This window comes from Neltuma alba, unplaced genomic scaffold (assembly GCF_004799145.2).
Source record: "Neltuma alba isolate B1F8T4 unplaced genomic scaffold, ASM479914v2 tig00013251_pilon, whole genome shotgun sequence".
In the NCBI taxonomy this organism is placed as follows: domain Eukaryota; kingdom Viridiplantae; phylum Streptophyta; class Magnoliopsida; order Fabales; family Fabaceae; genus Neltuma; species Neltuma alba.
In genome coordinates, this window is record NW_021637546.1 from 123713 (window position 1) to 244809 (window position 121097).

General features: G+C 35.8%; 13 protein-coding genes and 1 long non-coding RNA gene across 23 annotated transcripts; 6 read left to right on the forward strand and 8 right to left on the reverse strand.

The window, feature by feature from the left end:
* Window positions 1–12762: 12762 nt before the first annotated feature.
* On the reverse strand, window positions 12763–14320 carry LOC114735776 (molybdate transporter 1-like). Its single transcript, XM_028923530.1, is given in 2 exon segments — window positions 12763–13820; window positions 13823–14320. Coding segments are annotated over 2 exon segments (1281 nt in total). The 5' UTR covers window positions 14163–14320; the 3' UTR covers window positions 12763–12879.
* Window positions 14321–18697: 4377 nt separating this feature from the next.
* On the forward strand, window positions 18698–23814 carry LOC114735774 (uncharacterized). The gene is made up of 6 exons (XM_028923527.1): window positions 18698–18773; window positions 19430–19701; window positions 20010–20670; window positions 20934–21133; window positions 21236–21480; window positions 21903–23814. Exons 2-6 carry the CDS (start codon window positions 19430–19432, stop codon window positions 22595–22597), a joined length of 2073 nt encoding a protein of 690 aa, XP_028779360.1. The 5' UTR covers window positions 18698–18773; the 3' UTR covers window positions 22598–23814.
* Window positions 23815–24722: 908 nt separating this feature from the next.
* LOC114735757 (probable E3 ubiquitin-protein ligase RZFP34) lies at window positions 24723–30534 on the forward strand. Of its 2 annotated transcripts, none has more exons than XM_028923499.1 (12): window positions 24723–26961; window positions 27059–27669; window positions 27757–27844; window positions 28259–28318; window positions 28452–28484; window positions 28723–28800; window positions 28901–28944; window positions 29124–29164; window positions 29246–29328; window positions 29430–29521; window positions 29612–29723; window positions 29958–30534. In XM_028923499.1, exons 2-12 carry the CDS (start codon window positions 27482–27484, stop codon window positions 30066–30068), a joined length of 930 nt encoding a protein of 309 aa, XP_028779332.1. In that variant the 5' UTR covers window positions 24723–26961; window positions 27059–27481; the 3' UTR covers window positions 30069–30534. The 2 variants fall into 2 exon arrangements, with proteins under 2 accessions (XP_028779332.1, XP_028779333.1); XM_028923500.1 differs by having other exon boundaries at window positions 24723–24911; window positions 27421–27669.
* A 3087-nt stretch (window positions 30535–33621) lies between these two features.
* Window positions 33622–36297, reverse strand: LOC114735756 (FCS-Like Zinc finger 10-like). Its single transcript, XM_028923498.1, has 3 exons — window positions 36075–36297; window positions 34244–35347; window positions 33622–34137 (listed from the first exon to the last, which is right to left on the reverse strand). Exons 2-3 carry the CDS (start codon window positions 35332–35334, stop codon window positions 33981–33983), a joined length of 1248 nt encoding a protein of 415 aa, XP_028779331.1. The 5' UTR covers window positions 35335–35347; window positions 36075–36297; the 3' UTR covers window positions 33622–33980.
* Window positions 36298–42899: 6602 nt separating this feature from the next.
* On the forward strand, window positions 42900–45714 carry LOC114735758 (uncharacterized). Its single transcript, XR_003739290.1, has 2 exons — window positions 42900–43008; window positions 45277–45714. It is a non-coding gene; the product is annotated as an uncharacterized LOC114735758 (long non-coding RNA).
* On the reverse strand, window positions 43640–49342 carry LOC114735755 (potassium channel KAT3). Its single transcript, XM_028923497.1, has 13 exons — window positions 49161–49342; window positions 48854–49069; window positions 48498–48659; window positions 47978–48035; window positions 47563–47880; window positions 46513–46752; window positions 46323–46421; window positions 46112–46144; window positions 45716–45901; window positions 45322–45399; window positions 45065–45134; window positions 44267–44416; window positions 43640–43743 (listed from the first exon to the last, which is right to left on the reverse strand). The coding sequence occupies exons 1-13, from the start codon at window positions 49340–49342 to the stop codon at window positions 43640–43642; spliced, it is 1896 nt and encodes a 631-aa protein (XP_028779330.1).
* A 1319-nt stretch (window positions 49343–50661) lies between these two features.
* LOC114735762 (uncharacterized) lies at window positions 50662–76006 on the reverse strand. 3 transcript variants are annotated; one of them, XM_028923502.1, is made up of 36 exons: window positions 74857–76006; window positions 73767–73911; window positions 72677–72955; window positions 72358–72525; window positions 72051–72266; window positions 70769–70863; window positions 69348–69522; window positions 68390–68811; window positions 66884–67007; window positions 66024–66098; window positions 65872–65943; window positions 64458–64595; window positions 63937–64090; window positions 63435–63796; window positions 62525–62988; window positions 61469–61804; window positions 60713–60937; window positions 60457–60547; window positions 60218–60295; window positions 59689–59979; window positions 59372–59569; window positions 58673–59161; window positions 58302–58463; window positions 57795–58124; window positions 57638–57720; window positions 57383–57487; window positions 57016–57241; window positions 56321–56680; window positions 55133–55234; window positions 54182–54325; window positions 53419–53507; window positions 53010–53092; window positions 52774–52889; window positions 52137–52222; window positions 51724–51823; window positions 50662–51273 (listed from the first exon to the last, which is right to left on the reverse strand). In XM_028923502.1, the coding sequence occupies exons 1-36, from the start codon at window positions 75753–75755 to the stop codon at window positions 51208–51210; spliced, it is 7548 nt and encodes a 2515-aa protein (XP_028779335.1). In that variant the 5' UTR covers window positions 75756–76006; the 3' UTR covers window positions 50662–51207. The 3 variants fall into 3 exon arrangements, with proteins under 3 accessions (XP_028779335.1, XP_028779336.1, XP_028779338.1); XM_028923503.1 differs by having other exon boundaries at window positions 73767–73906; window positions 74857–74915; XM_028923505.1 differs by lacking the exons at window positions 72677–72955; window positions 73767–73911; window positions 74857–76006 and having other exon boundaries at window positions 72417–72488.
* A 3173-nt stretch (window positions 76007–79179) lies between these two features.
* LOC114735778 (aspartate--tRNA ligase 2, cytoplasmic) lies at window positions 79180–82966 on the forward strand. Its single transcript, XM_028923532.1, has 10 exons — window positions 79180–79802; window positions 80010–80120; window positions 80302–80415; window positions 80619–80909; window positions 80995–81105; window positions 81270–81323; window positions 81944–82023; window positions 82140–82255; window positions 82392–82506; window positions 82671–82966. Exons 1-10 carry the CDS (start codon window positions 79266–79268, stop codon window positions 82795–82797), a joined length of 1656 nt encoding a protein of 551 aa, XP_028779365.1. The 5' UTR covers window positions 79180–79265; the 3' UTR covers window positions 82798–82966.
* A 2912-nt stretch (window positions 82967–85878) lies between these two features.
* On the reverse strand, window positions 85879–89361 carry LOC114735786 (DDB1- and CUL4-associated factor homolog 1). Its single transcript, XM_028923539.1, is given in 5 exon segments — window positions 85879–86668; window positions 86979–87337; window positions 87986–88621; window positions 88624–89106; window positions 89358–89361. Coding segments are annotated over 5 exon segments (2166 nt in total). The 3' UTR covers window positions 85879–85984.
* An 894-nt stretch (window positions 89362–90255) lies between these two features.
* On the reverse strand, window positions 90256–94332 carry LOC114735767 (glucan endo-1,3-beta-glucosidase 5). Its single transcript, XM_028923517.1, has 2 exons — window positions 93509–94332; window positions 90256–91452 (listed from the first exon to the last, which is right to left on the reverse strand). The coding sequence occupies exons 1-2, from the start codon at window positions 93853–93855 to the stop codon at window positions 90360–90362; spliced, it is 1440 nt and encodes a 479-aa protein (XP_028779350.1). The 5' UTR covers window positions 93856–94332; the 3' UTR covers window positions 90256–90359.
* A 9085-nt stretch (window positions 94333–103417) lies between these two features.
* On the forward strand, window positions 103418–105910 carry LOC114735768 (uncharacterized). Of its 2 annotated transcripts, none has more exons than XM_028923518.1 (4): window positions 103418–103540; window positions 103901–103996; window positions 104646–104860; window positions 105470–105910. In XM_028923518.1, exons 2-4 carry the CDS (start codon window positions 103907–103909, stop codon window positions 105750–105752), a joined length of 588 nt encoding a protein of 195 aa, XP_028779351.1. In that variant the 5' UTR covers window positions 103418–103540; window positions 103901–103906; the 3' UTR covers window positions 105753–105910. The 2 variants fall into 2 exon arrangements, with proteins under 2 accessions (XP_028779351.1, XP_028779352.1); XM_028923519.1 differs by lacking the exon at window positions 103418–103540 and adding an exon at window positions 103562–103722.
* A 5330-nt stretch (window positions 105911–111240) lies between these two features.
* Window positions 111241–115111, reverse strand: LOC114735759 (uncharacterized). 6 transcript variants are annotated; one of them, XR_003739293.1, is made up of 9 exons: window positions 114963–115111; window positions 114738–114834; window positions 114223–114453; window positions 113875–113983; window positions 113568–113613; window positions 113164–113249; window positions 112376–112434; window positions 111761–111937; window positions 111241–111663 (listed from the first exon to the last, which is right to left on the reverse strand). XR_003739293.1 is itself a non-coding variant. In XM_028923501.1 (9 exons), exons 2-8 carry the CDS (start codon window positions 114815–114817, stop codon window positions 111789–111791), a joined length of 714 nt encoding a protein of 237 aa, XP_028779334.1. In that variant the 5' UTR covers window positions 114818–114834; window positions 114946–115109; the 3' UTR covers window positions 111241–111663; window positions 111761–111788. The 6 variants fall into 6 exon arrangements, 1 of the variants encoding a protein (XP_028779334.1); XR_003739291.1 differs by having other exon boundaries at window positions 114946–115111; XM_028923501.1 differs by having other exon boundaries at window positions 111761–111891; window positions 114946–115109.
* Window positions 115112–115934: 823 nt separating this feature from the next.
* LOC114735777 (ribosomal RNA small subunit methyltransferase H) lies at window positions 115935–119357 on the reverse strand. Its single transcript, XM_028923531.1, has 5 exons — window positions 118928–119357; window positions 118456–118713; window positions 118067–118135; window positions 116812–117004; window positions 115935–116533 (listed from the first exon to the last, which is right to left on the reverse strand). The coding sequence occupies exons 1-5, from the start codon at window positions 119345–119347 to the stop codon at window positions 116118–116120; spliced, it is 1356 nt and encodes a 451-aa protein (XP_028779364.1). The 5' UTR covers window positions 119348–119357; the 3' UTR covers window positions 115935–116117.
* A 1046-nt stretch (window positions 119358–120403) lies between these two features.
* Window positions 120404–121021, forward strand: LOC114735788 (guanine nucleotide-binding protein subunit gamma 2; the record flags this gene model as incomplete). The annotated part of the gene is given in 2 exon segments (XM_028923541.1): window positions 120404–120874; window positions 120981–121021. Coding segments are annotated over 2 exon segments (236 nt in total), but the record flags the coding sequence as incomplete, so codon positions are not given.
* Between the last annotated feature and the right edge of the window lie 76 nt (window positions 121022–121097).

The following is a 121097-nucleotide window of genomic DNA, read 5'->3' on the forward strand; positions in this document are numbered from 1 at the left end:
TGTTCATGGGACTGAATGGGACCGGGACAGGCCTGTCCCGGTCCCGTCTCGGTAAACAGGGACAGGACAGGGATTTTGTCCCGTGTCCCGTCAGGACCGGACGTCCCGCTTCCCCTTTTTTTTTAAAAAAAGATACCATAATTTTTTATATGAATTTTTTATGTTATAATACTTATTTTTTATTGGGCTTTTAAAGATAAAAACATTATAAAAAATATTATGCAGAAAACTTAATTATATAGCATAAAAAAGGTGTAAAAATAATACTATAAAAAAAATACCGTAAAAAAAATTATATAATGACTTTATGAATTATTTTATTGAGGAAGGAGATTTTGTTGAGATAATACTACAACTTAAGAGTTACAAATCACCATAAAAATAAAAGTTATTATTAATAAGTAAATTGAATAATCTAATAATAATTATTAATAAATAATTTTTAAAAGAAAAAAAAATCCCGGGACAGGACGACCCCGTCCCGCGTCCCATCCCGTCCCATTTTTGTCCCGTCCCGAAATTTTTTTTGTCCCGTCCCGTCCCGAGCTCACCGGGACCGAGACGGGACAAATTGAACACCCCTAAGAACTAGTTGACTAATTTGAGGAGATTAAAGAAAGAAGTTAAATTAGTTATTTGTTATAAATAGGTGTTATCTTTCCTAAAATATTCTTGTTAATCAAATATATTGGCTAGAACTATTACTGTTAGAAGAATTATCTTGAAAAGAAATATATAAATATTAGAAACAAAGTGGATTGATGTCTTATATTTAGAACCAAAATAAAAATTAAACGAGTTCCTACATTAAGTACCGGAAGTAGTATATTATATCTTTCATGATCAAGGACCATACTCCGTGGCGAAGAAAATGGGATAGATTTTAATATTAATTCTTGTCTCGTTCTTCAATAGTTTGAAGAGCTTTTTGGATACATACAGGAGGAATTAACACTGCTAATAATGGTTAGAACTTTCGTTTTCTCTTTTGGTCAAATTCCGAAAGATGCCACCATTCAGTGAACAAAACTTTGTCTCTCGTTCAATAATTAGTTATAAATTAAATAATATTATTCCAAAAGCGGATGCCTCAGTATATAGCTAATAATGGAAAGTTAGATTTTTGTTATTTATATATATATGTCGCCATGAATCAGCAACCCATACCTCCCAGGCACAGCAATGAGAAAAAGCCTTTTTCCTGGTTTTTTTTTTCCTTTGTTTGTTTATGTATATAATATCGAAACATGGTATTTTTTTTATTACATTTTTATATATAATTATGTATAGGGGTTATATTCATGAAAATCTTGCATCATTTCAAATATTATTAGAAATTGAATCCAATTAATAAATTCTCACATTCAACCCGCCAAAACAATTATAAAAAAAATATTTATGTAAATAATTTTACTACATCAAAATAATACCTTCTCTAGTATGATATATTAATATGTTGCTATGATATTTTAAACTCTTGTTTTCTACACTACTAGAAAAAAGACCTTTAACGTCGCAAACTAACGGCGGTTCAGCAGAAAAACGAAGTGGAAAAAAACGCGGTGGCATTTTTGTAAATAAGTTGAAAGGTTTATTACTTTCCACGGCGGTTCTTTAAAGAACCGCCGTGGAAAATATTTTTAACGGCGGTTCTTGTTAAAAACACTTTCCACGGCGGTTTTATTCAAAACCGCCGTGGAAAGTGTGTTCTTCTATCGCCGAAACCCGCTCGACTCCTCCACTTTCTTTCTCATTTCTTCAGTGCGCCGTGGTCCCCCTCTGCCCCACCACCGTGAAACTGCCATTACCGGCCATTCCCGCCTCTAGCCCACCGTTTAAACTCCTCCATTGAGCCCTTGGAGCCTTGCCGCCGTGCGCCGCACTCCGCCGTGGTCGACCGCGCCTCCCATTTCCGTCCGCCGCCGTCCGCCACTGAAAACCGGTCGTACCCTCCACTATCTAACCGAAGACCGGTCCGCCGCCGCCGTCCGCCGCCGCCTCACTTCGCGTTTGAAGCTTCTCTGCTCTGTGAGTATCCTCTTCTTTCATTCTTTTCAATTTTTCTTGGTTTGTTGAATGTTTTAGCCATGAAAATCTGTTATATATGAAATGGGTTGTTAGATTTACATTGTGGTTAGCTTCTATTGTTCATTTTGCATTTTTATGTGGTTGAACCGTTGATTGGTGTTAATTGGTAGGCATTAGATGTGAGAAAACCTTAATTCCTTTTTACATACTGTATTAGAAATATGTTAAAATGTTTGGAGTTGATTAATTGTGAAGTTTTTAATTTTTTTTATAATTTTTTGATATTTATTTCGAATTTTTGATAATTTTTTGTAATAAATATAAGAATTTAGTGATAAATAATCTGTTAGTTATTTTGTGTTTTTTTCCTTCGTTATGAATTTTGATTGATAGTAAAGTATTGTTTAAATAATCTGTAGAACAATGGATCGTAGTTGGATGAAAGCTAGGAGAATTAGCAAGGAATATGAGGATGGGGTTGAAAAATTTCTTGAGTTTGCTCAGAGAAATGCCCCTAGTAAAGGAGATGGATTGTACTATTGTCCTTGTGTCAAATGTTTAAACAATAGTCGACGGAGTATTTCTGAGATAAAAGAGCATCTTATCTGTGATGGGATAAATTTGAGGTATACAAATTGGATATGGCATGGAGAAATTAGAAAGACTACACTGTCTGCAAATGAGAAGGTTGTGAATGAAGACTTTGGTGATAGAATTTCGGATATGTTTCGTGATATAAGGTCTGAATCCTCTACACAGTTTTCTTCCACCTTTGAAACTTTGTGTAGTGATGCAGAGACACCTTTATACCCGGGGTGCAAAGATGATTACACAAGATTGACAACCGTATTGAAACTGATGAATTTGAAGGCAAGAAATGGTTGGACCGATGCTAGTTTTACGGAATTGCTTGAATTGCTGAGTGATATTCTTCCCAAAGGGAATTCACTTCCGAAACGAATGTATGAGGCAAAAAAGATTTTGTGTCCGATGGGTTTGGAATATGAGAAGATACATGCGTGTCCTAATGACTGCATATTATTCAGAAATGATTATGAAGAGTTGAATAAGTGCCCTAAATGTGGGACTTCAAGATACAAAATGAAGAAAGATGATGGTGATTATAATGAGATGACCAAAGGTTCTCCTTTAAAGGTTCTGTGGTATCTTCCAATAATACCACGATTTAAGCGTCTATTTGCTAATGCCACAGATGCAAAGAACTTGAGATGGCATTTTGATGAGAAAATATGTGATGGAAAGCTTCGTCACCCAGCAGATTCTCCTCAATGGAAAACAATAGATCAAAAATTTCCTCAATTTGGTGGCGAGCCAAGAAACCTTCGGCTAGGGCTTTGTACGGATGGAATTAACCCATATGGTAATCTTAGTAGCACACACAGTGCTTGGCCAGTGCTCCTCGTAATTTACAACTTGCCTCCTTGGTTATGTATGAAAAGAAAGTATATCATGCTATCTTTGATGATCTCGGGGCCAAAACAACCGGGAAACGATATTGATGTGTATTTGGCACCTTTGATTGAGGATCTGAAGAAATTATGGGAGGAAGGTGTTGATGTGTTTGATGCATATAAACAAGAGACCTTCAATTTACGTGCCATGATCTTCACCACGATAAATGACTTTCCAGCATATGGAAATTTGTCTGGATACAGTGTTAAGGGGCATAAAGCATGCCCGATATGTGAAGAAGGCACCCACTATATGCAACTTAAACATGGCAGGAAGACAGTATATCTTGGTCACAGAAGGTTTCTTAGTCGGTATCACCCTTACCGTAGATTGAAAAAGGCATTTAATGGCTCACAAGAATATGAAATGGCTCCAAGACCATTAACTGGAGAAGAAGTTTATCAGCGGGTGGAGGGAATTAATGTGGTCTTCGGTAAGAAGAAGAAGAAGAAGACTGCCAGTGAGAGAAATATATGGAAAAAAAGATCTGTCTTTTTTGATCTTCCATATTGGCGAAGTCTTGATGTGAGGCATAGTCTAGACGTGATGCATGTGGAGAAGAATGTATGTGAGAGTCTTGTTGGTACACTTTTGCATATAAGTGGAAAGACTAAAGATGGAATCAATACAAGACGAGACTTAGTCGAAATTGGAATAAGAAATGTCCTTCACCCACAAGAAAGAGATGGTAAGAGGGCTTATTTACATCCAGCTGCGCACACATTATCAAAAGAAGAGAAAAGAAGTTTCTGTGGTTTTGTCAATACTATTAAGGTGCCACAAGGTTATTCTTCTAATTTAAGCAAACTTGTTTCAATGCAAGATTTGAAGATAACGGGAATGAAGTCTCATGATTGTCATGTGTTGATGCAACAATTACTTCCACTTGCTATTCGAGGCATTATGAAAACCGATGTGAGAAATACTATTACAAGACTTTGTATGTTTTTTAGTGCCATTTGCAGCAAAGTCATTGATCCTGCTGAGTTGGATGAATTAGAAAATGAAGGTTATGTGATCCTCTCTCAATTGGAAATGCATTTTCCTCCATCATTTTTTGATATTATGGTCCACTTGATAGCTCATCTTGTGCGAGAGATAAGACTTTGTGGCCCTGTGTGTTTAAGATGGATGTACCCTTTTGAGAGATACATGAAAATCCTAAAAGGGTACTCTAAGAATCCTTATCGGCCTGAGGCATCAATTGTTGAGAGATATGTAGTTGAGGAGGCAGTTGAGTTTTGTAACGCATATCTTGACAGGGTAAAGGCAGTTGGTCTTCCTCAATCTCGACATGATCAAGGGAGAAGAAGCAAGGGAACACGGGGTGTCATAGTGAGGTCTATGTCAAGAGAAGTTGTAATGCAGGCACATCTATACATTTTAAACAACACGGATGAAGTTTTGCCGTACTTAAATGCTCACAAGAATATGCTGAGGAACTTGAATCCAAGAAAGAGTGACATGCAACTAGCTAATGAACATAATAAGTCATTTGCAGAGTGGTTCAAGCGAGAAGTGTTAAAAGATGGCAATCCTTCTGAGACAATACAGAGGCTAGCTGCAGGGCCTTCTTTTGAGGTTTTGTGTTGGGGTGGATATGATATAAATGGTTATTCTTTTTACACAAAAACCCAAGACGATAAGAGTACTATGCAGAATAGTGGGGTGATGGTAGTAGCGGAAGCCATGCATTTTGCTAGTTCTAAAGACAGAAACCCAATGTTGGCGGCAATGTCCTATTATGGAATAATAGAAGAGATATGGGAGGTTAGTTATACCAAGTTTAAAGTTCCCGTCTTCAAATGTAAGTGGGTTAATAGTAATGCTGTGCAAGTGGATGAAGAATTTGGATTTGTTTCGGTCGATCTTGAGAGGTTTGGATACGGAGACGAGCCATTTATTTTGGCAAGTCAAGCAAAACAAGTGTTCTTCGTTCCCGATCTAGCAAAAAAGAAATTGTCTATCGTGCTTCAAGGTAAAAGGCAAGGAGTTGGTGGAGATGATGGTGACTTAGAGCTTAATCTTGATGAAACCCCGCCTTTCACAGCTACTCGACCTAAAGCAGTTGAATTAGATTTGGTAGATGATGACTATGCTGTTAGAGATGATCATTGTGAAGGAATTTGGGAGGATAATCGTTGTAAGCCTCAAATGAATTTTTTGATTTTTTTTTTTGCTAAATATACTTAATAATATAGTGTTTTATATTAACTTGATATTTTTTATTCTTACATTTATTAATTCCTTGTTCTTTAAACAGGAAATGGACGGATCCGGTCAACAGGGTTCTGGTGATGACAACTCTTTTACTAGCCGGAGAAAGGGTAGAGGGCCAACCCATATGAGGCATTTAGCTTTACGTGATGAGAGCACACAGCCTATGAGGATTACAGTGGAGTTTGATGATGATCTGAAGCCTATAGGAAAGGATGGGGCTCAATTTACTAGTTATGTGGGTTATCTCGCACGCAGTAAAATTAGCATTGACATTCCTAACTGGAAGAAGGTGGACAAAGATTTGAAGAAAAACCTTTGGGAGGATATATTGGTATATTGTGCATTGTTTTCTCTACTTGTTTCAATTATAGTTGTTTATTTACTTTATAACTCTATGCTATTATTGTATTGCATGCAGCTGACATTTGATATTCCTGCCACTAAACAAATGAGAGACCGTCTGTTGAAGCAAATTGCTGAACGGTGGAGGGATTTTAAGTCCATGCTTACAACACATTATATTAATGGAAAAAGAAAGGGTGTGCATCCTAAGGAACGATACCAGTTTATTAGCGATGAGGCATGGGAGAATTTTGTGAAGCAACGTGAAGACCCCGCATTTCAGGTTTGGTTTCTTCAAACTTAATTTTTAATCAGGTCATATTTTATTTACTAAACTAATTTTGTCGATTTGGTTTCATTGTCATAGGCATTGAGTCAGAAGAACAAACAAATATCTGAGCAGAATGTATACCCACATACCATGTCTCGTGCAGGGTATGGTGGGTTGGAAAGAAGTATGATGGAGGAACGACTGAAGAATGCACAGATGGCTGCTGCTTCAGATCCTACTGGCTACATGCCATCCATTGAGCGTCCTTCTCGCCAAGAAAAATGGAAGGCGGCGAGGATTAAAAAGGGTCAATACATTACTCCACAGTCTGCTACTGTTGCTGAGAGGATTGTAAGTAATATTTAAGAATTATGCTTCATTAATTGTTTTTTTCAATTATCTTAAATTGAATTTGTTGTTTTAATGATATAGGATACACTTGAGGAGCAACTATCTCAAGGTACATTCATCCCTCAAGGACGGATGGATATCTTGGCCACTGCTATTGGAAAGGCTGACCATCCCGGAAGAGTCCGAGGGGCCCCTAAAGGGATTGGTATTAAAGAATTTTTTGGCTCTGCTTCACGAAGAAGCACCAGATCATCCTCCGCTAACATGGTATCTAAAGAGGAGCTCGACCAACGACTACAAGAAGAAACAGAGAGAGTTCGAGCTGAACTAAGTCAACAACACATGGCAGAGATGCAAAAGATACGTGATGAATTCGATGCCAAGTTTCAACAGACTTTGATGATGATGGGTACGAGCGGATTCCAGATGCCCCGAGTATCTGAACCTTCCCAGGTAATAATCACACATCTTTTTAAATCTTCTAAAGATTCATTTGATCCATTTAAACTTATTTAATGTTTCTTAACTAATTTCATATTATGTTTCAGGGTTCACCTGTGATAAAAAGCGGAAAGGGCAGTAATAATCAGACACAGCCACTGACAGTGTCTGACCCTGACCCTAGCCCTGACCCTGTCGAAGACAATGGGATGCCGTGTTCTCTCTATGTGGATTATGAAAATTCACCTGTTCATGTTGCTAATGGTCGAGCATTCATGGGCACAACGATTCACGGCAACAAAATTCCGAGCAATCAAGCAAGGGTGACAGTGGAGAGGATTGTTCGTGGTCAGGGGGGGTACACCAGTGCCTAATCCTACTGATGAGGTTCGACTCTTGGCCCAAGCTAAAGGACATTTCATTTTGTGGCCAAAGAGACTTATTACAAAGCCAATAGTGAAGAAGGCGGCAGCAAAGAAGGCCACAACGAGCGCATCATCTGATCCTGTACTCTTGCCTCTTCCTAGTGATGTTGCGCTTATGTATTCCAGTTTGGAGGTTCTTCATTCCATGGTGCCAAACATGGATAAGCCTGTGACTTTCAAGATGCCGTTGGGGGTTGTGGGTTCAGATATAACATACGACTTCACCATTGACAAGAGGGACCTCGTTCAGTTCCTCAACTTTGAGGAGCTTGATATAGCCTTCATGCAGCTTGCTATTTTGTAAGTTACAATATCATTTTCTTATTACATATTATACTTCATGCATGTCCTAATGTTTTTTACTTGAACAACAGGCATTTTAATCAAATCTGTCGAAACGGAGGACTTGAAAGAACATATGGCTTTATGTGTCCTCAAAGGGTGCAGAAAGAATTTAATACTGTGGAAGCAAGGTCAATCTACATTATGACCGTAATGAGTCAGACCAAAAAGCAAATATATTTTGCACCTTACGTGGAAGGGTAAGTGTATTATTGTATTTGAGATATACAAGTTGTATGTGTCGGGTTATAATTAACATGGTTTGCCTTTTGCAGTTATCATTGGACTCTAATTGTTTGTGCCCCTTTTGACAACAAAGTTTACTGGTTCGATTCACTCTGTGGAAGTCCATCCGAAGAAACCAAAGATGTCATCGACACGTTAGTTTTTATTTATATATTTATTACTTGTGAAGTTTATACAAGCATGCTCTAATATCATTTTCTCTTATAATGTTGATAGGGCTTTTCATAGTTTTAATGTCGTGGCGATTAAACAAAATAGACAAGCACCAACATGGATTCTTCCACAGGTATATGTTGTTTTGAACTAACTTTTAAACATTTTTTGATGAATTAAAGTTAATGTTTATAATCAATAATGTCTAATATTCAATTTTATATCTTATTTTTTAGTATCGTTGTCAACAAGGACATGTTGAGTGTGGATATTATGTCATCCGCTACATGAATGACATAATTGAGACAGGAACGACTGAGAAATTAAACGAGGTAAAGATGAGTTACGTTGCATGACGTTCTTCAATTTATTTCACATTTTTGACTAAGTTTACTATGTTATTTTTGATTAACAGATATTTCAAAATACTGCGCCATATCTCATGGATGACATCAACTTGATGAGGGACACTTTGTCAACAACATTGGTAGAAAAAATTGAAATTTAGCTTTCAAATAGATAGGTTATTTGTCAAAAAATTCATTGTTAGATGCTTTCTCTCGGTTCCCTCTTATATTGTTCATGATTTCCATTGTACAAAGAAGTAGTTACTTCTATTTCAGAATTGTTGGACCTAGCTAGCCAATACGTGTTCCTTGGTTACCACTTAGTTCTATTATGTTGGCCGGTTTCCCTATTTTCGAATTGTGTAAAAAAAAATTTCATTGCTGTATATTAACTAGCTAATTGATCTTGTTCTGCGTGATCTGCACTGCCTACATTTGTTTGGAGCTGTAAACTGCAGGGTGGTAAACACGAAAATTTCGCAGAATTTTAAAAAAAAAAAAAAATTTAACGGCGGTTATACATATAACCGCCGTTAAAACCCTTTTCCACGGCGGTTCTATAGATAACCGCCGTGGAAAGTAGACTTTCCACGGCAGTCAACTATAGAAACCGCCGTGGAAAGTCAACTTTCCACGGCGGTTCAAAACCGCCGTGTTTTCCTTGCCTTTCAACGTCGCCTTCAACAACTACGCCTTCAAAACCGCCGTTAAAAGCCACTTTTAACCGCCGTTAAAAGCTTTTTTTCTGGTAGTGCTACTATCTCTTATTCTTAATATAAGAGTTAATTCACTAATTGAGTAAATTAAAAAAATTAGTTAAGTTAGTTATTTGTAATAAAAATTTACAATGCTAACAAATTACAAATCAAAACTCGGCAATGTGTAACTGAAACAAGTCTTACTATTGGTAACAATTGGTAATCGAGTTCTAGTTACGTACACTGCGTAGATATACGCAAAGGGCAAAAGCTAGGAACAACTGCAGTACCCAGATACACAACTAATAGCGAAATCCACACTACTACAAATTTCAAAATATATGACGCTCAATACTTCACGGTTGAAGAAAAAACCGTCAAATATTATAAGGCATAACCATTATTTGACGGTTATTTTATCAACCGTTAAGTACTGTTGAGGAATATTTAACGGTTATATAAAAAACCGTCAAATAATATTTTTATTTTTATTTTTTTAAAAAAGTAATATATTACTTGACGGTTGTTTATAAACAACCGTCAAGTAAGTTATCAATTTTTTTGACGGTTTTATAAGAAAACTGACATATATTCTTTTTATTTCAAAATTTTATAATAATACTTTATTAATGAATCATTTTTCTCAAGCCTTCTCCTTTTCTTTCCCGATACTTCTCCTCTTTGAACCCTCTCAATCATCACTCACACCCCCAATCCCTCTTCCTTCATTTCCTTTTCAGTTACCCTTTCTTGGTAGCAGATCTCGCGACGAGTCTCCTTAGCCGCCCTCACCAGTGATTCTTTCTCAACTTCAGCTTCTTTTGTTTTTCTCAGGATTTACTTTTACAGTTGTGGGTCACTATTCCTCCTTCGTCTTCTCTTTGTTCCTTTCTGTTCTTCATTCAGGTTTGTCTTCGACTGTTCTCATCTGTGGTCTCCTTTTCATTTTAGCAGGTATTTGTTTTCTATTACTGTACCTGTCCTCGGTGGCTTTTGTTGTCTCCACATGGTATACCTCCGGCCTCTCTCCAATCCCTAGTCTTCTTCTGCATCTATTTGCTATTACGAGAAAAGGGATTAAGCAGATAAATTTTTTTTACACCTACTTCTAATTCCTCTTATATTTATCATCTTCTACTGTGATATTTCAGCTTTGGAGGTTTTCTTATGTAGATTTTAGATTTAGATTTTATATACTAGAGCCGTAATTTTTATTTACTATGAATATGTGTTTGTGCGCTAAACTCGGAAGGAATTTTTGAATGAGATGTATTATAATATTAATAAATCAAAAGATTGAATTGTGATTTTTGCGTTTCATTCCTTTATTAGTTAAGCTGTTATTTTTCCGTCTTGCTTGACTTTGCATTTTCAATTTTGCTTTTCATCACAAAATAGGACCAAAAAGATAGACCACGTGGCTGTGAGTTGGCTAATTGTTTGCTTGGCACTTATTTCTTCTTTGATTAGTTTGCTGCTAGATCACCATTGTCCATAGACGCTATAACTTTCCCCCCTTCTTCCAAGGTCTGTTTGATAGTTGTCAGAAAGTTTAACAATCACATTATTTTTGCAGAATGTAAGGAGAAATCAACAGCCATCTAATGTGCAATTTCAACTTATAGCTTAGCTTTAAGGCATTTCGTGAATGGTAAGTTTGTTACATTAACAGTTATTGAAGATTGGTATTTGTAGTTATGGCAAATGACGTGGATGATGAAAAAGTGGAGATTGAGGAAGAGAAGCAAATTGCATATGGGAAATTAGAATGTTTTAATTAATGTATGTAGAGAGAGTGCAGCACAATGAAATGAGACTGTGATTGCATAAGATTTTCTTAGTTGATTTATAAAATGTGGATGCTTTTTAATTTTTCTATCCCCAGTTTGTTCAGTGTAGGCACACCGTTCCATGAGATCTGCAGAATTTTCACGTCTATCACCTGAATGGTAAGAATTGACATGCATGCCTTCATTAATGAATGTTGCTTTACATTAGACAAATTATATTGTTCTTGTTTGCCTTGTTATCCTCTCATCATACTCTGGTTTCTCTTCCAATAATTTTTCTTCTTTTATTTAAAAATTTCTTTAGAAAATTAATTGAACTTCATGAGTGTGTTTGACTAGATTCTGCTTTGGTAGGGAATTTTCATGACTTCTGCACCAATTCTAATTTCTTATTTCCTTTGTTTGAAAATTCCTTTGTGTCATGCTTGATTCCCTGTTTGATCAAATTTTTCTGATTGCTTGCTTTCTTGTCATGTATGTACTTATATATTTTGGAGTAAGTTTTGGAGTCAAAGCCAATATCATTTTGAAATTGAAGAAAAAGAAAGTTGATACTGGAGCTAAATAAGTTTTATATTTATGTTTATAGGGTCTTGGAAGATAATCAGCTTGGAGGACCGCTTCATTAGAGTCTTGAAAAATTGAGCAACCTACGGAGATTGTGATTTATTCCTTGTTTTTTTAGTAGTTTTCATTTGTGGTTTTTCAACCGAATAAAGCAACCTGTTAGCCGATTTCAATTTGTAGCTTCTAGGTGTTGTTTGTGATGTTAGCATTTTGTTCTCATCCCTTTGATATTGTCAGTTTGCTTTTATACCATGCTTTGTTGTTTTGTGTTGTTGTATTGCTTTGTCTATTAGTAATGCAAACATGTTTTGTTGTATTGCTTTTCCAACTATTTCACTCAACTAATTGTAATATATTTTATTTCTCATGCATCCAATTTATTTCTTTCAGGTAGATTGAGGCAACAGAAGCCAGATTTCTTTGGGCATTGCATTCATTACTTTTATATTGACAGCGATGGGTAAAGAGGAGGTTGGACTATGATGTTTGATCAAGAACAAATTTATAGAAATTTTTTGTTAATAGAATTTTAATTTAGAATTCAAAAAATTTGTAAGAGAATACTCTTTTGTATAAGGAGTGCTCAAGTAATTGATTTCTTTCAATTTGTATGATGTTTATGTATAATGTATTGGATTTTAAATTCTATAAATATAATTTTTATTTAATATTATTCTCTTGTTATTATTCAATAATTATATTGTATATCATAATAAATATTAATAGTAAAAAATAAATAGAAACAAATAGTTGAAAATAATTATATAGAATTAAATAAAGTCACTTTATTTGACACTTTTTTAACCTTATTTGACGGTTATTGGTGAATAACTGTCAAATAAGGTGATCTTATTTGACAGTTATGAACAAAGAACTGTCAAATAATATCACATTATTTGACAGTTATTGACTAAGAACCGTCAAATATTCCTAGAATATTTGACAGTTCAGAACCGTCAAATATTTGTTTTGTGAATATTTGGTGCCTTCTTATTTGACAGTTTCAAACCGTCAAATATATATAAAAATAACAGTCAAGTATTCTTAATTTCGTAGTAGTGCCAAGAACAAGCTAGCCCTCATAAAACTACCAATACTTGCAATATACATGTACAGTGCATCCTAACGTGTACAATTAATTAATAGGAACTTATGGCTAGCTAGGAATAACGTTTTACTGGTTTTTCAGGGCTGCTCAGGAGCCGTGTCCATCCATATGGCAGAGAAAGGCTTATCCCTAGTCCAGCTTCTTAGCTTGAGAATCACAAATATGATCATTCCACACAAAAACCCAAGAGCCGCACTTGAACCCACCAGCGAAATTGCAGTAACCATAAGCGTCACAAAGGAATCTTGTTTAGTATTCATGTCCCTTGAAGCCATGGCTAGCTCAATCCCAGCAAATAACAGCAATATCCCTAGTATCCCCACAGGGAACTCGTTTAATATATGGGCCAAAGAGCTCCCCAACACCAAACCTAGCACCAATTTGGCTACCCCAAGAAGAGCCACACAAGCACCACTCCGACCACCAAACTTGTATTGTCCTGCAAGTCCACCGGCTCCATGGCAAGAAGGCATTGCCCCGAACCAAGTTCCCACCAAGTTCATCAAACCCACTGTCACTGACAGTGACGTGGCCGTAAATTCCTTTCCGGGAAACAGATCCGACGACAACTTGCATACAGCTATCACAGAGTTCAGGATTGATAGTGGAAGTTGAGGAATTGTACCTTTGATGAATCCTCGCTTCCATTCGTCTCTTGATATTTTCACCACTCTCATTGAGGAGGGACCAAATTCGATTTCGTGCACCACCTTTGGCCTTCTTATGAAAGCCAAAACAACCCCCAATACAAAGATTATAAAGGCTGAAGGAAGTGAAAAGATTATCTTCCTCACTCGCCTCTTGTTGTTTCTTCTACCTTCAACGTCGACGTCGTCGTCCCTTTGCTGTGGATCACTCGCGGCACAGCAACCACCACGAAAATTCTCGCCGGCCCCGTTCACTGTGATAATGAAGCAAAGACATACAATGGCCAAAACCAAACCATCCAAGCCTAACCATGGCCTATTTCCCAAAGACTTGGATTTTGGCAAGTTTTGTATTTTCTTAACGTATTTACGGCAGTCATCGCAAAGGACAGACCTTGTGCTAGTTGAATCCCCCTGACCACGGACAAAGGAATCAGCCTGTATGCTAGCTGCATCAGCCCCGTCACACCCAATACGAATAGGATCCCGCCGGTCAAAATTCCGGAGGCCATGATCTCCGGAACCCCGAAGTCTGCGTTGGAGAGGGCCTCGGCGGCGATGGACTTCATGGGCTGTACAGGCATCGGGACGCCGTAAATGGCGCCGGTGATGAAGTTGTAGATGCCAGTGAAAATCAATGTGGTGCCAAGGTTGAGGTCTCTGGCTAGAGTCAAAGCCAGTATTATGGGTATGAAAGTGCCAAGGTCGCCCATGGCTCCGTTTAACTCCGCCCATTTTGAACGGAAAACCAAGTTGGTTTTCAATTTCAGAAAGGTGGCGCTGGGCCCGGAACGGGTTGTTGAACCGGTTTGGGCGACTTGGGAGGAGATTTGGGCTGTTTCAAGGTCTGGGACTGGAGGGTTTTCAGTAGCCATGGTTGCCGTTCGAAGATTATCAAGTCTGTGAGAGAACGTGGGAGTATGGATCATCTTATTTATAAGCAAAAATAATAATTTATCTTTTTTCTGTAAAACAACTAAAAAGTCAATGTTATTCTTGGTGACAAGCTGTTCGCGTGGCTATTGGCGAGAAAAAGACAACTTGTAGATCAAAATAATAATAATAATATTGTTATAAATAACAAAATACTCTGATCATTTCATCGGGAATTTTATTTATTCTTTTAATTATTTTCCTGATCTAATAAACTCCGTTACTTTTAACAAGCATTTGGGGATAATGAAAGCTTTAGCTCATTAAATTTATTTTAGTTATCAACTCCTTCTGTTGCTGCCTTAGTTATAAATTTGGTTTTAAATTTTTTTATTAACCAAGTTTTTAAATTTTCATAATCATATGCAATTAATTTTATGGTCTTGTCTTTCATAGGATTAATTGCGCATAATTAATAAATTCATGGGAATCCTACAGAGTGTTAACTATTCTCAAACTCAACTGAGACGACTAAAGTTTGTAAGAAAGATCATAATGTGCGGTGATGGGAGTCCTGAACCTCATTAAGAGGTAATACATGACTGGATGGCTGTCCTCTCCTCTTTAAGTAGTGAGATTGATGAGATGAGAGACCTTTTGTTACTTTATTAATTCAACCAATTTATCATATAAGTATAAAAAGGTTTATGCACATTGGGTAACTTATTACACTCAGGATAAAAATAGTGAATTCAAGGTTACTTCTTTCCTGTTGGCAAACTACGTACAACACCAAAAAACTACCACTGGCTACGATAAATTAATATATTTTTAGGAAAAAAATACTCAAAAATACCATTTAAATTGAAAATGATAAAAAGGTGATACTAACATATCAAAATATTTGGCATTAAAAAAAGCACGTCAAAATCTTTGCAAAAATCTTTCAAGTGGTATTTTTATGTCATTTTTTTAAATAATAAACACAGAACCTTCCAAGTTGAGAATAAAAAAAAAGGCGTGAGATACCAATTAATCAAACTCTTACCATTAGAATCATTTCCCGCATTATAAATTTTTGTTAAAGGCTCAATCTCTAATTAACGTCATTTGCTTGTGTTAATTAAACAAACGAACAACCATATAACATCATTATCATTGACTTACCATTATTTGCTTTTCTTTCGATAGTTTATTAGGATTTTTTTAGTTTTCTAAGACCCTAGGCATCATCAACTTGCTATTTCTTTATTTATTTAGCTAGTTTGCAACTGGGAGCGATTTTTTGGCCTTTCTTCCATATACTTAGGATGCGTACAATCGCCCTATTCTGCTTAACAACGGTGATTAAACTTTCATTAATTACTCCTCCGGTCCTTAATATAAGACCCATTTAATTAATTTGATTAGATTAAGGAAGTTAGGTAAGTTAGTTAATTATAAGAAAAGTGACACATTTTTCCTAAAACATTATAATCATCTTTCTTAATACCCCCTCTCCCTCTTCCACTTGATTATGGTTGAGAGAGCATCCATAAGGGTAATTTAGAGAAAACTGATAAATATGAAAAATGGGTCTTATATTTAGGACCAAAATCAACTCAATAATTGGGTCCTATATTAAGGACCGGAGGAGTATTATTTTTATTTGTCCGATACAAACTAAACATTCGTTCTTTTTTATTTCAATAATATAATTCTATCTCTGAGGAAGGACGCCTAACAATTCCCATCTTTATAACAGGATATAGCAGGTATTCATGGACAGTAAAACTTTTAGTCCGTTAAATTTATCTCAGTCATCAATTTTTTTTTCGATACAACGGGAAAAAGTTATCAATTATTTTGGTTACTGCCTTAGTTATCAATTAGTTATCAAGTTGGCTTTTAAAATTTATTTTTTATTAATTGAGTTTCTAAAGTTTCATGATATATAGAGTGCAATCAATTCTCATGGTGTTATTTTCCCTTCAAATCATAAAGATTAATTGCGCATAATTATGAAATTAATGGGAATCATACGAAGTCCGAACCATTTTCGAACTCAACTGAGAGGACCAAAAGTTATAAGAAGATCATCATGTTCAACAAATTTATCATATAAGTATTAAAAGGTTTACGCAGATTGGTTAACTTATTACACTCCCATTGGCAAACTACGTACGGCAGCAAAGAATTAAAACTGGCTGCTATAAAATTAATACTACCTTCAGTTTTAATTACAAAATCTTATTTGTAAACTACAAATAAGATCTTATAATTAAAAATAGAAGTAGTATATTTTCAAATATAGACGAACTATTTTAAATAATGAATACATAATATTTGCAAGTTGGGAATAAGTAAAAGGATGCAAGATACCAAGCCTTTTTTTTTTTTGGTATTCCAAGTCAACTAGAGGTGCAAGACACCAATCAAGCTCTTGCCATCCGATTCAGTTCCTGCATTATAAATTTCAGTTAAAGGCTCAAAATCTCTAGTTAACGTCATTTACTTGCGTTGATTAAACAAACGAACATAGATATCATCGCTGACTTACCATTATTTGTTTATCCTTTGATAGTTTATTAGGATTTTGCAGTTTTCTAAGACACAATATTATACTTTTTCAGTCTTTAATATATGACCTAATTATTAAGTTAGTTTTGATCCTAAATATAAGACCTATTTCTCATATTTATCAATTTTTTTCTAAATTATCCCTATAGAAACTCCCTCAACCATAATCAAGTAAGTGAGGGAGGAAGAATATTAAGAAAAATAATTATGATATTTTAAGAAAAATATGTCATATTTTTTTATAAATAACTAACTTACCTAACTTCTTTGATATAATCAAATTAGTTAAATAGACCTTATATTAAAGATCAGAAGAGTATATAAACAACAACAACGAAAACAAAACATTATTCCATTGGGTGGGGTCGAAGCCAAATTTTTGAATATATTATTAATTGAAAAATCTCATTCAATAACTTCTTTTCATTGTTCTTGTTAGCTTTTATCTACTCTTTTCGAAAAGACTCCATACAATTTAATTACCTTTTTTTTATCGGCTTTTCGTCTACACTTATGATTTGTACAATCTCCCTGTCGCTAGCTGAAGATGCAGAAACTCTCAATAATTGTTATATATTTATTAACTGTTACTACCTCCGATTCTTAATATAAGACCTCATTTGACTTTTTGTTTAGTCCTAATTATAAGACCCCAATCCATTTTGTCTCTCATATTTATGCATTTTTCTAAGATAGTCCTTTTAATAATGATAGTTCTAGCCAATACACTTAATTAGTAAAGATATTTTAGGAATGACAACATTTATTTATTACAAATAACTAACTTAACTTACTTTTTTAATCTCCTCAAATAAATCAACTGTGTTTTACAATTAGGACCGGAGGTAGTATTATTTTTTTCTCTTAAAAAAACTAAACATTCTTCTTTTCTCTCTTTCAATCCGTCCCAAGGACGCCGGCTGCATGTGGCCTAATTCATCCCACGTCCCCGCCGAAATAAAGTGACAGCTGGCATTTAAAAAAAAAAAAACTCTCGTTAACTTGAAATAGCAAGCAAGTACTGTGCCTGTAAAGATTACCGCTATTTTGTCAGGTCCGACAAAATCCAACCATAGTCAGGTCATGGGAACTCGGGAGTGCTTCAAACTGAATTGGAGCGTGGCCCCAAAAAAAAAAAAAACCTTAATTGGAGCTAATCAGTTAATTAGCCGTGAAGATTTTGTGTCATTACTCGCTAATAAATATATATAATTATCAAAAGAAGAAAACTCAGGTCCAGTACTTTAGGTCCATTTGGTCCAGTGCACCAACTAATTGCTGCCATCTGGATTATTCAACACGTCAACATTTAACCCCCCAAAAATTGTGTTAACCAAGCAAGGAACAGGTGACGGAAACAAAGCCTTGAATCTCATACGAGGGGTCATTGATCCCCTGCTAATTAAATTCTTTTAATCTCACATGTTTTTGCGAGGCCAATTTAATTAGCTCACCATAGTGATAACAATACCTCAATTTGACTATTTATTGTAATCATCTAATGATCAGTTCACCAATTTGATCTGAGTTTTTACGTCAGTATTAAAAGCATATAGCCAAAAAAAAATTATGAATAGGATATTTCCATGTTTTTGTTTTTTATTTTATCATAACACTAAATTTTTTCCATGTTTTTATTTATTTAACTCAATGGTTTTTCTTCCATAATTATGAAGCACAATGGACAGGTAGAATTGGGCTAGAACAAGAGAAGTCACTAAAAAAATTTCAGCCCGATATTTTTTGGGTTGGGTAGTAGCGGGACGAGCCTCGTGCCATTTGGTAGCTTTGCTTTGACCAGGGTCTGTTGTTCGGTTTCTGACTTCACTTTTGGAGCTGGCGTCGACGAATCGCGCTCGGTTGTCGGAGATAGGCTCTTCTCCGTTTTAACGGTGAGCGTGCAGTGTTCTTCTTCACTTCAGCTTCTTATTATTCATTTCTCCCTTCCAAAAAGAAAAAAAGAAAAAATCTCCGAATCCCCAAGCTGGCCAACCGCGTTCACTTGAGGGAAAAAGAGAGGAAATTTTTTATTTTTTATTTTTGGGTATGAGGAATATTCAAACCGTTTCTCACGAAGCTTACTTAAGTAACCTGTTGGATGTTTGAAGGATTGACTGAAAAAGTAGTTTCAGTTTTGACAACACTTAAACTAGGTACTTGAGATCAATGAATTTGATTGAGTGAATTGTGTGCGCCTGGAAAATGTAAATGATTGAGTTCAACTATCCAAATTCAACGGAAGAAATTATGTTTGTTTTGGAGACACCTATACATGTTAAAACCTTTATGATTACCTGGCATTGCTGTTTGTCTCGTCTTTCTCATTTGAGCATGTAACATACTTGTTCAGTGACCCTCAGTATCTCATTGCACCTGATAAGTATAAAAGGCTACGCAAGAAAAAATTAAAAGCATCTTCATTTCTCATATTTCAGTGTGACAGGCGTGCTTGTGGTGTCCGTAAATTATAATGCGCGTATCATGGAAATCTCCGAATTATAATCAATCACCATATGCTTTATTTTTTTACATTTATTTTGATTTACAGATGCCGAGAATGGAGGACATTCTGAATCTTCCGGTGCAAGACCCTCCTTGCCCTGAATTTTCTGCTGCTCATATAAAGTGGGTTAAAGTAGAAGGCGGTCGCCAAGGTGGTGATGATATTGCTTTGATTCCTTTTGCTAGGGTGGATGATTTTGTTAAAGGGGAGTCGTCCAATGCAGAATGCCCTGCTAACTTCCGGATAGAATCGAGAAGAAAAAGACCTGAAGGGAGCAGTACTAAACCAAGGGTTGATGGATATCTAGAATATACATTGTAAGATATCTTGTACCAAAAATCACTGGGTGGCAACCTTCTCTTTTGATTAACATTTGCTAAATAATAGTGTTGGTGTCTTCTGGATTTTAACCTTTTACTGGATGGCTATATGTCATTCCAGTGTGTGTGCGCGTGCGTGTGTGTGTGTAGCCAAAGCTAAGTTGTCTGAATTTTTTTTTAAGAGTTCATTCCGAGGAGAAATGCCCATTGTTGAAGTTACACAAAATGCCATTTTCTTCCAAGCTCTTTTGGAATATTCATAGGTGTATGTAATCAGCTGGATAATTATACATGGTGATTTTTAGATATTGGTGTTCTTATGGTCCGGAAGACTACCGAGAGAGTGAATCAGGTATTGGGGATGGTGCAAGTACCAAACCTGCTTCAGGAAAGGGGAGCAGGCCAGGGAGGCGTCATATGATGAGAGGCTGCCTTTGCCACTTCACTGTCAAGAGGTTATACATGCGACCCCTGCTTGCCCTCATCATATATAACCAAAGAAGACACGTGGATAAAACAGGGTCACCTTGTCATGGGATACTTGACAGAAATGCTGTAGGAACAAGAGCTATGTATGCTCCACGAATTTCAGACGAGTTACGCCAAAAAGTGATTTCTATGCTTTATGTTGGAATATCATTGGACAACATAATACAACACCACACAGAGATGATGCAGAAGCAAGGGGGACCACATAATCGTGATGATTTTCTCACTCGAAATGATGTTCGTAACATGGAAAGGATTATTCGTAATACTACTCATGAACTGCAGGAAAATGATGAATGCAGTGTAAGGATATGGGTTCAACGCAATCAGAAGCATGTTTTCTTCTTCCAGGACAATTCTGTCTCAGAACCCTTGGTTTTGGGAATACAGACAGATTGGCAATTGCAACAAATGCTTCATTATGGACGTGATAGTTTTATCTCTTTTCATTCAACATTTGGCTCAAAAAAGCTCAAGGTATTGCATCGTGCCTCTTAATGCTCCTTTTTTTGGGGTATGGGCATAAATTTAGCAGTGTTTTGTATATTTACTACTAGTTTTAAAGGGAAATGCACTTTTAGGTTGTATTACATATGATATTAACTTTCTTGATCATCAGCAGCAAACTGATTTATGATGCGATGCAAAATTAGTCGTCAGCAGAATGATATATAAGTTTCAATGGTTATTGTGGAATAGCGTATGCCAAAAACCTCATGTTTTTCCCCCCTTCTCGACAGTTTCCACTTTGTTCTTTACTTGTTTTCGATTCATCCCAAAATGCAATTCCAGTTGCTTGGATTATCTCCTCATCCTCGGTCCATAAAGACATTCATAAGTGGATTGGGTTACTATGTGAAAGAATAAGAACCAAGGACCCCAGATGGAAGCCTAACGCCATTTTGTTAGATAATCCATCCTCTGAATTTGCTATTATAAGGTAATGATATCACTGCAGTTCTTTTTATTTCCATTTAAATTCTCCGCCTCCTTTGAAGGAGGGTCTCAAAAGCAATAGGGGTGAGATTATGTTTTGTTGCAGGGAGGCTTTTCAATGTCGCATCCTTTTATGCACTTGGCATGTTCGCCGTGCTTGGATTAAAAAGCTTCAAAAGAAATGCTGCAACATTGAGGTGCTACAAGAGATGTTCAGGCACTTGGGTGGGATTTTGTACTCTACAAGAGGTGGGCCTAGCGCTGTAGATGCCATTGAAGAGTTTATGCAAATATTTGTTGATCAATGTGGTTTCATAGACTATTTCAAGAGCCACTGCCTATCAAATATAGGTATTTTCAAGTGTTGGTTAATTTTGTATGTGTTGATGATACCGGTGCTCTTGCCCTATAATAAAGAAGGGATCTTCAATTATCTTTTCATTATAATCTTTCTTTATCTGACCATCGTGTGATTTTCAATATACAGGAGCTTCAAGGGAAAGTTAAAGTTCCCCAACATTAGCATTAATCAATTTCAATAGTAAACCTGAGCCTGAGTTAGATAATGAACTATTGCATAAGTGACTCAAAGAAACCAAATCTAGTGGGACAAATAATTCAAAATTAGAACTTCACCGTCCAAACAAAACATACCAGGAAACAGTTACATAAGCATTTCTACATTTGGCCATACGCCTGAAATATAAATGTTGAATACCACGCAATCCTCAAGACTTCCTGAAACAAGTATGTTTCTGTGTTCTATCTTGCAGATATGTGGATTAATGGCGTGAAGTCACTCCCTGTTACAACTCCAGACTTGCATGCCGCCATAGAATCCTATCACCTAAGACTAAAGTCCCGGCTCTTGAAGGAGACTTGTGCTAATTTCTGGCCAAGAATCGATTGGTTAATCCACACTTTAACTACTGAATTTCACTCCTTATACTGGCTAAACCAGTACAATTTAGAGACAGGGTATCTTGAGAATCTATGGGAAAATTATTTCTCCTCCAGTGCTTGGTACCATGCTCTCCATATTCCAGATGTTGATGTTCTACTGGATGACCAAAATCTCCATTTTGCAAAAATCATATCGCAGACAGACAGGAGCTTCGTGTATACAGTTTGGAACCCTGGTTCAGAATTTTCACTTTGTGACTGTTCCTGGTCTCGGCTGGGAAACCTCTGTAAACATGTCATTAAGGTGGCAACTTTCTGTAGAACTCGGCAGGTTGCAAGGCCGTTATTGTCTGCTCAAGTTTATAAACAGGCTTTGCTCAACCTTCTCCATAACCCCCCAGATGATCCTTTAGTTCTTGATCATACCATTCTACATGTGGCTCGATTACAACAAGACATTAAATCCTTGGAAGACTTGTCAAACGATGGATTACTCCAGCCTTTACCATCTGATTTGAGTCATCAAATGGCAGAAAATTCTATGCTTTTTCGGCATCTCCCCTAATTAGTCCATCTGAAATGGGGAAAAAAAGAAGCTTCGTTTGGAGAAAAGTTCATTTTTCTTAGGCATATAGTAATCCAGTGAGGGTTGGATTCTCTATGTTCCTAGAGCAATTAACTTTGCATGAGTTCAAAAGGGTGCTTTCCCGCTTTTGAAAGTGGTAGCACAATTATTCGTGTCATGAAACCGCATAATTCTGCCTGCATAACTTAATGCTATGACAGTACTGCTTGCACTCTTCAATATTCCACCAAGTTGACATTCTTTTTTTTTGGTGGGGTTAGTGTTTGTGGTGCTGCCTCTGAACTTCACTTCAGCATCTTTTTTTCTTCTCTTTTCCTCCTGCATTGATGTTCCTTTTCAAGTAAAGCTAAATGTTCTCGAACTTTTAGTTGCAGTGAATGTGGACTTTGGTCCATGGTTATTATATCTGACGCTTTATGAAGTTGGAGGTGGCATATGATGGCATGTCCAAGGCTACTGTCTCACAGACTTTATGGTGAGTGCATCACATTTTAGGGATGTGGAGGAGCTCTAGGATGTCAAAAGAAATGAAAAGGGAAGGAATAGAAGGATTCTAGTAAATGAAGTCACTTCAAATTTTTTATTTTCTGGTCCCAAGGCATCCTTCAAATTCAGGCGAAGCTGCATTGGGTGTGCCATTAACGCTTCAAGGGATCATTCAAAAATGTGATCTATACGAAAGTGCAAGCACTCAGTTTTCAGATTATTGTGATTTATCTCACAAATTCATCTAAGGCATTTTGCTTCATGTTTTGCTAGTTTCCATCCTCGGTAAATCTTTCCTTTTCATGGTTCCTATCAAATATGCTGAAGGCTCTGGATCTTCGACAGCAATTGGGACTGGGGGTTCCATCGATTGGTTGTAGAAGGTGATTACGAGTTGATGACTTAGTTTAATCTATATTGGAGGACCTGACCTAGTTGATATTTTAGGAGTATGTATTTTGCCTTTGAATCTTTGCATGTATTTGGTTTTGGGGCTGAAGGTGCCACACTCATGCCGGCTAGGTGGCTCCGTGTCTTGAATTTTCTTCTGTGGCTCTGACTAGGTAGCTTTTGTGTAAGATCCCATTACTGCAAATATTGGTACGCTTGTATCATCATTGGTTCCTAATGCGACCTGTGATTGTGTGTAATAAAAGAGAGGAAGTATGTTCATGTTTGTCTGGGGCTGAGCCCCATGTCTTTTCAGTTTATTTCATGATTACTAAACCACGGTCGATGACATACCATATGGCTAACAGAGAGATGCCACCTCAGCAAAACTGAAAAGCACAGGGAGGGAGGAGGATCAATTTTTTTAATTTTACGATAAAACCAATAAACATTTTAATTTTGATTTGTTTGTTGACACGTAATCCCATAAAACGTCCTTTCATCTTTATTGTTTCATTTGGTTATTTAATTGCTTGTTAAGAAATAAACCCTCAATCGTTAAGGAAGCCAACATCTTCTGGTCAAAAAAAAGGAAGCCAACATCTTTTACCAGCACCAATTATTGAACATTGTAACAATTGAACGAATATACATAAAATATATAAAGATGCTCATCCCCATCTGGTAAAGACGGACCATATCTTTCCAGATATTTATAATTTATAATATCAATTCGATCCTTCCGCGTCAGATTTCCCAATTTTTTCCCAAATGTCGTCATCGTCTGTCTCCCCCTTCTTTCTACGTGTCAACACAAGAACCAGATACATCTGCTTATGAAGATTGCGCGTTGTGATAAACCTCGGTAATTAACTACTAATTATTATTGGCCCATCACCGGCCATCGCAGGCACAAGTCCGGGGTGTCGTAGAAGGGCCAATGAATGAACGACAATGACTTGATGACTTGCACGCAAATCCAAGGATTGGGCAACACGTCATCGTATCTATCCGAGACGTGCCGGTTAGCTAGCTCATGTGTAACCGAAAGTTGGAAGCGTAACAGTACGGAGATATTTTGATGAATAGAGGGGCAATTCTGGAATAGCGGACCCACAACCTGTCAACAGCAAGGGATCATCCCATCATTCATAGCTTTCGCTTTCTTCCATATTCAGGTTAAATCAGGTCAATTTCGAAGGCTCTCGAATGAGAGCCCCATTTGCAACCCCGGGCTATAAATTCAGCTCTGATTGGTTCCCCTGTCAGCTGTGGTATATCTCCGTTCCGTATCTGCAGGGCGTGAAAGGAGATTCTAATCGGAGCTTCGCTAAACTTCATCGGATCTTCTTGTCATTGTCTTGTTTGTTTGGAATTTGGATCGTCGACCAAATCATCTCTCTCCCTCCAAGTAGAAGTTCGTTGTTCTGTGACAGTTTGCACTATCCATTATTTGCTCTTTTGTTTCCACGTTGTGTTTAGATAATTGTGTTCTCTGTGAGCTTCTTTGGATTCTTTTGATAGGTAATGTAGCTGTAGTATCTTCTTCTTTCCTTCATCCCTGCTTGCGCTTTTGCCGTTGAGTAGCCGTAGGCTCTGATGTGTTTAGTTTCGGATGATTGCTTTGGTGGAGGTGACGTTAATTCCTTGAAGGATTGAGAAATTGGTGTGATTTAGCTGTCTTTCGCGATGATGCGTCAGTGATATTTGAAATTTCGGAGCAGGACGGAGTTCTGCTCTAAAACTTTGGGTGACCTCAAGGGGGAGAGTTTTGCTGCTGTCTCCCTCTTAATGATGTGTGTATGGATGATGATAGTGAATGTAATCTTTCAGTAGAAATGATTGTCTCATAAAATGATTGATCAAGTTTGTATTCTTTGATTTTACCTGTTTGCTATATATCATATTCGTTTTCTTGTCGTTGATTTTAGGGACCGTGTTACTAGATTCCTGTGTTTATTGGCGATGATTACTGTTCTGCTGCTATCTTGTAATATGTTGAGCTGAATCGTATTTGCGATGAACTTTTGCTTGAGAAGCAAGCAGCAGCTTTTTAACATATGAGGAGGATGAAAAAATGGCGAGGCTGTTGGATATTTGAATACATAAAGATTAGGATTTGCTGGCTTAAATAATTCTTTGCCTTGTAAGACAAAGGTGTAAGTATGCATCTGTAATAGGTTTTTCTTTATGATCATAAATAGGCTGACAACAACTTATCTAACTACTGCGTCTCCATGTTACTAGTTGCATGTAGCAACTATACGGGTGAATCTAATTGAACATTTTAGGTTAAGCTATGCTACACTTAATTTTATGGAGGATTACCGTTAATGGAGTATTGAACTTCATGAAAGTTTCCGCGGTGAAGATTTCACAAGCAAAGCTCATTGCCTGGAACCTTTGGATTATTGTAGTTTAGTGACATTTACCAAATTCTTTTCTGGTGATAAATTTTTGTCTCTGTTCTGTTGTGTCACTCTTCAGTTTGTGATTTCTTAACTGTTGAGAGTGAGTAGACCTTTGAAAGAGGGATCTTAAGTAAGCTTAGTATGCGTATTTAATTCCTTGGGTGAAGGCACGAACTCTGAATTGTTAGTATACTGTAACTTTATGCAAAGTAGAGCAATTTAGTCTATTATCTGTTAGGAGGCAGTTCATGTGCAAGGTGTTTTGTAATTAGGTATTTTCCATGAGTCTACTAGCCTGAAAAGTTCAGGAAGGTCTAGGTGGTTGAGGGATCATGTGGTTTTAGGTATCTCTATGAAGGGAAGTTTTGCAGGGTTATGCAGTTAGCATCTGCCGTGGTTCAGCCAATTGCAGAACATTTTGTTTCCAGTGCTTGAAGAACCAGTAGTTGTGGAGCCTCACTCTTGTGTATTATGTCATTTTGGGGTTTATCAAAACCCATTCCTCCCTGGTATCTTGTTAAAAGAGTGATCTAAGAAGCACAAGCTTTGAGCCACCTCATATATTCTTCAAGGAGGCAGCTGTTTATAGGATTTTCTGTTTGCACCGGCAATGGAAAACGTTCCTTTGCTAATTACTCCTCTATAATGGAACAGTGAGGTCGTTTCACGCTCATTGTTCTATCTCATAGCTGATTACTTAAACTCTCCTATCAGAACCATCTTCCCTTCATTCTTCATCCAGACAATTAATCTGCCTGAGCTTGGTCTAATAGCATCTGCTGTTAGAAGAGACAAACCCAGGGCACTGCTTATTTGGGTAATGACTTTGTAATCCTGAATATGAATAATTTAATTGCTGGAGTGACGTTAATGTTGTTTCCAGCAATGGTGCCACAACATTGTTATATAGCTCTTGATTGTCAAGTGATCTAGATAATGAAGGAAATAAATGCTTATTTGAGCAAAGGATCTACCAATGGTGCGGATGTTATGGAACATATTTGATTTTGGTAAGTTTCAGTTCTTGGAGGAGTCGATGCAGAAATGCCAATTAAGGTAGGGTTGTCCTTCATGGACAATAAAATAAACACATATACTGTATTTCATTTATTTGGAATCCATTTGATTGAGTGATTTATTGCTTTTAACATAGGTTGGAGTGTCTATTGGATGGCTCCAGTATAGTTGGATTTGGTTCCAAGAGTTCTTCAAGATGTCAAGTGACCATTCGATGCTATTGGTTTCTATTTACTGCTGGAGGCTGTCAAGTACCCCAGTGCTACCTTCTTGTTTTATGTGGAATTCTTGTATATGCACTTTTTTTGATGTGTTCTCTTGGAGTGATGCTGATTGGAGCTGTCCAACCTTAATTCAATTTTGTTGTTGCCGATTTCAATTGGTCTCCAGCAGATAGAAGAAAGCAACAGTGCATTCGGTGTTTGCCTGGCTTGATGGGGTGACTAGATATGCCTTTCAAAGTTTTAGGATTGTTTCTAAATCCGTTCCATCATGCAGGTTGCTAGACTTACTGCCTACTTCTGTATAAGTTAGTATCTTTACAAAGACAACTAGCATTATGGGAGAGGTTGCTGTCATGCACTCAGAGTCTCTGTCTTTTGAGTGCAAAGACTTGAAACATGTGGATGTGAATGAGATGTATGCTCCACAGTCAAACGCAGATCACGTGCCTGTAGAAGAATCAAGTCAAGCAACAGATGACAATGAGATCAATGAATTACGAGAAAGAGGATATATGCAATATGGGTATATGTCTCAGCCATAATCACTTGTTTTCTTTATAAGTTGTTTATCTCCCGTTTCCTTTAGCAATGTTCTTGGCTTTCTCCGCAGATGCTCACACTACCAGAGGAGATGTCGTATTAGAGCCCCTTGTTGTAATGAGATTTTTGATTGCCGTCATTGTCACAATGAAGCAAAAGTGAGTCATTCCTCCGTCATCTTATCTTTGGAAGTAGTTTAAATTTTCAATGTCTATTATCTCTAGGAGATGATTTGCTTGGTGTTCAGTGAAATGGAGTTTAGTATGTCTTCCGGACCTTTGACTTTCTGGAGATGTGGTCATTTGCTATTCATTGATGTTCTATGGGAAGTAGGTGTTTTCTGAGTTGTCTGAATTGGGAGAAAAGTGAATCCTGGTTAGTTTCAACTAGGTGCTGAGTTCATGGTTGGCATGACTTACCAGTCACCCCCATTGTGGAGCCGGTGATCTCAGTGCAACCCAGAAATACATTACTGTGCATGAACAATGGCATGCTGTTCGGAGCAATAGTTCTGAGGTTGTGGGATTCATTTTATTTATGGTGGTACTTACTTCTACTACATTTTTCTGCAGAATAATATCAACATTGATCAGAAGTATAGACATGACATTCCTCGTCATCAAGTCAGACAGGTATGCTTATTCTTTTTTGGACAGATCCTGTATTTAAATATCTCAAAGGTTGCGTCTCTTGAATTTGTGCAATATCGGAGTTCTGTGATTCTTAAATGCTGATTAGTAACTTTGACTTATTTGACTTATCCAGGTAATATGTTCACTCTGTGGAACTGAACAAGAGGTGAGTCCAGCATCTTTGTGTTTCATTGTGGCATGCAAATTAAAAGTGAGAAGTCTAATTGCTAGTTTAACACGATTCAATTTTTTCCTGGGTTAAAGTAAGAAAGAAATGCCGTGGCTAGTAATGTGATTTTAATCTAAAATGTTTAAGTGATGGACATTGTGCTACTTGAAACTAAAACTAAGATATTACTCCCATTGACTGCTGTTTTTGTTAAGCCAATTTCTTCTTCTTCCAGGTGCGGCAGAACTGTATAAACTGTGGTGTTTGCATGGGAGAATACTTTTGTCAGACATGCAAGCTCTTTGATGATGATGTAAGTTATTGGATGTGGAAAATAATGATTGTTAGTATCTTCAGGAAGTCACGTACACATGCTAGATGAATTTACTATCTTGTTTTTGTGTGTGTTACAGATATCTAAGCAACAGTATCATTGCAATGGCTGTGGGATTTGCAGGTATAAACTGCTAACCTGGTTACCCCTTTATATTGTGATGCATATGGGATGTTGTGGGATTTTGTGAAAACAAAATTACAATGCGTTAGATGCTTTAACTGGTGCTTTTATTGTAAGATTGATTGTTTCAGTTCCAAGTGTAAACAGACTAATGCTCCTATGTGTTTTACTTGTGATAGAGTTGGAGGACGTGAGAATTTCTTCCATTGTTACAAGTGTGGTAAGCTTCAATCCCTATGCTTTTTAGTGGCAAGCAGATAAAAATTTCTTACCTGTTTTATTGCATGGTTTCTTTGAATAGGATGCTGCTACTCTATCATGATGAAAAATAGTCACCCATGTGTGGAAGGAGCAATGCATCATGATTGCCCTGTCTGTTTTGAGGTATCACTTTGTTACATTCCTAGCTTGTTGATTCGAATCCCTGTGCCAATTGTTTAAACGCTGGAGGCTGACTGATGCACACCTCAAAATGGTGATTGCAGTATTTATTTGAGTCGATAAATGATGTCACCGTTATGCCTTGTGGGCATACAATCCACAAGAATTGCCTGAATGAAATGAGAGAACATTTCCAGTGAGTGTCACGGTGCTCTTGTCTCCTCCTTGTTCCTTGTTTGAAAAATTACTAATGTGATTTTTGATTAATTTATTGATTCTGGATCAGGTACGCATGCCCACTCTGCTCGAAGTCAGTCTGTGATATGTCGAAGGTTTGGGAGAAGTTTGACCTGGAGATAGCTGCTACTCCCATGCCTGAACCATTCCAAAATAAAATGGTCAGTGTACCTTTTCCCTTCCTCTTTCAGATTGTGATGGCATTACATGCATAATCTTGCAGTACCAATATATGGCCCTTGATTTATGTCTTCGTCTTTATCATCTACATTGAGATACAAAGACCTGTGGTTTCTCGTGCTAGGTTGTTATTTTTGCGTATACGATAGTTAGAGGTTCAATAGAGGTTGGTCGCTTATTGTATTGCGATTTACTGATAACAGTGCTCTCAACAGGTATGGATCCTTTGCAATGATTGCGGGAAAACTTCGCACGTTCAGTTCCATGTTGTGGCTCAAAAGTGTTCGAACTGTAAATCCTACAACACGCGACAAACCAGAGGTTGAGGATGTGGCAAAAGTGTTATTGGTCACGTAAGGGCAAGACTGCATTTGGGTTCACTTGAGTCTTGTGCTTTGGGGAGGTGGAGTGGCAACGAGGGTGTGTCCTTCATCGAGTACGAGGAATTCCACGTGTGGGGATCTTTGACTGTCCGGTTACTTTCGACTGTGCCGAGTCACATGCCAAGAGAACTGAACCCTGGTTCTCCATGTTTGATTCCGTGTCGGGGCATTGCCATTGCGGGGTCAGCTAGTGGTGTTATCTTGAGCTGGGAGAAAAGCGTCGTTGCAATCTGTGTTTTCGTTGTCAACCTGCGTTCGTTGAAATAATGTACTGCCATGATTAGTCTTTTAAATGATACTTGCTTTATGTGGTTGATAATTTTAATGGCTTGATATCTATTGAAACTTCGTAGCTGATTGATGAACTCTGTTATTACTATTTTGATTCTGTGATGGTCGTAAACTTTTATTGGGTTTGGGTGATCATCCCCCTTCCAAAACAAGACTGGAAACGAAGAAAGAAACGAAGAGGGAAAATCCTTTCGACGGGGCGTAATGGCGTTGAGTCCGATGGGGAGGGATTGTGGTGGCCAAAAAAAACATTGAATGAATTGTTGGACGAAACAGTCTGGCGGCGTGTTTGACTTCGGGAAAACCTAAACTGGGTTATTGGACGTTAAAAATTTGATGACCAATTTATAAGCTGATCGAGATGGCAAGTGATTAACGAATCGAATCTCAAAAGAGTGTAGTCACAGAGTATTTTAATTTTAATGGTCCTGATATCACAAATTAGCTTTTGATTTGAAGAGAATAAGTGGTATTTTTAAAAAGATTATAACCAATTGGCGAAGATCCCCCGGTGTTACCGCTGATTAGAGCACGGGAAGAATGCATTGGATTTCATTAGCCTAAAAGAAGACGACACATAGCAGGATGAAATGGCGACCTTTATTTCATCTACGATCAAAAATAAATCCAATTATTCCAGCGACTACGTATTGCCAAGTAGATCTTTGCTTCATCATTCTTCCTCACTACGTGAACTCGTGGAAATAAAAATGCGGAAGATAATTTGACGGATAAGTGGGTTTATTTTTGGCAGTAAAGGATGAAAAGAGGATGGGAAGGAAGAGGAACGATTCAGCGGATAATCGGCCAAGCAGATCCTTTCTGAGCACTCCTCACTTCTAGGACTTGAGTTGATCCAAGATTGTACAAAGAAATCGAAAGTTTAATGTCTAGTGCATTAATTGCATTAGCAATGGATAATCATTATTAAATACAACGTAAAAATTCAACCGTTAAATTGGGGATAGTTACGAAAATTTTTTTTAAGATATGATCAAACAGGTTTTTTAAATTTTAATAAAATAATTTTTTCCTTATTTATATTCGACGTCGGGGTAGTATCAAACTTTTCCATCGGATGTCCCCGAAGGGACAGAGCATTAGACTTTCACTTGAGGAATGTTTGAGTGGCAAGATTGAGGTCGAATGTAATATCCATCTATATATATATATATATATATATATATAATTATCTTATACTAATTAATAATATCTCATGGTAAAATACAGTTCCTAATATAAGAGTTTATTGAAGATTTAATTTTATTCTAATTATAATATCTTAATTCATTTTGTCTTTTATATTTTTTTTATTTTTTAAAATAATCACTATACTGATTGTACACATTAAATATTCCATAATAGTATGATTCTAATACATATGATTAACAAGAATATGTTTTAAAAAATAATATATATATTTATTACAAACAATTAATTTAATTAATTTTTTTAATATTCATAAATTGGTTATTTAACTCTTGTACTCCTCCAATCTTTAATATAAAACTTTTTTTAACTAATTTGATTAAATTAAGAAAGTTAAGTATATTAATTAATTATAAGAAATATGATATGTTTTTACTAAAACACCATAATCATTTTTTTCAATATCCACCCTCCTTCACTTATTTGATTATGGTTGAGAGATTATTCATAAAGATAATTTTAAAAAAATTAGTAATTATAAGAAGTAAATTTTATATTTAAAAATAAAATGAATTTAATAATTAGTCCTATATTAAGTACCAGATTAGTATTAACCAGCGGAGCTATTATAACTTTATCTTCCAACTCATGAACAGTAAAGAGTATGACATTAGTCTTTCTTATAGTACTTCGCATAAAAAACAAGTTAAAGAAATTTAATTGAACGCGTTACTTTTCATAAGTACGTCATATAGTATCAGGAAATGAGGATTAAAAATAAGTCATATAATACCTCTGGCTCTAAATATAAAAGTTAATCGACTAATTTGAGTAGATTAAGAAAATAAGTTAAGTTAATTATTTATAATAAATAAGTATTATCTTTCTTAAAATATTTTTACTAGTCAAGTTTATTGACCAGAACTATTATTATTGAAAAGACTATCTTAAAAAAAAATAAATAAATAAATATAAGAGATGAAATAGAATAGGATTTTATATTTAAAATCAAAATCAAAATCAAACGAGATCTTATATTAAAGAGCGGATGCAGAAGTATGATTTTTCTCTAAATTTCTCGTATATGAGATGAGAGATTAACAATACTATTAGTTCAGAAATTAAAATTTTTGCAACTTTAAAAATAAATTTTTGTTTCATATCCTAGCATTTCTTTTTTACTCCATTAAGTAACCCAGATTCACGAATCAACTAGAATGGTAAATACGAGAATGAATAAATGGCTACAATTACCCCGCGTTTCCCGTGTAAACAAAACTCACGAGTCATCATGATGACCCATATTTTTCGCTTTTCTGTGTCCCTTGAAGGGCTTCATCCCCATTTGAAAAACGTGGGCTCACTTTTGGATGCACTTTCCACCGACTAATCACTGCTCTCTCTAAAAATTCGTGCGTCGATTTCTGAAACATGTGTTTGCATTTAAAAGGTCCTTAAAGGAATCATAACATGTTTGAGCTAATTGCCTTTCCGTGATGTGATTACTTGAATACTTCAATGAGACATGCCTTTGAAGGGATCAGAAGTAATACGGTGACTCTTAATTAAAAGCAGATCGGTGGAAGTAATATACCGAAAGCCGGAAACAAGCTTTAACTCAAAATAAATCAAGGAGATCGTCGAACAACCAGAAGATAGACTCTGAAAACCAGCTAATTCACCAGACCAGAGGTAGAATTTTGATTTATGAGACAACAGGCACGCCCGATGTTCATACCGGCATGCTACGGAAGCCCATATTTATTTAGAATCACATTCATCTAGTTTTTTTGTTCCCCCTTTCTGTTACATCTAAATCTTTGGATCTAAGCAAGTTAGATATGAACAACCGCGATCCAGTTCATCGATGGATGGTCCTTTAGCCTTGAAGCGAAACACATAATCTCATTCCAACAAGTTAAATTGGATAAAATCCATGTCAATTGTAATTCACAGAAACATCCGTCAAAACTTCCAAGATTCAGTCATTGTTCCCAGGAAATAGGTTTATACCCTGCTAAAATCACATGTATGATTTCAGTCAAAAAACAGGTCCGGATAGTATACATTGATTTTTAACATAATGCAGAGGTAATGTAGATTGCAAGCTAAATTGAATAGAAGGGGAAGGCAGAAAAATCGGCTTCAACCCTTTCTGCATGGGGTAAAATAAGCTACCAGTATCAGCAAGTTTGACAACATGATATCTCTAGTTATATGAAAACCAAAACTAGCCGTTCAAGAGCCATCATCCACCAGGAGCATGAAAGCTGAAACACCAATGGCAAACGCAGTGATGTACAAAATGATCATCCATGGCTGCTGATTGATGCACACAAGACAGCTCTTCTATGAACAGATGATCAACTGCATCCACCCTTGTCAGGGTCAAGGTGGGCATGGCAGAAAAAGCCTCTAGGTGGCTGTGAAAATGCCAGGCGGAGGAACTTCCTCATTATTTTCTGGTTTTGGAGAAGAATTTCCAGAAGATGGATTTGATTTCTTCTCGAGTGCCTCATCAATCATGATCTCCAGAGCCCGGCAACTTAAACTGCAAAATGCTTTTTCACCCCTGCAAGGTCAATCGAAGCTAGGGTTGGGTATCAAATCCATCAAGTTAACACTAATTCAGAAGTGAAACAGAAATGACACAACAGTCAGTGACTGGATAACGTTACCTATATATATAAATATCTTTCCCCTCCTCCAGTTTCTTGTCACAATGGTAACAGACACTCAAAAAGTCACTAGAGGGATATTGGTTTGGAGTTTGTAAGCTGTTGGCCACATGGGGCAGCACTCCATTATCCCCCTCTTGATTCTTACAATGGTTTCCAAAAACATTAGGATGACCTTCCAGGATGCAATCTCCAAAAATATGAGTAGTTTTTGGATTAGGACCACGGGAAATTACACATGTGTAGTCCTCAGAAAGTTCAATCTCACCAGCTGATAGGGAACCAACAAATTCATTTGATGTACATATGGATGAAGGTTTCGAATTGAATTCTGTATGAGATAAGGTGCTTGAGTTCTGGCTTCCCCCGTTAAAATGAGGAGGAGAGCCCACTTGGTGGATCATATTTTTCATGGTAATCTCAGAGATCAAATCAATGTTCGAATGAGTTAAACCAGAAAGGGTTTTCAATGGACTGCAGGAGTCCAAAGAACAAGACCTACTTTTCCCAAATGGCTCAATCTCTGGACGGGTTTCTCCAATTTCAAAGAGAACTCTTGATTCACCCTTGCCAGAAATAGACCCACTCTTGCTATAAGGAGGCTTACAAAAATCCTTGGGTAAGGATTTAGATGCCTCAAAAGAATCAGTATAGGCTTGACAATTTGGAATTTTCACCCTCATTCTTGGACTGGGACTGAGATTCTTACTCTCTGATGGTCGGAGAACTTTCCCCGAAAATTTAGCACAATCGTCCAAAGAATCTATTATGCTTAGGCCTACTTTGCCGCATTCCCAGCTCCTTTGATTCCCCTCATGGGTAGATGATCTTGGGGTTCTAATTGCGTTTCCTAAGTTTGACAGCACCCTAACATCAAGTGGAGATGTTGGGCTCCTAACTGAATCAGAATCTAGTAAGCCCTTAGGACCCAGACCTACGAACACACGAGGAACATTGAAAATTGAATTGCTTTTGATGTTTCTCCCCAGAGAGTGAGACTGAGAATAGTAGTCCGAATTAGCGTCTGGATTTGCTACATGACCCATGAGGTTTTGATCCTTCTGGAGTGACCTAGTTCTCTTCCTCAACATTATCTCAAAACACCTGCCAAGCAAAACACACAACTTGAATAAACAATTATCAAGCAACTAATGCATCAATAAATAATGATGTTTGGTCAGCTGAGAAAGGATTAAATCTTTGAATACATAAATCATGATGGTGAGATTCATGTAAGAAAATCAAGGGAAAATCTTGACATTGCAACTGTAGTTCCATCTCTCAGAAAATAAAATAAGTAAATGAAGAAGCAATTATGGAGCGCATATTAAACGGTGAAATGTCAGTTCAAACAGAAAGCACTCAAAGGAGAAACGACATTCACAGTAAAAATCCCAAATGAAAGGGGGAAGGGAAGAGGGACCATCGGAAGATTGCTAGCGCCACTCCCAATCGCTCCCCCAATTAAAAAATATTCGACACAAAATCTTAAGAGATGAAGGTGGGGGAAAGTATCGAACCAACACGAAAACCCCAGATTGAAAATCAAATAATATATATCAGAAATGTATAAGCAGATTTACCAGACATCGCGATATGATCGATGACATCTGATAGTTACCAGCCTAAGCTTTTGGCAAAACCTTCAAAAAACCCCCCGGCAAAATTAAAACACAACGCGATACAATCAAATAAGCTAGGAGGCAGAAGAAACCCTTGATCGGGAAAATGTGTACGAGTGAGGGCAAAAACGTCGAAAATCCATAGACTGACTATCAAAAGGAAACAAAAACGCGAGCGATAAAAGAATCGGAGGAAAACCCAAACCCACCTGGGTGTTGCTCCGAGAGAGCTCAGGAAACTTCAGCGAGATTGATGTTGCAGAGCAGAGGCCCAAACGCAATACAAATGTGGGTCTGTGAAACTTGTGCAGTACTCCTCCTTCTCTCTCCCCTCTCTCACACTCTCTTGCATGCCTCAAAATCAGCGAAGCAGTGAGCTTCTGAAATACTCCATTCTCCCTCTCTCCATCTTTTTTTTTTTGGGCCCATTTCTCTCTAGAATTGACACATACTCTCTCTTTCTCTGGAACAAATGACTACTGTACATCCAGCCCTGAATCCGCCCACAGAATTGTATGTTGTTTTGTAATTTTCCCATTTTCGTACCATTGTTCATTGCAAAACGTAATACAAACATAACGTACATACACTGTTCAAAAAACAACTATTTTTTCTTTAAAAATTAATCTTCGCCTTAATGGTACTGGATTAATAAATACAAATTTTAAAATAAAAATAGTGCTGTAATTCCAAAAAAAAAAATCCAAAATTGAATCTGCTTATTTAAACTTCATCTAAATGAGCAATAGATTTAAATAATTTTAGATTTTATGCAGTACATGAAATTTATATCTAGTTAATTCTCAATCATAGATGGGGTAGAGCATTAGGGTTGTGATTGACTCGTTAAGTTACTTGGTTTGGATGGTTATATTTTTGAGAAAATAATTTGTTATCAACTGTGTTTTAACTAACTTCCAGAAAGATTATACACATCTTAGGTGTTTGGTCATTGATGTTCTATTTTTTGGGAAATTAAAAGTAATTTTTAAATAAATATATTAACTGTTAATCCTCTGTCCACATCAAGCGTTTCTTTCCTCATTCTGATTTTTATTTTAAAGCATCCGATTCACACTCGCATTTTAAATGCTACAGTATTCGACTATTAGTCTATTTCAATGATATATTCCTTCGGAAGTTTTTTTCGTTGATAATTTCATTTGGGTTTGTTTCGGTATTCGTCATGGTAGCATTCTTTGTCGGTTGATCATATGTTAACTGTATGTCAATCTTCGTATGCAGCGGAAAATAATGAAAAAAGCTGATCCTTATATAAGACTCATTTAGCTAATTTGATTAGATGCATGTTTTTCCTAAAAAATAATTTTTTTTTCTTGTTATGAATTCATGTAATTTAGAAAAATTGATATATGATAATGATTATATTTAAAACAAAACCAACTCAACAATTGAATCCTATATAAGGACCGATATATATAGGATGCTTTTAATAAAAATGTCACATTAATTTGAATTATGCCATAAAATATTTTCTTTTTATTGTTCACGAATTCATGTACAAACCTTCAGCGTATTATATAAATATTATGTTAACAATGTCCCAAGTAATGCTGCGAGTAAACATGTAGGGATCTTGTTTGAAATTTTAACTTCTAATTATGATCTGGTTTAACTATGGACTGAAAAAAAATATGGAATTTTTTGTTTAAAAAAATTACGTGACCTTTTGGTAAACGTGGCAACGTGCTGGTTAAACATGTGTCAAAAGAAAAGGGAACAGAATAAAAAATGTAAAGGGAGACAGAGGGCACCGAATCAATCCCTTTTCTTCCCCCAGGGGTGTTCACAAAACGACAAAACTAGGACCGCATGAGTGACTTTAAAGTTAAAACTGAAAAATGACAGAAGTGTGAGCAAAATTACTCATGTTTTAAAATTAAAATATTTATATATCAGATAATTTATTTATATTGATATAGATTATCACCAAAATTTATCATGACTGGTTTTTATTACTCGGAATTGAAATTTTTTAATGAATTCTGAACAGTTTTTTACCAACCCTTTTTGGGAATAATTATATTTCAAGCAGTAGTTTTATGAGAAAAAAAAAAAAGGTCTTCAAATTTCTTTTAATGGAGTGTTTATTTATTTTTTCAACAATTAATAATGGTGTCAAACCTTTCCTAAAAATTATCTTCCCAGTATGCATGAAAGAAGAACATTTTTATTTTATTACGTGGAACATAAATAATATTTATTGTATTTTAATGTAATAGGTCATGTGATTTTTACAAAAGGTGCTGGGGACACTCGCTTGACTGAGTAAACAACGCCACCTGCCCAGCCCTTGACTCGTCTCTCAGTCTTTAAACTTTTCTTTTTTCTCCCGAATTATTCATTGCACGTTTCCCCTCGTAAACTTCCTTTGGTTGTAATCTTTGTTATCTTTTTAAAAGTGAATGGCTAATAAAGTCACACTAGTTTTTGACCCGTGTGAGGGGTGTGTTTAATCATATGATTACTAGCAAGTCTAATTAAAGATTAGCGGCGATAAATGGATGGTGTTGTACTGTACACATATCTAACACAAGAAATGAATGTGTGAGATCACGTGCATTGTACAGGAATGGAGCTTGTATTTACTCAACTCAACAATTTTTTTTTTTTTCATGAGATGAGTAAGCTAAGTACTAATACTCTGAAATCATAAACGGAATCAAACTCACAATTTTCCGCTTATAGAAACCATGACATTGTTAGATTGCAAAGTTGTTCATGACTCGATGATATTTAAAGTAAAATCTCAAGTTTTATGGAAACTGATTGTGCATTGTCACATGCTATACCGGTTATGAAAACTAAGCAGCTACGTAATACTTGCATAGGTTTTCTGACGTGATTGTCAAGCAAATTTTTGTGCGTGTGACAGTGTGAGCTAAAAAACAAAAGATACTGGCTCTGTAGAAATTTGACGGGCTATGTATTACTGCACAGGAATTTAATATCAGAAATGACGGCATAATAAAAAAAAAAAGAGTTAAATCTAGTAAAATGAGTAGTTTCTTAGGAATCAATATTTAGATTCCTATTGAAAAGAGTATTCATATTTCGTGTTTAATAATATTTTAAAATTTTTTTGCATGAATAAGACAAGAAAATAGGAATCATGCAATTTAAATTAGAGCTTTGAGAACAATGTGAACAAAATTATTAAACAACTTATCATCCTGTATAATTAGAAAATATATATGATTTTTTTTTTATGAGTGCAGAATATAGAGTATTTTACTCTTATCTTTATGAGACAAGAAAAGAACAAAGAGGCCGGAATATAAGTAAAATTTGGAAAAGATAACTTCAACTTCGGCGACGGAGACGTCAACACCGGGGCCCACGGCGAATTAATTAACCACAATGCGCGACTGAAGTTGAAAAAAACAGCCACAGTTAAAGATTTTCACGTGGCCCCTTTGTCTTCTAGAATATTGCTCTTTATCTGTATCTGTATATCAGGGGAAAAAAAAGAAAAGAATATTGCTCTTTATCCATGATACAAATTTTGATCCTTCAAATTTATTTCTATTTTGATCTTTTAATTTTAAATAATAGGTTTTGGTCTCTCAAGTTTTTTATTTAAAATATTAATCCTCATAATTTAATAAAAATTTGAACACATTTAAAAGATAAAAATTAAAATGAAGGCAAGCTTAAAAAACAAAAAAAATATTAACTCAAACATTATGTACAAGTAACTGATAGTATTTTTATTTCTATTTCTCAGAGTTCTAATGAATGATGTCGCAAAATGTCTGGAAGTTTAACATTTTGGACTAATAAGAACATAATTGAAGTCTTAATACTCTCCTCGGTCCTTAATATATTACTAGTTCTTGAGTTGTTTTTTTTCCATAAATATAAGACTTATTTTTTATATTTATCAATTTTCTCTAAATTATATATAGATACTTCTTCGACTATAGTCAAGTAGAAGAGGGATATGGGATATTAAAAAGATGATTATGGTATTTTAGAAAAATGTATTTTTATTAACTAACTTACCTAATTTTCTAATCTAATTAATAGTTAAATGAGTTATATTAATGATCGGAAGGAATATTTTTTTGAGAAAATTAATAATGTGACGAACCTGAAAACGTTGGAGTATGATCTCAGGACCATCAAAGAGAAAACCCATGCATGAAGTAATGTGACTTTCACAGTGGTTTTCAGTCACGTGAAAAGGTTACTTTAGTCCGTGAATTTACAACAGGTCAGGAGATGAATCATGGTTCAGCTGTGATAATTTTCTCCTCCGCGCTTGTATCATAAAATTTATCGAGCATTAAATATTGTGTGTGTATGTGTGTGTGAGGGTTACACTGTATGTATTTTACTCTGGTAATTTTCTGTTGCCAGCATTTTCTCAGATAATTTTTACGCTATATGTAAAATACACAAATACTGATACTGATGTCTAGATAATAAGTAATAACATATACCACTGCAATTGAGTATTTTGCATAAACTGGAATTTGGACTAGAACTTGACCAGTTTTCATTCATGTATTACAGGGGATATTTAAATGCAAAAAAAAAACAGAAATTGATTATGTGCGATGAAAATCATGAATGAAACTCATAGGTTAGCACAGAGCCCAGTTTGCAATTTTTTAACGGCGTAGTTTTTCATAGACTGATGAGATATAGAGACTAATTTGCAAGTTAGTTGGAACTGACCGGCGTTATTTTCCCCCCTTGCAAGGGGGCCCGAGCCAGACGACCATGATTATCGCAGGCGGTGCCCAGTCATTGTAGGTATGCGGTGGTGCAGCTTTTCATCGTTTCAGTACCGAGACTTTTTTTTTTTAAAAAAAAAAAGATGATGATTGTGGTCCAAGCCAAAGGGCGGAGATAAGCTACCAACGAAACTACAGGGGCAAGCAACCATCCGATCAGGGAATGGGTTGGGACTTTTTTTCTTTTTGTTTTTGTTTAAAAAAAAAAACCGAAATTGCAGGGTATGGTGGCCAAGTGACAATCACTTTTTTATTCAAGTAAAGCAGTCATGATTTTAGATTCTAATAAAAAAAATTATTTATCAACTTCCGGGCATTAGTTTAGTTTTAAAAGCTACATAACCATTCGACTTGTTGAAACAGTCCCACATGTTCATGCTTGTTTGAGGATAAAAGCTTTATTTGTCATGTTTTAGATCTCTAAAAGCACTTATTTATATAATTTGAAACAACTGGGATTTACATTGTATTCTGTAAACTAAATTAAGATTGAATGTCCGCTTTTAAGAAATTATACTGAAATTGCAAATAAAGATCGAGGTCATATCATGTTTTATGTAAGTCGAGATAAATTTTTCTCACATACTTATTTTATTGTTTTATATTATGTAAATTGCAATTAAGGAGTTACTTATAAACTATTATAAACATGCTCAAAATTTGAAAACCCTTGAAAAATGGGTATTGAAAGTTGAAACGGTTAAAATTGATAGAACCGGTCCTTTTTTTTTAAAAAAACATTTTAATGCATGTTTCTATAAACTACAGTTGGCGCATGTCTACGCCTGATAAAAATTGGAAGGAAAAGGGGGGAAAACGAGCAGACATGAAAGAAACTGTATTCCAAAATTATGTTATAAATTACTAGTATGAAATAGGTATATACTACTACATTTTCTATAGAGAACATGGAGCATTAATGGATATTTTTATTATATCTATATTGGATTTACTTTTTAATTATTTTGAATATTTTTTAATGAGATTAGATATATAATTTATTTATGTGCTTGGTATGAGGGAAATGGACGGGAGGGGAGGGGAAATTTAAGAAGTTTGATTTAAAAAATTGAAAAAGTGAGGTTTTAAAATCTTAACAAAAAAATTATAAGATAAAAGAGTAATAAAAATTAATTAAGAGTTTTTAACTCTATTTCTTCAATTTTTTAAATCAAATTCATTAAAATTTTCTTTCTCTCCTCCTTTTTATTTCTTTCACACCAAACGGATCCTAAATTAGGTTTTAGCTGCGTCGCTTATTGCATATTAGTCCAATTATAATAACATGAGTTAGGAGATACCTACATTTTACTTACACTGTCGGGAGAGAAATTAATTTCCGTTACTGATAAATTCTGCTTTGTGATTTAAAGAGAAAAGGCCTTCTACCGTTTGATGCATTGTAATATGATAACTTTAGATTAATTTACAGGTCGTATCTTGAAAACAGCGTCTGTACGTGTGTTTTTTTTCTTTGGGATAGAGTAGAGAATTCACGTCCATTTTTATAAACGAATTAGAGATATTTGAAAAGCAAAAAGCCATATTTTTGGGGAAGTAACTCTTTATTGAACATGCTTTCAAACGCAAAGGCATGGCTAGTTAAGTGATTGTCTGTAATGGTAATAAAATTATTTAAAAATAGTTTTTAAAATTACTATGTATAAAATACAAATGATTATGTGAGTAAAATTTTATCTCAATTTTATACAAATAAATGTGATATTAAATTATGAAAAAAACTATAAAATAGTAGAGACATCTCTGTGATACTCTTCCGGTCCTTAATACAGGATCCAATTCTTGAGTTGGATTTGATTCTAAATATAAGACCCATTTTTTTTATATTTATCACTTTTTTTTAAATTACCCTTATGGATACTCCCTTAACCATAATCAAGTAGAAGAGGGAGAAGGGTATTAAGAAAAATGATTATGGTGTTTTAAGAAAAATGTGTCACTTTTCTTATAATTAACTAACTTACTTAATTTTCTTAATATAATCAAATTAGTTAAATGGGTCTTATATTAAGAACTGGAGGAGTATTATTTTTCTGAAAAACCAAACTTATTTTGAATCCGAATGATAAAAATTTTCCGAAATGTGCAAAAGGAGGGGAAAAAAAAAGAACTACACCAAACCCAATAAATCGTGAGAAAAATTATTGAATGAAAAAAACAGCATAAAAACTTTGGGCGGGAAAGGCCTTAGCTCTTTGCATCTTTCTGCCTAATTTTCCCCTTTCCTCCGTTCGGCTTGAGTGAGAGGGACGTCCTTGGCATTCTACGCTACGGTTACAATGATTGCTTCAAAGTATAGCAATGGCGATCTCTGCACCTACTTCAGATTCCTAGCGACACTTTTCTACAGATATCTACGGTGAGTCCTTAGCTGTTTGTTCTTCTCCATCAAACCTTCCCGCCATTACTGTAACTACTGCTTCGACTCCACTACAAAATTTTCTTGCGATCTTGCTCTTGAGTTCTGGAGATTGATAACTAAGCAAATGGATAAATAATTGCTCATGCTACTGTATGCTGGGAAGTTGTTTCATCTTCTTTTCTTAAATACAGATGTCTCATTATTTCAATATCATGTGACGCGGTGTTCTTTCAATGGACTATAAGTTCGGTTAACTGACTATGCTGAATCTTTGATTTGGATATTACCTGAACAAAGGGACAGTAACTCGCTGTTTTCATAAGTTCCGATGGTTCTGCTAGACCCCGCTGCCGTATCAAATGAAGCCCAAGGTGTAATGGAGAACATGCTTATGATGACCAAGAGTTGGCTGATCATTATTAACTTTACTCGAGATCTGATTTTTATTGAAAAATATCTACTTACTCTTTAGGCATTTTTCCTTCTCAATATAACACAGTATAATTATCGTGTTGCCTGTCAAATATCGAGTATCAGGTAAATTGCCAAAACTTGCTGTCTTAGTATCATCACTTAAAATAGCAATATAGCAAAGAGATCAGCCTCTGGTCACTTCTTTATTTTACCTTTAGAAGATATACAACTCATCATTCTCCCTTAAGACGCTTAATTTTTCTACTTCTGAGCCATCAGCCATAAGAACCTTGCCTCCTCTTTTCCCAAACTTCTTCTCTGCGCTCACAGTTCAACGATTCATCTTGTCATTGCATTCTGCTGCACCATACTTATGTTTGATTCTAAGATCTATGATCAGAAGAATAGAGCTTAAGCGTGGCCTATGAATTTTCATCAAACTAACTTGTTGGTTAACCTGGATATGCTCTGTGAAGTAGCTCATATCAAGTCCGACTCGTTGCCTTAAAAAGGCTCTAAAAAATTGCAACCTGGCCTTTTATGAAACTTCAAACTAATGTCTAATCATAGAATGAAATCAAAGAAGTCTTTCATATTCATACTCACCTTTTTATGTTTTACTTTACGCTAACTAGATGGACCCCCTACACTGCAGGGTTTGAAAAATAAGTTGTACTATTGTGAATAATGTGCCTTTCTATGGATTTTTGTATTTTATATTGATATTGTTTGGGTTTTTTTAATTTCATTTTGTATTAAACCCCTCCTTGCACACATGGCAATCATATGTAATCTTCTTCTAGAGTCAATTATATATAAAATTCCGTGAATGTAGATGTACCTGCTAATATGAATAGTTCTTCCATTGTATCTGGGAGAAGTATGAGCTTTTGGGGGGTTTGATTTTCCATTTTGTTCTCTTTAGGATGATGTCCATGGATTTTCACTCTAAGTGGGAGGCTTGGCGATGGATTAGAATTTCCTCTCTTTCCTGCAAAACAGTAGCAGAGTTTTACCAATAACGTGCAAAGGTCCATCTAATAATACTAGTTCATCATTTTTATTCTAATACTACATCCGGTCTTTAATATAAGAGCTAGTTGACTAATTTGAGTAGATTAAGAAAGTTTGTTAAATTAGTTATTAGTAACAAATAGGTGTTGTTTTTTCTAAAATATCTTTGCTAATCATGTGTATGAGCCAGAACTACGTTGATGAAATATTTAACATGTGTAATTGCTATATAGACTACTTTGGAAAAATGGTTAAATATGAGCGACAAAATAGATTGTAGTCTTATATTTAGAACTAAATTAAAAGTCAAACCAGCTCTAATATTAAGGACCAGAGGTAGTAATATCTTTATAAAATATTAAACCTAGATCTTCTAAATGCAGCCTGGCGGCTTAGATTTGAAGTGATCCTCCACTGCAGTTTTTTTTTTTTTTAGGGGGGGGGGGTTACTAAATGCGCGGGTGTGCACACACAGAGGTGCATATCAATGTTTCTGGAGCGCTGTTTTGCTGAACCATTAAGCGTCCATTGGTTCTGGTCTCGAATGGCTCTGCACGTTGTCTGCTCACTGTAGGCTCTAAGATTAACATGTCTTGTGGTCTTCAATGTACAAAATTAAGGTTACCTTGTTTATATGGCTTATCTTCATGATAATTTGAACCTTCATGATATACATCTTGTTCTAGTGTTACCTGCTGCAAGAAATGCGAAGTGATCATCACAGGCTTGTATTATGCTAAATCATATAATGTATGACCTGATTCATTTACGTCTGTACGATATCATCATCATTCTATTATACTTTCCTGCACCATAGAATAATATATTCATGTGCAGGGGGTCTGAAATTGATTATCGGTGCGGTAAAAAATGCAGATATACCTCAACATGAAGGCCGCTCAACAATTCTGTCAGGCAAGGAATTTCGTCTCGCACCCTCTTTTTTAAGCCCTTCAAGTACTGAGGTATGAATCAGCAAAAATAAACAGATGAGTTGGGAATTGAGATAGAATCTGACATAGGAGATGCCTGTTCTATTACCGACACTTAAGATCCATATATAAGTAAATGTTCCTTCACTAAGTTGAGGGGATATGGGTTATTTCTACTTTCATGTTTGAATAAATAGATGCATACATCCTTCGTCCCAAACTACTGCAAACTTGAAGAATGCATATGGCATCTATGATGAGTATAATGGTAAGCTTGAGTGATAAATGACACGTGCAAAATTCTAAAAGAAAAAGAAACATATGAAATGTCTGAATTGTGAAACCTGATTGAAGTTGGTGATAATTGCTTTCCCGTCATCACTGTATGGTTGCATTATTTGCTTGAAATGATCATGGCTAATTCGGATGACTTGGGAAAGCCTCCTACATCTCACTGTGAAAGGTTGGGGGATATTAAACATGACCGCTATTTCTCCTGCAATCGCTTCGTATCCTACCTTCAACAATAGCTGCAATAACTTAACAAGTTCAGTCAAACGGTGGGAGAATATTTCATCTTGAAAATAAGGATGCCAGTTTTGAATTTTCTCAGCGGTTTTTTTAAAGGCTTATATGTCACTATTGCCAAGTCACTAGGAGCAGGAGTACACGTTTTGACCATAACTATGGATAACAGCGTTCCTTTGAGGAAAACAGTTGTCCGTGAGATTCCGTCCTACCTGTTCAGTTCCATTCTTGTTGATTATTACATCCTGCAATTAAAAACAGTTAAGCATTGCATTTTAGACTTCAGTAAAAGGCGAAAGAATAGTTCGCTCTGTGCTCACCACACGGCTCCGTGGTTAGTATTGCATTTTAGACTACTACAGGACTGAACTGTAAGAGAGAGAGAGAGAGAGAGAGAGAGAGAGAGAGAGAGAACTGCTTTACCACTGCTCCAGATGCCAAAATATAGAAATATGACGGCATCTCGTTTTGCAAGATAATGTCAACCTTAGGTGGGTAATATTCTGCTTTGATTTCTGACACCTGAGTTATCAAGTGCCGCCGTCAATTAGTTGCTTTTGACATAATCAGACTCCTTTTTATTATTAGCTTTAAGAGAAGAAAAACTTTTTACCAGTTGGGTGATAAAATGATCAGAGACTCCTTTAAATAAATATGCACTTTCAACTATTTCCCGGAAAAGATGCTGAGCAATACTCAACCTAATACACTTGGGCAGTTCCTGTAGTACCCTTTCTTGCTGTACCTCTTCTGTTTTAAACTTCAAATGAATGTGTGATAGCATTTGCTCTTTCAAGCCTTTTGGGAGTCTATTTTTGCTTGCGTATGTTAGTGCTTGATTGATGGCATCCCTCTACAAAGCAGAGGGTAAATAATGTTATTTTTGGTATGGCCATAAATTTGAAGACCCGAGTGATAGTTTGTGTTGCCTATCAAGGCGGCAATTAGAAATTACTGGTCGGAATATGGGTCACTGCGAATCGTTTGGGTGATATGTCGGTTGGAGTTTTACAAACCCAACCCAGATAGTGTGGGTTGGCAGTTAGACGAACCAATCCGCCAACTCTAAATTTTTTTTTCAGACCCAAAAATAAAAGCCCCCCCCTTTTTTTTATTTTAAATTCAGTAATTTCTAAAACCTAATCTAACCCATATAACCCATTTTCACCCCCATATTATATGGTTCACATACTCTAATCTTAACATCACATAAACCACATTTAAGAAACACGAGACAGACATTCATGTTCATTTGTGATCTGTCACGTGCACCGTAACACATTGTACGCTGAAACTCACAAATACAATAACAATCACATAATATGACTCTCATTCATCGATCATATGATACAATACTCCTCAGGTCTTTAATTAGGACTTACATTTGAGAGTTGATGTTGGTATTATATATAAGACTTATTTTATATCTTTATTAGTTTTTAGTTAAATTAATCTCATTGATATTTTTTCAACTTTGGTAAAAAAAAGATATTTTTTCAACAATAATCAGGTAGGAAGGGAAGGAAAGAAATTAAAAAAGATGATTAAGATGTTTTAAAAAAAAAATCAAATTAATTAATTTAATAGTATTTTTAATCTATCCAAATTAGTTAATTAGATTTTAATATTAAGAACTGGAGGAGTAATATTTAAATAGACGTACCATGGTATAAGTTCGGACAGTGACCCGGACGACCAGAGTTGTTATGTTTCCAATTATATATGCACTGAAGCCGATGTTAAATAGCATATATAAAATAGTGAAGATTTTCTCGCCCATATTCACAGCATAAAAATCCCCGTAGCCTACAGTGGTAAGAGTGACCATAGACCAATACATGGCATACTTGTATCTCAGCCAGACGCTCCTGTATTCGAAATCGTGCACCGGCTTCCCAATCCACGTGTTCTCAGGTGTCTTGTTGTGGGCAGCCATCCAATAATACATGCAGGCTGCGAAGTGCACTACAAATAGCGTTGCCTGCGGATAAAACAACGAAAACTGAAGCATTAGTGAACTTGTATAATGAGGCAGTGGGTGATTATTAGGATCAAAGATGGTGTAGAAGATACTACACGCATATAAGTTTGCAAAATCTTGTGGCCGAGTAACTAATTCGTATGTCTTTCTCTAGCCTGCAGAAAAAATTTGTTTCGATTACGCTTGTAAAAATAGGTAGCGATAGTCACCCTAAGAGCCTGTCCGGTTTTCATTACTTTCAAGAGCTCGTCCAGTTGAGTGATTTCTCTGTACTTCCCCGGTAAATTTGTTCAGAAATGCTTCTGAAGTCCCCCCCCCCCAACTCACAAGCACACGCACAGACACTAATAATTCGGCCATCGATTAAGGTTACCTTGATGACACAGTAACTGGTTCTAGTGTTAATGAGTTGATTTGTTTAGAAGTAGAGAAGGGGTAGAGGATTGATTTGGTCATCTGTCAGGGAGATCTTTTCCTCGCAGGCGCGCGTGCACACCCCACTCAATGCTCCGACAATACTTCTAATGCTTTGTAGGGACAATGGATCCTGATCGCTCGTAATTTAGCTGTCAAAGCATCAAACTGATAGATTTTCAACTTCGGTTTTAGGTATGTACCTTGCAAAAAGTTGGCTAACACGCCTTAATCGCCAAAGCCTGAGCATATTTAGGAAACCAAAGACTTCGCCTTCATATGTTCTGCCCTTTTGGATTTGGTATATCTGCAGAAATGGCAGAGTTGCTGCCACGTCCATGGGAAAATGAAACTTTCTCATGTACCTGTTGAAGTGAAGACGCCACAATCTTGTGAGTACCAACAACACAATCAAATGTATCTGTCACTGCTTTTTAGTCTGTCATTTGAAGGCTCAATTACAAACTTGCCCCATGTAGACTTTTGCATCATATTTTAATAGATTGTCAAAGCATACACACACACACACACACACACACACACACACACATAAACACACCTGATGGCGATCTTCTTGTGGTCATCAACGAGGAGATAGGTTGATTTGTCCAAGTAAGCTACAAAGAAAGTTAGGACTATATCAACGGCGAAGAAGGCATCGACGAGTAGATCAACGGGCCACAATGACCCAACAGCCACTTCTGTGAAAGCCAGCTCGAACGGAGATGCCCATGCTGAGTATACCACCAATGCAACAAGGAATGTCTGCCACAGCCTTCATTAAAGAAGGAAAAAGCTTTAGTTCTGTTCTTGTATAGGAAAGGACACAGAGAACGGCCAAGTCAATGCGATAGAGTTTAGTTTACCGATATCTATGATCAGAGGGAGCGATAACATATTTTCTAAGGTTTAGGCGATTATCATCAACAATGTCGGAGCCAAATGCTGACAAGAGGTCGCTGGAGACTGAGGCCAAGGCCAAGTTTCTGATTTCATCACCGGAAGTCCTTCTGACTAGCACCGGTAGTGGTTCCTTATTGTGACTCATTGACTTGTAATTTCTAACCAAAATGCCTTCTGTTCTTGTTTAGTAAAGGATCGATAAATCAGAACAGCCAAGTCTATGTTTAGAAGCTGATTTGCCGATATCTACGATCAAAGGGAGCTATAACATATATTTTCTAAGGCTTAGGTAACTGACCAAGAATGTTGGCGCCAAATGCTGGTTTCAGGCTGCCTCAAACTGGTGCCCACTTTCTGATTCCATCACTCGAACGACGTCTGACTGGCATTGGTAATGGTGCCTTGTTGTGCCTTATTGGCGTAATTGACTCAATGAACCAGAGGGATTGTCATTGTTGAAGTCTTTGGCGATAACAATGAACAATGATAAGGAGCTTGGGAGGGATTTTCGTAATAGAATGAGTTATACTCCTCTGGTCCTTAATTAACTAAGACCCAACTTCTTTAATCTAATCAAATTAGTTAAATGTTTTTATATTAAGGACCGGAGGAGTACGTAGTTTATATCGTATCTGGCCAAAAAGATAACCTCGTTTGGAACGTTCATAATATACAAAAAGCTAGAAAAGGCTGATTATCGGAGTCATGTTTAGTTGTTTACTTATTCCCATCTGGGGGTGATTTACAATGACTTAAAAGATTGAAAATACCGTCATCCTCTTTTATTTTTCATCTTTTATCCTTTTTTAATGGGTTTATCTTATTTTTAATTTTCTCGCCAATCAGCCAATTTTCCATTGTTCAGATACTCGTTCATCTTTTATTATGAATTTGTAAATTGGTGCATAAGTGCATTGATGTACTCGGGTGCCGATGTAATATCCTATAGGACAGTCATGCTCACGTTACCTGTAATAATCCCTTGTAGGCTTGTACTCCTTTTCATTTCATTTATTATAAATAGTCATGAAAAAAAATAGTTAATACCTTCAAATTTTAAGATTATTTTCAGCGAAGTTTACTAATTAAAGGAGATTGTTTAGTTAGAAAATATCAAAACAAAAGACATTTAGGAAAAAAATTCATATGACTGGAAAGGTCCTTTTAATGAGAACATGAAGAGTAAAACTCAATTAAAAGTAATAATAAGTTGCCACAAAACATTTAGACATTGTATTCTACCTAACATTTGTCAATGTCTTGCAAACTTTTACATTCTATCATAAACATTAAAAAAAAATAAAAATTAAAGGATCTGAATGTTGATTGCATTCTTCATTTCAACATGCAATCAATGCTTTTGCCAAACACCTGTGGAAGTCTGTGATATTTAAGTAAATTGATTTTCGACCCAAGCTATTAGGCACAAAATGCAATCAGTTTATGGTTCTGATGCCAGATGGATTTAAGAAAAACAACCAGACATTTTTTATGATCATTGTGCTTGCTTTTTACTGAATCAGTTTTGTATATGCAGGTACAATAGCTAGTGAGCTGCGACGCCAATCCCTGGAATCCCAACAAACTGACTGAAATCATAAAATAAACATTATATGTTAAAATCACGTGACCACAGAAGCAAATTTACAGTCTGCCTCAAAACTTTCACCTATCGACTAACAGAAGCAAATTTACACTGTGCCTCAACTTTTTATCATCGTCTTTGACAATCAAGTGGTCCCAATCTCAGAGCCTGCATCAAATTATTGACCTTGTGATCGTGTTATCGCTGCTAGTCTTCCAAACTCGGTTATGAAGAGGTAGCAGGCTACGACTATATTTAGGATCAGACAGTGCTTAATGAAACAAGACAAACTGTTTTTGCAGTGGTCTTGGGTATGCGCTGCTTCCCCGGAAGCTACTATTCAACTTGTAATCTTCAAACACCTAGCACACAACCAAAAGACGCAGAGGCAAGCCCGCAGTACATGTAGATTCCTCCAGCCAGATTTACATGTACTGAGCTAACCATTGCTTACACATATCAAGCACCGGAAGTGCATTTGCATGAAGTGCCTGCAAGAACATTGACAGGGAAGGTAAGACACTGACTCCCGGCTTTATCCTAGAGGCTTGGGAATGGTGAGAAGAATTTCCATTTTGGAAACTGTGTTTAGGTGTCTGTTTTGAACACCCAAAACCTGCATTTCCCAATTCAACACAGAAAATGGACCCCCAAACGTATTCAAAGGTACATGACATCTTCATGTGGGAAAAAAGTAATTATCAAATGACAAACCCCAGTTTGGCTGAGTGAGCGACAGATAATAATAACCAGTCGGGCGCAAACTAAACCAAAACATGATGCCTTCTCAAATAGGAAGTGCGTTAAAGGCTCTAGTGTAATAAACGGGCTAAAGGACCTCTGATCCCATGCACAACTCAAAATCACATAGTTGGTTAGAACCTGTAAAGTTATGCTAACAAAATTGAGAAAGTAGAGGCTAAGATTTAGAGGAGGTTAACCTGATGAGCAACATATTGAACATCAGCCACACTTCCACTCCGAGAAGCAATTTGAAATGCACTTTTTAAACGACCACAAACCACACAAGCAAGAACCTTCCTGTACGGGCATGAGATAAACTAATCATGTTTCGCTCGGCTGGTGAGATACTAAGGCAAAAGGGAAAAAAAGAAAAAGACATGATGTCGTCGCGCATAAGATATATGACAATAGACAGTGTAGAACACCCTTTTAAAATGAGGATGAGAACGATACATGATAAAATAACATCAGAAATCCTATTTTGTATAAATATGCGTTTGAGTGTGAATGATATCAAGACAAAGCACACAATTTTTCTATGAAAAAAATTTCCAAATAATAGAATAATCCAAAGTGCACGAATGATACAAGGGAAACATGAAATCCTTACCTGTGGCTGCTAGTTAACAGGTCTATTAGACGGTCTGGACGTTCTTTGTGCTTATTAGCATATACATTTATTGCAGCACCCAAGACCTATAACGCTCAAAACATTTACATGTCACTTAAAATTATCAAACATAGGCATTTTTGCAATCAATAGCGATATTTATTTCCCCCACACAGGACCAAACTTGATTAGAAAGAAAGGGAACATCTTAATTTCGCAGCGTACTTTTGCAATATTAAGCTGATCAATATACATGCCACATCCATATTTCAATGAAGAGTGCTCTCACCATTCATCCCTAAGATGCATTAGGATTCCCACTACACTAGGGATACAGCTATAAGAAGTGTTCATGCACTGCACTCTAAACTCGAAAGACGTTCATTCAATGGTAACACTTTTTTAAGATTATTTACGAAGATTCTAAGTGTTTTCCTAAATCTGTTGAACAAGTATAATAGGCTTCAGCATTAAGCTCTGGCACTTGAGATATTGCATGAAAATTGCTTTAAGTTTCCAAAAATCTCACTTCCACCAGTGGTATAATATTCTGGACCAAATTGAGTTCCATCAACACGGCAAATAATCTCCTTTTTTGCTAGTTACTAGAAGAGTAAAAGAAAATTCACTTGATTACCTGGTCCCAATCATCGTCATCTATTGTGCCCTTGATGTTTCTAAAGAATTCTGTCAACTGGCTGCCTCTTTTTCTTTCAGCAAGAGATGCAGCAACACCAGCATATATGTCAACAGCTGCATGACACAACAAAAACGTCAGGCTGACTGTGCCAACAACATAACCTCTCCATTCAAAATCAGTGTAGCGAAATTGAAGATATAAAGACCAGACTGAAGAGGGAATTATCAGCCTACCAGGAAGATTGAATTCATAGATCACTTGGAATGCCAAATCAAAATTCTTCTCCACAAGGATCTCTGCAATCTTACACCTTCGCCTAAAATTCAAAATATCATGAGCAGGTTTGAGGTATTATTATCATTATATGAAGTATAAACTGCTAAAATAGCACCTACTACAATTGAAAACATTGACATGTGATTGATAAAATAAATAATAGTGGCATACATGGAGTAGTCTTAGGTGGTGTTAGAGCCCTATGATGATAAATGACCTTGAGAACATTCAAAGACCACTTTAAAGACTAAGCCACATAAAAGCCACATATTAAGTATATTTTACTGCGTCCCAGCAGACAGACTGATGGTCAGTATATACAATAATGTATGCTTTAAGATTAATAAGTAAAATGAAGGGACAAACCTAAAAGTTTCTAACTCGTTTGGATTCCCAAAAAGCGAATATTTCCACTGTGGGCCTTCTGGATCATTAAAGGATTTAACAACTGCAACCTGCAAAATATAATCAGCAGACAAGAAGCTTGAGAATAAAGAGAGGATTTTACATGTCATTACACATCAGAATATGGGCACATTCGAAATGATGTGCTTGAAGAACAGTTCTTAAAAATAACAAAACAAAAAAGAAAAAGAAAAAAGAAGACACACTTAGAAAACTTATTTCACTGGAATTGAAACTACATCCAATGAATCACTTCCCCTAATTGAAGGGTCTGGCTGGAATTCGAATTTCATGACTCCGATTCAAATATATGTCATTGTTTTTACATTGCTGTTTTTGAGAAATAAAGTAATCATAACACATTAAACTTGGCAAAATCTGAAAAGACTTATCCAATTAGGCAAAGAGAAAGAAATGGCCATCCCGCGGTGGATTGTTTGGTAAGTTCAAGGACATACAAATAGGCCATTCTAATTCAAAACGGCCAACATTAACATGACTGTGTTTAAGCATGCATGTTGGCGCGCTCTTTCAAAGCAATGTGCATTTAGTCCAAAACTATACATGTTGGCGTGCTCTTTCAAAGCAATGTGCATTTAGTCCAAAACTATCCAAAATTGTCTCCCCAATCTTCATCTCAGCAAATTATTTACTTTCTTTCTAGCCTCAACGAATTAGTTGATGAAGAAAAACTATGTTTAGCATACTGCGCATGTCCAATTACCTGGATTGATACCCGAGCAGAAAATTTGACAAGACCTTCCTTAGAGAGCTTCTCAGAGGCACTTTTCCCTCTTAGACCTTTTGTTACAAGCTTGGTAGAGCCACCACCTTTATGTCTGGCTGACAATCCTTCATCAAAATGCATCTGCATCAATTTTTTTTTTTTTGGGGGGGGGGTGTTAACAAAGAATAGGTTAAGTGAATCAAAGGTATGAAATTGTGATAGTTTAAGGATAACGAAGGCAACAAAATATGTCAGTCTTGTTTATTAAGAAAAACAGATGTGTCTACCATCCACTTGTTCTTGTTTTCCATTCGTTACTGTGTATAATGCTCTGAAGTTAAAAGAATGGGACTTTAAAAGAATTTATAGTCGGAAAAATGTAAACTCATCATTCAGAAATATGTTCAATACCTAGTCTCTCACTTTCTCTGCGTGTACATGTGTGTGAAATTCTATTAGATGGAGAAAAATGCATGACTAGCTGGAGGACAAAATAGCCTCTGAACAGAAAATACAAGGCTCAAAACAGGCACAATAATAGAAAACCTATAGGAACAAAAGTGCTCTCTGATCTCTGTACATCAGATGGAGTGATTCCCTTATTCATGTGCTAAGCACTGAATGGAGGCCATATAAAGTATCAAAGCCGTCAAACTCCTATACAGGATCAACCAAATGGTAAAGAAGATAGAATTTATCAGGGTGCTTAATCGTTTCTTATTGGTTAATCATACAAGTTCCGATTAGTTTAAATTGTACATATCACAGATGATTAATTTTCTATTCAAGTTCTTTCTCTTTTTCTGTTTTGCTGAGGTCACGTATTTAATCCTCTTTTGAATCAGCGATGGCATCAAACAATTCAGATAAATTCATATTCATTTTTTGCCTAAATCTTCTGCATGCAAGTTCCCCTCCTAATGTTCCCTTGTTAAATTACAAGCATACCTTAGCATGTTCCAAATGTTTAATAGCTTCTTCTTGTGAAGAAGAATTAACAAATAACTGAATACAGCAGAGTGCAGCAGCAACATGGTCCTTCTTAATTACCTGTGTATGGGCAATTGTTAGAAAACCGAAATATCTCACTTATTAAAAACTACAATTTAAAACGTCAAAACATATCAAATTTACAATACAAATTTACGATATGGTCCATATTTTATGGCCCTGGGAAAACATGTTCCATGCTGAAAAATACAAGTCAGACAATCATTTTTAATTTACAATATAAATTTGATACACATGGAAAGTAATGATCGGGATCAAACATCAGAAGGATGACAAAAAGCACAAAGCCATATTGATATTAGTAGCAGGACTAAAATGACAACTCTCAATAATTATCAATGTAACATCCTGCTTTGAGCTTAAAGAGGTAAAATAATTATTGAGGAAATCAATTCAGAATTGTTCTCCACCTATCACTTCTCTTCATGGAACCTTTTCCCAGAACCCTTTCTATTTGAAATCTCCAACAGCCCGAATCACTCACCATTTCTCTTCATTGAAGCAAATGCTTGTAAGGCTCACCTAAGCAAATAAGCTTGTTTCTGTCCATGCATGATGCCATATTTGAGCTTTCTTCATGCCTTCCTGCCTCTATTTTGGTTCAGAGTATTCCAATAAGGGTATGAGGTATCGGACTATATGTAATAAGGCGAAAGAGAGTGATTGAAAGTAAGGAAAGAGAATGAGGGGGAGAAAATACTCTTCTTGGTCAATTAATTGTATTTTATTCCGGATTTGTAATGTTTCTATTTTGGCATCTTGTATTCAAAAGCTCGTTTGCCATAATGCGTTATTTAAGATAATTTTTTTATCATGGTTTACAAATCTAATTATTTCCTAATTTATTTTCAACTATCCGGATTCATCCTCTAATCTGCAATTAATCCCTCAACAATTGCGCTATCTCTAAGCTCAAAGCAGGATATTAAAAATGTTAGCTTATACATATATTTAGAGCAACAATATTCATGCATTGTCATTAACAAACACCCAATTTGGATTTTCATTGATCAGTTTCCAGGGGTGAAAAGAAATACACAGAAGCATCGATAGCAGAAATTTTATAAGGCTTGTTGTTGTTGTTCTATATTTAAATGAATACATGAAATGAGTAAGAAAAATTACCTGAAACCTGTATAAATAATTGAAATGCTTGTGGGTTTCACAATAGATGCAAATACGGACAAGGGCTGTCGCCGTATACTGATCCACTACTAAATCTTGTGGTTTGGCTAATGATATTCTTGTTGAAATGACTTCCTCCAAAACAGGCATAGCACCATAACCAATGCAGAAGTCACACAGATCATCAATTGTTCCATAATCAGTAGCTAAAGGATCTGGTCTTTGAGGAGACGAAGCAACCCCACTGATTATTGACAGCTGTGGGGGTGGGGCAACAGCATCAAGAGGAAAGAATAACAAGCAAGCATCCTGGTAATGACCATGCCTAAATAAAAATCCAAGCAAATGTTGACGTGCATACTGCAAATTAAAAACCAGAATGAAGAAATCCAAAATTAGCACCAAATTGCAAAGAGACAAGGCATTCTAAACATATATAAAAGATGCCAAGAATAAAGGAAAAAAAATGCAGCTGAACATTTTAGAGGAGAAGAAATAAAGAAAAGCCAAAATCCACTAAGAAGATTTTTTTTTGTTTTGAAAACAATAAAAAAATTTAGAAGACTTAATAGAAGCCCAGAAAGAATATTTTACATACTCCACAAAAATTCCTGGCTATATCAATAAAACAAAATTAGGTGAATCACAAATGGCATTTGTTTATCATAATTGATACAGATGAGAATAATGATCACCTCTTGTAAGTAGGTAACACATTCATTGTATCGGGCGTTATCCAGGTTGCTCCGAGGACCATCATAAAAGTCTGGACTATATATAGAATTACTTGTAGATTCCTGAGACCGTCTTGACCTCTCTGAACGTGGAAATGTTGATGGCATGTACAGGATATTGAGATATGAATCAGCTGAAAGAGAGTCATCCAAGATTGTTGGAGCACTTTTAGCAAAATGATCATACCTGCAGCATAACAAGCATTCATTAGGTCTTGTTGTCTATGAAGCTTGGAGACTGATGCAGCATTGAAGGCTAAGCCTTTGGCTAAAGATAATCCTAGTGGTTACAGAAAAATACAACTGCAATAAATGCATAAGATCTTACATTGAATGAACTGCTGAAACATCGACCGGGGGACCACCTTCAATAGTGTTAATAATCTCCAAAATTACAGGCCCAGGATCGCCCCTGTACGCCTGAAGAGCTTGCCTGAAATGAAATAAGTAATAATATAAATCTGTGCTTTAAGACCATGCTCATGCCTTTCTACACAAGGCATGCTTAAAAATTTTGAGAGTGACTTTGAGGCGCTGCGCTGAAACATAAAAGCAATTTCACAGAAAAAGAAATTTCACATACTTAAACTTCACACGAGCTTGTCCATAGTGCTCCATACGAATTAATGCATGTCCCCAGGCATTCCATACCGGAAAGACATCAATCTATAACAGGCCAGTGTTAATCGCCAAGATTTAACAGTTCTAGTGGTTAAAAAGATGTCAGATAAATTATCTACCTTGCACTTTTTGCTGGTATACACAGCCATGCTGTACCTTTCTTCCATGATCAACCTGTCACGCAGCTGGGCAGATGACTCTCCATCAGCAATGTCATCGAGAGAAGCAGCAATTCCAGATCCCAAAAGACTCTGAAGCAGCTCTGCACGTCCCAACCACATATCCACCAGTGACATTTGGTCTGATAGCTCATCTGTGGATTGACTACCCACACTAGAGCTACCAGCATCAGATGATGTGTCATCAGCCTCCCTACTTCTTTCAGAACTACTTGGCAATTCAACGCCTCCCATGAGCTTTCTTAGCAGAGACTTGGCATAAAGTAGACCCTAAAAATGCAATATAAGAATCACTTCTTTTCCTTAAAAGATAAATGATCACAACGGCTATGACAAATGATGCCATCATCTTATGTATGCTAGAAAAGCAAACACGTTTCCCAGAAGATAATTGACATTTGACAGAACATGATCAATAATTACTTCATTACCAATCCCATGAACTACCTGCACGAATGTCTCTGTGGCATGATATGCACGCCCAATTATTTCCATCGATGCACTGTTGGGCACTTGCTGTGAGCTCAAGACATTCTTCATCTGATTAACGCACAAAGCTAAGGCAATTTTGGCAGAAACTGATTCATCAGAACACAGAGAAAGCAGTGCCTACAGAGAGAAGAGCCAAGCATTTAAGGCATATGAAATATTAACATGGTAAACCATAAAAGATTTTTATTTCATTGTTGCAGACACCATTCAGTTTTACAATGTTGTTGCTACCAATGTTTTGTAATTACAATGAATTTCACTTATCAGTCATTACTTATAAATGCAGATATGCCATATCCAATATTCTGATCAACTCACAATCATACCTTGAACAGTGTGATGTCAGGGGCACTTTCATATCGATGAGATGAACGGATACTTCCATCTTTATTTGGGTCACCTGTAAGCATCCATTCCTCTGCAATGGAAACAGAAGGAAGCCGCTCTTGGCCATCAGTAGAAAATGATGAAACACGATCTTCTTGAATTCCAGTCATTGCCTCCCAAGTGACTCTATCAGATGGTGACAATCCAGAACTTTTTCTTTTCCTATAAACATCTTTTGGAGCATTTTTTTCCACAGTATTTCTTGGAGCCCATGAAAAAGCCCTTCGAGCCTCTTTTTGTAAATTACTAAGACTGCTCGTGAAAGATGACCGTGGAGGGACAACTGATCTTGTTTTTGGCTTTGGTCTGGATCCCGAGACAGATATCCGATGTTCTCTAGGAGGCGAGCTAATACTAACAGCAATGGCCTTAGTTGCATATGCAGTAATCACATTGCTGTCTCGTAGAGAAGGAAATTCCTTTAATATCTACAGAAATAAGTCAAATATCACATGGAGAATAAACAAAAATAATCTAGAAAAATAACTGAGATATTGATAATGCATCAGATTGTATACTCATGAGAAACAAAATCCACACATACAAGGAGGCATCACATATGCTTGAAAATTTAGACTAAAAATCAAAACAAGCACATTACTAAAAAGTTGCTAATCATGTAGTGACAACCACAATACCAGTGCAGCAGATTGCAATTGTTTCCTCATTAAGAGCACTTCCAAAATCAGATGAGGATACTCATGCAGGGAAGAGCATCTCTGTTGCCATGGTACGGGCAAGACAGCAAGAACGCGAAGGCCTAACGCCCATGAATTAAGCCGAGAAATCTCAACAGCAGACAGATTTCCTTCTCTCCGCTTCAGGAAGAAGTGAACCTTCAATTATTGTGGAGAAACCATCACTGAGATGAAAATGGAATTCTAAAATTCCAAATAGAACTGTAAGCAGTTTATAATTAAACAAAGGTAAAGATGCAGATGAAATGTTTGATTACAAGAAGTTGCTTTGACCGCAGATTGGGCAATAGCTGCATTGCACCCATAGCCACCGGCAAAGCATCATCTGTGTCACGTAATGAGGAGAGAAACCGTGAAGCTTCGGCTGGTCCGCCACCATTAAGAGGGTCTGCAGTTAGAAGCTTCACAAGCTGCCGCCCTTGCAACTCTCTTCTTAAATCAACTGACAGTCTTGCACTTTCTGCCACTTCTAATGCAGCAGAAACAGCTCCTTTCCCAGCTAACCTAAGGGCCAGTCCCTCAGGATCTTCCTTGCAATCTGCTTCAACCTATCAAAGAATTTTCAAAGGAGACATAGGTTACCATATGAAAAAGGTCTCTTGGAAAAATGCATTTCTATAGAAGAAAAATGAAAACATGTTTTAAACATTTTCCAGCGGTTCCAATTGAATTCTACAAAAATAGATGGAGGATTTAATTTGTTAGGGAATAAATATTACAAAACTAAGTTAAGATAGGCACCGTCTTCATGCATGACATCTTACAATTCCAATAAGAAAATACTACCTCTTGCCAGCTTGTATAGTGATCATCTGCACTTAATATGTGACTGTACCTCTGCAAAGCTTGTTTCATTTGCAAAACCTAAACATTTCAAAGAACAGTGTCAGCTAGTACAAGAAATAGGTGAAACCACCAGCATTAAAGCAACATTAGAACACACAATATTAGGCCCTAATAGGGAATATAGTAATAACAATAATTATATTAGCATAATAATAATTTAAAAAATAGAGGTACAGCACCTGAGTCATGATTGGATCACTTCGAGGTAGATGGCAGCTGCACATTGTGAGAACATCCAAAGCAGCATCCAATTCCCAGCTGTGCACATACCTAGAGAAAATTTTTCAAATTTGAGACTTGAGGATGACATTGTAGGACAAGGCAAACCTCAGATAATGCAATTATGATAAGTAAAAGTGCCAGTCACAGGAGTAAACATTATATCATGCGTGTGCGCGTACACACATATGCAATTTCCTACAAGACTTAACACACCTCAGGGCAAGTCTGGCCGCCAGCTGTTTGTCTTTCAGCCTCAGACAATACTGCCAACTATTGCTCCACATACTATGTCCTCTGTATCCTTGTCGTTGTGCAGAGATTGATTGGTTGTCTTCTTCATGTTCAATGAGTAGTTGAAGAAGCCGATCAGAAGCTCCATTACGTAGAAAGCGGTCTGAAAGTGCGAGGGCATCCATTAGCTTTCCTTCATCAATTAGTCTACAAAAGACGAGGAAAAAAATTATTTCATAAATTAGACATTGCTTGAGAGAGAGAAGTGATAACAATTAACACATGGAAACTACTGAACCATGAAAATACAAGAAAAATCATAAATCTGCAGTGGACCAAGATATAATTTAGTAGGTAAGGCTGTACAATGAACAACAAATAAACTTCAGTAATATAACAGCTTTTCAACTTCTCCCTTTTCTGGTCTAACTCAACACTAATAAATATATCAAATAATTGCAATCTGATTAAAAGTGAAAATAACTGAATTAATATGAAGCCTATGATAAAGTATAAATAATGGAAGGTTAAAGACGTTGCTTGAATGAAGCTAAATTTAAATTAACAGATACTGATGTACAGAAAAATACTCTCAGAAATACAAAGCACTCGCAACAATAGATAGTGTATGAACAGATCTTGTTTGGTTGATAGGCCCTCATCTAATGTAAGCATAATGCCATAACTTACTGAAAACAGGAAATTATACAGAAAGAACTGGGCAATTAACTATAATACCGATCCACAGCCTTCTCACAGGGCTCTTCGTTATCCCAATCAAAAGAAAGGAACACTGTGGTGTCAAGTTGAGCAGCTTCAGATTTTGGAGAGTCATGCCAAGGGTCTGCAGCTTCAACCCCTTGGTTATTTAGGTCTGCCAAACCTATTGGAACAGTACTGCTACCAACAAACTCATCAACTTCTGACTCTGTGTCACTGTCCTGTTCACGAATTCTCTTAACGGAAGTTCTTGCTTCAAGTTCTTCATCAGTTGTGTGATTAGAAGTTACAACAAATTCTGAAACTCGATGGAGGTTAGTCTGCATTTGTATCCATCTGTTTAGTGTGGGGAACCTGTACATCAAGAAAGGAAATTAAATATAATATCTAGTCATCCTTATAGATGCCATGCGACTTTGCGTCTTAATTTCTATTGGATAAAAAGGAAATTATTAAGGAAAAGTACAAAAGAGGGGAATAAACAAAAAAACTAAAGGGAGAGAGTATAATTTGAAAATCTTTGACAAAGGAAGGCCTTTGTTGCATACATTTATACGGTGAAAACTGTTTAGCTTAAGATACAATGATGCGGAATTTACATAGAATAACTATCCAAGGAATGATAAGCTAACAATACTCAAATAACAAGCAAAGCAAAAAAAAAATGTAGGAATTAAAAGAAAAGGAATTCACTCGAGAATTCTTCAATGGCTTTGGAAATCCGTAAGGAAAACCAACCCCCAAAAGAAAAAGAAAAAACAGTAACCCATGAACTGGCGCCCATAATGAAGCCAAGAAAACAACTTTGTCATGAGAACAGACGTGAAGAGAAGTCTGATGATAAACTCCAATATTATTACATCCATAAACACAAGAATCACAATAACAAGGCATGCTTCCACGTGGCATCAAAACCTTGCTTACCAAAACAGAAACACATTCAAAACAAGGTACTAATAAATGCCTGATTAATGAGGTCAATAAAAAAGGATTAATTATGATAATCCGAGCCTGTATATCTCAAAGTAAGATAGTTTCAATGGCAACTCATAGAGACAGAATAAGGGGTGCCACCTCTCAGATTGATCAAGAGCAAACTCGTAAAACAGTCTATCAGCATCAGGAGCATGCAGTAACCCATCATTTAAGGAGCTTGAAATTGAAGAATCACCGCCACTGTACAATATACTACTTCCAAACACACAAGCCAAGACAGCCCTCACTGGCGATATTTTTGCCAAATGTTTCACAACATCCAACTGCAGAGGATATAAAGGAACACCAGGAGTTGCTGAAGAACGAGAATAGCAATTTGGCTTTGCATCTTTTGAAGTGGGAGACAGGACTTTGTTGTCAGAGCCACTCTTAGAAAAGGCAGGAACAACTGGAATGCATGCCCAACCATGCCCAGATCGTGGAGGATAGACTGGAGGCACACATGCAGAAATCACCTCATGTACAAAATCAGCACCCATAATATCAGATACTTTCACAGCTGCATCAGTACTGCCTCTTTCAAAGACCAGTCGAGTCAAAAGCTGGGGCAAAAAAAAGAACAAGAAATGTAAACATAAAATATCAAAGGACAGTGCCCTAAAGCATCAAACTTTATTTAAAGATGCTGAAGCCTAATTTGATGAAAAGATTGTTAAGCATGCGAGGAACCTAATATCAGTAGATGATTGGCTTAGTTAAATGTGGATAGAAATGTTGTGGTTGGCTAGAATAGTCACAAATTACAGTTATTATCACTATTGTATTTCGAGCATATTGAAATAGAACATAAATACTTCTCTAAAAATTTTGCATAATTTTGATCGGCAAAGATAGATACAAAATACATTATGATTATGGAATTAGATATTGCAAGAAGAAGACGTAGAAAAATTAAATCAGCCGGATGTGCACAGTATAGTCATTATCATGGCAAACTAGCGTCACAATGAACCATATTAAATAAATTCCTATAGTTTGAGAACCTTACATCCTTAGGCCACTCATACACGACAGAGAAAAAATTAAAATCATGAGTAGTATCAGTTCCATCAACTATGTCACCAATTGCAGCAACATGAAGAATGAACTGTGACAGATATGTAATGGGTTTGGCACTCAAGGGACGAAATATTCTCTTCTCAGGATCTTTTATATCATAACCAACAGACTGCATGCCAGTTTCTCCTGCACTTGAAGTTAATCGCTTAACAACTCTTAATCCAAGACCGAGCACAATGTCCCTCTCATTGTTTGTATTAACACTCCGTTCAGCATGCAGCCCTTCGCCTCTAGTAGTACTTGATTCAGTCTCTTCATCAGCAACAGCTCTAGCAAGGTTATGAAGCTTACCTACAATGCCACAGTATGAAGCCATGTTGAAGTCACAGTAGTGCTCGGTAAAGAAACTTCACCATCCCAAAATATCCAAGATAAAGGGAGAAATAGAAGACCCAAAATATTGTCAATAAAAATGCCCAAAGAAGAGGTACCACTCAGAAACTGTCGCTTGCCCCTGTGAGCATCTTCAATCATCTGATGTAGAAGAGCAAGGGCACGCTCCTTCTGTTCTCGTCGTTGCATCTCCTTTGATGAAGGGATGAAAATTTCCCCAGACAGGATAGCCTGAAGGGCTGGAGGGTTGTCCTAGAGGAGCAGAAGATCACAAAATAGTATGACAAGAAGATCATATAGGTCATCACAGAATGGATATTCGCTCAAATATGCTGACAAAAGTATAGGGACAAAATTGGACACAATTTTCATTGAAGATACACGAGAAAATATTAGAATGAAAAGATGATGAAAGATATTCCCAAACCATTCAATTCTATACTCTGCTCATAGGCACATTAGAAAGCAGAGAAATGCTCAATCTTTGAGGGAGAAATGTTTATTTAAGCAGAAAAGATGGGTCCCAAACTTCCTCAGCACTTAAAACCAGAAAAGGGAGTCTTTATGAATGACAGACACGATTCCTTGAAAATGACTCTGAATAACAATAAGCACTAACCTGCTCCAGGACCTCATGCAGCCGCTTCAGAAGACGCCGTGAAACAGATATTACACCCACTTCAAGGATCTGATCCCAATAAGTAGAGCCTGCTTTGGGAGATCCTCCAGGATAGATCTCAGATAATATAATTTGAGCCTGCGTATCAAGTAGTCTAGTCAAAAAGCCTGTGGCAATAAAGAAGGCATGCATTGAGAATACAGACAACAAGATGCAAGCATGAACAGTAACGAGGATATTTTACAACTGATGAAAAAGATTTGATCAACTTAAGCTGTTGATAATGATGCCAAAATCAAACCCATTATTTGGAGTTTGTTATCAAAAGCCCTTGAATTCTTCCTCAATTTCAATTTTTTTTTTATAAATCTCTAATTAGGATAGGAGGGTTTCAATGCGTGTGAGCTAATTTTTGTGGCCTTTTTCTCACAGTTTGAATGGAAAGGTATTTCCTATCAATGGCCTCTTTGTAAATCGAACACTCCTTCAAGGGTTAAGTCTTTCATTTGAAATAATTTACAAATGACATTTCAAATATTCATCCATCATTAAAAGCTCCCTCCTCTCCTATGTGGTTTATGTGTGGTTCTAACATGAAAGTGGTTACCTAATTGCTTTCGTACTGTCCACTGCAGCAGCTGCATCCATCATCAAGGATTTTACAGTCATGACAGCAGGCTGCTTGTACCATTATTATTTAGCATATTAGCATGCAGAGAGTGCTTGTAATTATCAACATGCAGCTTTCTACTTAAACTTATTATGGGTTAGATTGTGTAACCCATGGTCTCTCTGAAGAAATTCCTCTCGCTTACATGCAACGCTAACTGGCAGAATTCATTGTTGTGAAGAATGACCGAAAACAGGAGACTCCTACTAGGAATAGGAAAGCTCCAGATTTGATTAGACTCTATATTAGTTGTCTACTTATCTTTATTTCAAATTCTTAGGATTTAGATTATCTTTTAAATAAATTTATTTTTTATCATGATTATCCTATCTTATTTGATCTTCTGATTTAGTTTGTTTTTAATTTGAATAAAATTTAACACTATCTTTTAGGACTACCATTTTAACCAGGTTTAAGAATAAAGTTCAATATATATACCTTGAGTTTCTTCATTTGTCAGACTACTATAATGATTTGAACACCGATTGAATATTTGAATCCTCTTTCTCCTTCAATTTCTTCTACGTTTCCCCCTTTCTTTCTATCTCTCCCTCATCCCCCCCCAAAAATTTTTTTTTTTTTTTACATCAGGTTCTTTCTGCTTCCAGCTATATTTAGTTATTATGCCTTTGTAAAGAAGAACATCTTCTCCTTTACTCCTTCCCCTTCATCAATATTTCATATAATTTATTTTTAAACAATGAACTTAGTTGAGTGTCACCTGTGACCTGTACAAAAAGTCACCTGATTCAGAAGTTGTTGTGACATCTTTGCAGTCCTCGCAGAAGTTGCAGCGACATCAATACAGAGAAGAATCTGTAAAGAAATGCATTTTAATCACAACTAATCATATAGGAAGAAAACTTTTCCCCTTCACACGAAATTTAGGCACTTACTACAGCCACAGGACCTAATTGAGAGCGCAACAAGGAAAAATCTAGATCCTGCACACGGGACACCACATCATCTACCTGCATAGAGAAGCAGATATGTGTGTGTGTGTGTAATCAATTGGATAGAAAAAGAAAATTAGACATGATAGAACGTACAAGAAAGTACAAAAACTGAGGACAAGAATCCTCCCCAAACAAATAGAAAAACAATTGGGAAAAAAGGACTAGCTCAAAGAGCTTCCCAATCCATCTGAATATCCACAAGGATATACTCTTTTTAACTTCAATCATGATTACTTAGCTGAGAAGATAGAATTTATGACGGTCACACAAAGCAAGAGAACAGATCATTTAAAATGACAATATCTAATGAGAGTGCCACTACTAAATCAATCAATACAACGTAAAATGGAGTGCAAGGTGGGAAGCCAAGTTGTACAGACCAATGGTCAGAGTGGTCATTTTCCATAATAACCATGGCAATGACCACACAGAATAAAACAAGGAAAGAATAGATCCCCAAGCAACATACTCCCTGACTACCAAAAGATTATCCCAAGTAAAAGTGACCTCTACTTGAGAAAACTAGAATATTTACATCAAAATAGATAGGAAGAAACACTGGAAAAAATCTCCCAAGAGCCTAGAAAATAAGAATATCAAATGAGATGCGCACAATGCATGGTTGTCACTACATTGCACTTTCACTGCCTCTCATCAAGTATTTTATATTTAGCTGTTCTAGCCTCTACTATTTTTAAGGTCGATGGCCCAAACTAAAGATCTAGAAGCGATAAAAAATTTTAACGTGCCAATAAGGTCAAGTGTGACATGAGAAGAGTCAAATGAAATACACAACATACAGATGCTTTTCTGCAGGCACTATCTACCCATTCAGCTAACTCGAGGGTAGCCTTATCTTCAGCAGATAATGAAAATCTATGGACTGCTTCTTCTCCAATATCAAACTTTGCTTTTTGCATGCAACTGCAGAAAAAAAGATGCGAAAAATTAAAATCAATTATTCAGCAACTGTTAGTATCTGGGCTGCAACAATATTTACAACTCACAATTTAGGCTTCCGCACTAGCGTCTAACAGTTGCGTATTAAAACATAATTCCCTATTACACGGGCAAATTTATGCCAGTTAAAAACATTCAAAGAAATATAGATAGAAAACCCCAATATTATATTGGAAACAAACTTAGTTCAGCCCATAAATATAATGGAAACAATATGCATCTCCAAATAGCTCCACTCCGCAGAGAAAGGTTTATTCCAAGTCCAAACAAACGAATCATTTTTAATTTTCAATATCTTTCAGAACACAAGGAAAGATCAGTTTACTCTATTATTTATAGAATATTATTTAGATAGGAAACATTATTTATATAAGATATGATATATCTATATAAAACTATAAGAAATCTATCAAATCATGGCTTCATTTATAAAAAATTTACATATCAATGTATATGATATTGATGGATGTGAGAATAATGGAACCAATATGAATGACCATATAGCTCCACTTCCTTTGGATAAGAATATATCAGAAGGTGAGAGAAGATACCTATTCAAAAGACCATAAGCAATAACAAAAAGATGATGTAACAACAACCTTATACTCAATGGTACAACCAGATAACAGATCTGTGCTAAAAATTATTAGTAAACTCTATCCAGAGGAGTCACTGGTACAGAGCAGAGAGAGAAAGATGGAACTACATGGCAGTGATTGTATTTCATCAGTACTCAGTCAAAACTTGAAGATGCGAATATCCAACTTCAGGAGGGATGTGGGAGATTAAATGTTCTTCTGCATCACTTTCATTAAGCTTTTATTTCATTTTAATAAAGATTTTCCAAGTTATTTTTTGAACAATGCTTCTACGCATTTAGGATTGGCTTAATTGTTCTATTTTGGCTGGATGAGATTAGTTTAAGTGTGTGTTTTATTTAGGAGTGTTTAACATTAGACTCTTGAGCTCTCTTTGTCATCAACATCATGCATGTTCCATCTATGATATAAGCAATAAGTTCACATGATCATCAACACTGAATTTCTGTACACGCACAACTCGGGAAAAAAAATCCAACTGGAAAAACGCAACCCAATCTCATAGTAAAACCATCAAAGAAACTCCCCAAAACAGGCTAAAGTTTAAATTATGTAAATTATTAAATCTTCTTCAGAAGTGACAAAACTAATTGAATGACAGCAGATAGTCAAGTTTCATGTGTCAAATTTCATGCAAACAACATTACAGCGCAAGATAGAGAAAAGAGAAGCTAACCAAGGATACACACAACTTCTAACTAAACGTTAAAAAATCAATCACAATAGATCGGTACTGGCATTACTCACAGGTTAAGCAGCTTGGAAGGGGCAGCACGTAATACTGTCAATGCCTCCTTCCATCTCCATTGCCGCTCTGAAAATGGTAGAAGATGCTGCAATATTGACAAACGCCATTCCCATTCTTCAGTGAAACGCTTTGCAATTGAAATTCTCCAATCCAGAGCTTGTATGCTAGCTGTGCTAAGACTGTCATCTAATGTCCTCTCTAACTCAATCACAGATGATATATTATGGCGCAATATATCAAGTAGTAACCCAGTGAAAGATATAACCATTTTATTCCCCCCTTCACATTTAATCAAGTCACCATGTTCAGTAGAGAATGTATCGGACCATTTAGAATCACTGCCTGGGGATGGACAATGCATTGAATTGAGAGAGAGATTATCTATGTGCAAGAGCGAAATTATGACATTCACCATAAAGATCTGCATAATCACAAAAAAGTGTGTTAGATACATATGTGACACACAACAGGGGAGGGGAAAAAAAAAAAGAATCACTAAACAGTCTTCGAACTCCTCAAACCAGAGCTTACAAGATAAAAAGTATTTTAATTCAAAACAGATTTAAAGAGATCGTAGATAATGCAGAAGAATGCCACTGATCCTATTTGATTAATTTTACAATATCTGGGAAACGACACATGGCATTATATATCCTATATGAACTTTTCTACATTTATTTTGAGAAAAACAAGTGCCCGAACGAGTCAGAGACGGCATATGGTCTCATCATATTTAAAAATAAAAGTAAGGAATATAAAAGACAGAAAAAAGAAAAAACTATAAACTACAACATATGGCATTATTACTGGCCAGACAATTAACATAAGCCAGATGGCAATTATCAACTGGACTTGCAAAACATAACTATATGAAAAAGAAACCACTCACAATTTTTAACATCCTGAGAAGGCAACCATGGAGCAAAAATGTGACAAAATCAGTCATAAAAGAATAACCTTGCGAGGAAGATTATTGATGGAATCCAAATGATTACGCAGATCTTTCAAATGAAATAATGCCACTTGTTGATTAGCTTCTTTTTCATCAGAAATGCTCCTTTCCATAGCTCCCAAAGCAAGAACAGTTGACTCCAGAGCGTAACGCATGTGCATGAGTTCCACATCTTCCATCCTATGTCAATCATATGGTTCATGAAGAAAAACCAACAAAGAAAATGAACACCAAAGGCAAAATAACCTAAAGATAATGGAAGGAAACAATCTATAGAATGCAGATAGTTTCATATCATAGGTTAAAACAAATTATATTGTTTTGAAGTGAAAAGAAACAGAGCATGTTGATACTTTAATATCAAATTTTTCACAAAAGTTGTAGGTCCAGCAGAATAATGTTATAAATTAGTACTAGCGGACATTTAATGCCATACGCACAGAAACTTCCATCCTTCCTTAACCAAAAAGGTCAGCAGATATATCATAGGATGGGCACTACAATCACCATCCCAGAACCTAAATTCAGCCACCCCACCCCCGGGGTGGATTCCCTGTCCCCATTGAGTTCTTGAATCCCCAGACAAGAACCCACTTGCCTGGAAATTTTAAAACTGAGCAAGTTTCTCTCGAGTTGAAATTCATTTACCTAAGACTTGTAAAATCACAAACAAAATAATTCGAAACCCATACAATGCTGTTTGATTTTAAAAAAGAAAAAAAAAATCCTATATAATGTACTATATTGATTTTTTTCCCATCGGACTATATTGATTAATGCATATAAATTATGACTAAATTTTAATATCATAATCTATAGCAAGCTGCATGACAGGTCATAAATAGTGCAATTTATTTCTCAGGATCATGCAATGCATGGAGAGTCCACCTAATTCACAAACACACGCACACATAGTACAACAACCCAGACCCTTGAAATGCCCACTAAAATCTCCAGACTATCAAGCGGGTAAGTTTTATAGGGTACCCATAGGGTATGGGTACTTTGATACATATCTGTAATCCATCTTGAATAACTAGATTTCATATTTTAAAGCTAGAAACTCAAATAGCCAGTAGTTAAAATAAGGGAGTAAGGAGGATACTTTATTCTAGATATAGTCATCTTCTGGTTATCACGTGAGGGCAACTTACAAGAATCAGAGTCTTCAAAGGTACCAGGAAGAGTTGGCAAACCAAAAATTCTATCTGATATATCCAGGTATTTCTTGTGAGTGCAACGAATGTTTATGATGCAATTAAAAAATCACAACTCAAATGGAAAATGGCTTATTGCGGCCCAAATAGTAGGTAACAATAACTTGTCACAATCAGCACTTCGATGTGTAATATCTGAGTTGATACCAAGATGTCAGCACATCGCATCAAAGGAGGAGAAAAAACAGAAAGGAAATTGACAAGCACACCTCTTCCAAGCAGCCACAGTGGAAGCAATTGGCTCCATACTGATCAATTCAATGGCTTCCTGGAATTTTATTCCTGGCACAACATCAAATAGCACCTACAGAAAAATATTTCCAGTCATAAGACAAAAGATATGTAAAGACGTGAAATTATTTTAAATTAATGCCATGAGTACCATCTTAGACCAACCAAAAGAATCTTTGTTCACATTTTACACCTTCCAGAGGAGCAATAGAGATACAAATCCAAATTATCCAATTAGCAAGAAAGATAATAGTTAAGTTTCACCCAACGGGAACATGCAACATACTTGCTTAGACAAATGAACAAATCTCTGCACATTCTACCAAATGTTATACGCCACTGCAAATTAATTCGAATGTATACGAATGGACAATTTTTATAAAAGAGAAGAAAGAGAACTTAATAAAAATCTTCATAACAAAATATTTTCAAAGAATCACCTAATAAAAGATGATGAAAATAACCAACTTTCATTCCATTCCAAGATTAAAAAAAAAAATTTCAAATTAATTCTGAAATGTTCCACTGAGCATATTAATCCTTAACAATTCGTCAAATAACTTTCTTTTCAAATTATAGCAGAAAATTAAATTGCAATGAAACACTATTTTAAGTTTGGAGCGCCTGTCTACAATAATTTTCAACATCATCAAACAGAAAACCAACTGTATTCTTGAACGGCACTTAGTCAAGTATACTTGCTCTTCATAGTTTTTTTTTTTTTTGGGAGCTGATGATAACCCGAATCACCAGGCCAGAGTTTAGGGCTGGCGCCAAAATTAAAATGGATTGGAACCTTACCATTTTAGTACAAAAATGTCAACATAAATGGATGGAACTGAATAATTCTAATATCATAGGGCAATAAATAAAGCCTCCTTTCTATGAGTGGCTTCTTAGTAGACTCTCTCTCTCTCTCTTGTCGTCTCTTATAAAACCAGGCTCATATGTCCATTGGACCCATTATTTATATATATAAGTGTTTACAATTAGTATCACTTCTATTTTATAAAGAAACTGAGGACAGGCTACCCCAGAAACGCTGCTTTCTGTAGCACTGTTCATGATGATGAACAAAAAATCCATTCATTAAAGCAAATTGTCGGAAGAACATATTAAGGGAGAAGAGTAATATAGAGACACATATTATAAGCCATTCACGTCATTAATTATTGATAAGTAATGGCAACCCTTCAAAATGAAGATAATCTAGAAATTCAAACTTGCAGGTCACAATGCTGTATATATGATATATTATACCCGCAGAGGACTTTGGACAGAAAGTCTTTCCAACACGAAGTTCTCAACGAAAGGGTCAGAATAAGCATCTTCATCTCTCAACGTCATTTGTCCTTTTCCAGATAGTGTTAACGAGAACTTTGAATTCCAAGACCGACCAGAATTAACAAAGGCAACAAAGGAGGCAAGATCAAGCTGATAACATAGAGTGTCACAAAGTTGTTCCACACAGGACATCTGTCGAAGTAAAAAAATATTTATCAATAACTTCCTCCCTAAAAATATCTAGTACCTCAAAGCAAACCTGAAATATAAAAATGAGAAATACCTCATCTGATTTATAACCATAAAGAGAAGATTCCTCAAGCTGAATTACTTGTGACTTACTTTTCCAGAGCAGTTGCATTAAGTTCCTCCTTGCTGCTACTTTACCAGCCAGTAAATCCCACCCCATGGCAGCTGCCAATGGCTGTAGTTGGGGAAACAACTGGAGAGCCTGCAGTATACATTAAGTGCGCATATTTTATAGTTCATACTTGAGTATATAGCAGTTTAGGAGAACTTAAATTGGTAGTTCATATATTTAAAACTGAAGCGGAGGGATGCCTGCTTAACAGACTAGTGTATTAACAAAAATGGATACATACATTGCTGGCTTCTTCAAGTTGCTCTCTCTTCACAGCAGACAAGGCAGTATCCATGATACACTCAAGTACATGTAGTCCAGAAACACGAGCATAATGGTACATTTCCCCCTTGCAAGAGTCAACAGCCTTATTCAGGGAAAATGCCTTATCATCTACATCCTGATGAAGCTTCAACTCAGCGCAATATCTCAGAAACCGCATGAGAGGAGGTGGAACGAAGTTGTCGGTTTGAGCTCTATAAACTTCAATCTCTTCAGACAGCAGCTCATCGTGAATGGCCTGAGGACAAGGATTGATGTCTGATATAGCTTTTTTTTTTATTTAAAAATAAAAAAAAGAACTCATACATGCAAGAGACAGATTTTCCTTATAAGATGAGAACATGCTTAATTCCAGAAAAGATTGGTATGTTATAAACTCATTGGTCAAAATGTATATTGTTAAAACACCAGCTTAGGATCATTTTGATCAAGACACTACAAGAATTTCTCAAGTTTACAGAACGTCTCTTGAAACTCAAGAAGTTTTCAGTCTGCTTGAACAACAAATTAACAACATAATATAATTGTCTGAGAGTTAGGTTAAATGATGTGTATAAACAACTATTGGGCTGGGCCTATACTAGTTATACTACCATTGTAGTCGACTTACTTTTGTGATTGTAAAGGGAAACAGAAAACTTGACAATGAAAATTGACAATCCCATTGACACCTCTCTTTTCCCCTCCCTTTCTTACTCATTGACTGTTCTAAACACAGTTCAACCTGAATTCAATTGAATGGATCTCAGACTTTGCATGCTCTAACTCTAGGTTTTGTATGACACTATGCTTCAGTTGTTCCTCAGTTTCTTTTTTATGTGATGGCTTTTCATACATGAATTCTATGTGTTTAATTTTGCCACTTTGACCCTTTTTGTAGGCTACAATGATAAGCAAATCAGCAGAAGATGTCAACAAGGTATATTTCTCATGCAATAAAAGAATGCTACGATGCAATTTAGCAAGATAAAGCAATAAAGCATGTTACCTACAGACACCTTTTAAAACAACATAAAGAAGATTTATGCCAAAGAAACCCCTCTATGCACCTGTATCATTTGAATAATATCTCCGCAATCTGATGAAAGGGCTTCTCCATAAATCATTAGCAGTTGGTCACGCATGGCATTCCAAGAATCACCAAAATTCTCACTTCTTGATAAAACACTCTTGACGAGATCTTTCAAAACTATGCTACAAAAAACATTAAAGAACATCGAGATATAAACATCTAGGAATAGAACTATGCAGCATGAAAACAATAAATGGAGAGGAGAGTTCCCCAACTGCAATAGAAATTCAGATCAAGAATAGTACATGATCACTTATTCAAATTTACATGTAGCAAGTGCTCATAACAAAATACCGCAAAGAACATTAGAAAAGTACATAGACACGAGCACACGCGCGCGCAGAAAAAACTTGAGACAGAGGGCATAAATCAAATCTTATAACTAAACTTATAGCATCGAATACACATTGACTGTAATACAGGTATCGTACTTCAACTTCCATATTGCCGGTCCCTTTGACCTTATTTAATATGTTTCAAAACTTTTGAAATACCCTTGCATGTTTTGAAACGGCTCAAAAACTTGAAAAATTTTAGTGAAGTAAATAGAAATGACGAACGACATCTAATTTGAGTTGAAAACTTCAGTTTAAATTTTATTTGTGTTTTTACGCCACTTTTCCTGTTTATAGATATTCTATCATTTTTTTAATTTTTCATGTATTAATTTATTTTTTATATGTCCTGCATTCGTATCTTGAAATTGTAAAAACTGTTATATCAGATATATCTTGTCGTGGTCTCATCATAATATACCTCCGTCTTGGTGCAACCTAGAGCAGGGGCGATCAAAATGAAAGAGAAAATACTTGGCAAAACAGAGAAGCTTTTCAAATTACGTGAATGGTTTATCAACTAAAGATTAGTCAAATAATACTCTAGTTACGTGAAAATCGCCAGTATTTCAACACGCAATTCATTCATTCAGTCCCCATCAAAAGACTTCAGAACTTATAGTTTGGCATAAATTTATACTATGGACAACTTATCAAATACAAGGAATCAATATCAGATAAAGATGTGCGAAATGAATGCCGAGCAAGCAGGGCAATAGAAAATAGACATACCGGTACTCTGTCACCTCGACTCCTTGATCAAAATGAAGAAATCTAATGTGTGAAACTGCTTCTTCTGGATCACCCGCTTTCATAACTTGCTTCATCGCATCCAGATGAACCACCTGAACGGTCTTTAGTATTAAACCGAGTATTCTAACATCCTCTTCTTCCGACAACTCCACCTGCGCATCGCCACTTGCCCCCACTGTTGTTGCTAAGCCAGGATCGTAACACTCCCACAGTCTAATTTGCTTATGTATATTCCCACAGAGTGCATAAAAAATATCTGCATGATTCAAAATCACCCTCCTCAGACACATCAACTCTCCTTCTTCAACAGGAGCAACACTGGCAGAAACCGAAGACTCAGCCCTGTCCATTTCTACATCCTCTTCTGGCCTCAGCCTCTTCATTCCCAGCTCCAAAATCCTATCCAAAATTCTCATACAGCTGCCCGGGTCACCTTTTCCATCCCTTAATTCTTCCCCCTCATCCAATTTACAACGTTGGTCCTCCGAACTTCCTGCGCCCTTCAAATTATCTTTTTCTGTGCTTATGTTCTTCCTTGTGCTTTCTGACAACAGGTCAATCAAATTTTGAACTAACAACAAGAACTCCACACGTAACCGCAGTGTTTCTGAGTCGAAGTTCCATGCAGAAGAAGCATTATCGAATTGCAACAATTCAATCGTCGCTAAGTAGGTGAGAAGAGCAGGAGACGAACAAGAGGGTGACCATAAAATATTCTGGAATCGACCCGAGTGAGCAACAATGGTCTGTAAAATAGAGCGAGCTAGGTTACGGTTCCGAGTACGAAGAGCAAGAAGAATAGCTCGCAGGGGTTCGAATTGAGCAAGGTAGAGGTGGTTAGCAGCCAGACGAGCGAGGAATTGCGTTTCTTTGGCCATCGTGCGTTCGAGAAATAATTCCCGATGTTCGTGATCTCACCGCATCAAAAGAAACTAAGAGAGTTCGTTTTATCAAATTATTGAATCTGGTGTGTTCGAGACTGATTGCCGAGTTTTTGCGGCATGCGAATTGGAAGATGACCAGTCTGGCTCGCGAGAAAATAATGAAAGAAAGTTAGCTCGAGTGTTTCTCGCGTATGCACAAAAAATGGCGGCACGCCCAGTTAGGCGCCCAAACGGAGGCGGTCCAGGTGCAAAGATTAAACGCGAACCGGATATCAGCTCGCCCAAATCTGAGCTTTTCGGGTTCGCCAACGAGTCAAAGTAACAGACATGAGACGGGGGATTAAAGATTAGACGCGGAGATGAGCTCGTCCAAAATCATGCCCAGTTTTCTTGCCTTTATTTACCTGAAATACTATACTATGCTTAAAAAAAAAAAATCATTACATGTCCGCTGTTATCCATTATCAATCAATTATTGACTGTTGTTAATGCCCCCGAGCCTATAACGGAAGAGGATCTGAGTTTTTTTTTTTTTATAAATAAAACAACCAATTATAGTATACCACTTTGTCTGTTTAATATACAAATTAGTTTTACTTTTAATTTATTTTTTTAAATATAAGATTTTAATTCACTTTGAATAATGTGACATATAATTATTATAAATAACTAATTTAATAAATATTTTTAATATACTTAAATTAAGAAATTAAGGTTTATATTAAAGATAAGAAGTAATATAAAATCAGAGAAGCAGAGATAAATAACCACACATAGGACAGTAGCATGCACCAGGCGCGAACTTAAAGAAAAGCTGTTGACAAGACAGCACATGAAAATTCCGTCATATGTTATGTCCTTGTATAAAATCCAACTAAGTAATTTAAAAAAATTACTAAATTATTTAATTGTAATATATATTACATAATTTATTTTAAATATTTGTTGATTATTATATTATATATCAATTTATAAATAAGATAAATTATTTTAAAAAATAACTAATATAAATATTTTTAAATAATTTAATTTTTTTGAAATTAGTTAACTAAATTTTATATTAATATTAATGGCTATAGAATTTTTCCAAACCTGTTCTGCCAAATTCCGTAATTCACAGTCAAGATAACGCCTCATTGAATTTTATGCCGCATGCTAGATACGCACGCTTATATAAGGCGTGTTTGGTAAGACATTTTGAAAGAGAAAAAGTATTGGCTCTGATTTTTAATACAAAAACTCGCCTAATTTTTATTTTATTTAAAATATTTATTTATTTTTTAAGATAATTTTTATAATAATAGTAGTTCAAATCAGTAAATTTAATTAGCAAGAATATTTTAAAAAAGACAACACATATTTATTACAAATAACTAATTTAATTATTTTCTTTAATCTACTCAAATTAGTTAACTAGCTCTTATATTAAGAATTGAATGTAGTAAAATTTGCAAATTTGGGAGCTATTTATCTCATATTTTGGTCAATATGACTTATGGGTCAAAAGTTATTTTGTTAAACACGATTGCAAAAGAAGTTTTTTAGAATTAAAAGACATTTTTGTCCTTATATTTATATTGTTCTTATGCTTCTCTATATACACTTATTGTGCTTCCCCATCAGTTTTTAGTTTTATTTTTAATATTCTCTTAAGTAAAAACAATTTTTAACAGTTTTTATGATATTTTTCATTTTTAATATTATTTTTTATTTTATATTTACATAAATTATACTGAGTAAATCATCCAATTAGTTATATAATATTATTTGATTCAAAAATTTTCACATTACTATTATTTTTAATTTAAATATATTTTATTTATTAAATACAACTTTTTCTTAATATAATAATTTTAAATTACTATATTTTGTAAATTCATAATTTTAATCATTTTTTTATTATTTAATAAAATTCATACTATTTTGATCATTTTAAAAGCTAAACTTACTTATTCAATCATAATTAAAACAATTTTTTTAACTTTACAAACTAACTTTTATAAAAGTTAATCCAAATACAAATTATATTACCTAATTTAATTTTTACCTAATATTATCTTTCTAAAATCAGGTTAAAAATAAGTTATTTTTTCTATTGCGAATCCAAATAAACCCAATAGAATGCAGTGGGCGCGATTGCAAAATCAAGACATAACAAGATTAGTCGCCTAAAAATGAGTACAGATTGCTTCCATGACAAGTTTACATAATCAAATAAAGATATTCTCAAGACATCCCTGCGCTCAATATCGGAAAATAATATAGGGAGCGTTTGAGTAAGAACAGAACTATAGTTTTAAAAGTGCTTTTACAGTATACGAAGTAAATATGTGAAGGAGTTTACCTCGATTTGTAAAAAAGTACTTCTGGAAAGTGATTGTAGGGTTATCCAAACACCTTTATAGGATTCTCACAAAAGCATAAATTATATTCAGCCACCCCCCAACATTTTCTTCATAACTCTTTTTTTATTTTTACCTCTAGGGACAAGTAAATCTTAAAAACTCATGTTAAATTTTTGGATCGCTTATTCTATTGAAAGTTTAAAAATATCCTAATCAAATGTTCAAAAATTATGATTAGTTGCCTGGGTCAAATAATTTGAATCAACAATCCAATCAATTATGATATAAATTAAATAGATAATTTAATTTATATTATCAAAATTAAATATATATTAAAAATATATAATTTGTTATATCTGAAATTAATTTTGGATTCAAAATTTAAATTCATAATAATGTTAAAAAGATATTTGAAAATTCAAATTTAAATTGATGGATATGATGAATATTTTGCCTTTTCAAAATATCCTAGCCAAAACTATCAGTAGAAGCATTGAGTTTTCTCAGTAATTGAGTTGTTTAACTATCTCTTCTCTCTTATATCATCTCAAGTAGCTACGGTATGCATTTCTTATTTATTTTTGTTACTATTCATCGAGTATAGTCATTTTTCTTCCATTATAAATACTGAGATTGACGAACATTGATGCTGCTATCTTATTTTTCCCACATCCCAATTAACAATTTCATTGGCGATACTTCATTTATGTTCATGACAGTGGTCGTTGGCAGAAAACAAAGTTCATAACACTGGTGGATCTGTTTGGCCAAAAAAAATAACACTGGTGTATTTTGTTGGGCCAAAAAAATTGATTTTTGTATTTTATGTACTTAAATAAATGAATTTAATATTCTTCTGATTTTTAATATAGGACCCAATTATTGAATTAGTTTTAACCATAAATATAAAATCTATTTTTTATATTTATTAATTTTTTTAAATTATCTTTATAGATATTTTTTTAATTATAATCAGAAGAAAAATGAGTAAATAAATTTCGAGAGCGCCCATTGTTTGGGTTCAACGGCTCGAGTCTCATGGATTGAACAACCCAATCAACCCAAGCAAGCAACCCTACTAGTCTTCCGTCGTAAAGCCTGGGGACAGAGCCTTTCCCTTCTCATCCTTGTCTACCGCTGTATCACGTACAGGAAAAAGATGTCTTCAGAATCCAAGGAGCCTCCCGTACCACCGCAATCGGAGCAACCAGACCACGGTGATGAAGAATCCCAGTCGCTAAGCAAAAAAGCTGCTAAAAAGGAAGCAGCTAAGCAGGAGAAGCTGCGCCGCCGCCAAGAAGCGGCCTTAGCCGCCGCCACGTCTTCTCTTTCCGTCGATTCTGAGGAAGATCCTCTCGCCGCCAACTATGGCGACGTCCCACTTTTGGAGCTCCAGTCTAAGACCGCGGTTAACATCTCCGATTGGACTAAAGTCGAAGCTCTTAACAATTCATTGGAGAACAAGTGGGTTCTGATTCGGGGCAGAGCGCAGACGATCCGTGCCGTGGGGAAGAAAATGGCGTTCTTGGTTATCAGAGAGAACGGGTTCACTGTGCAATGTGTGGTGCAAGTGCAGCCCGATCAAGTAAGCTCCCAGATGGTGAAGTATGCTACGGCGTTGAGCCGGGAATCCATTGTCGATATCGAAGGGGTCGTCTCAGTGCCCGGGGCTGCCATCAAAGGCGCTTCACAGCAGGTTAAAATTATTCATTGTTGGACGATAAATTTATGTTGACGAGAGTACTTGTTTATCGACTGGAGATAGATATGTTTCGTAATAATGCCTTTTATGTATTTATCTTAGGTGTATATCGGCTAACCTCAAAAAAATATCTTTCATATAATTGAGCATCTTGCTAAGGTTACCGTTTGCAATGATGAGACGCTTCTATTGCTCCTTCAGGTCGAAATTCAAGTGAGGAAATTATATTGCGTGAACAGGGCTGTCCCAACTTTGCCTATTAATATTGAGGATGCTGCTCGAAGTGAAATTGAAATCGAGAAAGCTCTTCAGGTACACTGTTCGGAGATCTGCTTATGCTTGTGGTTTGCTCAATGTGAAACCTGTTTATTGTCCTGCCACCATTGTTATCAGATTCTGTTCTCTATCATTTCAACTTCTTTTGGCCCCAGATTGACTGCGTTAATATTTTCCCCTTTGTATATATACTGAGTAGATCGTCTGACTAGTGCAGGCCGGTGAACAACTTGTTCGTGTCAACCAGGATACACGTCTAAACCATAGGGTTCTTGATCTTCGGACACCGGCCAATCAAGGAATTTTCCGCATTCAATCTCAAGTTGTAAATGTAAAGCATATCATCATCGAGTATTATTATGAAGTTTTCCTTTGTATATTTAATTTATTCTCTATATAATCTCAGTTTTCATTTTTTAGAATGCTTTTCTTTATTTTTTATGCCAAGAGAAACAGACTAAGATACTTCTTTATAACATTTTTCTTATGCTATGCTAACTGATTTAGTTTTCTTGTAAATGAATGCCTGTTCAGGTATTCAGACAATTCTTATCATCTGAAGGCTTTGTTGAAATTCACACACCAAAACTGATTTCTGGGTCTAGTGAAGGAGGTGCTGCCGTTTTCAGACTAGATTATAAGGGGCAACCTGCGTGCCTTGCCCAGTCACCTCAGCTGCACAAGCAAATGTCAATTTGCGGCGATTTTGGCCGTGTTTTTGAGATTGGTCCTGTTTTTAGAGCAGAAGATTCCTTCACTCATAGACATCTGTGTGAGTTCACAGGTCTTGATGTTGAAATGGAGATTAAGAGGCATTATTTTGAGGTAGATTTGGCGGGAAGTAATATGATAAGCATTTACGTATGAAATTGTTAGAGAGGTATAGTCTAATGTACCATTTATTGGGCAGGTTATGGATATAGTTGATAGGCTATTTGTGGCCATGTTTGATAGTTTAAACAATAACTGCCAGAAGTATCTAGAAGCTGTGGGAAGACAATACCCGTTTGAACCTTTAAAGGTATTTATGCATCACGCGTCAACATGCATGACAAATTTACAGTAACATGTGATGTAGTGATTCATTACATCGTTTATGTAAGATGTCACTGTTCAATACTGATAACTAGATCAGTCAGAGTTTGGCATTATCTTTGATCTGATGAGAGTCTTGTGAATGTGCAGTATTTGCGGCAGACTCTGCGGCTTACATTTGAAGAAGGGGTTCAGATGCTCAAGGTATGCTTTAAATATTATTTTTGAAACTAATGACTATATAGAAACTGCAATGGGATAGACGAGTTTTGCTCAACCCTTGAAAATTTGGCAGAACCCTCCTTTTCCAAAGATGTTAAAAAACGATCCAGATAGCATATGTTCTTATTTGTTGGAACTTGGAACTGGAGGATGATGTTGAAGTGGATTTCATGTAGTGGAGTCAATCGCTTTGCTCACTGACCTGTTTAAGGGGCTGATAGCTTTTAGATATTCATGTTCTCAGTTTGTCTTGACCCTCTAAATGTAACAAGTCTAAATCAATCACGTGCCCTCTTATGCCACATCTGTACATAATCGAGGCTGATGTTTAGAGATCATATTTGCACAAAGTGAACATCATAAGCAGGATCGCAATTGTGAGATTCTTCTCACTTTGCTAACTCAGATGTATTTATGTCCTCAGCTAATTGGCAGTTTGATGTGTATATCTTGTACATGGAGCAATATTAATTACCTAGCACCGGCTCAGTTGCTTGGGTATTATGACAGTTAATGAAGTGACAAATAAAAGAGGAAATGTATATGTAGTATGCATGTATTGTGATCAGTAACACACTACACCCTGTCATTTGAATCTGCAGGATGCTGGCGTGGACGTTGACCCTCTTGGTGACTTGAATACTGAATCTGAAAGGAAACTTGGCCAATTAGTTTTGGAGAAGTAATTCTGTTTTCATTTTCTCTGTCTATTTTGGTCTTTTTATCTGATATTTTATTTGATTTCTGTGACGAAGCATCATTTCAAAGACATTTAGCGGACTGTAATTCTCTTAATAGGTATGGCACTGAGTTCTACATCCTTCACCGTTACCCAATGGCTGTGAGGCCATTTTATACAATGCCTTGCCATGACAATCCGGCATACAGTAATTCATTTGATGTCTTTATTCGAGGTAAGTTGAGTCATCTGATATGGCCTTGGTATGACAATCTGTCTTGCACGTTATTTTAGTTTCTATAGGCTGCATATCTTCAAGATTTTGGGTGATTGCTAGTTAACTTGAGTTCTGGTGTTATGACTTGTTTTAGGTGAGGAGATCATTTCAGGAGCTCAGCGTATCCATGTGCCAGAATTCTTGGAAAAGCGTGCAGCTGCTTGCGGAATTGATGTCAGGACAATTTCTACGTACATTGATTCTTTCAGGTATTCATTACCACTTCTTACTACTCTTCCTCAAATCTGTTATAACCATTCCTTATTTTAGGTATTGGTAGTAATTTAGGTGGTGTTTTAGACTCTTGTACTCATTGTGTCTTGCTTTTTTGTATAGTGGAAGAGTAAATATCTGTATGGTTGATCATTTTCAGGTATGGTGCACCCCCACACGGTGGATTTGGAGTGGGCTTGGAGCGTGTGGTGATGCTCTTCTGTGGCCTCAATAATATACGCAAGACATCTCTGTACCCGCGCGACCCTCTCAGGATAGCCCCTTGATGACACATTAACACATTACAGTTTTCTTTATGTTACATGCAATTTTCTTTAGTGTGAATCCCGGAGACTATCTGTGGCTTTGGCAGCGGTAGTGCTCATGACATCGCAAGACAATCAATATTTCTTGTTAAACTTAATTTGGCAAGCATATACGTTTTAATTTCTTTAATCCTGGTGCATTATCAACGGAAACCTGAACTGAGAAAGGGTATGTTTGTATTGGCGTTGGGTAAAACTGACTTCTCACCCAACTGACTTTTGTAACTGAAGTTAAAGTAAAAGTCAGTTAGTGTAATGCAATTTATGTTTGGATAGATGTTTTTAAAAAGTCAGTTGAAAAATTAATAGAAAAGTTGGTTTAGTTGTAAAATGACTGAAAAGGATATGGAGTAGTGTTTGAAATTTTATATTTTTAATGTGATAATAATTTAAAGAAACATGTAAAATTATTATGATAAAATATAAATAGTTTATTTGTAAAATTATAAAATAAAAATATTTCTTACGGAGAAAAATTTGAAACTATATTGTAGATAATTAATTAAATATACATAATGAACAAACATGAATATAAATTAAAATTTATTTGATCTCTAATTAAAGTAAATAGAATCATATAACTAATTAGATCGTAAGTTTTATACAATTTTTCCATAAGTCAGTTAGAAAAGTTGATTCGGATTGCGTTGGATAAGTCAGTTAGAAAAGTTACTTTTTTTAATAAGTCAGTTAGAAACGAAGCTCAATCCAAACAATCTTCTGAGCTGTAATAAGTCACAAACCTCAGTTTCACGTTTTCCTGTGTGCTTTTGGCATTCCAAACGGTAATCCAAACGAGCCCAAAGTAATTACTCTCTTCGTGATTTTGCTTTTTGAATGCACAAAGCCACAAACAATGAAAAAATTTGAATGTCTTGTGGTGCACCAAAAACTACTCTAATATTTTACATAATTACTAGTGCTAAAATATGGGGTTTGTACTATGCACGGACTTTGGGTATTTAGTTTGTATTGTTTTCTATCTTAATTATAAGATTTTGTTTATAGTTTGTAAAAGATATTTTATAAATAGGATCAGAGATACTTGGGGAGGATTAGGCGCAAGCCAGGCAATCTCCGATCCAATGCAATGGAATACTCCCTGCCCTGTCTTGTATCGTCCTCATAAATAAAGAGAAGCTTGTGCTTTCTGTGAAGCCACATCAAAATAGATGGAGCCTCTATTCCTCTGTCCCCCATTCACACGTGCGGTTTGGTTTGCGTCAGTGTTAGGATTGGGGCCTGATCGTTCAATGCCATTGGGAAGTGAGCATGACCAGCATTTTCTGGTGAACTCTGAAATTGCAACTCATCAACAGCGATCTAACTCACTGATTCTTTGACCCGCCAAGCTCATTGAATGCACGTTGAAACTCTTATCATAAATATTCCTTCAGATAAATTTTCTTTGAGCTAGTTAGTCCCTGCATATTCTCTTGCACCTTTTATTCCAAAAAAAAATAAAGCTCTTCATGAGCCTTTAAAAAGAAAAAGAAACGATTGCAATTGCGGGTTGCAAGCAGTTGTGCACAAATTGACCGTGTTTGGGACTATCTCAACTGACAAACACCATTTTCAATCGGGAGCAATAGCTGGCAATGGGTGTCTTTGGGTCCAGTTCAAGTAAAGAGCATGGCAATGAAGTCTCAATACATGAGCAGCACTTGCTAGGCTCTCTTCTTTTACATCGTTATTGTATTGAATCATATTCAACTTCTTTTCGATTTTAGTATACAATTTTTCAATTTCATTGTATGCTTTTTCTTATTTTAAATATTAGTCATTTTTAACCATCTGAGTATATAGAAAAAATAATGGGTTCAAACAGAAGTTTTCACCTAAAAACGTTGGATATCTAAAAATTTTTTTAGCTGTCAATTTATTCTGAAAGTTTAAAAGCATAACAATATGTCTCCTGCCGTTAAAAAACTTAACGGTAATTGTTAAAACAGTAACATTAACTATAAATTTTGAGGTAAATTTGCACAAAATTTTTTGCATATTAATCCAAAAATAATTAATGCCCTAAAACTATATACTCCTCTAGTCCTATTTATAAAAAAAAGATAATTTTTTTGTTCTATTTATAAGTTATTTTATTAAATTTTGAACATAAATGTACTATATTGTTTTTCATTGACTATAGTGGAGATATCTTTTTTAAAGGTACATATAATAAATAAAGGTAAAGTTAGAAGGTTCTTATGTTTTAATGGAGACTTAATACAGTTTGAGTTTTTTTTAATCTATATCAAATATATTAAAAATATCTTATAAATAAGATAAGAAGAGCAACTTATAATTAAAATAAAAAATACCTTTTATATAGAACGAGGGAGGTATTTAGAAAACCGTACAGTTCGCGCCAATCAAAACACGAAACTGTACCCACACGCTCTCGTCGACCGAATGCCTTCCGCAATTCTTGATCCTTCTCGTGTCTTTTGGAAGGTGAATATGACAATATGTAATAGATCTCACATTTAGAATATTATTTTTGAACTTTCTTACAAGTCATCATTAAAATTTAATTACATCTTATTTCTTATAAGCAGACTTAGTAATATCTCTTCTTGTCTTTAATGTATGATCTAATTATTAAGTTAATCTCGCTCTTAAATATAAAACCTATTTATCATATGTATTAATTTTTTTTAAATTATCTTGTTAAAACCTCCATCAACCATAATCAAATAAAAAAAAAACGTATTACTGAAAATAATTATAGTATTTTATAGAAAACATACTATCTCTGGTTCTAATTATAAAACTTTAGTTCTAGTTTACAAATAAGATCTTATAATTATAATTAGAAGCAGTATTTTTTTTATAATTAACTAACCTGATTTTCTTACAAGCAATATCTTGAATTAACACGCACGCCCAAAAAATGAGCTCGTCGACAATTTCAATACGCCCATGCGCAACCCGGCTCCAGAAACAGTTTTCAAAGCGCTATACACAATTGCTGCCTCTTGTGATATACAGTAATGTTTTAAGCCCCAGGCGTAAAATCATAGGATAACACATCAAAATTGAGGGGAGGAAAAAATGAAAATTCTATCGCCCTAAAATGAATTTAATTAGAGGGAAATAAACATTACAGCCTCCCAAACCACTAGAACAAATCTTTCCATTTAGAACACTGCTAATAACCAAAACCATTACCAACAAAATCCTCTTCACCACTACTTAAAGATTCAAGGACTTCACTATCATCGTCATCCTCATCGCCTTCTGTCACAATCTCCAAAATTCCAGTTCCTCCATCAAAGTCTAAATCATCCATAATGAAATCCCCATCATCGTTGTTGTCAAGATCTGTTATACTATCATCATCTTCATCGTTGCTCAAATAATCAGCATCACTCTCACTTTCCCCACCCAGTCCAGGGCCAAGTAAAGGATCCACATTTGCATCATCGTCATCGTCCTCGTCTTCCTCCTCACTTTCAGCATCGTCATCGTCAGAAAGTCTCCTCCTGCCAATTTCATAGATCCTAGCAGATGCAAACATCTCATCTTGATCATCCATTGTAATCAACCCAACAAATGAATCAGTTGGCTCAGTTGCAAAATCAAGCACGCAGCGATCCACTAGAATGGTAGCAATATCAGAATAATTGACCGCATCCACAGTGCGGAAAGCTGAAAAAAGATTATGTTTGACCCGACGCGTGTGGACTGCTGACATTACATCCTCAATATTTCGCCTTAGGATTGCATAAATTACATCACCACGTCCATTGAATGTTATTGCCGTTTGATCTAAAGGCACACTTCGTAACAATCTGAATTTACCCAAATCCCAGACTTCTGAGTTTATAATAACCTGGGTAAAACAATTTTTGGCAAGCATTGGAAAGATGGTTAGATTACCACCATGCAGATAAAAACAAATACAAATCTGACGTTATAATTTAAAAATATTAAGATCACTAGATACCTTGGACACAAACAATAAAAACAACCTAGCATTAGTTGTATCAGGTAAGCACTCTTTGAATGAAAGAGAAAGGGCAAGAACGCACTACTATTTCTATATTCCTCATCCAATTTAGCCTCCAAAATTCTACACTAAGAATCAATTTTATCTGCTCTTCCTAAAATCTATTGTAAGATAGATAATCAATTCAGCATACCTCATTTCCAGCAGGATGAACGCCCCCGCCCTCATAGTCTGTGAACTGATCAAAGCTAGGAACAGGCCCAGAGGCCCGCCGATCCCATAAGACACCATTCCAAAGCAGCATTGAGTCAAAAGGACTAAAATGTATCATGGAATAGACATGACCCCTTCCCGTTGAACTTGCGAATGTATCTGATAGCTTTGACTCTAATTGAGCAGTTTGAATATCATACAAGAGGATTTCTCGTCGAGCAGATTCTGATGACAAGGCAGCAAAAACATTGCCACTATTGCTAAACCTAGCAGCTTTGCACCCATCAAATGAATGGGTAGGACCCATTACTACTGCTGATGCATCCCACAGCCTCACATCTAGGGCTGGTAAAACGGGTCAACCCGCGGGTTGCGGGTTGGCCTGTGGTGGGTTGTGGGTTGTCCGGTGCGGGCTCAAAAGCCTGTTTTTTGGCGGGTTGGCATTTTGCCAACCCTAACCCGCCAAAACCCACCAACCCGCCAAAATTTTTATTTTTATTATTTTTGTTTTTTTTAAAAATTTTCTTATTTTTTTAAATGTTAGCAATTATATATAATACAAAATAAAAATACTAAAAATGATATAAAATATTAGAAACATCCAAATAAAAATTACAACACAATAAAATACAAATAGTATATGATTGTCCAATTTTCCAACATGATAATACACAAGTTCACACATTTTTTTTTCAATGAAACCAATGAGCAATATTGAATAACCTTATTTATCTAATTATTTCTAATGACAATAAAGTTTGAAGTAAAAATTTACTTTACTTTTGCCTTTATTATCTATTTTTTAAAAAAAAATAGGTGGGTTAACTCGCGGGCCAACCCGCTGGTTGGCGGGCCAACCCGCCACGGGTTAGGGTTATGGCGGTGCGAGTTATATTTTTTAAAGTAGTGACAGGTTAGCTTTTGGCCAACTCTAACCCGCCATTTTTGGCGGGTTGGCGGGTTGGACCCGCATATTACCGGCTCTACTCACATCTTGGGAGCTTGAAGAAAGCAATAGTTGATTCTCTCCCGAAACAAAAGATTGAACAAGTGTCAAAGGAGACTGATGAGATGCAAAGGTCTCCACCACATTATTATTGTTGGAGTCAAATGTTTTGAGCTCACCATTGTGGCTCCCAACAGCAATCCGAGATGAGTCCCCAGTAAAAGTAATGCATGTCAATAATGCACCAGCATCATCCCGACATGTACGCCATGGCCTAAACCGACTATAAACAAATTGTCGGTCCCTACGATTCCCATGCACTCCCCCATACATATGCTTAAATTCACGTGTAGCAAGCCGAGCAGTCACATTAGATGGGGCATCAAGGCTTCGCTTTGGTTCAGGACAGACATGTGGGTGCAAAAGAGATAGTGGAGGAAGAGTGGTAATAGGAGCTGGGCATTGGCGATGCTGATGCTTCAAATACTGAACTACTAGAGAGTCTAATGTTAAACGCTCTTGATTGCTAGGCTGGTCACTTGATATTTGGGAGGATGGCGTTACTTGACCAAGATTTGAGCTGTTTAATTGGCCTTCATCCACATACTCACCTATGCATCGCCCTTGTTGGCTTCTCAGGGTGGAACTTGGAGTGAAAAACCCAACAGCATCATTCGGGTCGTACTTGGAGTCGGACAAATGGGTGATCGAAGTCCTTGATCCCCTGCATTTAGTCGCTTTCCAGATGATGACAATACTCCTATATCCTTCAGATCAGATAGCTTGCGTTTCATAGGCAAGATTATCGGGGTCTTATGCTGAGACTCTGCATCAATGTCATGTTTCATTGAAGGTTCTGATGGGGTTTCTAATGAACTTGAAGAATCAGAAAGCTCCTTCCCAGTAGTCAATCCTCTTCTTACTAGTGACTGCTGAGAATCAAAAGATTGATGTCTTGAAAAAGAAGATGAGAAAGTCAGTGTCTTTTTTTGAGAAGAGATGGCTGAATCATGCCTCATGCTGGAATCCTCATCCTTCGCGTTATGCGTTTGCCTTTTATAGAGGACGAGAAAATAGACCGAAAGTGCTCGACCATGGATCGGAAGGTTCCGGAGATGCAATGCCGGACCCGTTTGGAAGAACCCTAGAACTAGAATAAAACCTACCCATCAAATTTAAGCCCGTTTCAGCCCAATAAAAATGTCCGTTCATATGGGCTTACGTATAGCATGTATCATCAAAGAAAGCGACCTTATGTATTCTAAGCTGTAAGGACTTTCGGCCCCCAACGACTAGCCCACAGAGCTAAAAACTTACATGAACTATTAATGTAATTCTTTAACCTGTCACGAAATTATGTTTTGAATCGAATAATTAACTTAATTAAAAATAATGGGAAAATATTGATAGTACTCATATTTGGAACATTTAAAGAAAATATTAGTATCATCTGTAAAATTAATGACATAACTTTCAGAAAATAACTCCTCCAGTTCTTAATATAAGACCTACTTATTAAGTTGATTTTGAACCTATATATAAGACTTATTTCTCATCATTATCAATTTTTTCTAAATTACCCTTATAGATACTCCATCAACCATAATCAAGCAGAAAAAAGGAATATTAATAAAGATGATTATAGTATTTTAGGAAAAACATGTCATGTTTCTTATAATTAACTAACTTACCTAACTTTTTAAATCTAAACAAATTAGTTAAATAGATCTTATATTAAGGATCAAATGAGTATATTTTAAAAATACATTAACCGTGAAGGACAAAAATGGACAAACGAGTCCACCATCTTCAAGTAACTAAATCGATGGAACAAAAAGTAACTAAATTGATGAATAATAACTTCTAAGAGCATGAAATACTCCCCGATTTTAAATATAAAACCATTTTGTAGTGAATTACTACAGAATGGTTTTATATTTAAGACCGAAAAAATATTATTTATTATCTTATTATATCCTCCTTTTTTTGCCAGTTGTGCCCTTGTAATGTCGAGATGGTACTATTTATTTACAAAAGAGTTGTTATTTAAAAAAAATTCAATATTACAAGATTTTTATTTCTAAATAATTCCGAGATATTAAAATTAAATAGTACAATTTATTATACTAATTCAAAACTATTCTATCAGGCAATAAAATAAGTCATGGAGGGGAATGGTGTTGAAATGGGGTCTTCTATTTATTTTTTTGAAAGAAAATTATAACCCCCCCCCCCGGGGAATATCATTAGATTACAATCTCCGCAACGTCATGACCGAAAAAAAATGAAAGAAGAAAGCAGCAGCAACGAATTTCTTCACAGGATCCACATGTCATTTTGAATTTCAATTACTCAGTTGACTTTCTCAAAAGATAATAAATTAGAAAACCAGCAAACTAAGCAGAAATGGGAAAGTTACAGAAGAGAGAGAAGAAAAAATACAAAAAGCACTGTTCTAATAGATGCAAGTTTCTTAGCAGAAACAGACTCGATCATTATTCTGAACTTGCAACTTCCTGTCGAAGGATCTTTATCAGTGATAACAGAAAGACCTGGGAACTTGCAGGCACCATCCATCTGGTCATTCGCTTGGAAGTAGCTGTTAAAAGCATAAGAAATATTACCTCTAGCATCTAAGTTCCCACACGAAGTTCCGTAGCCAAGACTTGTACAATCTGCATTTTGACAAGCATAAGCAATACTTGGAGGCACTTGATCATCGTTCAGATTTGCAGATGGTTTCATAATACACCATCTTTTAGACAGATGATGAACCCCACTTGCACCCACCAAACCATTTGTTCTCGTTGACCCAAGATTAAGCTGGTACTTGGGTTGTCCATCAAAGTAAAACAGCCCCCAGTGGCGTTCAAAGTTACCTGGCTGAATGCTCTTTGCATCTTCATCGATTAGGCTAAACAAGTATGCATCTAAAGGGCCGGGCCTCATCGGAGTCCCTTTTCCTGTGAGGTAGCGAGACATGAAGCCTTGGTTGAAACGCTGAGCATACTGAAGGTTCGCATGTAGGTCTCCATCAGTTGGCCAGCCAATTTCTCCAATGATAATAGGCAAGTTTCCAAAGCCATTCTTCTGCAATGCCCAGATCAGAGTATCATGGTTGGCATCAAAGACATTGTCATAGACTTTGCCATTGTCATTTATAGAACTCTGAAAACCGTCAAAGAAGGCATAATCAACAGGGAAATTGGAGTCTGCATAGAGACTGATGAATGGGTAGATATTGACGGTGAAAGGAGCTCCATTGTCACTCAAGAACTTGACAATCTGCAGCATCAGTTCATGGATGTTTGGCCGGAAATCGCCATCAGAAGGCTTATCAGATGAACTCAAATACACATCTGCATTCAGAGGGACAGTGACTTTAACACGATTACTCAAACGAGCTTTTGTGAGAGCTGCCTGTATATTTTGAAGAGCCGGAAGAGTTGTGGATTCGAAGGTGCCATTGAAAGTTGACAGGAAAGGTTCATTCCCCACTGCAACATACCTTATAAACAATAGAAGAAACTATCAGCAAGAAGTTACAGACGATAGCTGTTCCAAGTTTAAAATAGAATAAAAAATAACCATAAAAAGAAAAGACACCGCAAGAGCATACATTCATATGCTGATATGCCTATATTAAGATCCTACAGTAGAAAGTTCCAGACGATTCCTAAGATCATGAGATCAAACTAATACGCCATCCAAAAGAAATGAGACATCTGAACCTTCTATTTTAGCAGAGGCATCGATGTGGATAAATAATCAAATCACGTCTTATTTCCAGCCCAATGCAATAGATGATTTGAAGGAATTTAGTTCATTAAACCCATTCATAGATACTGACAACAGTAGCACCACATATGACTTTTACCCCTGCATAGCAGGAGTAAGTGTATAATCAGGTTGCAGGTGGCGAAAGTGACCTGTAAGGAATAGCAACTTTTTTTTTTTGGGGGGGGGGGGGGGGCAGGCGCATGGCGTCTAAAATGGAATGTTATAGTAATGTGCCTTTTTAAGGGAAAGGAATGTTTCGAAGGTAACACACAAAGATTTCAGTTGTCCTGGACTAGCTATGATAATTAATCCTTAAGTTTCAGGTAGCACTATGCCTTTACATGAATGGGTAAACAAATTAGCCAGTGGCATGCCGTGCTTTGAAGAAACCAATGCCTTACCCCTAAAGAAAGCCAGAGTAGAAATAAGCAGGAAAAAATCTTAGTTGAAAGGGATCATCAGTGTCTCCTACAATTAGTGTCGGATGAGATACCATGTTAAGAAAATGATGAGCTTATGCTTTTTTGCTAGGAATCGTGAAAATTCTAGCTCAGTGTCATTGACCCCTCCATTAAAGGGGTGCTTCTATTATCTGGCAAGGTTGCACACTACTTTGCCAGATGAGGGTTGAAATTGTTCTATTTTACATCATTTAGCATCACTTTCAGATATTTATATATATATGGTATATATGATGGGAAATTGAGGGCATTGGACCATCAAAAAATAAAGTTTGAGAACACAAATGAGCAAAGTTAAGACTAGAGGTGAATAAATTAGGCAGCAGGTGGCAGAGCGTCAAAGCTTCCTAAAAGCATAGAATCAAATGATAAAGGACATGGGTGAGCCGTGAGCCAGATAACTAACATCTGCTATGCTAGTGGCTTTGGAAGAGGACAAAATTGTATTAATGCATCAGAACAAGTAGAAGAACCGTTGGAAACACATGCGCTAGAGCATAAACTACGTTGACACTTGCATCTTCCAACTCAACTTCTATTCTCCATTATGTAAGAACAAGTCGAAAAAATGTGGACTTTTATACTAATTAGACATGAATATCTTCCATTATAATAATGTGCAATGACTTAATGATGCAGAGCCAGCAAAATCTGGAAACCACCCATCCCCACCAACAAGCCTCAAAATATCATGCAACAATGATGAGCACCGAGTTTGAGTCAGTCATTCACAAAGCAGTTCGCGTGTCCTTCAAGTCTAATCAATCTGATTTTCATTTTATTGGTTCAGATGAATAATGAAATAAGACAAGCAGTATAGTTTCCCAGACACCACAACTTAACCAATCTCAACAAGACAAAGATAAGAGCTAGCAACTAAACTAAAAGTGAGACTACTAGACGTAACAGGAAATTCTATTATGGCATATTGCAGAAGCAAAGAACTTGTAACTCTTTGTTATAGGTGTTCAAACAACTAAAGAATACAAAAAGAGCAAACCAGTCGATCGGTTATTTCAGGGTTAACATCTCTCCCTAACAGGAATGACATTCCAACTCAACGGTTAACTAGACCAAAAGATTACATAATGAATAACAAAATAAAAAGCTAATGCTCATCGAGTGCAGCAAACATCAGTAACTTCAGACCTATCAGTTCTTCACGTTCTCAGATATACCGAAAATGTGTGACATGACTTTATTCGTTCTACTTTCCCCCAAAAAAAAGCATACAAACAAAAAGGTTCATTTATTGATGCAATCTAAACCCTAAGAAATAACCCAAGTGGAAAGCCACAGAAAAGAGGATTCATATCAGTTCACCTGATATCTACTCCGCCGGAAGAGATATGAGCAGAAACATTCTTCGAAACCCATTTTTCAGCAGCTTGCGTACTGGTAGCCAGCGTATATAGCATGTCATTAGGAATACCCACCATCACTTGAATCCCAGACTTCTTTAAAGCGTCCAAAATATTGGGATCGGCATCAAATAGCTTAACCTTCTGAATCCCATTATCTTTTAGCATTTTCACCACTGTGGATGGCCCCAGTGGGTGTGTCGACTGTGTCCCCCAATTTACACCAATCCCACTAGTTGAAACCACTAACAGCACGCAGAAAATAAGCAAAGGAGCAAGGAGAAGCCTACTGAGTTTCTCACCTTCCATGAGCTCCTTCGAAGCTTCACCAGTATACCTAGGGACCAGAAATCAGGACTAAGAAACAAATCGGAAGTAGCAGAGTTGAAGGTTAAAGTTCCTTTATGACGAGTGTTGATTTACTCTGGAACTAGCTCCGGAAATCAAAAGCAGGCATGCTAAAAAACCAGAGCTTAAAGAATGTTTTGGGTATGCATTAAGCAGATTTGATAGCCGCAGTGAAATTACGAAAATGAAAGCACCTTGGAAAGAGGGACAAGAAATTCGTAGAAAGCAACAAATTTTAGAGCTCCAAAGCTCCGAACAAAAGCTAAAAATTATGTTAAAATACTCAAAGTAGAACAGATCTCCTAGGAGAGTAGATGTTGTTAATATGCTTCGTTGAGCTAAGAAGAAAGAGATAGAAACGCATCGAAGGAGGGAGAAAGAGAGCATGGGCAATCAATGGTGAGAAAGAAGTTCAGGGGAGAGAATCTTTTCTTTGGGTGAAGTAAGCAGAAGCAAACTTACCCAGCAGAATGGTACTGCACTTTTTCAAAAATATTTCAAAAATCACATGGCTGCAGCAGCAGGTTAAAAAACAGATTAGTTTTTTTTCATATAAAACAAGAGTCGTGATACATGGGAAGACAATAAAAGTAAAATTCCGGTGACCAGAAATTTTCAAAGTAAAATATTAAATATGTGATAATTACTACGGGTTAAGAAAAAGTGACTCTCTCCAATTCAAAATATAAATTAAACTTTATCAACCCATATTTATCAAAAAACTAATTAAAATCAATTTAAAATAATAAATATGTAAAGTATATATTTGTTTTTTAATATATCCTTATTAATGAAGAGAATAAGTAAAAGATGTAATAAATAAATTTAAAAAGAAAAAGAATATATATGGATAAAATTTTTAAAAAAAAACTCATTAAATGTTTAGATAAAAATGAATATTATTTTATAAAAAAACCAACTATTCTAAAAAAATTTAGCTTATATTTTAAAACGGAGGTAGTAATAAATAAATCAAAATGGAAGCTTTATTAGAACAGATTATTTCCGCTCTGGCAACATCTGCTTGACGAATTGTAGTTCTTCATTTTTCAGAGGCCGCAGAGTTTCATATGATTGATGTATAATTACTGGTGGTTGATATATGATTTCGTAATTCAATTTTAAGCATAAATTGAATCTTTAATAAGAACTGGAGTTAGTGATATGTTTTCTGTTATTGTTCATTGAAATATACCAATAATAACAGTATGAAGATATAAATGTTTGGATGGAAAAACCAAACCATCATTTTAAAAATACTTTCATGATTTACGAAGTAAATATATAAAAAAATTTATTTTACAAAAAAATATTTTTTAAAAATATTTTAAAGATTGTCAAATATTCTTGTAGTTCATTTGTCGAGGTCGGCCACACATAAGTGCCTTGCTTCAGAGTTCAATCCAGATCCTGTGATGCCAGATAATACAATCCTAATTAAAAACCACGATGTCTTTATTTATTTGTCCCTTTGAATCCAATTCTTGCCGAGCTCTGTCCTTTCTAGTTTATAAACCGTGACTTTTCTGCAACCAGCGTTCAAAGCATGAAGCAGGTATTGAAAGAAGAGTCTTTGAGCTGTATTATGATATTAATTACCTGTCACCTCTCATAATTAGACGTCAGTTCTATGTTATGATATTCTGATGACCTTCGTGGAGGGGTTGGGTCCTCTTCACTGCCCCATGCCTCTGTGTCAGTGTATCGCATTGTCATTGTTCTAATCCAACTAAACCAATCTCGATCCATTTTCCAGCAAAGTGTCCTGCCTTTTATTTATTTGTTTTGCCCTCTTTTACCCTCCTGCTCTCCTTTTCCAAGTTGAAGTCATATTTGATGACTCCTTTTCACTTTTTCTATTTTTGGGGTCTTTTTCTGCTTTCCGTGGGAATTACTGCTAACATAAGCATGTTCTGTGAGATTTTCTGGATACGTGCAATATGTAATCAAATTACTCATATGCTGAAGCGATAACATTTTTGCTCATTGATTTCCTGGAGCTCCGCTGAAAGAAAAAATTCTGATTAATGAAGCATTTTCATGTCGTAAAAATGCTCGCATCATTTCTACAGCAATGCATTCTCTAGTTTGTAGGACTTATTTAAAATAGCGATTGGAGCATTCAAAACTAATTTTTTAACTGTGATTTACAGAATACAAGATATATATATATATATGTGTGAGATGTTGATTTACATAAAAGTAATTATAAGCACTTAATAAAGTTGATTCCAAACAAGCCTTAAAACTTTCGACAGAGTTGAGGAAGTCAGGAAAGTGAGACGAAAAATAAGAGCAGCTCAAATAAATTGATAATGAAATTCCCCTGACGGGAAATATACCAATATTAGCAACAATAGGACAGGAGCAATAATAGCAGCAACGGCAATAACTTTCCATGTAAATAATAACAAGCTTTGAACTAAAGCAGATCTCATGGAAACAGTGTTACGCAGTAGCCACTAACTAGACTGTGGCCACTGACACCGACCCACAGACACGATGCATTGTCCTGCACCCTCGGACAATATCACAATGAATCGGACTCGGGGCCCACGCCTTCGGGCATCCAAAACCAAAAATTCAAGTTCGATCCAATCCGATCCAATCACCCGCATATAAATTAATATTTTATTATATATTTTAATATAAAGAACAACTTTTATCTAATCCGGTTTTGTTAATAAAGATTTACTGTAGTCGTGTCTAGTCAAATTAGAGAAAATTCAAATTTTTTTATAATATTAAAATGAACTAAAAAAATATAATATTAAACACACCTTTTTTTTTCACTTGGAATGAATTTAGCTTGAAAACCCAACTCAGCCGTCAGCTTTTCAGAAGCTCCTGCTGAACGATCTCCAGGGCTCTCCTTTTGATGCGGGATGAAAGTTTTGGTTGGTTTTGTGTTTTGTGCTCTAGCTTTTGTTTTTTCTTTTGTTTTAGATCATACTTTGTTTTTTTTTTTTGAATGATATACTTTGTTTTTTCAACAAGGATCATACTTCGTTTTTTCTCTCTTGCGGTTGTGGACTGTGTTGTTTCTTTGATAATGGATGATTTCTGTCGGGGGGGGGGGGAAGAAAAGAAAACCCAGCTCTACGAGGCTTTTGAATCGGAATGTCAAATATTAGCATATTTGCCGAGAAAATAATAAATTTGCGTATTATTATTCTAAATATAATAATTAGTTTGTAGTAAAAATTGTATCACAAACTAGTTTTTATATTTATAATAAATAATAATAATTAGCAGGAAACGCTAACTAAAAGAATAGTTTTATATTTCCAAAGAACCATTTTTTATATTGGAATAGATTGATAGAACTCGACAAATAGAATACTCCCCCGGTTCTTAATGTAAGACTTAATTATTGAATTGGTTTTGGTTCTAAACATATGACCCATTTCTTATATTTATCAATTTTTTCTAAATTACTCCTATAAATACTTTCTCAACCATAATTAAATAGAAGCGGAAGATGAGGTATTAAGAAAGATAATTATAATATTTTAAAAAAACGTGTCACATTTCTTATAATTAACTAACTTATCTAACTTTCTTAATCTAATTAAATTAGTTAAATAGATTTTATATTAAAGATAATAATAGTATATAGTTTAAAAAGAAATGAAAGTAGAGCTAGCTTAACCAATCCTGGGGAATTAAACGGACACGGCTTTCACGCCGAGAGACTACCTTTTATCGTTAGGATAATGCTCCAAACGCAATATCTAATCTTTTCATTTTTTGGCGGGGAATATCTAATCTTTTCTGATTGTCCCTTTTACATGGCTTTCCCATCATTTTTTTTTTTTGAAATATGTGAAGACAGAAAGTAAATGAGGGGCGACGCTAGAGAAATACGATTAGAGGAATAAATATTGAATCGGACGGCGTAGAAACCACCGGTGCCTCCACTATAGTTTTGACATGGACATATTTAGTCTGCGGAGAAGCCACCCCCCAATCAAATGCAAGTGAACGTTTTCTTGTTTAATACACACATCGGTTTTCAAGTTTATTCTCGGATTTTTACACTTTTTTATTTTTATGTTCTGCACTTCTGGTATGGTATAAATAGAATTAATTATAGCCGTTATCATTTTCCCTTAAAATACGAAAAAAAAAAGCCTAAAAATAAAGATGCGGTACTCGGATGAAGACAGGAGAATGAGGAAAGTGCAAAAGGGATGAATGGACGATGAGTCATAGATACGGTAGGATTCACGTGCAACTTTTTGCGAGGTTGACTGTTACAGGCTGTTTGTTTTATTTGGCCGATATCACTCACAAAAAAGCCTTCCTTGTGATATGAAACGGGTGCACTGACTCTCTTGTGTCCGGGTAAAAAGGAAATTGTGTTGGCCAAGAAAACAAAAATAATAAGGAAATTTAAAAAAAAAGAAAAGAAAATTTTGTGCCTTTGTAACCAACGAGAATTGATTCAGTTGGTAATTATGATTTTAAATCATATTATCGATGTGAGGACCTAATTGATGAGTAATATGTAGAGCCTATTTGGGTACCCCAAAACCATGGTTGGCGGCAAAACCATGATTTGGGTGGGATGTCACTCAAACAGTATTAATTTTGGGCCAATAATCTGAAACCATAGTTTGGGCCAAAATCATGGTTTCAGGGGAAGTGAATCCATTCTGCTTCTGGCTCAAATTGGAGAGTATGACTGTGGATATCAAAGTAGATCTCAACAATAATATGACTTTAACGTTCCTCAATTATTTTTTTATAAACATATTTAATCTTATATCTTATAAATATATATACATATTAATTATTTATTAATTACATTATCTTATGTATTATTAATTATGTTGGTTAAAAATATATTATTAATAATTTATTCCTTTAAATTAAAATATATCATAAAATCTATCTTTTATGTAATTATCATATTAATTTATGCTTTTTTTAGTAATTTGTATATATAAAAAGTGCTTGTGATAACAACTATCCAAGCACTTTCACTTCTCATAATCGCTTTTTCACAAAATCTATTCTTCACAAAATTTATTTTCTCTAGAAACTATTCTCCAAACCATGATTTGGTTTCATCAAAACACCCCCGTAATATCCTGATCTTAGTGAGTCTTCGAGACCCAATTTGCCTAAATTGTTTTCATTAAAAAAATATTTTTGTAATATAATTTTGTTGGTATGAGCTTTTCTCTATTGATAGGAAAGGCTATCCGGGGTAGTAAGAGTTTGGGCTAATTTTTTTTCTTCCCATATGCAAAAGATTAAAATTTGCACCCAGTCATTTATTTAAAACATGATGCTTACTAGGATATCATTTACACCACCTCCAGTTTTAATTATGAGAGCCAGTTAATTAATTTGAGAAAGTTCAAAAAATAAGTTAAGTTAGTTATTTGTAATAAATAGGTGTTGTTGTTTCTAAAATATCCTTACTAATCAAGTGTATTGACTAGAATTATTATTATAAGGACTATTTGAAAAAAAAATACATAAACATGAAAGACAAAGTGTATTAGGGTCTTATATTTAGAACCAAAATAAAAAGCAAACAAAATCTTATATTAAGGATCCGAGGTAGTATCTTGCAAAAAAAAATTTAGAGATATACAATCATCAATACATGATGATGATGATATCAACCGCGGCAAAAAATTCAACAACAACGACCCATTGTTATTTTATTCATATCAGGGTTAGCAACTTTTCAGCTATAATTTAAAAAATACAAAATAAATATATGTGGAAAGTATTGTTAGCTCTCATGTAAAAATGTTTATAGGTGCTTATACATTTAGCAGATCCAAAGGAGCCATTAGTAAACTCCTAAATCCAAAGGATAAGGGGACCCCTGGGAGGCTGTTGGAATTTTATAACCCAATGACATTAAATGCTTTTTTAAAAATATTTCTTAAATAAAAGATTACGGGCTGGAGTGTTTCCCGAAAAATATAGCGAACACATTTTTTTTGGTATACAAATTTAAAAAAAAAAAGGTTGGGTTCACCTACGATCTAAGGACATAACACCTAATGCTAGATTTATTAGGATCTATCCCTACGGGTATGAGAGTATGACAAACATGCTTTTTTTTTTTTTTCTAGCCCAACAGGTAGGATTTTTCAGCTTCACTACGCTGTGGAGATGCCTCTCCTAACACTATGACTGGACCACAACAAAGTGACATTCTCTAAGATCAAACCCCTTCTTTTTTATGAGAGAGTCTCACTTCTTCGCCAGCTGAACAATAATACTAATAACAACAATAGGCCGTGTGGGGCTGACTGCATATCCACCGCGAATTCACGATTGGTGAAGATCACACTCCTTTTTGCCCGGCGTGACCCCACCTTCCGTCACCCTCACAACCCAGCGCTATTTGTCTTCTACGGCCCCTTATGGTCATTGTCGTGCGTCTTAATACCGATACATATAAATAATTAATTACTAAAACCGGGGACGTCCACAGAGGCCTGTGTTTTTATAATTCATACTACTAATATTTCACCGATTATTATTTTTCAAATAAAGTTGATGATGCTTCTCATGTGGTGTTTGGCCTGTCCTATCTGCGTGAATGGATGATAAAGATCTTCTTTTCGGCCAGCCAATGGAACATGGATAATGATGATGTAAGAACATTACTCACGACACACTTTAGAGTCAGGTTCAAAGCAAAGTGAACTTTTTAACACAAAGCACAGTGAGCTATTCAAATAAAATACGGGGAAAATCCTTAAACAAAAGAAAGACAATATAATGACAAATCCGTAGCCAATAACCACTTGCCATCTAACGAAAACAAGTCAGCCCTGATTTTCTTCAGCCAGTTATACTTTCATCGTGGCATTGACATGTTCATCGTTGTCCAAGTGGCGTTTGAATTGAAGCTGGGTCTGGTCTGGCCTCTTAGGCCATCCAAACTAGATTGGGTCACCCAAGCAAAAATACAAGGACTGGCCTACCAATTTGGACCTGATGAGATCCCTACTAAACCACAAAGATGTGAAAGAAGTTGTGGTATTCCGCGATCACCACCGAGTCCAGTGCATGCATACAGCAGCAGCGGCACAGGCATTTAAGACAGCTGTGCGGTGATGATGAGGGAAGCCTTTTTTTTTTTTTGGGGGGGGGGGGGGGGAGTTGAAATCATATCTCTGATGCGATAACACAAAAGCAACTCAACTTATCACAAGATATTGAATTCATAACATTGGAAAAAGAAAAGAAAAGAAGAAGCAATACTTTATGAAAACTGGAAAACGAATTATATTTGTTCCTTGAGTCGATTTGGCTGAAGGAAATGAGAGGTCAAATGAGACGAGAAATTTCAATGAATTTTGTGTGCGGCTAGATTAACTTTTTAAAAGTAATTTTACGATATAAGAGATAAGTATAAAAAAAATTTATGTCGATTCATATAAAAACACTATTTTTTTGAGTTCCTTTATTTGAAAAAATGGACCTCCCTGCCTCCGGTCTCCTTCTCGTACTAATTGGTTAAACAAAATGGAGAAAAATTACTCACCCCTTCCCCTTTAACTTTCCCCATCACTCCCCTTTTTAATGCTCCCATCTCCTCTTCCATCACTCTTCCCTTGTCCTCACTGCCCCACAAGTTTTTTTTTTTTTTAAGCCATTAATGGCCCCACAAGTTTCATGCTCTTTTCATTCTATTTATAAAACATTTCTAGCATGTTTTATATAGACTAAGAAAAATTTAAAATTTCATTAACTCTAATTTAAAATTTAATAATTTTTTAACTTTATCCCTATTTAATATACATTATATTTCATATAAACAAAGTCAATATGATAATAACTGAGGGGTAAAATTATATATTTATACAACAAAATTTTCTCAGTATTTTATTTAATAGAATAAAAAAAATCTTCTTTCTGTCATAGAAATAAAACTAAAGGAGCATGTCATCCTGTTGACTGTTCTGAATATTGATGAAGTTTTTGGCTCCTGTGACTTTTCGTGGAATCGCTTCTTCATGCCACAAAACGTATTATCATAAGTGTTTTGATAAAACCAAATTATAGTTTGAAGAATAGTTTTTGAAGAAAAAATTATTTTTGAGAATAGATTTTGAAAGAATATATTTTGTGAAAAAATGATTCTGATAAAGTGAGAGTGTTTGGATAGTTATTATCGGAAGCACTTTTTATATGCACAAATTACTAAAAAAAAGACATAAATTAATATGATAATTACATAAAAGATAGATTTTATAATATATTTTAATTTGAAGTAATAATTTGTTAATAATATATTTTTTGCCAACATAATAAATAATATATAAGAAAATATAATTAATAAATAATTAATATATAATATTTGAAGGAGCAAAGATGGAATGAAAAGAACGAAGAGAAAGAAGTTTGTAATTGAATATGAGGTGTTTTCTGTCATATGGAGGTGGGTGTCCTTTGACAGTCATAATGATGACACCAACACCTCTCAAATTTGTACCCAAAAACAAACACACCCAAATAACAGTTGGGTGTTTGACAAATATTTGGCCGAAGCTATGGTTTGGGTCAAGGAAAAAAAATCTTTCAGATTTTGCCAAGCACCCTCTAAGAAAATAAGCAGCGCTAGTTCAGACTCTTTTAATATACTGTTAAAAACGAAAAGTTAAAATAATAAAATATGACAACGTATATTATTAAAATTAACAAGAGAATAAAAATATTTTAAGAATATCTTTACATATAAAAAAATAAAAGCAATTATTTTCATATCCTTGTGAGATATATGTTATATATGTATATACATGCATTAAGAATATCATTATCCGGCATATTCCCCCATATATAGGGATATCTTATTCGATTAATCTCCTTCTTATAATATTTATTATTTTTTTAATAAAAGATACTACTCTTCTAGTTTTATTTATAAAACACTTCAAATATATTTTATACAGACAAAAAATAACTTTAAACTATATTAATTTTCTATTAAAATATAACTTTTCAATATTACTCCTATTTAATACATACATCTTTAAAAAAATAATTATCTATATTATAACAAATAAAGAATAAAATAATACATTCTTACTAAAAAATTTTATCTTATAAATAGGGTCACACGAGTATTTCACAAAATCAAATGGCACAAGATAACAAATATAGTCTGCCTTCCTTGTTGGGATTTGTGAGTTTAAAAACAGTTTTTTAATTATAATTTATAAAATATAAAATAAATATGCAAGAAAAATTTTGTTTCATAAAAATACTTAAAAGTACTGGGCAAACAGACTCTTAATCCTTTACATACATGCATTAACATTAATTTGTTGTACCAATGAAATTATATTATATTTTTGTTAAAAAAAGAAATTATTATATATTATTTCTGATCTTAATTATAAAATTTTGTTTGTAAATCACAAATAACTTGTCGCAGTTAGCATGGGGGAGGTAGCATATAGGAAGCCATTAAATCATATATTAACCTAATTTCCTTCGGGGATAACAATAAATACGTTTTTGGATATTCGGCGCACAGCTGGATTCAACCAGATTGCTCTGTACTGCCAACCCAGAGATTCAGTTTCGAAGGTACAGACTACAGAGGCTTTTTGGTATCTAACCGAATCTCCGTTCTTCGTTGCTACCTACCGGCCAAACTAAGGTATGCGAATCCAAACCTCCCTTATATCTTTCATTCTTTCTCATTCCCTTCGCTGTGTGTCCCGAGAAACACCCTTTCTTTGAGTGAAATTCCGAATCCGCTTGTAGGTTCGGCTTTCAATCTCACTCTATCATCTATCTCTTCCCCCTCCCTCATCGACTATCCTGATCGTGAATTATCAGGCACGCATTTTTTTCTGTTTCTCTTTATAGTCTTTAGAATATTGTTTCTGTGATTTGGATTTATTTTTCCCTTTTTGGTTTTGCATTCTTTTTGCGGCTTCCAAAAGAAGTTCCTGATTATGTTATCGTGTCATTCAATTTCGTTGTCTGCTGAACTTTTTCACCCTTCCTCTTGCAGGGCACTATGGCTCTCAGCGTGAAGCAGATGGCTACAATTGTAACAGCTTTTGGCGTGGCGTCTTTCATATTGGGAGTTATTGCCGAAAACAAGAAGGTGATCATCTAGACAAGGATTTTGTAGTGTTCTATGGGACAATTTAAGGTGGTTGTGTAAATCTGATATTATCCTGACTCTTCCATCCAGTGCGTCTGTTGTTAAATTTGTAGTCCGAGCGATAATTTAAGGATGTGATCCTTTTGAAACTAGTCCCTTTTATTGATTGGAATTAAGTGGAAAGTAATACTAGAAGCTCACACCCAACAATCATTAATGAATCACTTTTGTAAACCCTTGCAATGTTCTGGCTATACGAATACCAACCTATTGTGAAGTGTAAAATCTATTTGAAACCTGTCCCTTTTATTGCTTGGACAAATTAACTGGAAAGTTATACTATATACTCACACACAACACAGATTACTAAATCTCTTTTCTAAATCCTTACGATATTCTGTCTATACGTAGTATGTATTCCCATGAGCGATGACTAATGTACTGTGAAGAATGAGATATATTAGAAACCCATTCTCTTTATTGCTTGAACGAATTAGACAGATAATAATAATAATAGATACTCACACATTTCATATTAGGCATTATTATATCAGTATTTGCCGGCCTCATAATATGTTTCCTACATTCTTAAGATGTTTATTTAAATTATAATCTAAACTTGAGCTCTATTCTTCTTTCCTTACTATAGCCTGCTGCTGGTAACGCAATAATTAGCAAGGGCAGTGTTATTTGCCAGTACCCATCTGATCCAACTGTTTTATTGGGATATCTCTCAGTAGCATTTCTTTTTGCCTCTGCCGTGGTTGGCTACCTGTCTCTATTTTACCCCTACAAAGGGAAATCTGTTCCACAAGGGGTTCTGTTTAGAAGCGGTAGTTTCATGGTATTCTTCAACATTGCATTGTAAGTAGACTTTTCTGATCCTTCACTGAGCCGTTTTTAATTATTTTTCCATCAGGTCATTGAATCATGCAATAACATTGTTTCATTCTTGTTCCCTGATCATATAAGTAAGAGATATCTCGAGGGTTTAGTAGTTCTGCCATATTTTGAGAATTGAATTCTGGGTTTTTCTGCTACAAAATGGCACAGCCGTTCCAATTACTTAAAAAAAGGATGTTCATCAATAACTTGACAGCATGCTTCCTTGATGTGTCATACCATGGTACCTCACACATTATGACTGGGAGAGATTCATGTTAGATATGACAATTGAAAGTTGTCCTTGAAAAGAGACAATTACAGTTTTATAGGAGTCCACGAAACTAAAAATGGTGTGATATGAGATACCGCTCAGAATACCTGTTGGTATGACTTGTATATCTTTGTATCAAACATAGACATCTCACATCTTGGGTGCCACTTAATATTCAAGATACTAGGTTTAAAATTATGGTACACCAAACCTCTTATTTGTTTACGCATGCTTTTGGCCAGTTTTAGTTTCATATCTCTTATCTTGCTGTTGCATCTGCTGAATAACTTATTCTGTAACACGGACTATTATTTTAGGCTTACAACTGGATTAGCGGCAGCATTTCTGTTGTGGCCAACAATAACGGAACAGCTTCACTGGTCACAAAATGTTCATCGTAATCCGAGCTACGACTGCCCTACAGCTAAGACTGGTCTTCTTGGTGGTGGTGCCTTTTTATCTCTCGATTCATCCCTCTTTTGGCTGATTGCTCTCATGTTAGCGGGCAATGTCCGGGAGGATTTCTTTGATGATGGCAATGATGGCGATAAGGATGAATTGGACAAAGTCTCCTCGGCTGATTATGTGGTGCAGATGTAGGCGATGTGGGTATCACCTTAGGTTTATAAATAAATGTAAGAGACTGGTTGCTTCTTTGTTACTTTGTTCGTTTTTCCAGTTTTATCGCTCCTGAACTAAGGTAAATGTAGATATTTTTCTTATGGCTATACAAGTCGGTTGCGTTTAGGGTTTCAGTTTCTGCCTTGTTCCCCTCAGTGAAACACATGATCACACTGTCTATAGGATTTTTATGTGATGCCTTTCATGGCTCAACCGTGGAAGGAGCCAGGGATCGTTCTAGTAACAACCAACATTAAGCAGGCTAGGTTCAAGTTATCCGAGGCTCGAAATAAGTGTCAGCAGAAAATAGGCGAGTTAAGAAGAATGAGATATGACTCGTTTTTTCTGCTTGATATTATCACGGCATCACGTAACATTCTCAATAGATTTGTTGGCAAAAATTACCCCTTTAAATTTTTTTTTTAAATTTTATAAAACCGTCTTTACGTTATGCGTTTGTTTAAGAATTAAGATAACGAGGTAAGATAATACGTTATGCATCTAAATTGACTGTCAGAGTCGGATGTGTACATGTTGAGTTTTGACTTGAAAAACTAGCACTTACAATTTACGATGTTCTCTGAAAATTTCTGCTTGTTTTCATCTTTCTTTTTCTTTTTTGATAAAATGAAACTTCTATTTCCTAAAAAAAAGCATACAAACTACTTTTTCTAATTCTATTTATAAACTTTAAATTTAGAAAGAAGTGTGATCTACTTTATAAGTTTCAATTTAATTTTGTTTTAATATTTAATGTATTTTTTATTTTGTCATTAATTATTTATTCTCTCTCCTGTCATATTTCTCAACACATTTTTTTTCATTTTTTATAAGAACAGATTTGAAAAAAAAAAAATTCTTCTAATCTTATTTATAAATTTACAAAGAAAAACCTTATCTGCTTGCCTTATAAATAAGACCAGAAGAACATATTTTTAACTAATTTTAACTAATAATTAATAATACTTGGATCAGGTATTTGATACTTATAATAAGCACAGTAGGGCGTACCATTTTTGTGATAATTAAGAGCTGTTTTGATTCAATCCCATTGCAGCCGGCCCTATCGTTCCCTTCCCTAAATGACCTTCAAGGGGCATTGACATCCTATAATCAATCAAGCTTGCAAGTTCGATGGTGACCGCAAATTTCATAAATGATTTTTGAGGAGCAACGGTCACCTCACCCAAAATCTTTCTTTGTTGTCCGCTCCTACACTGCAAGATCATTTGTTCCCGCTGTAGTCATGGTATACCCTCTCGGTTTAAAGCTTCAGTTCGAGGTCAAACAGCTGTGGGGTTTCAATCTCCTGCAAGGCCGATTTACGGGTGAACCGTCGATCTTTGTCTATGAGCTTTAGTCTATGAGCTTTAGGGTATGTTTAAATTGGTGTTGGGTAAAACTGACTTCTAACCCAATTGACTTTTGTAACTGAAGTTAGAGTAAAAGTCAGTTAGTGTAATACAATTTATGTTTGGATAGATGCTTTTAAAAGTCAGTTGAAAAAGTTAAAAGTTATTTAGATGATTAATAGAAAAATTAGTTTAATTGTAAAATGACTGAAAAGGATATAGAGTAGTGTTTAAAATTTTATATTTTTAATGTAATAATAATTTAAAGAAACACGTAAAATTATTATGATAAAATATAAACAGTTTATTTGTAAAATTATAAAATAAAAATATTTGTTACGGAGAAAAATTTGAAAATATATTGTAGATAATTAATTAAATATACATAATGAACAAACATGAATATAAATTAAAATTTATTTGGTCTCGAATTAAAGTAAATAGAATCACATAACTAATTAGATCGTAAGTTTTGCACAATTTTTCTATAAGTCAGTTAGAAAAGTTGATCAAAATTACATTGGATAAGTCAGTTAGAAAAATTGATCAAAATTACATTGGATAAGTCAGTTAGAAAAGTTACTTTTTTTTATAAGTTAGTTAGAAACGAACCTCAATCCAAACAATCTTCTGAGTTACAATAAGCCACAAACCTCAATTTCAATTTCACGTTTTCCTGTATGCTTTTGGCATTCCAAACAGCAATTCAAACAAGCCCTTAGTGGGTAAAAAGATGTTGCTTGCTACTTGTCTATCTCCTTCTCTTCTGCCCTTTCGCATACGTTCCAAATGGGGGCTTTTGTTTAATTTGTTCTCAAATTGGGGTCGTTGGTTTGTGCTAATTTCAATTTTTGCTAATATGAAATTATCACTCTACGAGGAAATAGGAGCAGGAGAGGCCGTACTAAGTTCCAACATGCGACACTAAATAATGCATCACAATGCATTGTATGGCATTGCATTACATTACTGAAGGGACATGTAACTGAAGTATTGAACTAAACGGGTCCTACCGGCTCATCTCCAACTTCCCTACCCCAGGTGCTCTGGCCTCGCTTTGCTCTCGCTCCCATGAATGCGATGGACAAAGTTATATTTTGTTGCGCAAAAGACGCACGTACACAAGCACGTCTGAATATATGCTTGCTTAGTTAGTCGCCTATAATTTTTGGCAGACCATACTCCCGGGTCCCAGTCCAGGATCAGACTTCCAAAGCTACCCGACCACTGACCAGGCAAGCCGGCTTCCAAGTCTCTCACAACGGATCGGACCATGGAAAGCCAATGCTGAGCCTTATACAGGGCCCCGAAAGACAATTATGTTCCCCTAAAGTTGCAAAAGAGGCTACACATCTTCAATGCTTTACTTTCAATCCCTTCTGCATAGATTCAAGCAACCAGACCGCTACTTTACCATAGTTTATGCATGTTTGAACTCTAAAAACTAGCATAATAACAGATTTCACATATTGCAAAATAGGATGCATAGCTCCTCTGGATGGCACGTTATTTATAGCGATCCTAATTAAGCATATGTGCTGTCAACATCGCGCATTCTACTTCTAAGAAACTCTTACTGGAAACGCATTAGTAACATTACGGTTTCATCAGCAAACACAATGGCAGCACTTTGCTACTGCTAAATTACTAGCTGATTGGCTACCATAACAGTGAAGAAAACACATCTATTAACATTGTCTGGCGAGAAATGCCCGATCCTTTAAATTTTCTTGTCTTTTGTAAGCATTAGTGTCCAATTTATTATCATGTCATTTTTTCTAATAGCTGGTCTTCAACAAAATGCATGGCCCAGGTGTGTGAGGTGTAGTAGATGGTGGACACAGAGACAAGAACCACCAAGCTCTGCTTCACCATTAATTGCCAACAACTGATCACTCTTGGTAGCTTAACTGCCAATCACACAAGTATTTATTGAAGTAGTATGTGACTAGCTAACGAGCTACCCAGCATGATTGAATTGTAGTCATTGCAGACCACAATTGCAGCCTAACGCTGTTGCATAACCACCACGACCGCAATTTTACAAGCAGATTGTCAAATCCTGCTACACAGGAATTGGTTAAAAACATATAAAGGGGCAAAACTAGGAATGAAACTTGTCATATGTGTCAGGACAGGAGTTTCGGGTATGTAGTTTGACAGACCCAATCAATGAAACCTTACAGGCTCACAGCAGAGCAGCTTCATTGTAATGGTCGATCAAACAAGACTTGTTCTAGGTGAGCTTACTGACCATTCACACACAGAAAGACAACTCTAGAGTTGCCGTGTGAGTGGCTAATTGGCCACCTTCAAAAATACAAAGAAATTCTCCTGCTGTAATACACAACACCGACATCAATTAACAAGTTAGTGAAATTACTAAGTACTAGAATTTTCTTCTCATTTCCAAGCATGACTAACATATTCTACGACAAACCACGGTTTTCATCGTCGTCGGACTACCATTCCCTATTGGAAAAAAAAATGCCCAACAAAAAAAAGAGAGTAGAAGGCTGGTAAAAATATAAAGATAAACCCACGGAGCAACAACGAGATCGAAGCTCCCAAGGAGAGATAGAAAGCAAGCAGGTGTAGCTGACATCTTTGAATTCACTCCGTCTCTACAAACTACTTAATCTCTATCTTTCTTCGAGCGTCATTTCGCCAACCTTTTCAGTTGCGATTAATTGAGGTGTCTCGCGACAAAATCAAACTAACGTTACATATTGAAGATCGAAATGAAGAATCACCTCTTTCTCACAGAGAGGTGAGATGAGGAAATAGGGAAACGGAGGATTCAGTTAGGGTTTCCTATAACTACGATTTTGCCGTGTGCCGCCTGTAAGGCTATATAAAAGAAGGAGCAGCTCCAGTGCGGCGGGTTTCAAGGAAGAGCTTTCGGGCAAACGGGTCTTAATCCTTGCTGGCTATGGACTTGGGAGGGCAATACGGGTTAGGCTGGGACTTTAGAATCAGCCCAAACAAAGCCCGAAAGAGAAAATAAAGTTGAGGATGGAATTGAGGAGATAAAAAAGCAAGTAGAAACCCTTGCTCCGTGGGTTCAGTTAGTGAAGGGGTTGAACTTTTTCTCACCAAAAAGAGGAGGTTTAATCCTGGAGAGTGCCATTTGTTGTGGCTCCGGTCGCGGTGCTGGGGAGGTATCACCACAGCGTAGTAAAATTGGGAAATTCCTACCTATTAGACTAGAAAAAAAAAGTTTGCTTGTCATATTCCTATGCCTGTAGGGACAAGCCCCAATAGATCAAGTGTTAGGTGCCCTGTCCTTAAATCATGGGTGAGTCCAACCCCTTTCCTAAAATTTGTATAGCAAAAAAAAAAAAAAAAAAAGCAAGTAGAAGAACAAAATACATCGTGTAATGACAATGTGAGTCACCGAGTCTTTGCATTGTTGCATAGTATATTTAGACGATAGGAAAGAATCTGAAGTTTATGTAGACTTTTTCCACTCGTCTTTATATTTTTTTAAGTATTTTTCTCATGCACTTGTTCAGAATCCAAAAAAGAAATTATTTAGGATTTTTGAATATCTCACCATTGTATTAGTATTGATATTAATTATTAATCCCGGTTTGAATGTTGTCGTATCTTTTACATGTCTACTTCCTAAAACATGGGTTTGTTTAAAAAGGGATTTTGGTTAACATGAGCACGTAAATTTTCAGATCATGTCCAATATAATAGAGTTGGATATTCAAATAAAAAGAAAATAAAGTTGTGATGAAAAATCACCTCATATTTTTTTGTAAAATATAAAAAAGATAATAAAAAGATAAACAAAGTCTACATTTTATAGTTAATCTCTCTTTTAAATCATTCCAAGCAAACCAGACCTAGCTTCAACTCTTAGGCAAGCCAACTTGGACGTTGGTAAGTACCACTTTCGATCCTTAATACAAGAGCTCGTTCATTAATTTGAGTAGATTAAGAAAACTAATTAAGTTAATTAGTTGTAATAAATATGTGTTGTCTTTTCTAAAATATATTTATTGATCAAGTACATTGGTTAGAATTACTATTATTACAAATACTATCTTGAAAAAAAATAGATAAATATAAGAGATAAAGTGGATTGAAATCTTATATTTAGGATCAAAATAAAAATCAAACGAGACCTTATATTAAGGACCGGAGACAATAAATAACTGGCAGACCGTCAAGCCCAGACCAAAGTGTGGGCTCGTCATGGGAACAGCTTTTCTTAGTCTTATCAGAGCCCAATACATTTACATTATTGTCCTTTGTTTTCGGCCGAAATACATCACTGTCTTCGGGAGTGTATACTATACATGCTTTCTTTCGCGTTACAAGCAAATTTAAATTTTACTTGCAGTTCGTCCAGGTTAAAAAAATGTGATATGTTACCTTTTCTGGGCTGAATTGATGAATGAAAGATTAACAAGTATCATAGCACAAGGTGACCAGTTGGACCAACGGCGAAGCCAGATGTGATGTTTGTGTAGTCAGGTGATGGGAACTGTACCTTTTGGGTGATTGCGGATATATGGTGCCTTGCCCTGAAGAAAGAACAAAATGAAGGAATTTCTGGCCTTGGTTACTGGACAGATCTAAACAAAATGAATCAATTGTCATATCAATGAAACGATCTCTCACCAGTTTATCATGAGATTAGTACCCTCATTTATGGGATATTTTTCAATTGCTTTTGAACCCATTCATCATAATCTCGTAACAGCTGCTGAATTAGTAGTGGCACGAGATTGTCTACCAATGCTTGCATCATTCTGCACGTATCCACACAGAAATACAAGTGTTTGAAGGCATAAGAAGCTGAAAAAATTGCAATTATGCAAGATTTAGGAAGTATATAGATTATGGAGTTCCTTTCATATTATAGCGCATACTCTAAAGAAAATACTCCTCCAGTCTTTAATGTAAGACTTAAGTAACTAATTTGAACAGATTAAAGATGTTAACTAAATTAGTTAATGTGATATGTTCTTTTTTAAAATACTCTAAGTATCTTTTTTAATTCCATCCCTTCCTTGTTGGGGGAATATCTATAGGGTTAATTTGGAAAAAAATCAATAAATATGCGAAATTGGTTTTATATATAGGATCAATATTAACTCCTTAATTAGGTTTTACATTTAAGACTGGAGGAGGAGGAGGAGGAGGAGGAGGAGTATATCACAGTGCTTAGAAAGGAGCTGTTAATAAAAGAATATGAACCTAAGGAAACCCATAACTAAGACATTGTTGACTCACATAGTTCCAGGACGCTCAACAGCTGCTTTAGGCATCATGGTGAATGGACGTGTGTAGATCTGTCAGTCAAAAGTTGTGAGGAAGGCGGGAAGCAAATGGGAGATTAGTTTACTGTGTAGAAATATAGTAATAACTCCTGTTTGTTTTTGGGGGGAAAAAAATTCAGTTCAATTACGTTATGTAACTATATACTGCTAAGAACTGAAAATAAGGAGAAGACGACCAACTTTCGAAAGTAGTCAATTTGTGAAACCTGCACAGGGAGAGGCAAACATCACTTAGGTCCTAAGAGGTCACCCGATCCTCAATTCCTAGCATGATCTATAGAAAGTTTCGAGAGAACCTCCTATTCATCTGACTTTTGTATTCCCACAATCAATCTGGTACTTTCCATTGATAAAACAGGATTAACTTTTAATTTTTTCTAAGGACCAGCCATCAAGTGTTTTTTTTACTTTAATTCCCACCCTCCTTCTGTGACTTGGTTCATGTCTGCCTCAAGTTTTTGGGGTAGACAGCATCTCTAGACAATGGGATCTCTTAAAGTAAAACAATTCCTCTTGTCCACACTACTAAATTTATATTCCTCTACCAATGGTATTTATAGACTTCAAGAGGGCTTTGTCCAATTAAGGCAGTTTGTGCCCTGTGATGTGAAATTCCACCATGATAACATATGAGACCATCTCCCTTCTGTTCTCCAGTAATGTGTTAAAAGAAAAGATAAGTGGATATGGATAGAACACAGAATACTTCACTAGTATATCTTTCATCAGGATAAGAACAACCTCAAGAGTGATATTCAACTTAACATCAACTTCTAGAAATGATTCAGCGTCATCCATGCCCCATGTCATGTGATTTATCATGAATGCTGCAAATCCAGAGTTAAGATTAATGAACATTTGCACATTGATGGAGTCAAGAGAAAATTAAAAAAAAAAAAAGTGGTATCAGCTATGCAGACAAACATAAATTAAGCAGAAAACAGTGCTGAACAATGGCTTTTTCCCTTATGTTAGAGAAGACAGATCAATAGGTCACAGAAGGAGCTGGTTGTTTGTGCAAGGATCTCTAGAAAATAAACGTGTTTTATGATTTTAATTCATCGATTTTGCAGAGCTTGTAAACCAAAGTAAAATCATTTCCTCTACCATTTGTCTTCCGCATTCAGAAAAACATGTACTGTTACCTGAGAAGTGGTTGTTCTGGCGCTCCACAACTTCTGAACCCTCAAACTGTAAAATAGTGAAGTATCCCACAAAGTGAAATGTAAATCCATCAGGCGCATGTTCAATCCATCTGCTTTTTTGTTCTTAGAACTAACTAGGATTTCTCGAAACTGCATTAGGCTGCCTTGCTATTTGTAAAAGGACGTGCACTCAAAACCAGTGTCTTTTTTTCTTTTTTCTTTTTAAATAATTTTTTTAACGCGGCCCACATGCATTTCACTCTAAAGTGCAACCTGTATGGAGCAAATTCATCCTAGTACATCATACCTTACAGGAAAGCATCTCCACGACACAATCTTCATTTGTTGGCGTTACCCGCAGATCCAGCAAAGGAACGGCCTCAAAGTTCAGAAGTTGAAGTTTAGGCAAAGTACACCTGCAGAAATAAGCATAACATAATTATTCACCAAAATAGAAATTTACTGTCTAAACCACTAGACTGCCGAACTCAATCAATGCTTTAGTTTTTTTTTTTGGCCAAAAATCAATGCCTTAGATGAAACACGAACTTCATACACATGGATGCAACGTAAATCCATTATCAACGGGGGTGCTCCTGAACCTATCTAAAAGGATCAATGAAGCCAGTAAAGAAGAATTAAAGATGTGGAATACCTGTAAGTGTTTGCGTCAAGACAATTAAAAGATTGCAAGGCCCTCGTGTTCAACATTGCTTCTATTCCACTGGGATGCCTTAGAAATTCACTAAAGTGGTATCCTGTGCCTTGCAGACCACCACTATATGTTGGAAGCTTAACTCTTTCCTTTTTGGCAGCATATAAATTTGCCTTCTTTGCATTTGAATCGGAGGAAGTCATTTCGCTTACCTTGATCTCCATTTTCTTCCTGAAATTCAAATTTAGAACAGAAGGAAGCAAATCACCAAAGATCACAAAATTTAGGCTTGCGATTGTACAGAAAAAGAAAATGGCTGTTCCATTGGGTTCATAAAGCAGAAATTGCAACACCAACAGTTCTGTTTGGATAACATTTCAAAGGAGGAGTGTTCTTATAGCAAAGATCCTGATTTAGCCTGTATTCTAAATCCAAAGTAGGTTTATTTAGCTTTTTGTTCACTGACCAACAGCTATTACTTCTGTCTTTTATCACACTATAAACAGATTAAATACCGAGGACTAAATGTAGGGATGGAGGAGGATAAATATGTGAACCAGCCTTGTCCACGACCATACGTCTTCGCATATATCATGATTTTGATTACAATCTCTGGAAGCACGACATTAAGTCAGAACACAGAAAATCACGAAGGAAAAGCGAACAAGAAAATGACGCATTTATCCGAAACAAAGAGAGAAGTTTTCTTATAATATGGACTACCAAATTCTGATAATTACTGTGAGGCGGAAGTGGCTGAGAACGAAGATGAAGTAATTCGATCAGTTATTAGCTGCTAAAGTTGATCTCAAGCTGCCGAAATGCCGCTGTGATGTGAAGCCGCAGCGTCAATTGCCGTTCTCACTCTCAGCTCATGTGTGGACTCGAAGCTGATCCTCATCAACGAAAATATAGGTAACGGCAAAGTAACTGCCAGGTGCCATAATCTGGGGCCTCTATCAGTAGCATCTCCCAGTTGTGTTTTTTTCTCCCTTCTAGAATCCTTTGTATTTATTGTCCTTATAGATTATAGACTGGGTTTATAACAAATGAAAATGTTATTAAATATTGGATTCGTTTTCTTTGTTATCCAGAGGGTCTCCATCTTTAGGGATATCATTGTAAAACAAGCTATTTATAATTGCAAGAACTTTTAATTATAATTACTTTGTAATTCTATAAATTTAAATCGTTCATTTTGATTTCTTTTTGCCAACGATGTTACAGTGCATGAGACGGGCAAAATTGCAATTAAAAATAAAAGGCTCCAAATAAATACTAAATGGATTTCCAGCTTATCTTGTTTCTTCCCCAGCAAACAGTTACAGCGAGGGATTTGTGAGAGATTTAAAGATATAAATTTCAAACGTCAAGGTGTGTTTTGAAATACTTCTAGTAAGAATTAATTAACTAATTTAAAAAAAAATTTAAAAAATAAGTTAAGTTGGTTATTTGTAATAAATAAGTGTTGTCTTTCTTAAAATATCCTTACTAATTAAATGTATTGGCTAGAACTATTATTGTTAGAAGAATTATCTTGACAAAAAATACATAAATACGAGAGACAAACTGGATTGAAATCTTATATTTGAGATCAAAATAAAAACAAAAAAAAGTCTCATATTAAGGACTGGAGGTAGTATATGCATAATTATAACAGAGTATATTTTTTAAAACAATTTATTTATTAATTTACAACAAAATTAAAAAGAGAGGTGTGAAAGAGATTCAAATTGAATGCATCCAATCTGATACTTCTGTGTTGATTCCAATAGAAATACTTTAATAGTTTTAGGAATAGCTTCTCGGGATGCATATATGCCGCTGAGGATGGTATATAAAAATCAATATGAAAGAAGCATTTATAAATACAATTACAATTTGTCACATTTTCCTCAGAGCTTCTGAATTACCCTGAGCTTGGCACTCCTGCTTCGGCGGTTCAATTTTTCTTCCTCTCCCGATGGCGTGATTGGCCTTTTCGTTAAAATTGTTCCCTTTGATCCATGTACTGTATGCCTTATCCATGTTTCATTCTCTTCAATCTTACTTCTGATGCCTCTTGAATCATTGTTGTTGTTCTCCCCTTCGTCTATATCATTGGCCTTCTCTTTAATAATATCAAGAAACGTTTGCTTCACAATTCTGTCCTCCAGACTGTGGAAAGATATGACTGCAAGCCTACCTCCAGGTGCGAGGCATTCAAAGCAAGAATTTAGGGAATCTTTCAGGGTGTTCAGTTCGTCGTTAACCGCGATTCTCAGAGCTTGAAATACCCGGGTTGCTGTCTTTATCCAACCTTGTCTTCCACCTATTCATTACATTCAAACACATCAGTGTTTGCCATGAGAACACTAATAAATTGTCCGCAAAGTGCAAACTGAATGTATGAATGAATCTACATATGGAAAGATCTCGTGAAGTTGACAAGAGAAGTAGCAATGTATAGCTACTAACTGTTTTCATCGTCCCAAGAACAGACAATAATACATACCTCCTAATTAATTAATTAATGGAACACAAGCATTAAGAAAAACAATGGAACACATGGTTCTACAAATAGAAAAATAGAACTGCATAAGGACCTACCTTTCATTGGATGAGACATGCGCTTAATAAGATCTACCAAATCACTGGTAGAATGCAATCCACCATGTAATCGGGCTTCAACAATCTTATTTTGCAAATTTCGCCAATTGCTTTCTTCCCCATATTCTCGCAGTATACGGCCCACTTCAGTAGATGGCCAGGAATTTAATATGTCTTCGGCTTGAAGACTTGCCTGTCATTGGCCTGCCCATCAGTTCAAATGGGAATGAAAAATTAAGAATGATAATGAAGCAACCAAGCAACAGAAACATGATTCCCAAAGCAAACTTTGCAATCTCTGAGTGAATTAACACTGACAGCATTTTAGCGGGCCAAAAAGAAAACAGAAAACAAGACCAGCAAAGAGGATTTTGCAACAGAGAAAAGCCTCAAATAGATCCCCAGGTAACTAGTAAAGCCATACATCTATAGTTCTTTTTTTTTTTTTTTTGGCTAGGCATAAGTATCCTCTTATTGAAATTTGAAGGGGATAATGTTCAAGGCACTATCGGGAAATTTTCCCAACCAGAATTAGAAGTTTTGTTTGCCATGTTGTGAGGAATTAGCTCCTTTCACTAAACTCAACCCCATTGGTAAACATCTATAACATTTATTCCCAAGAAAAAGCCATATGGATTAAGTTGGCCCATCTGAATAATTCTCAATCTCAAATGTCTCACAAAACACACTACTTCAATGTCCTTTCTGAGGTTTGAATAACTAGATACTACCTTAAGTCCCTAATATAAGAGATATTCCATCTTTGCCCATTGACCTTTGGCCGAGACGCACTCCTTTAATAAAGCACAGTGCATGAGCTATTATCAGTTAAATTGATAGTGAAATATTTTAACCACAAGAGGAGAAGAATAAGGCAAGAAACAAGTCAGTTTCACTTATTCTCTAATAGTGATAACTACTACTTCCAATCCTTAATATAAGCGCTAGTTTGACTTTTAATTTGGATCTAAATATAAGACCCCAATCCACTTTGTCTATCATATTTATCCATTTTTTTCTAAATAATCCTTATAGTAGTTGCACATGTTAAAGATTTTATCAAATAGTAGTTCTAGCTAATATTCATGATTAACAAAGGTATTCTAGGAAAATGTCAAACAAGAATGCCATTTCCGTACTTTTAATTCATCCATTTGCACGTATAGATGTACTCTAATAAAAATAAATTACCACTCAAGCCAAAAATCAGCAGTAAAGATATAACATTGAACTCCAAAATTATCCGTGATTATACCTGAGGGTCCATCCGCATGTCAAGTGGTCCAGCACTTAGCACGCTGAATCCTCTCTGAGGATTGTCCACCTATAATGAAAAACAGAAACAACAATAATATTAAAAAGAAAAAAGCATGAAACAATTCACACAAATCATGCCTTGATCCAAATATTCAGTTGCTAATCTTGCTGCCATACTCTAACGACAAAGTTGTAGGAATAGGAAACTGATGTAGCAGTACCAATAAAGACGTGGATTTCGCTAATATAGCCACTATGCATTGCTACAACCGGCTAATACAATACTTATCTACCCCCCTCTACAGCACCCGGAAAATAAAGAGTAGAAAAGAAATACTAGAACAAAAACATGGTAAGAAGTCTGGTGAGATAAGTATAGAAGTTAACCTGCATGGATGACATTCCCAAGTCCATCAAAATGCCATCAACTCCACGGTCCAAGCGTTCCTCGCCAGTTTCACTTAGTGCAGACTTGATATGTCGAAAATTTTTTAACGAGTGGTACACTTTCAGGTCAAAAGCAGATTTACCAGAGTCTGAGTCAGAATGCAAGACGGAATTAATTCGTTTTTGAGCCTTCTCATGTGCCACAGGATCTACGTCCATGCCAACAAAAAACTTCAACTCTGGATGAGCATTAATTATCTGTTGTTTTCAATGAGTACAGAAAATTAGCAAAGCCAAACTCTTCCAGTTCGAGAAACTCAAACTACATTAGCAACAAAATCATAATACCACAGGTCCAAGCACCCAAATAGACCGTGCATGACTAGTGTAGACACAATCAGATTTCCAATTAATTCACAGCAAACAGAAAACATTTGACGGCGGGAAAGTGAAGGGAGAATGAATGACTAACAGCAGAGGAATGGCCACCGGCTCCGAGCGTGCAATCGACAAAAGAGTGTAAAGGTCTCCAACAAGTAGATGAGAAGACGTCCAGCACTTCAGCGAGCATCACAGGAATATGAGAGGGGTTATCTCCATATCGCAGAATCGATTCCTTGTCGAATTCCTTGTCAGAACGCGTCCTCCTCTTTTCCTTCACCAAACCCGCCGCCGCCGATTTCTGTGCCGCAACCACCGGCGCTAACTTCTGGTTCTTCTTCTTCTTCTTCTTATGGGAAGTACTAGTACTAGTAATGGACCTCAGCGAGATGCTAGGAGAAACAGTGACAGAAGGATAAGAATTGGTGGTACGAACAGTAATATCTCGGAGGCGGCATACGAATTTAGCGGCAACCGTTATCTTCGGAGCCGCTGCCATTTTTGTAAACATTCTAGTTTCGCACCCCCCCCCCACCTCAGCTCCACCTGGAGGAAATGGGGCACTGCAAATTAATGTAGTGTATGGATCTGGAGCTATATTGGGCTTTGTTTTGTGATCCATTGGGCTTGGAGTTAAAGGACGTAGCCCAAATGGGAGATTGTAAGGTTACGGAAAAATGAAACAAAAAAAATGAAAAAGACCAATTTACGTACGTCATAGACACTCTGGTTGAGATATGCAAAATGATCTTGGTCCGAAAAAACAATAAAAAGAAAAGAATGATGTTTATCTGTTCTTCTTTTTTTTTTTTGATTACTTTGAAAGGAAAATAATTATAGAGCTGCCATTTTAGACTCTTATTTAAGTTAACGATGAATTCATATAGTCGGCTATATTTTATTTTGTTAACATCTAGAATAACATCTATATCTTTTAATCACCAATCCACCTCCTATTGACTTATCAATAATAAAAGCACTAATTCAACAGACAAATTTTGCCAAAAAACTACTAAAAAAACTATTCCCAAGACATGGATGCAAAGTAGGAGCGAGACTAGGATCATGAAAGCAGGTTTTCTGTCGTTTAATGAAAATGAGATTAACCTCACCTCACCTTTCTCTCTTCCCCATAAAAGTCTATCCATGTAAAGAATCTGGGAGTTGATAATATAATTTTTATTTCTAAGTTTGTCGGGAAAGAAAATTTATATTCGTTGACTCAAATTTATTTATTTATCGCATATAAAAAATTAAAAACACCTTTGTAAATAAATCTTTTATATTAAAAATCAAATCTAAATTATTATTTTTAATCTTTACCATTTGACGAAATTGACAAAAATTTACAACTGCCCATCTATCCAACGAGGACATCCATTAATACTTTTCAAAGAAATGGATTGTTCAATACCTAAATACGTGTAAACTAGGGACTCACATTCCCTAAAACTTGCCTTGCCGCGTCCTTGTCGCTGCTGTGGCTGGCAATTGCTTGCTGTCCACTGTCCACATCTTACTGCCCATTTTCTTCTTTTTGACCAACCAATCCCAATCCCTCCTCCTCTCTCTCTCACTGGGAATCTTTCAGCACAAAACCCACAATTTACTACTTCCTATATTCCACTCTTCACGCCTCATTGTCATCACCGGACCCCTCCTTTTACTTCTTCCCCCTTCTGCCTCCATCATTTCGTTATATTATATCTTCTGGTCCACTCCCACTTTTGGCCATGTTCCTCCTTTCTTCTTCTGATGATGATTCTGAATGTTAAATGCTTATTATAGCTTGATGGGTTTGTAAGTTTCTTTGAGGATTTGATCACGGAATTGAAGCTGAGCCATGGACGATGGGATTGTGCAGCCACTTGCAGAAGGATCGAAAGCAGAAAATGGAGGAATTACAGATAATTACCGACAACAGGCTGCAACAACCAGTACTCAGCCAAGAGGAGCCGAGTCACTGCCAGCCTTCGTCGGCAAGCATAGGTTGCAAGCTGCCATTTCCCAGCTCAATAACGAAATCAATATAATTGAGGTTAACCCGTCTCTCTCTCTCTCTCTGTTCCCTTCTTTGGTCTATTATCCATTTTTAGCGAGGTTTTGTTACCTGAAGAAGATTGATTGTGATATGATGGATGCAGGGCGAGCTGGAACAATTGGAAACAATGGGTGAATCCTCCAGGTTTGCAAGGAGTAAGCGGAAGAGATAGTTTCTTTTTTCCCCCAATATCGAAGTCGTTCACTCTTCTGATTTCATA

Bases quoted from the DNA above. Each gene is read 5' to 3' on its own strand.
- LOC114735774 (XM_028923527.1), top strand. From the start codon at position 19,430: ATGCCGAGAATGGAGGACATTCTGAATCTTCCGGTGCAAGACCCTCCT. The intron at 19,702-20,009 runs GTAAGATATCTT...GGTGATTTTTAG, and splicing joins GGATATCTAGAATATACATT to ATATTGGTGTTCTTATGGTC. The intron at 20,671-20,933 runs GTATTGCATCGT...CCTTCTCGACAG, and splicing joins TTGGCTCAAAAAAGCTCAAG to TTTCCACTTTGTTCTTTACT.
- LOC114735757 (XM_028923499.1), top strand. From the start codon at position 27,482: ATGGGAGAGGTTGCTGTCATGCACTCAGAGTCTCTGTCTTTTGAGTGC. The intron at 28,485-28,722 runs GTGAGTCCAGCA...TTCTTCTTCCAG, and splicing joins TCTGTGGAACTGAACAAGAG to GTGCGGCAGAACTGTATAAA. The intron at 29,522-29,611 runs GTGAGTGTCACG...ATTCTGGATCAG, and splicing joins GAAATGAGAGAACATTTCCA to GTACGCATGCCCACTCTGCT.
- LOC114735756 (XM_028923498.1), bottom strand. From the start codon at position 35,334: ATGTTGAGGAAGAGAACTAGGTCACTCCAGAAGGATCAAAACCTCATG. The intron at 34,138-34,243 runs GTAACGTTATCC...TTGACCTTGCAG, and splicing joins AAAGATATTTATATATATAG to GGGTGAAAAAGCATTTTGCA.
- LOC114735755 (XM_028923497.1), bottom strand. From the start codon at position 49,342: ATGAGTCACAATAAGGAACCACTACCGGTGCTAGTCAGAAGGACTTCC. The intron at 46,753-47,562 runs GTACGTCTATTT...TCTGCTTTGTAG, and splicing joins CTGTCCGAACTTATACCATG to AGGGATGCCATCAATCAAGC. The intron at 43,744-44,266 runs GTACATCTACAT...CTGTGAGCGCAG, and splicing joins AGAACTATTCATATTAGCAG to AGAAGAAGTTTGGGAAAAGA.
- LOC114735762 (XM_028923502.1), bottom strand. From the start codon at position 75,755: ATGGCCAAAGAAACGCAATTCCTCGCTCGTCTGGCTGCTAACCACCTC. The intron at 62,989-63,434 runs GTAAGGTTCTCA...TTTTTGCCCCAG, and splicing joins TGTATGAGTGGCCTAAGGAT to CTTTTGACTCGACTGGTCTT. The intron at 58,464-58,672 runs GTATGATTGTGA...TTCTCTCTGTAG, and splicing joins CTGACATCACACTGTTCAAG to GCACTGCTTTCTCTGTGTTC.
- LOC114735778 (XM_028923532.1), top strand. From the start codon at position 79,266: ATGTCTTCAGAATCCAAGGAGCCTCCCGTACCACCGCAATCGGAGCAA. The intron at 80,910-80,994 runs GTAGATTTGGCG...TTTATTGGGCAG, and splicing joins TTAAGAGGCATTATTTTGAG to GTTATGGATATAGTTGATAG. The intron at 81,106-81,269 runs GTATTTATGCAT...GTGAATGTGCAG, and splicing joins ACCCGTTTGAACCTTTAAAG to TATTTGCGGCAGACTCTGCG.
- LOC114735767 (XM_028923517.1), bottom strand. From the start codon at position 93,855: ATGGAAGGTGAGAAACTCAGTAGGCTTCTCCTTGCTCCTTTGCTTATT. The intron at 91,453-93,508 runs GTGAACTGATAT...ATTGTTTATAAG, and splicing joins TCCGGCGGAGTAGATATCAG to GTATGTTGCAGTGGGGAATG.
- LOC114735768 (XM_028923518.1), top strand. From the start codon at position 103,907: ATGGCTCTCAGCGTGAAGCAGATGGCTACAATTGTAACAGCTTTTGGC. The intron at 103,997-104,645 runs GTGATCATCTAG...TCCTTACTATAG, and splicing joins TTATTGCCGAAAACAAGAAG to CCTGCTGCTGGTAACGCAAT. The intron at 104,861-105,469 runs GTAAGTAGACTT...CTATTATTTTAG, and splicing joins GTATTCTTCAACATTGCATT to GCTTACAACTGGATTAGCGG.
- LOC114735759 (XM_028923501.1), bottom strand. From the start codon at position 114,817: ATGATATATGCGAAGACGTATGGTCGTGGACAAGGCTGGTTCACATAT. The intron at 114,454-114,737 runs GTATTTAATCTG...TTTGAATTTCAG, and splicing joins ATCCCTACATTTAGTCCTCG to GAAGAAAATGGAGATCAAGG. The intron at 113,250-113,567 runs GTAACAGTACAT...CTGGATTTGCAG, and splicing joins CCAGAACAACCACTTCTCAG to CATTCATGATAAATCACATG.
- LOC114735777 (XM_028923531.1), bottom strand. From the start codon at position 119,347: ATGTTTACAAAAATGGCAGCGGCTCCGAAGATAACGGTTGCCGCTAAA. The intron at 118,714-118,927 runs GTTAGTCATTCA...TGAAAACAACAG, and splicing joins CCGGTGGCCATTCCTCTGCT to ATAATTAATGCTCATCCAGA. The intron at 118,136-118,455 runs GTTAACTTCTAT...TTTTCATTATAG, and splicing joins TGGGAATGTCATCCATGCAG to GTGGACAATCCTCAGAGAGG.